At 45.0% G+C, this 134,699-nt stretch overlaps 1 protein-coding gene across 2 annotated transcripts; it reads left to right on the top strand.

The window, feature by feature from the left end:
- Nucleotides 1-15,062: 15,062 nt before the first annotated feature.
- Nucleotides 15,063-89,925, top strand: gfra2b (GDNF family receptor alpha 2b). Of its 2 annotated transcripts, XM_066650974.1 has the most exons (9): nt 15,063-15,692; nt 20,429-20,731; nt 46,354-46,431; nt 63,641-64,025; nt 83,431-83,540; nt 83,918-84,058; nt 84,438-84,637; nt 86,524-86,574; nt 87,483-89,925. In XM_066650974.1, exons 1-9 carry the CDS (start codon nt 15,653-15,655, stop codon nt 87,633-87,635), a joined length of 1,461 nt encoding a protein of 486 aa, XP_066507071.1. In that variant the 5' UTR covers nt 15,063-15,652; the 3' UTR covers nt 87,636-89,925. The 2 variants fall into 2 exon arrangements, with proteins under 2 accessions (XP_066507071.1, XP_066507072.1); XM_066650975.1 differs by lacking the exon at nt 86,524-86,574.
- Nucleotides 89,926-134,699: the final 44,774 nt, after the last annotated feature.

Genomic DNA, 134,699 nt, shown 5'->3' with positions numbered 1-134,699 from the left:
GGGTTGGGTTCAGCTCGGCTGTTATTTATATTCATGTATTCATCTAGTCTTTAATCACTGTCACTGAGCGCTCCATAGTTCTGACTTTCTTCTTTTCTGTCTATTTCCTTTCCTCAGTGTGGACTTCTCCTTCTCTTCAGCTCCACATCCTTTCAGACCCGCACTGCTGAGCTATTCTTCTCACAGGGGAAGGAAAGATGGACGGTGGATGTGTTCGGATCTGAGGAGAGGTTGGAGCTGGATGTTTTCCTCTCCCAAGATGAAAGCTTTAAAAAAAAATAGAGTTCACATTTTTCAGATGGGAGTCTTTCTAAAACTGTATAGGACCCCCTAGAGACACGGATGTTTCATGTAACGACAACCTCGCTCTTATTGTTAATGAAAAGGCATTTGTGGAGGCTAAAGCATCCTACTGTTTTAACTGCTTCATGCACTTGACTCCTACAAATGTGTCTCTGATTGTGCTGCTATGTGCTAACTCGCTAACTCATCAAAACAAAATCAGCTTCCGATGTTTCCACTGATTTAATTTACCTTTTTTGTTTTTTTACAAAACCAGGAGCAGTTTGTCCTGTGTCTAGCACCAAAAACGATGATCCACAAAGGTGAGAACTTCTGGAATCACATCTGGAATACACAGACCACCACAGAGAATATTAGGTTTATGTCTTTTTGTGTTTGTTTGTTATATTTTTTTAAGAAAATGACTGTTCAGTGAATGTATCTAAAGGTGTACAGTTTCAGTTTGTGTGAGGTGCCTATAAATCACACTTTACCAGTGAAGACCATTTAAAGGGAACGTCTACGATTGTGAAGATCTGCAGTTCTCTCAGGTTTGTTTACATTCAGTAGCTCCACCTCCTTTAGTGTGGAACAGTGTGTTTGAGGAAACAGTGTTGTTTGTACGTGGCTGAAGTTTAACTTTCATAAAGTTCTTATTCACTGTTTGAACTCAGCTGTGACTTGAGTTGTTTAGTTTTGTCATTTTTTTCCGTAATGCTGTTAGCCGCCTCCTGATTTCTGAGACGTTTCCACCTTTATTTACACATTAGAACAGTTTTGAACACAGAAAGAGACCTGAGAGCTAGCAAATGGTGAGGGAACATCAGAATTACAATCATGAACGCCTCCTTTAACTCCTTTGTGTTCCTTTGCTGGCTCCTCCAAAGTTGGTAAGAATCTGTAATGAGAAAAAAACAAAAGTGGCAGATACATGCACGAGGAGATTTATTCAAAGGAAATGTGCATAAACAGAGCATGAAACACACACACACACACACACACACACACATGCTTAAGAACACTTGATAATGACAGACACACAAAGAACACAGTAAAGAAAACAAACACAGAAAACACATGTAAGGGCCCCCTCTGTCCACTGCTGCTTTTTCAACCCCAGAGCCTCTTTAGGAAAGGAATAAAGATGCTGTCAATGAAGGGAACTTTAAAAGTTGCATAAGAAGTAAAGATTCTCTGAGCGGTGAAATGAGGAGAGGCAGGTTTTGATCAGTTCACATCTGTTATTTATAAACTACAAACGCTGTGAGTTTTTTTTTTTAAATAAACCTGGATTTTCGTCCTTAGCTGATTAAAGACAAATAATAAGATCCTAAACAGCCCCTGCAGCGGCACAGTGGAGCAGCAGGTAGTGTCTCTGTCACAGCTCCAGGGGCCTGGAGGTTGTGGGTTCGAGTCAAGCTCCGGGTGACTGTCTGTGAGGAGTGTGGTGTGTTCTCCCTGTGTCTGTGTGGGTTTCCTCCGGGTGACTGTCTGTGAGGAGTGTGATGTGTTCTCTCTGTGTCTGTGTGGGTTTCCTCCGGGTGACTGTCTGTGAGGAGTGTGGTTGTTCTCTCTCTGTGTGGGCGTGGGTTTCCTCCAGGTGACTATCTGTGAGGAGTGTGGTGTGTTCTCTCTGTGTCTGCGTGGGTTTCCTCCGGGTGACTGTCTGTGAGGAGTGTGGTGTGTTCTCCCTGTGTCTGCGTGGGTTTCCTCTGGGTGACTGTCTGTGAGGAGTGTGGTGTGTTCTCCCTGTGTCTGCGTGGGTTTCCTCTGGGTGACTGTCTGTGAGGAGTGTGATGTGTTCTCTCTGTGTCTGTGTGGGTTTCCTCCGGGTGACTGTCTGTGAGGAGTGTGGTGTGTTCTCTCTGTGTCTGTGTGGGTTTCTTCCGGGTGACTGTCTGTGAGGAGTGTGGTGTGTTCTCTCTGTGTGGGCGTGGGTTTCCTCTGGGTGACTGTCTGTGAGGAGTGTGATGTGTTCTCCCTGTGTCTGTGTGGGTTTCCTGCCAGCTGCAGTGGAGATCATGTTTGTTTTTATCCGACTCACGACGGCAGCTCGTAAAATGACGCCGTGGTCTTTTGAAGAGGTTCAAACGCTCCTTGGATCGGTGGCCAACGAGAGAATCCAGCGAGAGATGGACACTGCAACAAGGAAGGAACAAACTCTACTGATCTGTCTGAACTGATGACGGAGCTGTGTTCAGTCCCAAACAACAACAACACGCCGATACACCATGAGTAAACACCGCTTAACGTTACCGCCGCCGTTGTTGTGGTTTCCAAAGCCCACTGTTCCCCTTAGAGACGGGGTTAGAGACGACACTGATACATTTCAGGGGGGAGCTGTGGGAGTGTACCAAGCACTGGAAATACACGATTAGTGCTAGGGTTACGATCATGTGTTAATTTGAATTTGGGTTTTGTTGAAGGTTGTGATTAGTGTTAGGCGCCTTGTGGTAATGCACGTTTATAAAGTGTCCTGATTAAACACAGCTATGATTGGCACATACTCCCTATATAATCAACAGCACTGCTCTACAAAGCTCCGCCCCTTGAGGTCAATGCAGCCAAATGGAGCAACACTATTGGTCAAAGAGGCAAATTGATGTGTCAGAATTAACTAAACTAACAAGGGTCTGTGGCAAGGGTCTGTGGCTAAATGTATTTTCTTGGAAAGCTGCCTCAGGATCTTGTTCATTATGGAGAAGTCCATTAATATAAATGTGATTTCACTGATGAAGCTTCAGAGTGACCTCAGCTTTAGACTAGGGCTAGGGTTAGGGGCAGGGGCAGGGGTAGGGGCAGGGGCAGGGGCACAGCTGATTTTACACGGGGTAGGTGTCCGAAAAAATGTTATTGCACACTGCAGGAATCAGGGAATGGTAGAAACTCCCGGGTTCATGTTGAGTCCAGGCTGCTGCGATGATTGACAGTGAAGGGTTTAATGTGTCAACAGCTAGTTTTAATTCTACACAGCGTTTTCTCACAGAGAATACATTAACACTGTATTAAATGTGCAGACAAAGTTAGTAATAAATGAAGGGCTCGTTCTGTTTCAGCTTGTGAATGAAGCCGCAGTAATATCCAGGTTTATTCCGGGCTTATCTCGGTCAGTGCTTCTTAAGGGAGTCGTTTTTAAAAATGTAGCGGGTCGTGCCACAGCGCTAAATTACAATTCCGTATTAACATGGAGATGAGCTAATGAAAGAAATTACTCTGGTTTCATTACCTCCGGACATTTATGAGCGACCGGAATCCGGGGAGAGGGTCAACCAGCAATTAACGGTGAACTGGACACTGCAGCGTTTCAGGCGAAACACACAAGACCTCGAGAAGCCTGCAGGAGACCCTCAGACCCTCAGTGTGAATGTGTAATTGCTGCAGAGAGTTGGACAGGTCGGGGCCTTGGGCCGACAGAGAAGGTATGATTTATTTATTGATTTTACAGACTCCACCACATTCGCTTCAGGAACTAATCCTGCTATTGTAGTGGCCTACACCCATCAACAATTAAAATCAGTGCAACACGAGTAAAATAATGAGTAGATCTTGAGTCAGAGGACGAAGATGACAGCTCCATCAACTCCTTCTACACACCAGAGGAAAGAAACATCCAAAAAGAGATCTCCTTTAATGTCTCTGTAGTTTCTCAGAGACGACAATGAGATTCCCTGGAAAAACGAGATTTTAGCATCTGTTTCTCCCTCCCTCCTTTATCTCCTTTATCTCTCTCTCGTGTCTCTTGTCTCATTCTTTCTCTCTTAAGGAATTTTAGGAGAATCAGCATTATGTCTCATGAGCTATTACAGGGCAACGTATGAGCAATAAAATGGTCCTCCGGTGATGACTGGGCCTTCTACGTGTTAATCGCCTCTTTTGTTTTGTTTTCAAACATCGCAGCGCAGGCTGAACCTGTGGATATTCCTCATAACCTTGTTCAAAGGTCTAGGCAGACACACACACACACACACACACACACACACACACACACATTCAGTATCAGCACAATAGCTCTGCAGTACGTCGTCCTAAAAGCCCGTGTGTGATTATTGCTGCGCTGAGCGAGGCAGGGTGGGCCGAGGTAATGGTTCTGTGGAAAGATTGGTCATTGATTCCTAATTGCAGGGCAGAGCCGGATTTTAATTGCGCCTCGTTTCTGAGGCAGATCAGGTACGAGGCTTTTATCACAAATGTCGGAATTAAAGCCTCCGCTTTTCCGAGGCCTGGCTCCGACGCCCCGCTGTCTGGAGGCGATTTAGAGGGCGAATGAGGAGCTGAACGCTGAGGGAACTTCTCTACTGTTTACTGGAGGTATGATCCTGCCTTTTCAATGTGGGCATTGAGTTCATGGCTCAGCTGGGACCTGTCTCCTGCTGTGGGGGCTTTGTTTTGATGGCCAGGGGATTACAGCAACATCACAAACACAAACAAGAACCATCACAATGTTTAACTATTTTTGGTCATTGTCTGGTCTAGGGCTGTCCCCTTTCACTTTGAAGGCTTTGGAGATTCAGCCACAATATTTAATGAATATTGAGATATTCCACTTGGTGTTTACGTGAAGAAACTCCTCGTCCGAAGCCCGTTTTTAAATCCCTATCCATAGGGCTGTGCTGTGGCACACAGCCGCTAAGAGCACAGAGTATTCGTGGGTTACCCACAGCTTTGTGGAGGTGATCAAAGATTTTCCGCCCTCCGTTGTCGAAAATATCCCCATCTAGAGTAAAACGAAAATGGCTGCAGTATCAGGCCAGTCCAGCAGGGGGCCAAAGTATCTCAAAGTCAAAGAGAGTTTATTGTCATTTGCACAGTAAGAGAGAAAGAGAAGCATCAAAACACCACAAAGCATGAGAGAAACACAGAGCGGTGTGTGTACAGTGTAGTTTGTGCCTGATGTAGTTCACTATAGAGGGAGCGAGGAGCTGTGTGTGTACAGTGTAGTTTGTGACTGATGTAGTTCACTGTAGAGGGAGTGAGGAGTTCTGTGTGTACAATGTATTTTGTGACTGATGTAGTTCACTGTAGAGGGGGTGAGGAGCTGTGTGTGTACAGTGTAGTTTGTGACTGATGTAGTTCACTGTAGAGGGAGTGAGGAGTTGTGTGTGTACAGTGTAGTTTATGACTGATGTAGTTCACTGTAGAGGGAGTGAGGAGCTGTGTGTGTACAGTGTAGTTTATGACTGATGTAGTTCACTGTAGAGGGGGTGAGGAGCTGTGTGTGTACAGTGTAGTTTATGACTGATGTAGTTCACTGTAGAGGGAGTGAGGAGCTGTGTGTGTACAGTGTAGTTTATGACTGATGTAGTTCACTGTAGAGGGAGTGAGGAGCTGTGTGTGTACAGTGTAGTTTGTGACTGATGTAGTTCACTGTAGAGGGAGTGAGGAGCTGTGTGTGTACAGTGTAGTTTGTGACTGATGTAGTTCACTGTAGAGGGAGTGAGGAGTTGTATGTGTACAGTGTAGTTTATGACTGATGTAGTTCACTGTAGAGGGAGTGAGGAGCTGTGTGTGTACAGTGTAGTTTGTGACTGATGTAGTTCACTGTAGAGGGAGTGAGGAGCTGTGTGTGTACAGTGTAGTTTATGACTGATGTAGTTCACTGTAGAGGGAGAGAGGAGCTGTGTGTGTACAGTGTAGTTTGTGACTGATGTAGTTCACTGTAGAGGGAGCGAGGAGCTGTGTGTGTACAGTGTAGTTTGTGACTGATGTAGTTCACTGTAGAGGCGGTGAGGAGCTGTATGTGTACAGTGTAGTTTATGACTGATGTAGTTCACTGTAGAGGGAGTGAGGAGCTGTGTGTGTACAGTGTAGTTTATGACTGATGTAGTTTACTGTAGAGGGAGCGAGGAGCTGTATGTGTACAGTGTAATTTATGACTGATGTAGTTCACTGTAGAGGGGGTGAGGAGTTGTGTGTGTACAGTGTAATTTATGACTGATGTAGTTCACTGTAGAGGGAGTGAGGAGCTGTGTGTGTACAGTGTAGTTTATGACTGATGTAGTTTACTGTAGAGGGAGCTAGGAGCTGTATGTGTACAGTGTAATTTATGACTGATGTAGTTCACTGTAGAGGGGGTGAGGAGTTGTGTGTGTACAGTGTAATTTATGACTGATGTAGTTCACTGTAGAGGGGGTGAGGAGTTGTGTGTGTACAGTGTAGTTTATGACTGATGTAGTTCACTGTAGAGGGAGTGAGGAGCTGTATGTGTACAGTGTAGTTTATGACTGATGTAGTTCACTGTAGAGGGAGTGAGGAGCTGTGTGTGTACAGTGTAGTTTATGACTGATGTAGTTCACTGTAGAGGGAGTGAGGAGTTGTGTGTGTACAGTGTAGTTTGTGACTGATGTAGTTCACTGTAGAGGGAGTGAGGAGCTGTGTGTGTACAGTGTAGTTTGTGACTGATGTAGTTCACTGTAGAGGGAGTGAGGAGTTGTGTGTGTACAGTGTAGTTTGTGACTGATGTAGTTCACTGTAGAGGGAGCGAGGAGCTGTGTGTGTACAGTGTAGTTTATGACTGATGTAGTTCACTGTAGAGGGAGTGAGGAGCTGTGTGTGTACAGTGTAGTTTATGACTGATGTAGTTCACTGTAGAGGGAGTGAGGAGCTGTGTGTGTACAGTGTAGTTTATGACTGATGTAGTTCACTGTAGAGGGAGTGAGGAGCTGTGTGTGTACAGTGCTCCCTGGGCACTGTGTCTAGAGGCTGCCCACCGCTCCGGGCACTGCTCACTGCCCCCTAGTGTTCACTAGTGTGTGTAAATGTGTGTTTCACTGCACGGATTGGGTTACATGCTGAGAACTAATTCCTCGGTGTGCAGCACCGTGGCCAATAAAGTGAGTCTAATTCTAATTGGGACATTTGTCTCAGACGTCTGAGCTTAGCTAGTCACCTAACATTGAACTACTTGCTGTTCTTAGCCCCGGACACATTTGCTGTTTATGTATCTACAGACTTCTAAGATCAGTTAGACATCTTTAAATTTCTTGGCTTACGTAGCCTCTGACTTCTTGCTGTAGCCGGTACATTTGGACATCTTCACTCCACACAGTTAAAAGCTCAGAGAGGAGATAAACACACTCTAGCGCTCCTCCCTCTTTAGCGTACGATGTGTGTGTTGTTTCACACTTTCATTTCCCGCCTGTTCTGGCGCTAAATGATCATCGTATTTTCCCTCCGCTTTAATAATCTCAGTAACAGACGGAGATGTTGTGGATAGACTGTGACAGTTTTGTGACAGTTAGGAGATGTCTCACTCTCTCTCTCACTGTGTGTGTGTGTGTGTGTGTGTGTCCTGACAGCGAGGAGGACTATAGCCCAACAGCATTAGCATTTATAAACACGCCTGCTCCATCCATCTCGCCGCAGGAGCTGTTTAGGAGCTGATTACTTCTCTTTAATATCGGCCCAGGAGGAAAATCGAGGCTTATCAAAGAAACTGTCAGCGTTTGTAGTTTATAAATAACAGCCGTGTGTCCTGATCAAAACCTGACACTAATGTGTTCAACACTTCCTTATTTCACCGCTCAGAGAACAGTCACTGCATTTCACTATGGAGCACAACTGTGGAGGGAGACTCTTTATATAAAACACTGCACCTCTCTGTTTCCACACCTTTTAAAGTTTTTTATTATAATCTCCACAGAAAAGCAATAAACAAATTTATTATAAAATTATATAAAATTAGTAAAGTACCTAGATGTTAAACTTCTCGAGGAGTAAACAACATCAACCCGTCAACAGCTGGGGATCCCCCTGGAGGAGCTCGTAGAAGGTGCAGGGGACAGAGGGGTTTCAGTCACCCTAGAACCCAATGCTCACATTAATGTGTGACTCTGGAGTCCACCAACCCACGCACTGTGAAACAAGACCAAGTCAGTTTACTGTGTGCTGCGTGACAAAACGTGATAAAATGAGTCGTTCTGATCCTGCTCCTCTTCTGATGTCAAGACGTCAAGTGCAGAGACTTTAGAATGGCCCCGCCCCCTCGTCTGAGTCTGTCCAATCACAGCGCTGGACCCGTGTTTATGTGAGAGCACAAAGACGAGGTTAAACTCAGCGAAACAGACACAACGAGCGCGGAGAAATAAGAGCACTGAGTAAAAACGGAGAAGAAAGAGAACAGAGTGAAAACGGCTAAAAACCAGAGCTTCTGCTCCTCGCTCCTCACTGCTGTGCGCTCGGGGTCGGGGTGAACAGCGAGCGGCTCATTATCATTTAAAGGAACAGGTGCTGAAAGCGGGCGTTCTGAACAGGGGCTGTTTACACAGGGGGAGAACACTGCTGTGGGGCTCGTGGGGTTTGGACCAAAGCAGGTCACAGACGTTTCATTAAGAAACAGAACTGTGTTCCTCTGTGGAGGAGAGGGAACTTTAAGGTGAGTACTGTGTTAATTGGATTTTAGTCCGAACATCGCTGAAAGGGGAACTGAAAGGAAGCTGAGGGTAATTGTGTTTAATTGATTTACCAAAGACAGACGTGACTCTTCTGTGGCTCTGATTTGGACCCAGTAGATTCATAATGGACTGAGAAACCCTCACAATGCGCTTTCCGTCACAAAATACGGCTTAGATAACGTACATAAAACTCCTGCATGAAAAAGTCGAGTGATATATAGTTCTATGTGTGCGCGTGGAGGGAAAGAAACTAATTAATGTTATCGTCGTTTCCCTCCGGTGGGACGAGCGGAATGAAATTAAATCTCAGTCTCAGAGGCAGGGTCCTGAAAAGACCGTTAATTACAACTTTTCTATCTCCATGTGTATCTTCCAACCTACCTTTCTAAAACCATCCCTCCTTCCAGCCCTCAGACACTCACACACACACACACACACACACACACTCAAATACACACACACACACATACACATACACACACACACACATACATACACACACATACACACACACACACACACACACTCACACATACACACACACACATTCAAATACACACACACACATACACACACACACACATACACACACACACACATACACACACACACACACACACACACATACACACACACATACACACACACACACACACACACACACACACTCAAATACACACACATAAACACATTCAAATACACACACACACACACACACATACACACACACGCACACACACACACACATACACACACACACACACATACACACACATACACACACACACACACATACACACACGCACACACACGCATACATACACACACACACACTCAGTGATGACTACAGCAGGAACATGATTTTTAGAAAGAAATGTTTGAAGATGTCATTCCAGAGAGAGAGAAAGTGTGTGTGTGTGGGTTGGGGGGGGGGGGGGGCGTAGAGAAGAGAGAAAGAGACAGAGAAAGAGAGAAAAAGTGGATGGAGAGAGACATGGGAGAAACAAAGATAGAGTAAGAAATGAGAGAGAGAGAGAGAGAGAGAGAGAGAGAAAGAAAGAGAGAGAGAGAGAGAGAGAGAGAGAGAGAGAGAGAGAGAGAGAGAGAGAGAGAGAATTCTCTGCTGAAGAAATTGCTGTCATTAAGGTCCACATAATGTAGGCCTTAAGTTAGAAACACAGCCTGAGGTGGGATGGAGCAATTTAACCACAGACGGTGTGTGTGTGTGTGTGTGTGTGTGTGTGAAGGACAGAAGGATGGAGAGACTTTAGATTATTGGTTTTAAGAGCCCGGAGTTAAATGAGAAGAAGACACTTTCCCTCTTTACCTTCAGCTCCTGCCATGAGGAAATCACGTGTTGATTTTTACAGCTTTCTGGGGGCTCTGTGTCCCCGGAAGTGATGAAAAAGCATTCTGCTTTGATTCTCGTTAGTTCAGCTCCCTCAGCTGTGGCGTGGTCGCTGTGGTGTGTGGAATCTGCTGAAGATCCAGAGAATCATTACTCAAACCTTTCTATGAGGATAACTCTCTCTCTCTCTCTCTCTCTCTCTCTCTGGGGGGCGATTGTTTACTGGAACTAGCACTGACACGATCCAAAACCCTCCTGCTATTTACAACTAATTGTCTTTTATTCTAAGGACTCGAGTATGACGTATCTGTCAAGTAATGACACTGTAAATGAGAGAGAGAGAGAGAGAGAGAGAGAGAGAGAGAGAGAGAGAGGTAGAGAGAGAGAGAGAGAGGTAGAGAGAGAGAGAGAGAAAAATAGAGAGAGAGAGAGAGAGAGTAATTACCGATGCTGCACTCTGAGTGACTGTGTCCCTGACAGTTTGGATGCGTTTGAATAATCCAGTGAAGCGTGGGAACAGAAGCGTTCTTCCTCTGCCACAGTACCAGGTTTTACTCTTTCACAAAATTGCTGTGAGGTTTTGATGGACTTTCCTGAGGCCAGGTTACATCACCATCGGGGGGCGCTGTGGGGGTTAGGGTTAGGGCTGTGTCTGAATTCAGCTCCAGAGCCAGAGACAAGGGACAGAGTCAGCACAGAGTCATGGTTAATCCACTGTTTACAGCGCGGTCAGATCACAGTGAGATATGAGACACATGAGGAAATGATGCAGAGCTCTGAGTCGTCTGCTGAGATCCAGAACAGAGAGAGAACAGGGAGAGCAGAGAGAACAGTGAGACCAGGGAGAACAGAGAGGGAGAACAGAGAGAACAGAGAGAACAAAGAGAACAGTGAGAACAGGGAGAGAACAGAGAGAACAGTGAGAACAGAGAGAACAGGGAGAACAGAGAGAACAGTGAGAACAGAGAGAGAACAGGGAGAACAGAGAGAACAGTGAGAACAGAGAGAGAACAGGGAGAACAGAGAGAACAGTGAGAACAGAGAGAGAACAGGGAGAACAGAGAATGGAGAGAACGGTGAAAACATTGAGAACAGAGAGAATAGATAAAGAACTGAGAGAACAATGAGAGAACTGAGAGAACAGTGAGAATAGAGAGAGAATAGAAAGAACAGTGAGAATAGAGAGAGAACTGAGAGAACAAAGAGAACTGTGAGAACAGGGAGAGAACAGGGAGAACAGAGAGAACAGTGAGAACAGGGAGAGAACAGGGAGAACAGAGAGAACAGTGAGAACATGAAGAGAACAGGGAGAACAGAGAGAACAGTGAGAACAGAGAGAACAGGGAGAACAGAGAGAACAGTGAGAACAGAGAGAGAACAGGGAGAACAGAGAGAATGGAGAGAACGGTGAAAACATTGAGAACAGAGAGAATAGATAAAGAACTGAGAGAACAGTGAGAATAGAGAGAGAACAGAGAGAAATGATAAAGAACTGAGAGAACAGTGAGAATAGAGAGAGAACTGAGAGAACAGTAAGAATACAGAGAGAATAGAGGGAGATCAGAGAGAGAATAAACAGAGAACAGTGAGAACGCTTCTGGATTGGCACAGAAACACCTTTCAGTTTCTTTCCAAATCATACGTCCGATAACGGGTAATTTCCCATTCTCCCTTTCCCAGTTTCAGAGGGAGAACCTCCACAGACATGTCTGCTTCTCTGGTCTTTACCCAGAACCCCATAGAGGATGACATAACACACTTTAAATGATCCCATCCAGCTCCAATGCCATAACGTTTTCTTTCAGGCTCTGAGCTCTTTCTGGAGCTTCTTTATCTCCACTCACCCACGGCTGCTATCACAGTTCCTGCTGTTACTGAGAAAGGGCTAGGGGTAAGGGAAGGTTGGAGCATGACTCCAGAGGTTTGCAGCCCCCTGGGGGACACCTGGCACTGGGCACGACCTCATGTACAGCTCCAAAGTGTCCCATCTGTACACCTGTCTGTGGTAGTGGACAATCATGTGTCCCTGTCTCGCTGGGTGTCCCGCTAGACCTGTGAGCGAGAACCCCAGACTGACAGAGTTACACTGAGAAAACGATAAACAGAGAGACAGCATGTTTAGGCAATGTGTCAGCATCCTTCTGTCTCTCTTTCTCTCTCTCTCTCACACACACACACACACAGCCCTGAGCTCTGACCTTGTCACAAAGGTGGCTCAAAAAGTGAGATAGAAAAGTGTACCAGCACCCGCTTAGTCTTCAACACTCATTCACCAGGGAGAATGAGAAATGACAGATCCTCTCTCTCCCTCTCTCTCTCTCTCTCTCTCTCTGTCTAACACACACACACACACACACACACAGACACACACACACACACAGACACACACACACACACACACACACACACACACATACAAAGGCTACCCTCGCTGTTCCAGCATCAGGAATCTTTTGACAGGGGAAGTTCCCGCTGTTGACAAACATGACGGAGTGTGTGTGTTTCCGACAGAGTGCCGTCAGTCAAATCATCTGTGGACGTCTGAAGTCCTGTCCTCATTCTGTGCTCGGTGTCATTCCCATATAAGGACTTCCAGCGTCCAACAACCACACAGGAGCACTTTCTACTCTTACAATTACAGACTGTAGTCCATCTGTTGCTCTGCATACTTTATCACCCCCCTCTCCCCCTGTTCCTCAGCGCTCAGGACCCCCACAGAGCAGGTGTGATGTGGTGGTGGATCATTCTCAGCGCTGCAGTGACACTGACGTGGTGGTGGTGTGTTAGTGTGTGTTGTGCTGGTGTAGAGTGGATCAGACACAGCAGTGCTGCTGGAGTGGTGCTGGGAAGTATGCAGAGCAACAGGTGGACAACTGTCTGTAATGGTAGGACAACAAAGTGAAGTACTGTTGGTGTTATTTGTGATTCACACGAATTCACAAAGGTTCTCAAAGATGTATACCATCAGATCCTCACAGCAATGTTCCAATGTCTAGTGTAAAGCCTTCACAGTAGAGAGTGTTTCTGCAGAGAACAGAGGAACACACTCCGTATTAATACTCTGAGTTTGGGAATTTTAATATTTTACAGAAAATAGGAATGTGTAAATTAAGTGCCATCTGCACTCCAGACACACACACACACACACACACAGCCAAAGCTGTCAAACCTGTCTGCCAGGATGTTGAGAGTACAACATTGTGAACGTGGAAACATATGTACAGGCTATTTCAGCACTGACTTTATCAGGGATACACACACACACACACACACACATACACAAATAAACAAACCAACAACCACGCATATGCACACACACCCTGAGTGAGTGACGTTTTGAGTCACAGGAGTGTGTGACTCAGTGTGTGTCGTGTGGAGATGAAGGTGGGCCACGAGGGTGGGCATGAAATGGAGAAACTGTTTTTGGACGCCACACACACAAGTTACTAAATGTGTGAGTTAAACGCGAGAGTTGTGTTTATCTCCTGAAACCATGAGGGTCTCTGTGGGCCAATGACTGGGAGGGGGGAGGGAGAGGGGGAGGAGGTAGGGAGGGAGAAGTGGGGGCATCTCCACTGTTCCAGCTCAGTGACTGCAGTGACAGACAGGTCCAGTAGGCGGCGCCTTTGTGTTAATAACATACGGTGATTATGAGGAAGGAACTGAAGTCAGATATTTCCAAGCACTCGCTGAGGGTGGGTTTCTGCAGTGGTGTGTGTGTGTGTACATTTATTGGACTCTAGTATTCAGGTCTTGGGAGGGATCCCCAGGGCACTGTCTGTGAGGAGTGTGGTGTGTTCTCCCTGTGTCTGTGTGGGTTTCCTCCGGGTGACTGTCTGTGAGGAGTGTAGTGTGTTCTCTCTGTGTCTGCATGGGTTTCCTCCGGGTGACTGTCTGTGAGGAGTGTGGTGTGTTCTCCCTGTGTCTGCGTGGGTTTCCTCCGGGTGACTGTCTGTGAGGAGTGTGGTGTGTTCTCCCTGTGTCTGCATGGGTTTCCTCCGGGTGACTGTCTGTGAGGAGTGTGGTGTGTTCTCCCTGTGTCTGCGTGGGTTTCCTCCGGGTGACTGTCTGTGAGGAGTGTGGTGTGTTCTCTCTGTGTCTTCGTGGGTTTCCTCCGGGTGACTGTCTGTGAGGAGTGTGGTGTGTTCTCCCTGTGTCTGCATGGGTTTCCTCCGGGTGACTGTCTGTGAGGAGTGTGGTGTGTTCTCCCTGTGTCTGCGTGGGTTTCCTCCGGGTGACTGTCTGTGAGGAGTGTGGTGTGTTCTCCCTGTGTCTGCGTGGGTTTCCTCCGGGTGACTGTCTGTGAGGAGTGTGGTGTGTTCTCCCTGTGTCTGCATGGGTTTCCTCCGGGTGACTGTCTGTGAGGAGTGTGGTGTGTTCTCCCTGTGTCTGCGTGGGTTTCCTCCGGGTGACTGTCTGTGAGGAGTGTGGTGTGTTCTCCCTGTGTCTGCATGGGTTTCCTCCGGGTGACTGTCTGTGAGGAGTGTGGTGTGTTCTCTCTGTGTCTGTGTGGGTTTCCTCCGGGTGACTGTCTGTGAGGAGTGTAGTGTGTTCTCTCTGTGTCTTCGTGGGTTTCCTCCGGGTGACTGTCTGTGAGGAGTGTGGTGTGTTCTCCCTGTGTCTGTGTGGGTTTCCTCCAGGGGCCCCTCTTTCTTCCCACAGTCCAAACACACACTGGTAGTTGGAGCGACTGTGTGAAACTGTCCATGAGTGTGTGAGTGATCTGGTGAAAGTGTGAAGCAGAAGCAGAGAGAAGAGAAGAGAAGAGAAGAGGGGAGGAGAGAAGAGAAGAGAAGAGAAGAAGAGGAGAGGAGAGAAGAAAAGGGAAAGGAGTAGAGGAAGAAAGAGGAGGAGAAGAGGAAAAGAAAACAGAGGAGGATAAAAGAAGTAGGAAAGAGGAGGAGGAGAGAAAAAGAGAAAAAAAGGAGAAAAGGAAAAGGAGGAGGGAAGCGGAGAGCTTCTATTTTTTTTTTTCCCTGGGAATTATTGCAGCCGCTCGCTTCCTCGGCAGCTCAGCGCAGAGCGGACAGAGAGATGAAGGAGAACGTATGAGGAGAGAGAGAGAGAGAGAGAGAGAGAGAGAGAGAGAGAGAGAGAGGCTGAGAGTGAGTGAGTGAGAGAGAGCCTCATAGTGGAAGAGGAGATGAAGAGGCTCCAGAGCAGGGGAGAGCAGCGCTGATCCGGTTGTTTCTCTGCTGCTGTCCTTCCCCCGACGCTCCTGTGTTCCTGCGCTGGAGAGGCTGAGGAGGATGGAGAGGGTGAGGATGGAGAAGTGAAGCCATAGAGAGAGTGAGGATGGAGGAGTGAAGGGTGGAGGAGTGCGCTCTCTGCGTCAGAAGTCCACTGCCCGCTGGAAATGGGGGGACGGTGTCTCTGAGGCTGCTTTAAGACGAGAAGTTGAGTCCTGGTCTGGAGTTGGGGATTGCACATGGACGGAGGAGTGGAGAGCAGGAGGACAGCGCTCTCTTCTTTCTGAGATATACACCCTGGTGATTTAAGGTGGAGGTTTAAGGTGGATTGTTTTGTGCGTGAACGTGGAAATGGATGATCTGGAGATCTGAAACTGAGCCTGAGAACCAAGGTGGAGATTTACTCACAGCGCCTTCACAACTGTTCACGCAGGGATTCTACCATGTTTTTACTCCATCTTCTGGTGGCGCTCCTCTTACTGGGTGAGTACTTGCTGTGAAACTGAATTAGAACCGAATCAGACCATGTCAAACCAAATCAGACAGAATCAAACTGAATCAGACTGAGTCAAACAGTATGACACCACATCAGACCAAGCTAAACCAAATCAGATCAATTCAAAATCAAATTAGACATAGTCAAACCGATGCAGACTGGATTGGACAGAGTCAGACAGAATCAGATTGAGTCAAACTGAATCAGAATGAGTCAAACCTAATTAGATCAATTCAAAATGAAATCAGACAGCTGATTCAAACCGGATTTGACAGATTTGACAGAGTCAAACATAATCAGACGGACTTAGATTGAGTCAAACTGAATCAGACCAAGTCAAATCAAATCAGACAAAAAAAAAATCAGATTCAGATCAAATCAAATTGAGTCAAACCAAATCAGACTGAATTAACCCAAACTGAATCACACAGAGTCAAACTGAGTCAAACCAAAGCAGACCATGTCAAAGCAAGTCAAACTGAATCAGATCAAATCAGATCGAGTCAAACAGAGTCAGACTGGCTCAGAAATACGGTTTAAACCCCGGATATTGTCTTCTGCATTCAGCACACGCAGAGAGAGGCACCTGTGCCATACTCAGGTCTTCACACTGAGACCGCCCCAGTCTTACTCTCCTCGTGCCCAACCTTGCGTGTGATGCTCGAACACAACACCGCTCCCATTTACAAACATCACCCCCCATGTGAACACGAACGTTAATAAAGCGAGAGCTGGGCTCCACTTTCTGCCCTCAAGCTCCTTCCACTTCACGCGTGAGCCGAGCGCGAGCCACATCAATCAGCACCGCCCCCTCCACCCCTACACTTGCGCTCAGGGTCTCCAGAAGGAAAAACAAAAACCCACCGACACCTGCCACTCCTGCTGGTCTGGGACAGAGTTGTGCCGGAGCAGCTGCATTTCCCTGCCTCACTGATAGAGGACGCTGTTGTCAAGACAGTGACAATCCGAGTCATAGTGTTCCACTCATGTCTCAAACTATCTGAACCTTTCCAGTGGTGGCGAATTGAACCTGACGTCTACATCTCTCCAACACACACCAGGCGTCTGCTTTGAGGCTCTGTAGTGAAGCATTAACCAATGGTAAGGGACCTTCTGGAGTAGCTGCCCAGGAGCCTAAAGTCACCATGTCCAATGCCCCATGCTAATTGTGGGCTAGAGGGGTGTAAGGCCAGCACTGTGGACCTGTGGTCTGTCTAGTATCTTTGGGATGAGTTTGAGTGGGATTAGTGAAACAGAAATAAGCCATCAAATCCTCACAGCAAGGGATTTCAAGAGCTGCAGTGATCTTAATGTTGACCTTGTCATCAGGAGGTCACTGGTTTGATCCCCAATGATGCCTCAGCCTTCTGAGGCTTCGAGGCCAGTACCCTCAAGGGTTCATATACTGTACCTTTAATTAGAAACAGAACAGTACCTTACTCTATATTAACTGTGGATGTTAAAGTCGTGTTGATGTCATTCGCCCCGTTTCATCTCCAGGACTTTTATTGTGCTCTTTTATTCTCCACAGTTGTATAATGAAAGATTACAGAGACCCCCCTCTCCTTCTGGAGAAGAGAACGTAATGAACCTTTAGGGAACACAACTGGACTCTAACACCACTGCTGTACCTTTAAAGACACACTACACTGTCTGTAGCTTTAAGGACAACAATGCACCTGTACTGTACCTTTGTTCTGAGAGTGTAGAAAGCACAGCTGGCCTCGCTCTCTCGGGGTGGAATGGCCCTCCCTCTCCCTTCATCTCTCCACTCATAGCCCTAGCGGGAGTGTCTGTTGGCTGATGTGCCAGATCTAGAGGGTGTGCCTTCTCCTACGATGTGTTGTGGTTGTTGACGTGTTTAAAGGAGTTGCATTAGCAACAGTTCAAAAAGAATTGGTGGATTGGTCTTGTTTCTCTGAAGAAGAAAATGAATAGAATAAGTTTATATTTCTATGTTTATTTAAAATTGAACAAAACTGGGAAATTATCATTTTAAAAATAGTGTTTTTGCCAAAAACAGTGACTTAACAGGAGAAGGAAAAACCCGGGAGTCAGTGTAAAAAGGATAAATTCAGAGTAATTTTGGAGCGTTTCTATTGGTCATTCATCATGAGATTTACACACAGTGTGAAGGACAGCTGCTGTGTTTAAATGATGTAGTAATTAAACATCCACACACGGAGATACATGGATTTTCATTGGACAATGATGAGATGTAGCAGAAATGTTCTACAGCAGAACCATTTAAGCCCATACACATGTATACTCTAAAGACAGAGGTTTTGTCTGTGTGTGGTCCTCCCGTCCACACAGAATCCTTTAAGGTCTCTGAAAACGCTCTCCACGGCGTAGATTCTTGAGAACTCTGTTTTCATGGTGTTGTGTTTATGGCTGAGAGGCCACTGTGAGCTGCGCAGGGTGTGTTCAGAATGAGCCTGAAATACAGTTAGTTCTGCTCTCTCAGTGATTAGTGGCTTGATCACATTTGCAGCTGAATGTAGCTTTAATCGTGCACTGTGCATCGGCACTGGACCCTACTGCGGTCAGTGATTTTGAAGCATTCTGTCTGAAGTTAAACGTGAACAGCGATGTTGGAGCAGGTCCGGTCGGACTAGCAGCTGCTGGAACAGTTCTGAGAAAGTCGTTGTTCTGAATCACTTCTCTTTTGAGTTGTTTTGTGTTTATTTGTGGATGTGGAAATTTTCACAAACGCTGTTGGTGTGGATAAAGATTTAAAACAATGTAGACAAATACATCTGTGAACGTTTGGACGGGGCTTTGGTTCCAGGAAAACATCCAGTCAGGACCATTTCTTGGAGCAGTCCATTTCCACCTCATTATTTGTCATCATCATCATTTCTAACACTGGCGTGTTTTCAAAACTGAACAGAAAAGGCCCAAAATTCACACAAACACCCAATTTTGACCAAAGAGTTTCACATTGTGACGAGGTGAAAATGTTTGACTATCACTAAAGTGCAAATGTGCCAAAGAACGATGGGAATGTGTTTTTCTGAATAAACGATGAGGTTTCAGCTGATTCAGACCTACTGCACACACAGCACAGCGCCCCCCAGAGCCCCGGACTGACTCCTCCCAGTTTCTCATCTCTCCACTCCACGCTTTAGAGCCCCTCTGTTCTCACACCAGCGCCCCCTCAGGGTCTGATTTTAGAGTGTGTGCTGATTACTGTACACACACAGCACTGAGCAAAAGTCAAAGACAACACAGAGTTAATTTACTGTCCTCTAAAGACGTTAAGAACAAGCTCCACACGCAGACACCACCCAGACGCCCCACACATTAACATTAAACCAAGCATTTTTGATATAAAGTGGGTTTTTGATATAAACAGCTGTAAGATGTGTTGTTATCAAAGCAAAACCCCACTCAGATCTCTGCCTCGCTCCTGATCATGAAGCCCACACCATCTGGAGTTTATTTGCGAAAATGCAGTGGATGGAAAAACGACTCGTTTCGCATTTCTTTTCCACCGATATTTCTTTATTGTGCAGAATATTTTGGATGGAAAGCTACAGTCGTTTGGTCCAGTTTGAATCAGGTGCTGGTGTTGATGATAGGTGCCGGATCAAAAACACCACTCCAACTCATGGAAGCCAGTAAAAACAGCCCAAGGGATGAGATAAAAGCTTGTCTGGAACATTTTTGGGACGACAGTGTGGTGTGAGTTACAACCAGAAACTTTAAAAATAAGGGAAATTCTCATAACATTAAAAATGGATTCTGTTTACGGATAAAGTCCTGCCCTCCAGCAATAAGAGCCAATTAGACTGCGGTTAATGAATAAAGTCCCGCCCTCTAACAATAAGAACCAATCAGATCGCAGGTTGTGGAAAAGCAGTAAAGTCAACTGCAACTACAAAAGACATTAGAGACTTTGTATTTGTTATTTATGATTATTAATAATTCTTGTTGAAATATATTGAAAGTGTAATTTGATTTGACATTCAGTCGTTAACGACATAAAATGATGCTATAACGATGAGGCTATTCTAATGTACAGGACATGGCACTGATCCTATGAAAGTTATACATTACCTTCCGGACCTTGGCTTAAGAAAATCTTCTCTAACTTTACCTTAATGAATTTTAATTAATTACCCCTGCTTTAATGTTTATAACCCTCCACCTCAGTGGTCTTCAAATCCAGGCCTTGGCTGTAAGTTCCAGGTCGGGATTTTGAAACTGGTATTCCAGCTGGTATTCCACTATAGCTGCCCCTGACTGACCAGGTGTAGTGTCTCACCAGCTGGACGGCCGGGAATCTGGATTCATGGTCTGGATTTGAAGACCTCTGCTGTAGCTGATGCTTGGCATTGGTCATATTGAACTTACGCTCATGTGCAGCTTCTCCAGAGTGTTTCATTTCAGGTCCTGATTTTCTGCAGAGGTTAAACACACTGTGTCCACACTGAGTGGCCCTTAAAGCAGCCGAGTTTACTCAGTGTGAAAGGTGTCTAGTGAGGTTTGGAGATGCAGTGTAGGCCTCTCCAAATTCAAAGAGACAGGAGCCTGGTCTTTTACGAGTGGACGTAACAGCCCAGGGTTGTCATAGGAACTTGCCCGGGGTCATCCCAGAGATATGAACTTTGATTTATGATTTCTCTTTAAATAATTTAAATGACCTTTTATTTTGAGCTGCTCTCCTGTTTTAGTCCCAAACCCCCCTCCTCTAACTCTGTCTTCATGTCTCCTGCAGATGATGTGGAGTGCTCGGTGGTCAGCTCTGGGCTGGATGCCGGCGGCTGGCGAGCACCGATGGACTGTCTCAGGGCGAGCGAGATGTGCAGCCAGAGCCCTCAGTGCAGCTCTCGCTTCAGGATCATTCGGCAGTGTCTAGTGGGCCGCGACAGGACCACCATGCTGGCCAACCGAGAGTGTCAGAGCGCGCTGGAGGTCCTTCAGGACAGTCCTCTGTATGACTGCCGCTGTAAACGAGGCATGAAGAAGGAGCTGCAGTGTCTGCAGAGCTACTGGAGCATTCACATGGGTTTGAACGAAGGTAGGACACGCCTTTGTGTGGAAGCTTTGGGAGGGATGCCATTTCTTGCCCAAGAAGACCCTCTTTCTCATGCTTTAGGTGGTCTCAGCATGAGGTGGTTCTGGAAGGTTTTAGACATAATAAACTGTTTAGAGTATGATTACCAGTCTGGGTCTGGGGACTTTAACCCTCTGGGTCAGGGGCCTTAACCCCTCTGGGTCAGGGGCCTTACTCCACTGAGCGCTTTTCCACCAAATGAAATGTAACCAGGCTATGGCTACACGCATGGTGTAGCTCCAAACACAGCCCCAGAAACACACACAAACAGAGCATGTTCCTGTTTCATTTCCTATTATTTATTGATATGAAATGGTGTAAATGACCCTGTCCAGCTCCACTGGGGGATAACGCTGTGTGTGAGGCTCTGAGCTCTTTCTTGAGTTACTGACCCTCCAAACGCCCATGGACCAGGTCATGGTTCACGCTGAAAAGCCAACTCTTCTTTGGTTCCAGCTGGGAACACACTTTTCTCAACTGGAACTGTTCCGGTTCCTTGTTGGTGGAAAAGCACTATCTGTGTCTGAAGGCTGGACCCCTGTAAGGTCTGAAGACTCTACACAGCCGACTCACCAGTGTTAAATCAACACAAGTGTTAGATTTTTACACTCATTTTTACTTTCAAAAACAAATAGTGTTGATTTAACCCTGGTGAATGTGGTCAGATGGTTCTAATCCTCTGTTTATACCACTCTGTTTACCCAGAGGGTTAAACCCCTCAGACCCATAGGGGTAAGGTCCTCAGACTCCACATCTGAGTGATTGTTCTGGATGCTGCAGATCTTCTTAAACCCTACTGCAATGGCACCTGATCTCCACAAGAGCGCTGTGGACAGAGATCATTTGCCCTAAAGCTGAAAGGCTGACATCCACTTTTACAAACTCTTCATCTCTCTATGAAAACACAGAGTGTGTCTCGTTTGTCTCAGCCCCTCTTCACAGCCGCATGACTCGGGATGTGAGTGGCGTATGGTCTGATGATGAGTAGGAGAGGACATGGTAGGCCATTTGTATTTCAGAAATAGCTGAACCATGTTTCTGTGCTGTGTTATCACAAAAATATTCATAACTACATCCATAAACATATATTTTGATGCATTCATTGAACCCAAAAAGTTAATGCCACCTTGATCATAGAAATAAACAAATATTTTCCATTATATATCAGCTGCTCTTTGTTAAAATCCCTACACAATGGGACCCATGAGTAGCTCCATTTTTAAAAGCTGCATCAGAGAAGAAATAAAGACAGTGGGCTCTAACTTTCCTCAAGCAGGTGGTCTTTAAGTGCTCCACAGAGCCTCACATAAATCAATGCTCTTTACAATTAAAAAGAAAAAATGGTTATTAGCATCTTTTATGGGCATTTGGTTCTTAAAGAGATGTTGTAAGTGTTTTACTGTGGGGATCTGCAGAACTGTGATGATGCAGGTCATTGTTATAGGGACAGTATGAAGCAGATTGGTCATTCAGACTCAGAGCGCAGTTCAAGGTCAAAAAGACAGATGCTAAAATCCCTGGAGTCTCCCTGTACATGGGGCTGAGGTCAGAGTCACTGCTGTGTTGAGGGTATTTTACAAATGTTTCTGATCAGTGATTAGTAATCACAGACTGTACCTACCTGCTTTATGCAAATCTCTGTCAGTCTTGAGTTTCTCGCTGAATTCTTTCATCGGCCACCGATCCAAGGAGCGTTTGAACCTCTTCAAAAGACCACGGTGTAACTTTACGAGCTGCCGTCGTGAGTCGGATAAAAACAAACGTGATCTCTGCTGCAGCTGGAGATTTTACAGATGGAGAGTTGGTGCTGGTCGTCTGCGTCGCGTGGCGTAGAGTGATGACTCTCTCTGGACAATCAGCGCTCTGCAAGGTTTACACGCCACGGTTTAGTCCCTACTCGACTCGCTCTGAACCACGAGAGAACAGCCACTAAACAAGAACCCGCTTCCAGAACCAGGACCTGATTCACCTGCTGGAGGAGTGGAAAAGACGAGTAGAGTAGGGACCTAAGGGAAAAAGCGTATGAGGTGTGAATCTGAGCCTAGAGTCTCTGGAGTGGAAATATGGTGTTTTTGAGAGTCAGGGTCAGTCTGGTGTCTCTGAGGTGTGAGCCTGACTCTTGTGTCTATGAGATGGCTGGCATTAACACATCATTCCTTACAGAAAAGCACTGCACTGAAGCACTACATGTGGCAGAGGCTGTGTTTAAAGAAAAATGAGACAAAAACACTCAAACCTCTGGTAGTTTGTAGTTTCTGCAGCCAAAGCTAAAGCTGGAGTCCATGAGTCAGTCGACATGAGGCCTGACTTGAGTCCCCATCTCTGTTTCTCAAAAAGTGCCAGTGAGTGTAGGTAGAGTGTAGGTGGACATGAACTGACAACTCAGTGTATTTTATGGTCTTGAAGCCCTGGCTAGTCAACAGCACACAGTGGGAGTTACTTTGTGCTGAGTCGGGAGCATTTGAAGTGCGCTAGGCTGAGATTTGGCTCGTCTGTTCACTGTGAAGTGACGGCTGCTCACTTAGACAGTTATTGCAAGCAGGTCTGGTGCGTTTAGAGAGAAACTGGATTATTTTTTATCAGCGTGAAGACTTCATGTTGGAGAGTGTGAAAATAAACCCTGTCCTACCTGCCTCCACGCCGCCATGTTTCTGCGACAGAGCGCTCAGACTCATGGGACAGTGTTTTGGCGTGTTTTGTTTTTTCGTTAGCGTGTTGGGGAATCATTAGAGGATTTAGGCGTTTTAAAGCAGGGCTGAATTATAACCCATCTGCTTTGGCAGTTGCTGCAGGAGCCGCAACAAATAGTTCTTTTGATGGGAGTAATCAGTGAGAGCTTTTAAAGCCTCTGCTGCTCTCAGACCCGGGATTTCAATGAAACATTGTGGACTGCCAGCCAGGCTAACTGCCTGCGAAGGTAAAACATACACACACACACACACACTGACAAACAAACACACACACAGCTCCCTTTCATCATAGCTGGTGTATAAAGAGATTAGATTAGTCTGCAGAAAGTTAATTCCCTGCTAAATGTAGCACAGGCTAACCCCATCACATTAGCGAGATCCACAGGGGCCAGGACTAGTGCAGATTCAGGAGAAGAGTTTTATTGTTTGTGGGAGGCTCAGGATCATTAGGAGCTGCCCAGGCTAGTGGCCCCTGGCTGGATTTTTCTCTCTAAGCAGGTGTTCTGCTGTACAGGCTAATAGCTGCTTGTTTATGCTGTCAGTTCATTGTGCTGCAGATTTATTTAGTTCAGCACGAAATGGCTTCCTGCAGGTCCCGCGTCCCTAATTCCTTCCTGGCTTGACATGTGCAACTTTTGGAAATAGGAACAGTGATTTTTCAAATTATTTCGCAGCCACTGGTGTGAGGTAGTGACACGTTTACAAAATGCTGGGATACAGCCCGGTCAACCCAGTGGCGGGATGTGACTTTAGGGAAAGTTGGGGCGGTAATGATTTGTCTGCCATTGATTGAGCTGAAAACACAGCGACCCTCATTTTGCAAAGTTGCACAGAATCAGCTGCTGGTATTTGCTTCCTGAATGACAAACTGTTACACACCGCACAATGACAACACCAGCAGGAGTTTGCCTTACTCCTTAAAAACCAAAGCTTATGATTTCAAATTCTGATGGGCGTGTACCCACCTGGCACCTAGTGATTCTGGGTAGGCTCCAGACCCACCGCCGCCCTGAACTTCATAAGTGTAACAGACAATTAATTATTGAATGTATATGTGTAATTTATGCAGTTTTGTTGAAAACCCTGTTTCTGGAAAAAGCTGTGAATTTATAAACTTCAGTAAATGCAGGATATATTCTCCTTTAATTCTCCTGAAGCTTTTTTTTTATTTAAACAACAAAACATTAATGTTCCTATGTTTCACCCCGCCCCCTCGTCTGAGTCCGTCCAATCACAGCGCTGGACCCGCGTTTATGTGAGAGCGCAAAGACGAGGTTAAACTCAGCAAAACAGACACAACGAGCGCGGAGAAATAAGAGCACTGAGTAAAAACGGAGAAGAAAGAGAACAGAGTGAAAACGGCTAAAAACCAGAGCTTCTGCTCCTCGCTCCTCACTGCTGTGCGCTCGGGGTCGGGGTGAACAGCGAGCGGCTCATTATCATTTAAAGGAACAGGTGCTGAAAGCAGGTCACAGATGTTTCATTGTTCCACTGTGGAGGAGAGGAGAGTTACATCACTTTTAAAGACACAAATGCTGAAGAGCTCCTGTGGCTGATGTAAAACCTCCAAATCATATAAAATGTGTGTGTAAGGGATGTCTATAAACGCTTGGACATACAGTGTCTTTCTGTCTCGGGATTCTGTTCTTTTTGGCCTATTTGGGCTCTAGCGGCTCAAGCTCCTCATTAAGATGTTTTCGCTTCAGCCTCTTCTTTCAGAAAACCCACTCCAGCCGGTTTTGTCCAGCGGAGACGAGAGACACAGGAAAGAAAGCTCAGGTTTGTGTGGAGTGGAGAAGCACTGAGTGCAGCGGTGATTGCAGTCGGACAGAACTCAATCAAATCCAGAGAAAAGCTCAGGAACACACAATCGTCCACAGCTCAGAGCTTACACAACAAATCCAGCCGAGCAGCAGCTCCCTCATCAGTCGTTTATCTTTCCCTCGCTTCTGTCTGACAAGCAGCTCTGGGATTTTCTCCCTCTGAATAAACACAACAAAATACAACAAAAACCCACATTCGCCAAGCCCTGAAAAAGCCCCCGCAGTGGTCACTGACAGAGGGACAGAACATGAATGAAATGTGTTTACGCCTGGTCATGTGTTTGTGTCAGAAAGAGGGAGAGATATAGAGGGATAGAGACAGAGTCCTGGAGAAGAAAAACACACTGTCGCTGTCAAAAGAAAAGCTTTGTAAGAAAAGCCTTTTCACACAGAATGAAAACTCCAGCAGCTCCTTCCCCTCAGCGAACATCTCGCCATAAATCCACCACACACGACTTCGACAAGCAGACCTTCCTGAAGGGACCCAACAGATCTGAAATTACAGATACATCCAGATGACATCAGTGAGTGAAGAGATGCTCATCATCTAAAGAGGAAAGTCTGAGCTGGTCTTTGAGTTTGCTGTAAATGTTTATAGGTTTTTGGGGTTTGAAGAATTAGAGGATTTGAGGGCATTGAGGTTTTGAGGTTTGAGGGATTTGAGGTTTTAGGGGTTTGAAGAATTTGAGGTTTTGAGGGAGTTGAGGTTTGGGGATTTGAGGTTTTGGGGGTTTGAAGAATTTGAGGTTTTGAGGGCGTTGAGGTTTTGAGGTTTGGGGGATTTTAGGTTTTGGGGATTTGAGGAATTTGAGGTTTGAGGGATTTGAGGTTGTGAGGTTTGGGGGATTTTAGGTTTTGGGGGTTTGAGGAATTTGAGGTTTGAGGGATTTGAGGTTTTGAGGTTTGGGGGATTTTAGGTTTTGGGGGTTTGAGGAATTTGAGGTTTGAGGGATTTGACTGTTTGAGGTTTGAAGGGTTTGATATTCATGGATTTGGGGCTTTGTACAAATGTGAGAGGTTTGAGGTTTTGAATTTAGAGGTTTTGAAAGGTTTGAGGTTTGTTTTTTTGTAGTTTAAGAGTGTGTTGTTTTGGGGGTTTAAAAAGGTTTTGTGAAAGTTTGAAAGAAAGGGCAATTTCATATACTCAGTCACTCACAGGGGTTTGATGGGGTTGTGGGGTATGATAGGGTTGAGAGGTATGATGGGGTTGAGGGGTTTGATGGAGTTGAGGGGTTTGATGGAGTCGAGGGGTTTGATGGAGGAGTTGATTGGTACGATGGAGTCGAGGGGTATGATGGGGTTGAGGGGTATGATGGAGTTGAGGGGTTTGATGGAGTTGAGGGGTTTGATGGAGTTGAGGGGTATGATGGAGTTGAAGGGTTTGATGGAGGAGTTGATTGGTACGATGGAGTCGAGGGGTATGATGGGGTTGAGGGGTATGATGGAGTTGAGGGGTACGATGGGGTTGAGGGGTTTGATGGAGTTGATGAGAGATTTGAGGGGTATGCTGTCCTGAGTGTTGGGGGTGTTGTGAGTGGTGGGGAGACAGCATTGTGGCGGGGTCCAGTCTGGATCTGAAAAGCCACACAGCTCTGCTGAAGCGAAGCCTTTTCTCTCGCTCTCTTCCCTCTCTCCACGCTTCAAAGCGCTGTCAGAGCAGGCCATATCCAATCCCATCCATGACACAGACAAGAATGCGGCTGCACGGCGCTGAGAGGGGAAAAAAACACTCTCCGACAGAGACTCTGCCAAAACGAACACGTCTGAGGCCAGATTTAGAAACGCGAGGCTTTTTGCTATTCACACCCAACTGGGCGAAGCTTTCTGTCTCTGTCCTCTGGCAGAAAGACTGCTCAGGTGTGCAGCAGCAACAACATTCACCAGCCGAGACCTGTCAAAAACACCTCAAACCAGAGCAAAGCGCAGACTTACAGCAGCCTACTGCCAATCAGAGCAGTAGAAAAGGCTAATGACAACTCACATCCACATCAACATCATCTCCATCTGCCACATCTGTATGGAACAGCTGTTTACCACGGACAACAGAAAAGACACATCAAAGACGTCGCCATAAAACTTCTAAAGATTCTGATCTCTGTGCCTCACACATTCACACATTCACTCAGACCTGGGGACAATTTCACACACTCACGCAGTCACTCACACACTCCACCTACAAAATGTGTGTTTGGACTGTAGGAGGAAGCCCACACAGACACAGAGAGAACACATTGCATTCCTCACAGACAGTGACCTGAGGAGAGGATCCCACCCAGGACCCTGAGACCCTGCAGCTGTGTGACAGAGACCTCATCTGCAGCGTCACCTTGCTGCCATTCATGGTGTCCCATTGTTTATTAAAGGCTCGTCAGAGAAGAGGGAGTGTTGTCAAATCTGTCTGTGTGACTCTGTGGCTGAAGACTGAGACTCTGCAGCAGAAGAGTGGGACAATGGGGCTGAAGAATGAGACAATGGGGCTAAAAAAGTGAGACACTGTTGCAGAGGAGTGAGACACTGTGGCTGAAGAGTGAGACACTGTGGCTGAAGAGTGAGACACTGGGACTGAAGAGTGAGACATCATGGCTGAAGAGTGAGACATCATGGCTGAAGAGTGAGACACTGCTTCTGAAGAGTGAGACATCATGACTGAAGAGTGAGACACTGCTGCTGAAGAGTGAGACATTGTTGCTGAAGAGTAAAACACCACAGCTGAAGGGTGAGACGCTGTGGCTGAAGAGTGAGATATTGCAGCTGAAGAGTGATGCACTGTGACTAAAGAGTGAGACACTCTGGCTGAAGAGTGAGGCACCACGGCTGAAAGGTGAGACAATGTGGCTGAAGAGTGAGATATCACAGTTGAAATGTGAGACACTGTGGCTGAAGAGTGAGACACCACAGTTGAAGGGTGAGACACTGTGGCTGAAGAGTGAGACACCACAGTTGAAGGGTGAGACACTGTGTCTGGGGAGTGAGAAACCACAGTTGATGAGTAAGACACCACAGGTGAAGAGTGAGACACCATAGTTGATGAGTAAGACACCACAGTTGAAGAGTGAGACACCAATACTAATGGAAATAATAACAGTAATAACTGTGATGGGTTGAAAGACTAATGACTGGTCTGAGCTAATGGTGGCTAATGGATGCTACTATTTTCAAACTCATTTTTGACTCATTAATCAAATCAGATCATTTTCTTACAATTAAAAACAGGAGTGGCGTCATTTTCCTGTTTGTTCACATGCTAATGAGAACCGTCACAACGAGCGCCACTTCCTCACAACAAACACAAACACTGCATGGGCCATTAGCCGCCATTTTACACCTCTGATAGAAATCAGACGCACATGGTTTCTCTGCTTTAACTCTGCTTTTATTACTCTAAACATTGATGGTATTACTCTAACACTGCTGATATTACTCTAACACTGCTGGCATTACTCTAACTCTGCTGGTATTACTTTAACACTGCTGATATTACTAACTCTACTGGCATTACACTAACAGTGCTGCTATTACTCTAACTCCGCTGGTGTTACTCTAACATTGCTGGCATTACTCTAAGTCTGCTGGTGTTACTCTAACTCTGCTGATATTACTCTAACTCTGCTGGTATTACTTTAATACTGCTGATATTACTAACTCTACTGGCATTACACTAACAGTGCTGCTATTACTCTAATTCTGCTGGTGTTACTCTAACATTGATGGCATTACTCTAAGTCTGCTGGTGTTACTCTAACTCTGCTGGTATTACTCTAACTCTGCTGGTATTACTTTAACAGTGCTGCTATTACTCTAATTCTGCTGGTGTTACTCTAACATTGATGGCATTACTCTAAATCTGCTGGTGTTACTCTAACTCTGCTGATATTACTCTAAATCTGCTGGTATTACTTTAACACTGCTGATATTACTAAATCTACTGGCATTACACTAACAGTGCTGATATTACTCTAACACTGCTGATATTACTCCAAAACTGCTGGTATTACTCTAACTCTCTGAATTACTCTAACACCACTGGCATTACTCTAACTCTGCTAGTATTAGTCTAATTCTGCTGATATTACTCTAACTCTGCTGGTGTTATTCTAACTCCGCTGATATTACTCGAACACTGTTGCTATTACTCTAATACTGCTGTTATTACTCTGACTCTGCTGATATTACTCTAACACTGCTGATATTACTCTAACTCTGCTGGTGTTACTCTAACTCTGCTGATGTTACTCGAACACAGCTGATATTACTCTAACACTGTTGGCATTACTCTAACTCTGCTGGTATTACTTTAACACTGCTGATATTACTAACTCTACTGGCATTACACAAACAGTGCTGATATTGCTCTAACTCTGCTGATATTACTCTAACACTGCTGGTATTACTCTAACTCTCTGAATTACTCTAACTCTGCTAGCATTACATTAACACTGCTGATATCATTTTAACTCTGCTGATAATACTCTAACACTGCAGATATTACTCTAACACTGCTGGCATTACTCTAACTCTGCTAGTGTTACTCTAACCCTGCTGATATTACTCTAGCTCTGCTGATATTACTGTAACTCTGCTGGTGTTACTCTAACTCTGCTGGAATTACTCTAACTCTGCTGGTATTATTCTAGCACTGTTAGCATTATTCTAACAACGTGGCATTACTCTAACTCTGCTGGTGTTACTCTAACCCTGCTGATATTACTCTAGCTCTGCTGGTATTACTCTAGCTCTGCTGATATTACTATAACTCTGCTGGTGTTACTCTAACTCTGCTGGGGTTACTCTAACCCTGCTGATATTACTCTAACTCTGCTGTTACTACTCTAACTCTGCTGGTATTACTCTAACTCTGCTGGCATTACTCTAACTCTGCTGGTATTACTCTTACTCTGCTGGTATTACTCTAACTCTGCTGGTATTACTCTAACTCTGCTGATGTTACTATAACTCTGCTGGTGTTACTCTAACTCTGCTGGTGTTACTCTAACCCTGCTGATATTACTCTAACTCTGCTGGTATTACTCTAACTCTGCTGGCATTACTCTAACTCTGCTAGTATTACTCTAACACTGTTGGTATTACTGTTAAACTGCTGATGTTACTTTAACTCAGCTGGTGTTTTAATGATATATTTAAACACTGTTTTTAGCATAGCACTGATGATTTAGCTGTGTGCTCATTATACTCTCACCTTTGACACCAATTATGCATCATGCTAACAAGCTGCGCATCAGGCTCTAGCCTCAGAGCGCTGGGCCAGTGTTAGCATGTGGTATTTTTGGTCAAGAGCTCTCAATATTACTGCTGCCTTTTTTGTTTTTATTTTTTTAGACTAGAATCATTGAGCTGATTAAAGTCAGTCTGGAACTTGTATGTGAAGAGAAAACTGTTTTGACTAGGGTTTTTAACAAATGTTAGTTAACTAAAGTTAACAATAGAAGTTAAGGGCAAGTTACAATGGCCCTGGGCTTGTTAAAGTTCATTAAGTTGTTGAGATTTATTATTTTCCAGTGTGATTTACTGTTTAAATGGTATTATAGGTGGAATTATATACAAGCACTATCTCACTCATACATCACTAACCACTCAGTCATTTACTCATTCACTCACTTACTGACTCACACTCATATAGTTTCAGTCACTCTCTGATATTCTGTGATATTCTTTGGTGTAAATACTTTGTAATTGACTACAGTACATTTACATTCACGCTCTCCTGGGGTTTCATTCGATGTGTGTTACTGAGAGGATCACCGTGTACAGTATTCATTCAGAAGAGAATAAGATTCAGGGCAGAAGTTTAATACATGATTAGCCTGGACGCTAAACCCCACAGAGATCCTGCTGTAGGGCCACACTGAGAGAATTATCCTCCTCTCCCGCTCTGAGCAAGCAGCGCCGCTGAAAACATGAGCTCTTAGCAAAACAGATCATCTTAAACCTGGTCACTGTATGTAATAGTTCCATTCTGAGGGGAGTTCAGGGCTATTTCACCTATTTCTCCGTGTGTTTACTTGTGTGAAGAGATTTTATTTGGAGAAAAAGTGTCTTTTTTCACTGGAAGTTCATTTACATTCAATTTCTAGCAAATAAATATAATGAAATTATGCTAAAACTGAGGAAAATTTTACTGCTCATAGGTTGCTCTGTAATGGCTCAGGAGACATAATGGTTATTGTCCTAAATCTCAAATGAGATGAGACACAAGAAAGAGATAAAGGAGGGAGTAGGGTTAAGTTAATCTCAACTAAGCTGAAATTTGAGCAGGAATTGTGATTTTACTGAGATCTCCACCAGACACCAGAGGAGACACGTGTGAGACCCTTGAGGTCTTTGTCTCAGGAGACAGATTTGAACAGTGGGAGACGTACACTAAAATCTCAGTCTCTTTCCATCTGATGTCATTGCCTAGTAGAAACTACAGAGATATAAAAGAAGAGCTTTTTGATTTTCTTTCTTTAAATAATCGCATAATATATTTACAATAACCTAATTTTCTCATATTTAAAGTGTCTTCTTGTTAACGCGTGAGCTCCTATATCTGCGTTAGCTCCTGTATCTGCGTGAGCACCTATATTTTAACTGCTCTATCTGCCCAAGCTCCTGTATCTGCGTGAGTTACTGTATTTGCATGTGATCCTATATCTGCATGAGCTCCTATATCTGAGTGAGAGCGCCCCCTGAGGGTTATTAGGTAATGATCTCTCCTCTGTGGGGCTGGGAACCCAGCTTGTGTGTGTGTGTGTGTGTGTGTAAATCTTTAGTTTCAGCTGTCCGTGTTAATTAGAGGATTATGTGGCGACTGGCGGGTGAGAAGGAACGTCTCGGAGGAGGAGAAGCCCTGTGTGTTACTTTAAAGACGGATGTTTAGAGTTAGTGAAGGAGAGATGTCAGATATTCCCCGCATCAGGACCAGCTTCATTACAGCAGTGATAAATCCATGTGGAAGCTGCAAACTAATCATAACATAGAGGTGTCTTTCTCATGTAAGGAATTGCAATTCTGAGATAAATTCCTCTGGTAGAAAAATGAGTGGGATTTAAAAAAAATAAGAGCTTTTATTCAAAACAAAACGGCAAAATAAAGTATTAACGTTAAATCCGCTTGTCTTTTGAAGTGGAACCAAAAGCGTGGAACTCTTCATTTTATCTCTCTGACATTTTCTACATCGTCACATTTCCCCTCAGATCAAACTTTAAAGGAGATGTACCCCCACACCCACCCCACTCTCTCCACAGTGGAACAAAGTTCTGTGTTCTTGATAAAATGTCAGTTACTTGACTTGGTTAAAACCCCCCCACAAGGATCAAACGACACAGCAGTGTTCTCCCCCTGTGTAAACAGCCCCTGTTCAGAACGCCCACTTTCAGCACCTGTTCCTTTAAATGATAATGAGCCGCTCGCTGTTCACCCCGACCCCGAGCGCACAGCAGTGAGGAGCGAGGAGCAGAAGCTCTGGTTTTTAGCCGTTTTCACTCTGTTCTCTTTCTTCTCCGTTTTTACTCAGTGCTCTTATTTCTCCGCGCTCGTTGTGTCTGTTTTGTTGAGTTTAACCTCGTCTTTGCGCTCTCACATAAACACGGGTCCAGCGCTGTGATTGGACAGACTCAGACGAGGGGGCGGGGCCATTCTAAAGTCTCTGCACTTGACGTCAGAGCGGCTCGTTTTATCCCGTATTTTCAGATTCAGGCAGCACATAAAAAACTGACTGGGGGTGTCTTGTTTCACAGTGTGAGGGTTGGTGGGCTTCAGATCCTCACATTAATGTGAACATAAACTGAAGGACCTGGTTAAGGAACAGACCCAGGCTGTTTTCACCTGGAGTCTTTAAATACCTGTAGGTCCAGTCTGCAGCGATGACGCAGGTGGAGTTTGGAAGCCCCCTGTGATGAATATATATCTGTAAAATCACACAAAATCCTCCCACACTTTCACAAACACCTGAAGCCTGGTCTGTGGATAACGAGAGAGTTCAGCGAGTACAGTTTCTTTAGTGAAGAATAAAGCGTAGGTTTGTAGAAGTTTTATATAAATGGTTTTATAGGAAATTTAATGAGTTGAAATCAATGTAAGTGTCTTATTAACTCTCAGGGAATACTGAACATGATGGTAACCATGGTAACGCTAAAAGCCACAGTGTAATCACTAGTTTTAAATTTAGAGAAATTTACCTTCACAAAACCTGGGATACCTTTGTTCTCCTGAGTCTGGGGCTGTATTTCAATTTCACTTCCTGCTGATGACAGAAATTAATACAAGATTTAAGACCTTCAGCCCAGCTCCTGAAGTCCTGGGTACTCACTCATACACTCACCCAGTCACTCAATCACATACTCACCCACTCACTCACACACTCACCCAGACACTTAATCACATACTCACCCACTCACTCACATACTCACCCAGACACTCAATCACATACTCACCCACTCACTCACATACTCACCCAGACACTTAATCACATACTCAGCCAGTCACTCAATCACATACTCACCCACTCACTCACCCAGACACTTAATCACATACTCACCCACTCACTCACACACTCACCCAGTCACTTAATCACATACTCACCCAGTCACTCACACACTCAACCAGTCACTCAATCACATACTCACCCAGTCACTCACACACTCACCCAGTCACTTAATCACATACTCAACCAGTCACTCACACACTCACCCAGTCACTTAATCACATACTCACCCAGTCACTCACACACTCACCCAGTCACTTAATCACATACTCACCCAGACACTTAATCACATACTCAGCCAGTCACTCACACACTCACCCAGTCACTCAATCACATACTCACCCACTCACTCACACACTCACCCAGACACTTAATCACATACTCACCCACTCACTCACACACTCACCCAGTCACTTAATCACATACTCACCCAGTCACTCACACACTCAACCAGTCACTCAATCACATACTCACCCACTCACTCACACACTCACCCAGTCACTTAATCACATACTCACCCAGTCACTCACACACTCACCCAGTCACTTAATCACATACTCACCCAGTCACTAACACACTCACTCAGTCACTCAATCACATACTCACCCAGTCACTAACACACTCACTCAGTCACTCAATCACATACTCACCCAGTCACTCACACACTCACCCAGTCACTTAATCACATACTCACCCACTCACTCACACACTCACCAAGTCACTCAATCACATACTCACCCAGTCACTCACACACTCACCCAGTCACTCACACACTCACCAAGTCACTCAATCACATACTCACCCAGTCACTCACACACTCACCCAGTCACTTAATCACATACTCACCCAGTCACTCACACACTCACCCAGTCACTCAATCACATACTCACCCAGTCACTCACACACACTCACCCAGACACTCAATCACATACTCACCCAGTCACTCACACACTCACCCAGTCACTCAATCACATACTCACCCAGTCACTCAATCACATGCTCACCCAGTCACTCACACATTCACCCAGTCACTCAATCACCCACACACACACACACAGTCATTCATACACTCACCAACTCAATCAATCACATACTCGCACAGTCACACACACCCATTTACTCTCACACACACACACACTTGTGAACACTTTCACACAGTAGTGTGTTTGGACTGTGGGAGGAAACCCACACAGACACAGGAAGAACACACCACACTCCTCACTGTCAGAGCCCTGAGAAGAGAAGCCCACCCAGGACGCCGTGACCCTGCAGCTGAGGCAGAGACTGCACCGTGCCGCTGTAAATCCATTCATTATTTATTGGATAGCGTTTAAAAACAATTGCCTGTGTATGGAATCTGAGGTTGCCAGATATGCGCTGAAATCACTGGCAAACGTCTGTGAACGACACGTTAGAGAAACAGTTTCACAGCGCGGCCGGTGAAACTCAGGCGGTGAGATTTCTGGACGGTGCTTTTGTGAATCTGCTGATATTCTGACAGACAAAAGTCATCCTGGACCAAATTAATTTCCTGCGTGGAGCAGATGGCACAAGACTTAGAAGATTTTGCAGCTTTTTTGAGGAGGATGTTTAATCAAATTTGATTATACAGCCCCTCGAACACACCTCCACCCCCCACCCCCCGTCCAAAGTTTTAATTAGACGAGCTGTAGGTCTGCAGATGGGAAAAGGCCAGAATTCATTAGCTATTGTTGCACCTGACAAATTACGAAACAAAAGCACCCCTGTGCTGCCAGGGGTCCGGGTGTTTGTGGCTTAATGAATGGCGCTGGTTCAGATTAACGGAGCTCCGCACGAGCGGCGTGTTTACTAATTGCTTGCTTTGATTCTCGGGAGCAGCAGCTTGTGGAGGATTTAAGCTCCAGCCCACATCTCCAACACATCCCCAGCACATTTCATTATAAATCACACTGTGGTTAACTCACTCCCTCACTGCGCTCTGCTCCGTCTGCAGACGCCTCCATTTCTCCACTTCTCCATTTCTCCACTGAAACTCATCATCATGCTCTTCACACTGTGTGGACATCTCAGGCTGGATGGACCAATAAAAATACCCCCAAAATAATATTATTATTAATAATATTAATACTGAAAATAAAGGGCGGCACAGTGGTGCAGCAGGTAGTGTCTCTGTCACAGCTCCAGGGTCCTGGAAGTTAAGGGTTCGAGTCCTGCTCCGGGTGACTGTCTGTGAGGAGTGTGGTGTGTTCTCTCTGTGTCTGCGTGGGTTTCCTCCGAGTGACTGTCTGTGAGGAGTGTGGTGTGTTCTCCCTGTGTCTGTGTGGGTTTCCTCCGGGTGACTGTCTGTGAGGAGTGTGGTGTGTTCTCCCTGTGTCTGTGTGGGTTTCCTCCGGGTGACTGTCTGTGAGGAGTGTGGTGTGTTCTCCCTGTGTCTGCATGGGTTTCCTCCGGGTGACTTTCTGTGAGGAGTGTGGTGTGTTCTCTCTGTGTCTGCGTGGGTTTCCTTCTGGTGCTCCGGTTTCCTCCCACACTCCAAAGGTGGATTGGAGACTCAAAAGTGTCCGTAGATGTGAGTGTGTGAGTGAATTTGTGAGTGTGTGTCGCCCTGTGAAGGACTGGCACCCCATCCAGGGTTTGTTCCCGCCTTGCGCCCAGTGATTCCGGGTAGGACCCACCATGACCGGGAACTGGATAAGGATTACAGACAATGTACAGGCTCAGAACTGCAGAAACTGCACTATATAACTTTTGGAGGAGGGTAGGAAGCCACACCCACACCCGCAGTGTGTATCTGGAGGCATCTGGTGGAGAGATTGTGGACAAAGTACCCCTCCCTCATCCCTCCTTATTTTCCCAAGCTATCGCTTCAGTGTAAACATGTGAAAGGCCCCTGTCTAGTGCCAGTAGGAAGTTTGTCCTTTCTGGGCTACTGTAGATCCGTGTCCCCTGCCCAATTTGGACCTCACCGTCTACAAACACATCACAGCTAAAGAGACACAGTTCACTCTGAGTTAGAAAAAACTTTTTTCCTCCTGAGATTATATGCAGACCCACACACACACACACACACACACACACACACACAAACACACGTGACTGCTGCGGTGCTGTATAATTGATTTCCTCGGAGGAAAGCAATTTCAGGAGGAAAACCAAAAGTGTTCATCGCACACTGCTCCTCTGTCTCTGAGATTACTGCTCGACCCAAGGAGACAGCATGAGAAAAAACTGAGAAATAAGCAGAAAACAAATGAGAAAAACAGAGAAACAAAAAGAAAATAAAGGAGAAAAACTGAGAAAAGAGAAAACAAGAGAAAAACAAGCGAGCAGATGACTAAAATTAAATAGAAACAACAGGAGAAAATCTGAGACACGAGGAAACAGAGAGAAAAACAGAAATGAGCAGAAAATACCGTGTAAAAATAGAGAAATGTAGGAAAAACATGAATTAAACAGCGTCTGTGAAAGAAAAGGTGATAGAGCTCAGTGGGAAGTCACCTCTGAAGCATGTTTCAGGCGTCAGATTCTAAACGTGTTGCTCAGGGACAGCACTGGGAAACTTTTATTTGTTTATCTTTTATGTTTTCATTAAATATAGCTTCAGGAGAATTAATACGACACAGATTCCTGCTTTTACTGCAGTTTATAAAATGGAGGTCTATTCCAGGCACAGGCTTCGTGGGTTTAGAGAAGAATTCCACACTAGGACTAAGATTAAAGCAGCAGTAAGTCGTATTTGTACCTTACAATTCCAGCTTCCAAATCATTGTGGCGCTCCACTGAGCTGTAACTGAGAATAGAGCCTCTGTCATTGTTATTCTGGGCTCAGCACAGCAGAAACTGCACTATGTAACTCTGGGAGGAGGTTAGGAAAACCTCAGGGCAGTGCTGTTCAATGAATGACACTCTGCAACTGTAGGCGGAGCCCATCATCAAAAATACCAACTCTTACCTTGTGTTACTTTAAGTGCAGGTTGTTTCAGTCGAGTCGGTTTTTTTCTTGATTTCTGTTCATTGATCACTTTTCCTTTTTCCTGCACAAATTCCCAATATCCCCTCTGATCTTCCTCCTAATGTACGCCACATCCACAGCACTCAGCTTTTAACTCTCAGATCATCGCTAATGTAAACTCCAATCTCTCCTCTTCGCCGTGAAACCAAACCCCGCACACATCCACCACAGCCACCCACTGAGGCCTGGACATGTTTTATTCAGTCAGAGCCCGGCCTCATTCCAGTAATGGCTTTCTGTAATGGATCCCCCTTATTTTAGGAAGAAAAAATAACACGCCGCAGCAAAATAGAACACTGTGCCAACAACGAGTGCTTTCATTCCCCAGCTTTAACCTCTTCACACCCTGCATTAGCATAGCGCTCTATATCCGGAGTGTCGGAGTGTGTCTGGATAAACTCTGTCCGGATCCTTTCCGTCTACACTCTTCACTAAAACACTTCCCCAGTGACCTGAAGAAATCCGATCTCATTTTCCAGTGTAAACACACGTCACGCCCACCGTGTTTGCACTTCTCTCTCCTGATCCCTACTGTAAACATGAGAAAACAAGGAGAAAAACTGAGACATAAGGACAAATCAAGAAAAACATGAGTTGAAAATACTGGAGAAAAATAGAGAAACAATAAGAAAAAGATATGAGAAGAAAAGAATAGGGGAACAGGAAAAAACTGAGAAAGGAGGAGAGAATCTGAGAAACAAGAAGAAAACCAGAGACAGAGATTAAAATCCTGTACAAACACAAACTAAGGTGAGAGTGGAACTGTGTAAGAGTCAAGAACTGCAGGCTGAGCTCAGTCAGCGTAGGACAAGGCCGGACACCACTGCTGAATGAGTCTGACCTTCCAGCCCTCAGACGCTCAGCTCTGCATTAGAAACCGCCATGTCTCCTCAAAGGAAAGGAAAGGTGATGGCACACAGCTGTGTGAACCAGGCTCCTGGACGAGGGCAGTGTGTTACTGACTGTCCGATACACTACTCTCTCTCTGCTGCTATTGGACACGAGAGAGAGGTCATGATGTCAGGCCTGAGGCCCGATGATCAGCGCATTCCCGCTTTTGTAACTGTGAGCAGAGCACGGATAAACATTTTGTTCCACAAAAAATAACTAAAATGAAGTAGTGTGAAAACGGTGAGTGGGTGCAGCATTCGTTAAGAGCTCCATCAGAATATCATTTCATTCATTCATTCAGTGTCTGTAACCCTTATCCAGTTCAGGGTCGCAGTGGGTCCAGAGCCTACCTGGAATCATTGGGCGCAAGGCAGGAACACACCCTGTAGGGGGCGCCAGTCCTTCACAGGGCGACACACACATTTTTAATACAGTGCAACAGTTACCATAACATTACAAAAGGGTGGAAGACACAAAAGAACGCTTTAAAACGTATCCAAACACCTGACAATGTCAATTTGAGTAATGTACTATAAACTAAGGCCCGGGCGGCTGATCCACGAAGCAGAATTCATGAGTCATCAAAGCTGACTTAAACCCAGGGCTGAGGACTGTCTTGTTTTCTATCTGACTCTTTGGCCCAAGACCCCTGAGGCTGGATGCGTGGAGCTCAGCAAAGCCACACTTAGACATTTGTCCCAGGAGACGCCCTGGTTGAGACGGGTCGGCGGACACTTGACTTTTCTCAATCTCTTCAGCCCTGAGTAGCCATTAGTGCTCTCAATAATAAACACCTGCCAAAGGAGCGCTGACGGGTAAAAACAGACAGGAAGTGTGTTTATCTTCTGAGTTAAAGATGTTGTGAATGGTAATAAATGGCCATAACTCTGTTGAAGTAACTAACCAGAGGCTCAACCTCCATAGAAATGACATGGGATGCTCTGGAGCAGCTGCACATGAGCCATATGTGTCACCATACGTCATGCCGAGTGTGGGCTTTAGGCATAAAGGCATAAACGTTAGGTTGTAGAGTAAGGGTGCTATGTTTTCTGAAAAGACTGACCTCCAAACAGTACCTTTGGAATGATTTGGGATTTGGGATCCGTCAGATCCTCACAACAATGTTCCTCCATCTGGTGTAACGCCTTTACAGAAGAGCAGAAGTTGTGACTGCAGGAAAGAGGAACGCACCCTGGCCACACTTTAAACAGTGCTGCTTCCAATGAGAGCTGACAAATGAAGGTGGTCCAGAACGACCTGGAAGACCACCACACTTTCTTAACTTTGACCAGTTTTCCATTGCATGGTACCGCTTCCAGAACCAGGACCTGAGTAGGGATCAAGATGGAAAAAGCGTGGTTTTATTAGCCGTTAGAAAGGTCTCTATGTTGTTGGAGATACGAGGTTGTGACCTAGTCTTTCATCTGCACTGAGCATAGACACTGATTCCCACAGAAATGAATGGGATCCACTGAGGATCAGATTTAATCCCAACACAGGATCCTCTCAGCGCTCGCTCAGGGAGCAGCAACAAAGACTCACAGTCAGAGAGACACGTCTCATCCGCAAGAGTCTCCCACAGAAAACACGCACACACACACACACACACACACACAGGAGGTTAATTACTCATTGTACCAACTTTACTGTCAGCCATAATTACCACAGAGCACAAAGACAGCGTCCAACAATCACATTTAATCAGAGAGACGGAGAGAGAGAGAGAGAGAGAGAGAGAGAGAGAGAGAGAGAGAGAGAGAGAAGGGGGCAGAGAGGGGGAGAGAGAGAGGAGAGGGAGAGGGAGAAAGAGAGGGGAGCAGAGAGGGAGAGAGCAAGAGAGGGGCAGAGAGAGAGAGGGTGTGAAAGAAAGAGTCAGAGGGAGAGGGGGCAGACAGAAGAAGAGAGTGTCAGAGAGAGAGAGAGAGAGATAGAACTAAAGAGTGAGAAGAGATAAAGAGTATGAAAAGAGGAAAGAGCAAAAAAGAGATAGATATAGAGAGAGAAAATGGAAAAGAGGGAGGGAGGACAAGACAAGAGAAAGGGCACAAAGCAATTAAGAGAAATAAATAAATAAAATAAATGGAAAAGCAAAAATGGAGGGAAAGTGTCAGAGCAAGAGAGCAGTCGCAGTACGAAAGGGGAGGAGGGCAGAAAGGGAAAAGAGGATTAAAGCAAGAAAGAAAAATAATGATAAGATAGAAATAGAACAGATAGAAGAGAGAGAACAGAGAGAGAGGACTAAATAAATAACAGAGAGAATAACAGAAGGAAGGAAATAGAGCAGAAGGAAAGAGAGAATAATAGAAAGAAGGAAAGAGTAGAAGGAGAGTGTAAAGAGTAAAGAGAAGGAAAGAGAGCAGAAGGGGAAAGAGAGAGAAGAATGGAGAGATGGAAAGAGAGAATGACAAGACAGAGGGAGGGAGAAAGAGCGAAACTGTCCAGAGCTGTCTAGACAGCAGCTGGTTTTAATGTTATGGCTGATATACACATATCTCTAAGCTAATGCACATGAAACATCTCTGTGACGTTTGATGGATCGCGGGTGTTAAGTCAATTTAGCGTCAATAAGGAGTTGGCGAGGGACTCCGGGGCCATTAGCTGAGTTAATGTCTCAGGGAGAGTGCGGCAAGGTCACTGGACGCCGGAACGCCGTTCCGTTCTGGACGTTTAAAGGCTGGTCTCCTGCTGCCGGAGCTAATTTTGGCTTCAGCAGAGGTCTCTCCATCTGCTGAACTTTTTTATGTCCACAGAGAGCGAGCTGCTCTTAATAGAATCACAGACAAAGTCGCCGCCAAGGACGATGTCAGAGCGCTTTACACACTCCTCTTCGGAGACGTGACGTTCTCACACCTGCCTCAGCGAGAAACCGATAGAAAAACAAGGTTTCTCTGAGACAGGAATGAGATCCGATGGAAGGACAAAAGCTAACTTTATTATAAGTCTCCTGCTGCTCAAGTGTGTCTCCTGCTGACTGCTCATAGGTTGCTCTCTAATGGCTCAGGAGATATAATGGTGGCTCTTCTCCTCTTTCCTGAAGAGAAACAGAATGAGACAAAAAAGAAAGTAAAGGAGAGAAGTGTTTAGTTTATCCGGCAAATCTCAGACTTTATCGACATCTTCACTGAAACTCAAGAGAAGACACGTGAGATGATTGAGGTCTTTATCTCATGAGACAAATTTGAGCAGCAGGAGACTTATGCTAAAATCTCATTTGTTTTTATATCTGAACTAGTTTTAAGAGAAACTACAGAGATTTCAGGCGAGCTTCTTTTAGTTTCCTCTATCTCCATCTCATGTGTTGCCTCGAGAGACTTAGTTGAGATCTCAGTAAAGTCACAAATTGTGCCCAGATTTGCCAGATGAACTAAACCCTACTCCTTTATCCATTTCATGTCTCCTTTTTGTCTCATTACTATTCTCCTAGGGAATTTTATGAGTCACCATTATGTCTCCTGAGCCACTAAAGAGCAACCTATGAGCAATACAATTTTCCTCTGGGTTTATTTACACAGTCGTATACACAGAAATGGTGCTAATTAGCATAAATACCCTTTAAAATGCCATGCTGGTGATGTATGTTGCTTGTGTAAAGCAGTGTGTTAAATATATTCCCTCTCTCACTCGTCCCCAGTGTGTAACGGGGACACATGTCTCTGTCTCTCAGTTTATCTGCTGTGTTTTATTATTCCTCCTCTCTCGTTCTTCATGCTAGCTCTAGCCCTGAGGGACTGGTGCTCCATTTTCTGGGAACAGACTCAGGGAGCAGGGGTTACGCTGCTTCTCCATCCGAGGAGGAACTTTTTCATCCATTGTGTGAGTTCACAGAGTTTGTGATGCAGTTTTTTAGTAAACAGATCACGGGAGATGGGAAATCCCTGTAGTTTATTCACAGTGCATCTGGCATCCATTGCTTTGGCCTTAATCGGTTTGTGGTTTGTGTTGTTTACAGTCGCTCAGATTCAGTTCAGCTGATAAACCACGAGGAGTTAGCATCAGGAACCAAACCTTTTTTTTCACGATGGAGAAATAGGTAAACACTTTACTGAAAATGGCAACAAAAATGGCTTCTTGTTGGAATTTTGTTGGTAGCACTTTACAAAAAAGGTCCATTAATAAGCATTATTGAATAAATTAATAATGTCACAATTAATCACAGAGTAATCATAATAAACAATAACTAGCATTAAAGTGACATTCACAATTTTAACCAATAAACCCTGTGTATAAATCTCTGAGTGTTTGTCCTCTCCATGTGCTGCTCTGCAGTCGGTTTGCTCTGGAAACCGCTCTAATGTGTTTACGAAGCCCCAGTGTCTGTAAATGGGTAAAAAAACAAAGTGTCTGGGTCCGGTGCTAGGCTTTCTCTCTCTCTGCTCACAGCAGAGAAACGCCATCTGGAGGTTTTTAGACAATGGAGAGACTCCAAACGCTGAAAAGCACCAACCGAGATGAGGATGTTGCTCTATTCCTGCTCCATAGGGGGGTAACACTGACGTATTTCTGAAGTTTCTGATCACTTAAGGTGTAAAAACTGCATTAGCGAAAGTGCTACAAAACTAAAAAGCTCGAGTTATACATGAGTTTCTGTGGGAATTCAAACAGTGAATAAACACTTACGGACAATTTACACGCAGCACCTCTGAATGTAAACAAACCAGAGAAACCAAACATAAACCAAACCGGCGTTTCCCCACCCAGTCCCCTTTATTTAGCTTTATTTAAGGATTTTGTAAAATCCCAAAATAATTATAGTTCTTACTGAAAATTCTGGAGAGTTACCGTCTCAGAGCAAAACAAAAACATTTGTGTACATTCAGAAGCTCTGTGAATTTTAAGATGGAGCGGTGTGTGTCAGTAAGAAACGACTGTATCTTTTAAGGTGGAGCGGTGTGTGTGAGTAAGAAGCGACTGTATCTTTTAAGGTGGAGCGGTGTGTGTGAGTAAGAAGTGACTGTATCTTTTAAGGTGGAGCGGTATGTGTGAGTAAGAAGTGACTGTATCTTTTAAGGTGGAGCGGTGTGTGTGAGTAAGAAACGACTGTATCTTGTTTGTATTGTATCTTGTCTAAAGTGTAAATGGTCTGTAAGTGTTTATTCACTGTTTGAATTCCCACAGAAAATTATTTTTAACTCAAGTTGTTTAGTTTTGTAGCAATTTGGCTCTGTGTTTCAGACACAGGGACTTCGTAAACACTTTCCAATGCAACACTCACGCCTCAGCTGCATCAGAGCCTCGAATAAAGCATTATGGCGAAGTGGAGCTGGACTTCTCATTTACAGAGTGTTATAGAAATAAATAAAGGAAATAAAATGGAAACGTGCTCCGTCTGTGTGTGTTTTTCTAAAACTAGTGGAAACACAGAGAGAAGGTTCAGTTGAGAGAACAAAGCTTCTATGAATCAGGAAATGAACAGGTTCAAGAACCAGAGTTCAGTTAAACACCACTCCAGCTTATTCCAGACGTACTGGACGGAGGTTCAGCACTGCGGAGAACATAGCTCCACAGCTTTTTCATGTGTGTGTGTGTGTGTGCTATTGGGGGTGGGGGTGGGGGTGTATGTGTTTAGTGGATTAACTCTTTGTGCAGAAGCTGCAGATGAAGCTGATCCTGGATGATCCGGTAAAAGCTCAGCAGTCAGGAGCCCATTTTCAGAAAAAACACACACCTCCAGCAGAGACCAAAGGGTCCAGAGCCCCGGGGGTCTTGGGGATGGTGGAGGAAGGTGCTGGAAGAGGTGAATTCTGGGAATGTGATCTCAGCGCGAAGGGCAGGGTGCAGGTGGTGTCTCAGTGTGGCTCCACGCCTGAGAAGTTAATCTCTGAGCTCAGAGAGACAGGCCGAGGAACTGAGGCTAAGCTCCACTCTGCTGTGGAGACTTTCTGTTCTCTTTATTTGAAGTTCTGATCTTAACATTTAATTAATATTTAGCAGTCTCATTAATATCTCTGTAGTTTCTCCTTAACATTTTTGTCATTCCAACTTAATATCTCAATTATTCCACGTTGACATCTCTGAAGTGTCTCATTAACTTCTCTCTGGTGTCTCATTAATATCTCTCTAGTTTCTCCTTAACATATCTTAGTGTCTCATTAATATATTTGTAGTTTCTCCTTAACATCTTTGTAGTGTCTCATTAATATCGCTGTAGTTTCTCCTTAACATCTCTGTAGTGTCTCATTAATATATCTGTAGTTTCTGCTTAATAACTCTGTAGTGTCTCAATAATGTCTCTGTAGTGTCTCCGCAATGTCTTTGTAGTTCCTCCTTAAGATCTTAATGATCCTTAATTTCTCTTAGTGTCTCTTTACATCTCTGTAGTTTCTCCTTAATATCTCTGTAGTGTCTCCTGGATGCCACTGAGGTCTTATGGAGAGACGATGGAGCCTAGCTTGTGTCTCCAGCTGCTCAGATGTTTCTCTTGAGAAAAATGAGATTCTTGAGAGTCCAGGAATGTCCCCTTTGTCTCCTATTGGGTTTGTGATCTATGAGATCTCAGTGATTTCTCATGCTGGGCTTAGTGTTGAGGTAATAACACACCTTTAAATCTACAGCTGAACTGAAGAAAAAGTTCCATGTTTCAGATTTGATGCTGGACACAAGCGTCTCACATGTCTCCTTTTGGTCTCGTCCTGAGGAGGTTTAGGAGAGTTTCCTTTAAGACTCCTCAGTCATTAATGAGCAAGTTTTGAGAAGCAGATTTTCCGGTGTGTGGAGGCGGCTGAGCAGAGTTGCTGTGTAGTACAGCCTGGGATTAGTGCTGGATTATGAACGCTAGAATAAAAGTCCTCCTCAGGATCCACCGCTGAGGGACTCATTTGTGATTTCGTGCTACTGTGGCTTGGGCCGGGCTCCCAGAATGCCACACCAATCAGCCTTAACCTTAAAACCCCCTCCTTGTCCATTTTCTCAGCCCCACTGACCACACAGTTCTCTGCAGTGTAGTTCACCTGTTGTTCTGCATACTTAGTTACCCCCTTTCCCCGTTTTTCAGCGCTCAGGACCCCCACAGAGCAGGTGTGATGTGGTGGTGGATCATTCTCAGCGCTGCAGTGACACTGACGTGGTGGTGGTGTGTTAGTGTGTGTTGTACTGGTGTAGAGTGGATCAGACACAGCAGTGCTGCTGGGGCTAGTAAAGTATGCAGAGGAACAGATGGACTACAGTCTGTAATCACAGAATTACCTAGGGTTCCTGTAAGCTCAGTGGTGCTATAGTAACAAGTAGTGGCCTGGATGTGTCAGAGATGGCCACCTCCATGGAACATAAAGTAGTTCACTCAGGGTTGATGAAGCAGTTTGATTCTTTTTATATTTCATTACTTTCATAAATATTGTTCATACTCTCTGGTGGTTAAAGTAACACTAGGTAATATTTTCACCTTAAAATTACAACTTCAAAATATTTGTGATGCTCCACTGAGCTGTAACAGGGATAATAGATTCTCTAGCACTGCTACTCTGGGCTCAGTACTGCAGAAACTGCACTATGTAACATCTGGAGAAGGGTAGGATACCACTACCACTTCCTCCATCTACACTTTGATGTCAAGACAGTGCTGTAAATGTGAATTACACTCTTCTGTACTAACTATAGGAGGATGCCAGGAGCAAAGATAACACATTTTACCCAGTGTTGCTTTAAAGATGATTTACTGCACCTTTAATAAAAGTGTATCCATTCTGAAATGCCCCTCGTCTGTGTTTCAGGTGAGGAGCTTTACGAGACGTCCCCCTATGAGCCCATGCATCTGTCTGATGAGTTTCGGCTGGCCTCCATTATTTCAGGTAAGAGACACGGCTGTTGTTTGTTAATTGGGACACTGAAGGATGCTGTTATGAAATGCTTTGCGTATCCGAGACCTCCGAGGTCAGCGGACGCTGGGGGACAACATCAAATTATCGGGTTTTCATGGTTTAGTCCAAAGGCAGAGGGCAGGGGAACGCAGGCCTGGAGTTAAGGGGGACATCCAATCAGGACAAATACAAATTTGCATCTTTTCAGTGTCACATTTATTCACAAGAATCCTCCAGCTATTTTGTTTTCTCTGTGATTCAGCAGCCGACTTTCCTCCTTCTACACAGCCAGGCTTCACTCAGAGCCAGATTTTAAAGATTTAAGGTGGCTCTCTGCTCTCTTTCTCTAGGGCTTTTGTTCCAGAAGTAGGTCAACACTTTTATATTCGGACGCAACTTTGTAATTATCGTTTTGGTAAGAGTTGCTAATTTAGGAGTTAATCCAGCACTGAGGCTGATTCATTATCACTAACTATATCCATTTTACAGGATCATACTCCTTACTATTGTACACAATTTAGAATATTGCCTTTTTGTTTGTTCATACTAATGTGTTCATCTGGAGCCCACCAACCCACACACTGTGAAACAAGACCTCAGTCAGTTTCCTATGCGCTGCCAGAGTCCGAAAAACACGGGATAAAATGAGCCACTCTGATTCTGCTCCGCTTCTGACGTCAAGGGCAGAGACTTTAGAATGGCCCCGCCCCCTCGTCTGAGTCTGTCCAATCACAGCGCTGGACCCGTGTTTATGTGAGAGCGCAAAGACGAGGTTAAACTCAGCAAAACAGACACAACAAGCGCGGAGAAATAAGAGCACTGAGTAAAAACGGAGAAAAGGAGAACGGAGAAGAAAGAGAACCGAGCAAAAACAGCTAAAATCCAGAGCTCTGCCTCCACCTTAGTAACCACCGGGGATACCATAGCAACCTCCAAGAAACACCTGACTAACTTAGAAACTACCAAGGTTTACATCATAGCACTCACTTACCAAGACCTAATCAACCACATGAAACATTGCCATAGCAACCACTTTGGAACACTTTCGCAACACCTTAGCAACCACAGGGGACACGTTAGCATTTCTATAGCATTCTCCCTAGCAAAAAAACAAGAACGTTTTTAATCAAAAAAGAAAGACATTTCTAACAAATATTGAATTAATTCAGAAATAAATATGAGACCGAACACAACAGCTTTACTCTCCGCTCCTCAGACAGCGTTTCTTCTCTCCACTAATCCTCACACACAGATCTGAACACAGCTTCGTAAAGAGGAGCCCGGAGTCAAATACCAGAGCAAATATAACATCTCTTAAATCAACTTCACCTGCGATATCTCCCCCACAGCGTGTGATATTCAGGACTTTATCATCGTTTAGATCCAACTGGATGTACATTAGCTCAGCTCTGTGTTTACTCAGGCTCTCTTTCATTAAAACCTGAGTCACAGAGATTATTAAAACCCACACAATGTGGAGGAAAGCTCCGGAGACTAGTGCTAACTCCAGCGAACCTTTACTTCACATCGAACCAGGTGTTACTGAGTAACAAGGTGAATTTCTTGGTTTCCTCACATTTCTCTGTGTTTTACTCACTGGTCTCTAAATCTAAATCTGCTTCACAGATGTGGCCATGAAGGTATAGGTACGTCTGTAGGAACCCCTTATAAAGAGTGAACTCAGATGCTTTAAGAGATAATAAACTCAGCTCTGAAGCAGCTGTACATGAGCGTCCCATTCCCATGCTCAAAGGGGTATAAAGCCTCCCAGTGTTGGTTTGTGGAACAGTGTCCTCTGGAGACAAGGAGCTCCATCCAGTTCCTCTGGGATGAGTTGGAGTGGTGTTTTGATCCAGAACTAATCCCCAACACCAGACCTTGACCCTCACTGATATCATCATCAAATCCTTACAGAAACAGAGTTGGTGAGATTTGGATGAGCAGGTGTCCACACACTTTGGGCCAGACAATGTTTTAATGGTGTAGAGGTTGGGTGATGATGTCAGAGGAAGAAGATGATGATAATGATGAATAAGATGAAGGAGAAGAAGAAGGTGATGATGATGATGATGATGAAGATGGAGAAGAAGGTGATGAAGAAGATGAAGGAGAAGAAGAAGGTAATGATGATGATGATGATGATGAAGATGGAGAAGAAGGTGATGATGATGATGATGATGATGAAGATGAAGGAGAAGAAGATGATGATAATGATGAAGAAGATGAAGGTGAAGAAGAAGTTGATGATGATGATGATGATGAAGATGGAGAAGAAGGTGATGATGAAGATGAAGGAGAAGATGATGATGATGATGGTGATGATGATGAAGATGAAGGAGAAGAAGATGATGATGATGAAGATGATGATGAAGATGAAGGAGAAAATGATGATGATGATGATGATGATGATGATGAAGATGAAGAAGACAACGATTATGAAGATGAAGGAGAAGTTGATAATAATGAAGATGAAGGAGAAGAAGATGATGATGGTGATGAAGATGAAGAAGACGACGATTATGTAGATGAAGAAGAAGATGATGATGATGATGATGGAGAAGAAAGTAATGATGAAGGTGAAGGAGAAGAAGATGATGATGATGATGATGAAGATGATGATGAAGATGAAGGAGAAGAAGTTGATGATGATTAAGATGAAGGAAAAGAAGAAGAAGAAGATGATGATGATGATGATGAAGATGAAGGAGAAAAAGAAGGTGATGATGATGAAGATGAAGGAGAAAAAGAAGATGATGATGATGACAATGAAGATGAAGGAGAAAAAGAAGATGATGATGATGACAATGAAGATGAAGGAGAAAAAGAAGATGATGATGATGATGAAAGAGAAGGTGATGATGATGATGAAGATGAAGGAGAAGAAGTTGATGATGATGAAGATGAAGGAGAAGATGATGATGATGATGATGATGATGATGAAGATGAAGGAGAAGAAGAAGATGATGATGATGATGAAGGAGAAGGTGATGATGATGATGATGATGATGATGAAGGAGAAGAAGGAGAAGAAGAAGAAGATGATGATGATGATGATGAAGATGATGATGAAGATGAAGGAGAAAATGATGATGATGATGATGAAGATAAAGAAGACAACGATTATGAAGATGAAGGAGAAGATGATGATGATGATGAAGATGAAGGAGAAGAAGACGGCGATGATGATGATGATAATGATGATGATGATGATGGAGGAGAAGAAGATGATGATGAAGATGAAGGAGAAGAAGTTGATGATGATGAAGATGAAGGAAAAGAAGAAGAAGAAGATGATGATGATGATGATGATGAAGATGAAGGAGAAAAAGAAGGTGATGATGATGATGAAGAAGAAGTTGATGATGATGAAGATGAAGGAAAAGAAGAAGATGATGATGATGATGATGATGAAGATGAAGGAGAAAAAGAAGATGATGATGATGATGAAGGAGAAGGTGATGATGATGATGAAGATGAAGGAGAAGAAGTTGATGATGATGAAGATGAAGGAGAAGATGATGATGATGATGAAGATGAAGGAGAAGATGATGATGATGATGATGATGATGAAGATGAAGGAGAAGAAGAAGATGATGATGATGATGAAGGAGAAGCTGATGATGATGATGATGATGATGATGAAGGAGAAGAAGGAGAAGAAGAAGAAGATGATGATGATGATGAAGGAGAAGAAGAAGGTGATGAAGGAGAAGAAGATGATGATGGTGATGATGTCAATGAAGAAGACGTAAATGTTGAGGAGGATGAAGATACAGATGAAGAACCCCAGGAAGGAGCTGCATCCCTCCAGAGAAGACAGTAGAGCCATGAGGTCGGGGGCTCCATACTCCTCCGGCTGACTCTTGGCATTGGGCCTTGAGCTGGTCGTCCCTCAGGCTCGTGTTCAGAGTCTCGTCGGACCTCTCTGTGTGGATTACACCAGCCGTGTGAACGCAGCGGGATCCCCTCGTTACTGGAGTGGCTCTAATAATGTGGGCAGTTGATGGAAATGCAGGGTTCTGAGCGTCCGGCGCCAAACAAAGGCCCTGTTTGAATGAAGGCGAGCCCCTGACTGATCCGTTAAGGAGCGTGTGTGGTGCTTTTACTAGAACACAGTGTTGGTTGGGTTTGACGGCGCTGTATTAGTCACGCTCAGAAGCTCGGCTCACCTGGACCACCACCGAGAGAGGAATTATCCGCCGTGAATCATAATTACAGCTCTGGGGAAATAACGCAGATCTGGAGCATGAATAAGGCGTGATTCAGGGCCCTGACCGAGCAGCGTCTCTCCCCCTCGCCTCCTCTCCGTCCTCTCCTCCGTCACCTCCTAAACTTGATTGTATTTTCTTTGGCAAATGAAGTGCGAGGGCTCGGAGTGGATGGAGAGCTGGAGACCTCACCTGGGGTTGATGGCGCTTTTTTCCGCAGCGAGTCGGAGAATACAAATATAGAAAATATGGGGGGGGGAGAGAGAAGGAACGCAGCGCTGATGGAAAGGAACAAAAGCCATCGTCCGTTCTGTCATGAAAAGCTATTTTCTTTTCAATTCCTTATGCGCCAGATCACATTTCTCATTATTTACCCCCACGCCGAGGTAATCTGGGCCCCGAGACGCCACGGATAGGATCGCCGTCGGAAAACAGCACCCAGGAGCTCGGCGCTGGGAAACGTGGATGTTATTTGGCCCCTTCATCAGGGAACCTCTAATCGGAAAAGCAGGGAGGTGCTCCGGTGTCTGGATGTTAGGAGCTGGGACCGTGGGTCATTTTTATCAGAAAACATAAGGCTTTCAGAACAACATCAGCTCACGGCTATTAATCTGTCACACGTTACTCCCTCATCGTCTCACAGCGCCCACAACTCACGACTTCCGCTGGTTTCTCTCACTCCAGTCTCCTTCATTACGCAGGAATTTCTCCAGACGTTCTCTGGAATATAAACACAGCGAATACCACGGAAAAACATAGACCTCTACACACACAGTGCCTTCAGCTCAGAAGAGAGGAGAGGAGGAAGAGAGGAGGAGACAACAGAGGAGTGGAGGTGTGGAGAATGAGTGGAGGGAGGAGAGGAGGAAGAGAGGGGGATGGAGGAGGAGTGAAGGGAGGAGATAAGGAGAGGAGGAGTGAAGGGAGGAGAGGAGGAGTGAAAGGAGGAGAGGAGGAGTGAAGGGAGGAGAGGAGGTGAGGAGGAGTGAAGGGAGGAGAGGAGGTGAGGAGGAGTGAAGGGAGGAGAGGAGGAGTGAAAGGAGGAGAGAATGAGTGAAGGGAGGAGGGGAGGAGTGAAGGGAGGAGAGGAGGAGTGAAGGGAGGAGTGGAGGAGTAAAGGGAGGAGAAGATGAGTGAAAGGAGGAGAGGAGGAGTGAAGGGAGGATAGGAGGTGAGGAGGAGTGAAGGGAGAAGAGGAGGAGAGGAGGAATGGAGGAGTGAAGGGAGGAGAGGAGGTGAGGAGGAGTGAAGGAGTAAAGGGAGGAGAGAATGAGTGAAGGGAGTAGAGGAGGTGAGGATGAGTGAAGGGAGGAGAGGAGGAGTGAAGGGAGGAGAGGAGGTGAGGAGGAGTGAAGGAGTAAAGGGAGGAGAGGATGAGTGAAGGGAGTAGAGGAGGTGAGGATGAGTGAAGGGAGGAGAGGATGTGAGGAGGAGTGAAGGGAGGAGAGGAGGTGAGGAGGAGTGAAGGAGTAAAGGGAGGAGAGGATGAGTGAAGGGAGGAGAGGAGGTGAGGAGGAGTGAAGGAGTAAAGGAAGGAGAGGAGGAGTGAAGGGAGGAGAGGAGGTGAGGAGGAGTGAAGGACTAAAATGAGGAGAGGATGAGTGAAGGGAGGAGAGGAGGTGAGGAGGAGTGAAGGACTAAAATGAGGAGAGGATGAGTGAAGGGAGGAGAGGAGGTGAGGAGGTGAGGAGGAGTGAAGGAGTAAAGGAAGGAGAGGAGGAGTGAAGGGAGGAGAGGAGGTGAGGATGAGTGAAGGGAGGTGAGGATGAGTGAAGGGAGGGGAGGAGGAGAGGAGGAATGGAGGAGTGAAGGGAGGAGAGGAAGTGGAGGAGGAAATGGAGGAGTGAACTGACCTCGCTCTTCATTAACAGTAGGAGCAGGAGCAGAGGGTGTGTACCTCACGTATTTTAAGAAACACACTCTTGCTGATGTATTTTTATAATGAATCACCACACACTCCAGTGTCTCCAGCTCCCGACCCATAACCCGGTCATGGACTTGAACGGGGGACGCTGCGGGGCCAGAAAAAGAGCAGATGAGAAGAGAAGGAAGGGCTTTAAAAGAAAGGACAGGAGGAATAGAGAGAGCGAGGGAGATAAGAGGATAACAGAACGTGACGTTTAAAGGATGGACAGAAAGAGAAGCGGAACATTAAAGGATGCGGGAGACAAGAGCAGCGTCTCTAATCGATCAGAGCGAGGCCCGCTGCCGAGACGCAGGAGGTGACTTCGAAGGGAACGACTCGCCGTGGACACGCAGTCTTTTATTTCTTTGTCCCAGCAGGTGGCGGAGACATCGGGAGCTTCCCGTTAGAGGGGTTCACGTTTGGGATGAGGACGGAGAGAAAAGGAGAGAAAAGGAGAGAAAGAAACTGAACTCTCAAAGAGACTCGTCTCTGAGAAACCCCTCTGTTTTTAGGGGATGGATTCAGAGGACGAGTCATTAGTTCAGCTGCTGAGAGCAGAGAGCTGTAAACAAGATCCACCGCCGCGTCACGCCTCACGCAGATATTATACAGAACTATACGTCAAACGCGTCAATTCTGCGCCTCTCACGCGGCTGATACACGTCTCTCTTTCTCTACATCAGCATCCTTTCATTGTTTACACGCTCCAGTGTTTATAGACATCCGAGCTGCCATGGAAACACAGCACCATCCAGCATCAGCACCACACCTCACTAATGCTCTCAGAGCTGCCATCAGACCCTCACAGCAATGTTCAAACCTCTACTGTAAAGAGTGGAGATGTCCTGCCCTCCACACCAGAGGAGACGCTGGACGAGGCGGTGTCCAGACACTGCTGTTACAGAGGGACACTCTGGGTCCTAAGGTGTGCCCTATTCACTACATAGTGCACTATTTTAGGGTTCCACCATTTAATGAACAATTTTCAGTGACAGACAAACAATTCCACAGTGCACTGCAGTAAGACGTTTACAAACATGTACATAGTTGGAGTTCTGGGGGTTGGGGGTCTGACCTTCCTCATTAGGAATCAGACCCCGGGGGGTGTCTACACGTCTGTGTACACTGTGTACTTATTACAGTATATTTCCCATGAGCAGCACTTTAGTCATCTGTGTTTGTTTTTAAATGTATTTTAAAAGTACAGTCACAGTGACGTATTCACACCTGGGAGAGTTTAGAACTATGATTTCAGACCCTGAAGTGGACTGTACAGTTCCTCGTCTCGTCCCCAGCCTCACTCCAGTCACTGGTCATGTCTTCAATAGGGAACAAGTCGTTCACTACCCTCCTGCGTTCAGTTCCCTACAGGGACCTGCGTAGTGAGAAATGTAGAGAATAGTGAGTAGGGAGCGATTTGGGGTTTAGTGGGGCATTGTGTTCGCTAATTCACACACACATGCACGCACACACACACACACACACACAGACACACACACACACACACAATTATTTTTATTTTCATAGTTACTGTTATATCCATGTTTAAATTTTAGTGCTTATTATTAGTTGCAGTTTGATAAAAAGTAGAGGGACAGAAGAGTATGGAGAGTGAAAGAGAGAGTGAGACAGAGAGAGGAAGAGACAGACAGGGAGAGAGAGAGAGAGAGAGAGAGAGAGAGAGAGAGAGAGAGAGAGAGATTGCAGATTGCTCCTGATGTAGTTCTCTAACAAATTCAAAGTTGACCTCTTCCCTTGCCTTGAGTCAAAGCAGAAAATACCCCCCCCTCGCTCTGTTTTTCCCTCTCTCTCTCTCCCTCTGTCTCTCTCTCTCTCTCTCTCTCTCTCTCTCTCTCTCTCTCTCTCTCTCTCTCTCCCTCTCTCTCTCTCTCTCTCTCTCTCTCTCTCTCTCCCACACTCTCTCTCTTGCTCTCTCTTTGTATCTCTCTTTCTCCCTCACTCTCTCTCTCTCTCTCTCTCTCTCTCCCTGTCTGTCTCTTCCTCTCTCTGTCTCACTCTCTCTTTCACTCTCCATACTCTTCTGTCCCTCTACTTTTCTCTCATCCTCTCTCTCTCTCTCACTCTCTCTTTGTCTCTCTCTCCCTGTCTCTCTCTCTCTCTCTCTCTCTCTCTCTCTGCCTCACTCTCTCTTTGTCTCTCTCTCCCTGTCTGTCTCTCTCTCTCTGCTGATTGTAATTGTCAGTGTAAGATGCTGCTGTTGTGAGAGTTGTTAATTTATTTGTTTTAGAAGTATGTCACTCAGTTGTTCTATAGAAATTAATTGAGCTGTGGAACAGTGGAACTGTGTTCTCTGGAGAAATCCAGTTCCTCTGGGATGAGCTGGAGTGGTGTCTCTGCTTCAGAACTAATCCCCAACATCAGACCCTGACCCTCACTGATGACTATGTTCCGATATCTGTATTGTACATAAGACCTTCCCAAAGACCTCTACATGAAGTTGGGAAGTTACGCGTTCTACAATAAAGTCCCTTGTTCGGTGCATGTCAGGGTCGGGGCGAACAGCGAGCGGCTCATTATCATTTAAAGGAACAGGTGCTGAAAGCGGGCGTTCTGAACAGGGGCTGTTTACACAGGGGGAGAACACTGCTGTGGGGCTCGTGGGGTTTGGACCAAAGCAGGTCACAGACGCTTCAATAAGAAACAGAACTGTGTTCCTCTGTGGAGACGAGGAGGTGTGGTATATTTAAGACATTTAGTGAATCTAGGCTATGACTGAGGAAACCCAGCTGTTTCTTTTGGGCGAGGTGTGTTTTTCCTGTCAGATTTATTCAAATTATAACCTAATTTCTGGAGTGTTTCCACATGGGCCTGATCAGCTGATCACTCTGGGAGCGAGGAACCGTTCTGGTGTGTGGGCTTCATAACAGCGATTTGCTGGTTGGTTCCTCACAAAACTCTGTCATCTTCACGGGTTTTAGGCAGTTTCTAACCAGCACAAGACCCAGAACCGAGCTCACAAATCCGGGCCAAGGTCGAATGTTGCAAATCGAATATGGGAATAAAAAGGAGATGCCCCTCAGACCGTTCAGAACGAAAAGAGAATCACAGACGAGCAATCGAGGGGAATCCAGCTGCAGGTCAGGACCGCTGCTGTTTTAACAGGCAAGGCGTGATGTTCCGAAGGATTTAGGCCTGTTTTCCACAGGAACAAACAGAATCCCACCTCAGACGTGTTCAGAGAGAAGAAGAACATCTGGATGAAAATATGTGGCAGATTATAAGCGAGTGAGGAATCACGTCTGTTTCCTGAAGAGCCGCTTCAGACGCAGAGGCAGCAGAACGGCTGAGACCCAGCAGTCACCGGCGCATGCTTTTCAAGGACTCACACCTGTTCGTCTGGAGGAATTTAAAGAAAATCCAACTCAGAACGGTTTGAAAAGGACACCTGATCAAATTTAAGCCGCTGAAACATGCTGCAGCACACAGGCAATCGTTTTACCAGTCGTACCCTGCTGCTTTCCAGGAATCCCAGCTGTTATAATGGGCAAGGCCTTTCATTTTTGCTTTTTGAAGAATTCCAGCTGTTTTAAATGTTTTAAACAACAAACAGATTCAGCTTTTAGTAAAAACCTGTGGCTTTTGAAGAATGACGCCTGTTTTTTTCAGATAAATTAATGGGAAACCCACCTCCAGTGTTGGGAAAGTAGATCAATGTTTGGTGTCACCTTCTGAAAATGATGCAGGGTCATTATCAAGAGCCAATCAAAGCCTGTTGTTTTTGAGAAGCAGGGATGTTGAAGCCATGTAGCATTTGAGGAAAATATGTCTGCGGTTCCTGAGGAAGGTCCTCAGACAGAAGCACGGCCGACAGTCAGACACAACTGGGAATCAGGGCTGCTTTACTGGGCGAGACATGCCCTCTGTGTTTGCCTTGAGGAAAACTATAACAGGTGCCACCTCCTCTGATGCGTTTATGACAAAGGACTCAACATCACACCTGTTCATTCCCAGGAACCGAAGGGAATCCAGCTCAAATACCGTCTGAAAGACGAAAAGCAGCTAAGAAAATGTGTCATACAGCTTCTCCCCAGACAAAGACGTGTCGCCCGCTTCTTCATCCTCAGGAATGTAAAGGAAATTCATCTCTGACATGTTCAGAGAGAGCAGCCGGAGAATGGGGTGCCCATTAGGAACCGTTAACTTTCACAACAAACATTTATCTCCAGAACATGCAGCGGAACCACAGCCCGTCAAAATAAAACAGAGGCCGCCCTCTTCAGAGGAAAGTGGCTGCCTTTATGGGAAAGGTGTGAGGTTTTTGAGGAATCACAGCTGTTTTCCTTCAGATGAAAATAGAAATCACTTCTCAGACACATTCAGAAAAAAAGAAAAAGAGCATGATAAAACATTCACTAATTTATTCACTCATTTATTACAGCCTCAACCAGACCCTAAGTGCTCTGTGCTATCTGACAATGCTACAGAAAACAGTGCTCCCATTCATTGTGACTAATGATGGCACTGAGCTTTTAGGGTCTAGTCAAGTAATGAGTCTGTAACAAAGCTATAATGAGCCTGTAACAAGCCTTTAATAAACATTTAATGAGCCAGTAACAAGTCTGTAACAAACCTGTAGCAAAGATGTAATGAGCCTGTAACAAAGCTGTAATGAGCCTGTAACAAACCTGTATCAAAGCTGTAAGGAGCCTGTATCAAAGCTGTAACGAGCATGTAACAAAGCTGTAACGAGTCTGTAACAAACCTGTATCAAAGCTGTAAGGAGCCTGTAACAAAGCTGTAACGAGCCTGTAAAGAGCCTGTAAGCTGTAACTAGCCTGTAACAAACCTGTAACAAAGCTGTAACTAGCCTGTAACAAAGCTGTAACTAGCCTGTAACGAGTCTGTAACAAAGCTGTAACGAGCCTGTAACAAAGCTGTAACGAGTCTGTAACAAACCTGTAACAAAGCTGTAACGAGCCTGTAACAAAGCTGTAACGAGCTTGTAACGAGCCTGTAGCAAAGCTGAAATGAGCCTGTAACAACATTTTGAACATTGTGTTGATAACGTTTGAGCCACAAAAGGTTTTGTGAATCTGATTACAAAAATCGATTTCTGAGATCATTCTGGTCTCCTATGATCTGCTACATGACCCCTTCCCATCGGAAAAAATATCACCCATGATCCAATATTGTGGCTTTCAAGATGGCGGCCGTGTTCCGGACACAGTCTAAAAGATAGACCCCTCCGCCATTACTCACTGCGGTATTCAGAAGTAAGTTTCTCTTTCCTTTCTGAAATAAAGTGTATCCTGCGTCTTTTGACGTAGAGGACAACAACAGCCTGATAATACATCACTCACCTGACTTCTGTTGTGTGTGTGGAACCATGTCTGTTGGTCCAGAGGACGTTATCCTCAAACGGGTCCAGGACAAAGACAAGCACTGATTATCTTCAAATGCCTAATCACAATCACAATCAAGAACAATGGCGCTGCCTCGAGGACGCGTCCCCATCCCGACCAATCAGCGCTGATTTATTTAAAAACCAAAAAACAGACCCCATCTCAACTAACGTCCTCAGAAAGAAACGCTCAGCATTCCCAACATGACGTGTCCTGCTTCCTGGGAATCGCTCCTGTTTTCTGATGGCACAGGAAGGGGATCCATCTCAGACATTTTCAGGAAACAGTTCCTAGTCCCAGTCCAGGAATCTCGGCTGTTGGTTTAATGGTCAGGGCATGTTTTTTTGTTGAAGGGATTGGGGTTGTTTTCCTCCAGCAACAGAAAGTAATTCCACCTCAGGCGTGTCCAGAAAGAAGACACATTTTCCCAGGATAAAGTGTTATATGCTCTAGGAATCCCTTCTGTTTTTCATCTGGAATAAATAAAGTGGACCTGAAGGATTCAGTTTGGCTTTGTATTTGATCCCCCCCCCACACTTTTTTTGAAGGGGCTTTAAATAAAAAAAAACAAGATCAGCACTGAGCTTGACCTCCGCACCTTTGGATCCTGTAAACTTTGATTTCAAAGGGGCCTTGCAGGCATTCTTGTCCTGGCTTTCCTTTTCAGAGATGAAATGAGACGATGTTGTGTGTGTATGTGTGTGTGTTTGGAAGCCAGGGGGGGGGGGGGGGGGGGGCAAGCTGAAAAAAAGCTGAGAAGTGCATGTGGGGGGCTTTAGCTCTGACCTGAACACAAGGCTGCTCTCCGCAGTAAAGGCAATCAGCGGACAGGTAGACTCTCCACTACCATGACCTTGCGAAAGCCTGTGTGAGATGCGTTTTGAAGCCTGGCCTGATTCCCTGGGCTTTAATAAAACATGCAGCAGAGCCGCGGGGAAGGCTTCTGAGCCCCGGAAACGGAGGGGGGGAGAAAAATATGTGGAAAAGCCATGTCTGTCAGGGAGATAACAAGCTAGCCCCGGCGTAGCGCTAATTGGCCATTGCATAGGAATATGAGCGGAATATTTATCACTCCCGCCAACTCCAGGCAAGACCCACAGCATCGTAGCTTTCTCCCCTCCAACAGTTTCCTCACAGAGAGCCGCTATGGGATAATGAGAGAAGGAAGAGTGAGTGTGTGTGTGTGTGTGTGTGTGTGTGTGTGTGTGTGTGTGTGTTTGTTTGGGGTGAAGGGCTAGGGGGTAAAACACAGGGCCAGGGCCTGTAGGCTTCAGACTTCTTAACAAAAACATGTCTTCGATTACATCAGGAACTTGACTCACTCTCATTTCCATTACCCCTCTCCAGGACCCCCCATCCCCCCGTACCCACACTTCTGCCAATGTGCTGGAGAGGATGCAAACATTGGGTCAAATGCTTTTAAACCCCTCAGTGTCTGGACTGAGAACAGTCCACCGACCAAAAACATCCAGCCGACAGCGTCCTGTGTCACTGATGAAGGACTAGAGGACGAGCGACACACACTGTGCAGCGACAGATGAGCTACTGTCTCTGACTCTACATCTACAAGGTGGACCAACGAGGGAGGAGTGTCTCACAGAGTGGACAGAGAGTGGACACAGGGTTTAAAGAGTCTGTCTGATCCACTCTACACCAGCAGAACAAGGCAAGGGAAGAGTAGAACAACAGATGGACTACAGTGTGGTCAGTGGAGCTGAGAGAGTGGACAGTGAGTGTAGAAAGAAATAGGTGGCTTCCAGTGTTAGATGCGTTTGCTTATCTCCACTCAGAATAATCAACAGCACCATGTGTCTGAACGAGTGTAAATCTGATCCTCGGTGTTAAGGCCTGGTCCTGACTGGGCTGTGAGCTTCCCTCGCTCCACAGTGAGGAAGAAAAGAGGAAGAGACGAAGAAAGAAAGGAGAGCACGAGAGCGGAACAGAGCCTCTCAGATCAGATCAGCTTCCATGGCTCTGAACCCGAGGCAGAAATGTAGGAAAACAACACAAACAGAAAGAGAATCAAGCCCAGCTCAGACCCCTCCACACACACAGCCCAGAGAGTGTGGGGGGAGGGGGGGCTGAAATGACATCACCACATTAATATGAAACAGCCCCACTTTTCCTGTGGCTGCTTTGGAAATGAGAGCATTTCTGACTTAAAAAAAAAAACAAGTATACAAAAAAAAAACATTCTGAATAAACAGCAACCTTGAGCCTATGAAAGAAACGCAGTCAGCAGCTCATGAGCCAATGGTTGTCAGGGGTGAACTTTCAGTCACATGCACTAACACAAAAAACTCTGTCTCTTTGTAAATTACCAGAGAAAAATAGCAAAACCTTCAGATTATTACAAATAAATACCACTTCAAATGAGACTACACTTTTATAAATGGTTTAAAGTGTATTTATTAATACTTATTTATTATGTTGTCAATACATTAACAGTCATTAATAATCAGTCATAACACTAAGATTAAAATGTCAGCAGTGATGTTATCTGCCAAATAGTGAACCCACATTCATCTACAGATCCTGCCAAATACTGACCTCACCGTGTCTCCTCCATCGGTCGACGTTAACCCCGTCAGCTCCAGCACTTATTTGTTAATAAGCTTAACCCTTTAATGAATTAGCCACCAACAGAGAGTCTTTTTATTCATTAATGATAATGTGGTGTGGACTTTAACGTGTGAAACGACTAAATTCACATCCTCCTCTGAGCTCATTCACACTTTCAGTGTCAGACAAAAGAGGGGTCACTGTCGCACTTCCTGTCTCTGTTACAAATGATTATCAATGACTTTTAAAATGTTTACAACCTAATTACAAAAGAAAAATAAATGTAATAAACAGGCTCTTAAACCATGTATATATCGATGTAAGTGTAGTCAGAGTGGTTACTTCCAGACAGGAGAGTGACACAGGAGATTCATTCAGCACATAATCTCTGATTTCATTTTGAAGCTACTGATGGTGTTCAGTTTTCAGTTAAAAAATGAAAGGGATTAAAACTTTATCACATTAACGTGTTAATTTTGACGTCCCCTAAATCTCCAACACACACACACACACTGATTACTAGAACTAGAACATCTTCAGCATTGGAAAGTCAAGGTGCAGGGGCATAAGCAGAAGTGGCACCACCACATTAATATGAAACAGCTCCAATTTTCCTGTGGCTGCTTTGGAAATTTCGGAGTCAAAAAAACATCCTGAATAAACATGGGTGTCTCGGCAGAAGCTCACCTCGCTCATAAACGGGTCACATCAGCACTTCCCAGCAATCTGAGCTTTAAAACAGCTTATCCAACATTTCTCTGTGGGTAAAAAAACCCAATTAAAGCAGCTGCCGAGAACAAAGACGAACAGCTACGGAGCTTTTAGTCAAAAACGCAATTAGAGCCGTTATCAGAGCAGTGGAAAAGGTCAGAACACGTCACGGTTTTAACGCTGAGACGACAGACACGCCAGATCCTCCCCCAGGGCGGAGAGGACACGCTTCTTCAGTTCTGTTCCTCAAAGTCCTGCTTTATTCACTTCTTTCAAGGTTCAAAGTTAAAACTCGTCAAGCGTTCACTCTCTCCTCATTATCTCACCTGGAACAACACGTCTGTCCTTATTATATCCACATTTTAAACCTTCGTTTAAAGTTACACAAGCCTTCATTCCTCAAAGCTGAGCAGAAACAAGTGAGGGACAAAGAACTCTGCGCCCAGGAACTCGTCTGACAACAAAACAGGCCGAGGACTGAAAGCAAATTGATTGGCTGCGGTACACGGAAACAAGGGCTGTACCTTATTTACACGGGACACGCCCTGATTTACTTTCAAGCCCTGATCACTTCCAAGAAGCCCAGAGTAATGTTGACAGTGAGATGATTCAGCAGCTCATGAGCCAATGGTTGTCAGGAATGATCTAAAATGTCAGAAATGTATAGAATTGTGTTCTTAAAGTCACACTTTAGTGAGGTGCTGGTGACATTTAAATCACATCATTTTAAATACAATGCTTCCTCAAATGCATCTGATGTGTAATGATGTCAGCAGGAACCTGTGGGTGTTTTCTACTAACAAATGAAGCTCCGCCAACCTGCTCCTCATTTACATACTATTTACATACGTTTGCGAGCCAATGGCTGTACTTGTAGGAAGACTCTCACGCGTCGTCGTGAGTATAGAGTTAAACTGACGGCGGAGCTGAGAGTGGAGGAATTAAACACTGGAGTAAACCGAGCGTGCTGATTGGTTGGAGATGGAAGAATGATGTGATGGAGGTGTGTGATGGTGGAAACAGCGTGTCACTGCAGTGGATTAGAGGCTGTTGCTCCACCCCCTGTGTTTAAGGTGGAGTTTGTGGGCGGAGTCAGTCATAAAAAATAAAAATACTGTGTAATGTGTCTTTAAACAGAAGGTGGAGGAGGAGGAGGAGCGTGTGTTTATATCAGTGCTCATGGAAAAATAACTCCACCCTCTTTAGGACTGCAACAAAGTGCAGATTATTAATGTTGAGTGTCTCAGTGGCTTTAATCCTGTCTGAACGGACCATTTCAGTAATTTTTCCTGAGTGTGTGCTCCTGTTTCAGGAAAGACTCCTGAGACTGCCCGCCCTACACTGGAGTTCTCACGGACTCCTAATCTATTATCACCAGTAGATTGACCAGAGGAGGATAGATCCCCTGTGTGAGCCCTGGTTCCTCCCAAGGTCTTTTCCTCAGCTGAGGGAGACTTTCCCTGCCACTGTTGCCCTTGGCCTGGCGATTTGATTTGATTTGAGACTTTTACCTCAGTAAAACGAGCAGTAAACATATCCCCTGATAATTAATCCCCTCTGAATTGACATGTGGGAGAATATTCCGTTATATCCCGGGTAAAGGATTTTTTTTGTGAGTTTTCTTATGAATGGAGGAGCTGAAGCATTTTTTGTAGTAGTAGTTTTTGAAGTAGTTTTGTGCTCGATAAAAATATGCAATTATTTGTCATTGTACAACGGAATGCATCTTCTGCATTTAACTCATCTGTGGCATTGAACACACAAACACACACTAGTGCACCAGGGGCTGTGAACACACACCCAGAGCAGTGAGCAGCCATCCCCGGTGCAAGTGGAGCATTTGGGGTTCAGTGCTTTACTCAAGGGCACTTCAGCTGTGGATGTTCCTGCTGGTCCTGGGGATCGAACTGGCAACCCTCTGGTACCAAGACCCATCTATAAACATTAGGCCAAGGTTGCCCCAGTGTATAGCAGGCTCCATACGTATTATAAATGTTTGTCCTACTATTTAAGTTACCGTTAAATGGTTTACAATATCAGTTATAATTAGTATGTGAAGGGTTAATAAAATGTTTGCCATTTTTTTCACTCATTATCTGTTTTGAAGGACTTGAAGAGGGCTGGGCTCAGGGCTGGATCATTTTGGTGGGAGAACTTTTCTCAGAACAGTGGTGACATTGTAAATACTCTAGTAGCACTGCTGTGTCTGATCCACCGTGTGACGGCAATGTGTGACTCTAGTAGCTGCTCCCATCTCTGCAAAATATACATCACTGACATTGACATTGATGACACTGACATTGACATTGATGACATTACTGCACCTCCCCACAGAGAACTAACCCCATCCTAATAGGGCTTTAGTGTCTGCTCCTGTTCTTATTGTTATGGCTGTTATGATGATGTTGATACACTCATCTGATACACATGATACTCTCTCTCTCTCTCAGCCATGGACTCGGCCGTGTCAAAGGGGAACTTGTGCTCGGACGGAGGGAAGCAGTGTAACCCGTGTCTGGACGCAGCAAAGGCCTGCAACCTGAACGAGACGTGCAAGCGCCAGCGCTCGGCTTACATCGCAACCTGCAACCGCGCAGCTCCGCTGGCCCACAGCCAGGAGCCCTGCAACCGCAAGCGCTGCCACAAAGCCCTGAGGCAGTTCTTTGAGAAGGTCCAGACGGAGTTCAGCTTCCCTCTGCTTTTCTGCTCCTGCCGAGACCAGGCCTGCGCTGAGCGCCGTCGTCAGACCATCGTCCCGGCCTGCTCCCTGCACGACAGAACCAAGCCCAACTGTCTAGAACTGCGCAGAACCTGCCGCTCGGACCCACTCTGCAGGTAACTACACCACGCTGCACCTCGTAACTGGTCCACGGATGAAAGAAACAAAGCCAACTCTGAATAACTGAGACCGGACCCAAACTGCTGGTAAAAAGAGTGTTATGTCCTGTTTTTATCATCAGTTTTGCTCTGATTCGCAATCACAGTAAGAGGCAAGTGACAGACAGAACCAGACACAAAGTATTTTATCCCGAGTACTAAGTCAAAGACTTGTTAGAACCTAGACTAATGGTGCTTTTCCGCCGCATGAGTCCAGCTCCACACGACTCGACACGACTCAGCCCTGTTTACTTAAAGCTTGTCGCTTTTCCACTGGCAGGGCTCCCCCTCGAAATGGAGCTGGTGACATCACAAAAACTCGTCTCTAACAGGAATCGCCGGCTTTGAAAACCACAACAGCGACAGCAGTAAAGTTAGGCGCTGTTTATTCATCGTGTGTCGTGTGTTGTTTTAGTTTTTGGACACGGCTCCACCCCCAGTTCTACAGTTATCTGTTAATCGTCGCACCTTCACCTTTCGCTGGAAATTTTCATCTGCCATCGGCTCAAGAAGCGTTTAAACCTCTTCTAAACGCCTCGATGTAAAGTTACGAGCTGCTGCTGTGAGTCCGATAAAAGTAAACGTGAAAGCTGTTGTAACTTTAGAGCTTTTACGAGCGGCGGTTTGTGCTGGATTTGAATGAGCTCTGCGTTTCACCGTGAGATACGTCTCTCTGGCCAATCAGAGCTCTGCAGGGTTTACACCTCACCATTTAGTACTTACTCGACTCGGTAAGATCCAGGAGTGAAAACCTACCCGGTTCTAGGGACCGGGACCAGATTTGGCCAGTGGAAATGTAAAAGAGCCGTGCTGAGTCGAGTCGAGCCGTGCAGGCTCCATGCAGTGGAAAAGTGTCTAGAACTCAACCCCAGCTACAGTAAACAAAAGCGGATCACACTAAGCTACTGTTACTGATTTTAGCCCTGATTTTAGTCGGTGTTGAGTCTTTGCTGGTTGTCTTCAGTCTGCTGATTTTAAAAATGTGCTACAACAAAAACACACCCTCTAGAAACAAATGGATAAAAGGTGGTCGGCTTAAGGTGCAATCCTCATTCGCTTGTTTCTAGTGGGTGTGTTTTTGTCGTAGCACCATTCTGAATATTTGCTTGCCCCTGAAGAGAAAATTAAATCAACAGTCTACTGCTTCTTAATTTCCTAAGTAAGCATTTATTTGCCTTGTTAAGTCCCACAATGCACACACGTTTATATTTTGTAATGCCTGTGGCACCTCACTGAGGATCTGAAAGTGGTTTGAATGGTGGAGGGAAGCTGTAGGGATGTATTTATGTAAGAGTTTTATTTTGCTTCTGACGTCTAGTGTGTTTTACCTGCATCAGCCCTGAGGTTTTGAACCCAAACATGTCTTACAGGGAAAACAGTGTACATTTTATTTGGCAGGTACTTTGTCATTTATAAAGAGCAGAAGGAAGTCCTAGTGTCGTAGATGACCCATGTGCACTCTGAGGCTCTGTAACGATCAGAGTATACCTTCATTTCCCATAGAGCTGCCTCAGGGTTCAGTTTCTCAAGGTAAGGAGTGCAGAGTCTGTGCTACGTCTTCTGGGTGTGAAGGGCGTAATCAGGGCAGTGCCTGGCTCCATCATCATGAGAATCTTAAAGAACAAAGAGCGAGACAAGGAGAGAAAGGAGCAATAACACATGGTCTCAGGAGATCTCCAGTTCTCTGAAGCCTGGGGCACACTTCTGTTGGGCAGCTTTAGTTCTGAGAGTTTCTGGAGCCCGAGGCTGGAGCAGACTGAACGGATCATGAGTGGCTGGACTTGTGTAAGCCGTCCCTCCTTCCTCTCTCATTACTGAGTGACTGCTGGCCTTGGTTCTGCTCCGGAACTTCTGCAGATCTCTAAAGACCCGGTGTGGGCAGGTAGCAGCTTTAATGGTGCACATTTCCTGATGTTGCAATCCCCCACAGCGCTGCGGAGTGAAGAAGTACAACAAGGTACAAAAGTCAAAAGAACAGCCTTCACTCCAGCCGTTAACTACTGGCTATTCATTTCCACAGGAGATATTCATGAGGAGATACGAGTCCATGAGCATCAAGCTGGGTTACTAGACTTTATTCAGAAAGAAATCCCATTCATTTAATGGACATCTCAGCGATGAGTGATTCCCTCTTACAGCTTTTTAGAGTGAATACATTAAATGTAAACACATAAAAACATGCATTAAAGCGCAGTGTATGCATTATGGACATTATTCTCAGAGCCAATTATAAAATAGTGCATAAGTAAGAGGTGATCTGGAGCACAAGACGAGGTCAAAAGCAGCAAAACAGACACAACGAGCGCGGAGAAATAAGAGTGCTGAGTAAAAACGGAGAAGAAAGAGAACAGAGTGAAAACGGCTAAAAACCAGAGCTTCTGCTCCTCGCTCCTCACTGCTGTGCGCTCGGGGTCGGGGTGAACAGCGAGCGGCTCATTATCATTTAAAGGAACAGGTGCTGAAAGCGGGCGTTCTGAACAGGGCTGTTTACACAGGGGGAGAACACTGCTGTGGGGCTCGTGGGGTTTGGACCAAAGCGGGTCACAGACGTTTCATTAAGAACCAGAACTGTGTTCCTCTGTGGAGACGAGTGTGGGTAGGTCTAAATTTTATTAAAAGCATGTGTGTAATTGACTCTAAGCCTAGGTGAGCATCTACACACATCTAGAGTGGTCTTCATCAAAATAAAATCCTACTTAATGATCTGGAAAAGCCACAGGAAATGTGAGAGCTTGTAATAAATAAAAAGAAGCCGTTTCCGATGCACGCTCTTAGAATTAAACCATTTAATCCTTTAAGCAACAGAACACAACCCTCTCCACAGTGTTTCCACACCGTTCCCGAGTTCCTGGCAGCGGAAGTCGATGATTGATATCAGACGGAGTGCCGTAATCCTCGCAGTCGATTAGGAACAGTACGAATCTCTGCTAAATTGAGTGGAGAATGTTAATTAGCCGAGTCCGGAGAGCTGCTGGGAATCAATCGGCTCCGTGTCGGACGAACAGTTTCCCTCAGAGTGGCGTATCATTCATCATCCGCCGCTCAAACCCCTCTCCTTTAGAAAAGCTTTTTAAAAACACTCTGAATGTCACTGTCGTAATGCGTCGCTGCAGAAATGTCAGCTCTGCGTCCGCGATGACTCAGCCCCTGCTTCCATCAAATTACATACACAATCGCTCTGCTTTTTCTGTTGTTCTGGATCTGGATGACAGACCTGATGTGGAGGGGTGTGTGTGGAGGGGGAGGGGGTGGGGGGACAGTGCCCACCATCAAGGACTGGAGAAAAACAAAGATATCCCTGTGACTTTATTGTTTTTAAAAATTACAGCCGTACGCCAACCCCCACTCATCCTTAGGGGTCTTGCCCAAGGACCCTCGTGACTGTTGAAGCATGGTGTTCCTGTCTGAGCTGGGAACTGAGCCCCAGTCTGTGAGGCAACAGAGCACTCACTAACCTGTGCTGAGAAGTACAGACCCTCTTCAGTAGGGTGCCTGAAGCTAAAGTTGGTTTGTGGGTTTGAAGTGTAAAGTGGGTTTGAGACAGATCCCCACAACCTGCAGGAAAACTGGGGGTGGGGCAAATCAAAAACAGATGAATCAGATGGGACAGATGAATCGATATTTATCAATAGATACTGAGAATGATGCATGGAGAGATGGATAAATCTAGTTCAACAGATTAGATGTATGAATGAATGGATGGACAGATCTTGATAGATAGATAGATAGATAGATAGATAGATAGATAGATAGATAGATAGATAGATAGATAGATACATAAAAACCATGGGCAGGTGAAGTGTTCAAGGTGGACATCCACGCGGAGAGAGAGGACAGTCTCTTGGACTGTTTACAGATGGCTGTGGCATCACTGAGGACAGACGCAGAGACGTTAGGGACATTGAGGTTCTGCAGTGTTGAGGTATTTTTCCACCGAGACTGAAACATAAGAGCTTCCACAGAGCTTCAAACATAACCAACACGCTGAGGACTGAAATGTGGAGGTTAAAATAAATATAAACCCTTTCACTGAGAGGAGCAACCTGACGAAGCAGAGCCTCACACTCCCCCAGTGAGCTTCAGAAACACTGCTGAACTCCTGCGGTGTTCTGGAGACTGGGGCAGGTTCAGTGTGGTGTTTAGTTGCAGTGTTTAAAGTAAAATGACAATTTCATCATTGCTCTGACTCCATGGATTCTTCCTCTTCCTGCATCTTCTCCCGATTTCAGAGCTGAGACAAAAACGTGTTGGGCTTGGTGTGAAATTTCCACTACGTGAAAAATCGAATCCGTTTTTAAGGTGTGAAATGGTCTTAACTCAAAACACAAACCAGCCTCAGTCTTATACACAGTGCTGTGTACAGGAGTGTGTCCTCAGTGGGACACAGTGGTCTTACCTTGGGCCGAGGGTCTGTGCTCCAGCCTCTGTGTCCTTTAGAGGACGGTGTTCTTGTAGCGAGTGTAATTTATAATCGAGGGGCAGTTGGCTCTCTGACCTCCGTCTCCGGCGGAAATCACCTTCAGTGGGACATGAGAGGACATCCAACACATTACTGTCCTCATGGAGCCTGCAGGAATGAATACACACACACACACACACAGAGAGTGAACTACAGTGAACTACAGAACCACACCACCAACCAATCCACATCCACAGCTCTGTGCCCACCCTTCCACTATGAGAAGACCAGCTCAGCACTGTGGGTCTGAAACGATGTGGAGTTTGAGGGAGGAAACCCACACTGAGAAAGAAGAAGACACAAAAGAAGAACACTGCACAAAGAAGCTGATTTATCTTAGAGACGCAGACTGAACGCTCCAGAGCCACTGAATTTGACCTTCACACTGAACCCAATCACAATAGTAAACACACACATTATAACAGTGGATGTTGAGGGATGAGAATAAGCTGTTTCTCACCCCACCCCACCCCCCTTCCCTCCAGTGGGCTTTGAAAGCCACAACAACGGCGGCGGTAACGTTAAGCGGTGTTTACTCATGGTGTATCGGCGTGTTGTTGTTGTTTGGGACTGAACACAGCTCCGTCATCAGTTCAGACAGATCAGTAGAGTTTGTTCCTTCCTAGTTGCAGCGTCCAGCTCTCGCTGGATTCTTTCGTCGGCCACCGATCCAAGGAGCGTTTGAACCTCTTCAAAAGACCAAGGCGTCATTTTACGAGCTGCCGTCGTGAGTCGGATAAAAACAAACGTGATCTCTGCTGCAGCTGGAGATTTTACAGATGGAGAGTTGGTGCTGGTCATCTGCGTTGCGTGGCGTAGAGTGACGACTCTCTCTGGACAATAACTAAAGAGCAGGAGAATGTTTGAATATGGAAGTTACGACTGTACATGAAATTGAAAATGTGTAAAATTATTCAAACACTTAATACACTTGGAATACACAAATAATTCTAAATAAAGATGTAATGACTCCCGTCCCATCATGAACCCCAGTCACTAGGGGTCAGTATACCGGCTGTTTCATGACGTGAAGGAGCATTGTACAGTATTCTCACAGTGCAGCGCCCAGTAGCTGGATGTAGCCTGACATCTCGTACTGAGACAGTGCTGGACTCCTCCGTAAAAGGCCAGAGATGGCAACGTGGCCTCGTCCCTGCAGTAAAACCTTGTATCATCTCAGGCAGAGCACTGTCGTATCTCATTCTCATCACATCCGTGGGATTACTCCCGCGCCGAGCGGAGGGAGACACGGCGGAAGGCCAGAATTATTAGAACATGTAGATTTCTGGGGTTTAATCTCAGTGCTCATGCAGGGAATCTGAACTGAGAGATTCATCACACTGTGCAATATCTTTACATATCATTAGCAGCTCTTTGTGTCTGTGTAGAGATCCTTCAGTTAAACTTTATTTACATAAGTTTATATAACTTTATTATGCACCAAAACATTACAACCACTCAGAGACATGGTAGTTTTCTCGTAAAAAAAAAGGAACGCGTCAAAGTCTGGGATAAGTCAGCAATGTAAACGCTTGTAAGACCAAGCTGCCCTTTTTATTTTGGCCCAGCAGAGGGTCTCACCTCCCCCACTTTCCCCACTCCTCATTGCTCACTAGCAGCTCCACACAGACTCACAGCCATCAACACAAAGATCTGGCAGAGTGTGCAATTAATCTGATGACAACTGATAAAAATATATGAGTTGAATTCTATTCTGTAACCGGAATAACCACTATGTGCCCTTCAGATAGTGTCTCTGTCACAGCTCTGTGTCTGTGTGGGTTTCCTCCGGGTGACTGTCTGTGAGGAGTGTGGTGTGTTCTCCCTGTGTCTGCGTGGGTTTCCTCCAGGTGACTGTCTATGAGGAGTGTGGTGTGTTCTCCCTGTGTCTGCGTGGGTTTCCTCCAGGTGACTGTCTGTGAGGAGTGTGGTGTGTTCTCCCTGTGTCTGCGTGGGTTTCCTCCAGGTGACTGTCTGTGAGGAGTGTGGTGTGTTCTCCCTGTGTCTGTGTGGGTTTCCTCCTGGTGAATTTCTGTGAGGAGCGTGGTGTGTTCTCCCTGTGTCTGCGTGGGTTTCCTCTGAGTGGTCCGGTTTCCTCCCACGCTCCAAAAACACACGTTAGTAGGTGGATTGTAGACTGTAAAGTGTCTGTAGGTGTGAGTGTATGAGTGAATGTGTGAGTGTGTGTCGCCCTGTGAAGGACTGCTGCCCCATCCAGGGTGTGTTCCTGCCTTGTGCCCAGTGATTCCAGGTAGGACCCACCGCCGCCCTGAAGGGTTATAGACAATGAATGAATGAATGAATGTTTGCAAATTTTGTCACCAACTTGTTCCACATTTTTTAAATATAATCCTGGTTCTGGTGCTGAGTTACAGCTGCACTGGGAACCAATTAAATAACGCAACTGCTCTGCATTTACTTCAGGAAACTCATCCTTTTCTTCTCAGTTATTATGAAATCATCTACAGCTCCATTCATCTTCCACAATGGCTTCGTCTTCTTTGTCCTGCTTCAGACTCTTTGATCCCTTTAGATCAGTATCACTTTAGAGTCATTTAGCAGATGTATACTTCACAAAAAACTAGAGCGCAGTGATCTGAGCCTCGAGGATGTGTGAACAAACACAAGAGAAGAATTCCAAAACACTGCTTTCCAGCCTCAAAAGTTGCCCACAATCATGTCGCCCTCAAGAATGTCACAGGGTTTGTCAACTCCTCAGAATAGCGAGTACGGGAAAAGAAACGCAGTGCAATTTTTGTAAAGCAAAATGTGTTCTTGGACAGATAACACGTTCTGACGGCCTTTTTAACCAAACGCTAGCTGCGCTTCTGTTTCAAACAGCGTCAGACTCACAGCGAACCACGGGACGACGTTAATTTCCAAGTCGTTTAATAAGAGCAGCTTCAATCATCAAAAAGAAACATAATAAAACTTTGCTCAGGAGCTCTGGAGAGTGTGTGTGTCTGAATGTATGAGTGTGTGAGAGTGTGTGAGGCTGGAGGACAACGGCGGCGAGTTGAAGAGTTGCTCTGAATGAAAAGCAGCAGAACGAGCGGAGGGGTTCGGACATGTTATCTGTTCTAATTGCCAGGGGAACCTCACCCTCCACGGCTCAAATGAGGCGTGAAACAGAAAGAGACTACCTTAAAAAAGGTCTCGCTTAAAATATGTGGCCTTCATTCTCTTTTTTCTTTGCCCTCTCCATTGTTTGAGGATGTCCCCTCTGGGCCAGGACGGGAAAGGGGACAGAGGACGGCGCCATCTGTTCCTAAAGACATGCTGATAATTTCCCCCATTAGGATGAAAGTGGGCCGATATTTTGCTGAAGGGACAGAGATATTTTTGTGGCTTTGAAGCAGGTTCAGCTGCAGACTGACCGAGAGATCTGATTGGACCAGAGACAATTTTTTATTATTTTATTAAATATACACCATATATTTGGACTGGCGCCCCCTCCAGGGTGTGTTCCCACCTTGCACCCAGTGATTCCTGGTCAGCTGTGGACCCACCACCGCCCTGAACTAGATAAGGGCTACAGACAATGAATGAATGAATGAATAATAGATTTGAATATTGGAGTACAATATAATAATAATAATAATGATAATAAAATAATAAACAAAATAGTGCAGGGAGAGTACAAATACACCCAAGGGGTGTTTAATAGACACTTTCATATTTAAGTCTAACATCTGAGTTTAGATAAAGAAGAAAAATAGGAGAAAAAGAAAAGAGATTAGTACAGGGTTTTACCAAAGAGACGCAGATGTAGAGGACAGAGAACACACAGGTGAGACAAGAAATGGACTCTAACTGGTCTTTTGAAGGAGTCCAGATTGTAAAACGTTCTCAAGTTGTGTGGCAGACAGCTCCAGATACAAGGACGTCGGTGTGAAATTGTCTTAATGTGGTTCTGCAGGAGGCAGGTTGTCAGAAGCTCTGGTGAAGTATCGACGGATTTCAGAGTTGTACGGAAATGTTTTGCTTGAAGAAGAATATAAACCGACAGATTTGAAAAAGGTGTGAGAAGAAGTGTAATATGAGGAGTAAGTGATCGTTCTGACAATGGCTTTTGAAGAATACGTAGCCTGTGAGACCACGTTTGAAAGTGCTAGGCCACATAATGTTACAGTAAGAGAAACGTGGACAGATCATTGTATAATAACGATTGAGAAGTCAATCCTGAGGAAATATATGTTTAATTCGTCTGATGACACCAATATTTTTAGCTATTTTTTTTACAATGTTACTGCAGTGTGATCTTTCCAGCTGAGATTATCATCAATAAGCACAGCAAGAAACTCCCTGAACGCTGATATAACGTACAACAACACTGCGGCTTTGTCCCAATCGTGTACTACACGCTAATACTGTACAGTGTATACTGTGTACTAATCGTATTAGTATGAGACTGGCAGGTTACTACACACATTATTAACATACTACTATTAACATACACATTATTAACCTACAGAATGTCCGTCCTCTGTGTCCAGATCCAGGGGAAATCAGAGACACGGACACCAGAGTAACGAACCTAGAGTTCCACGTTGTTAAAGTTAGCATAGTGTATTATAAGTGTCCTATAGCTACTGTTTAATTTAAAGTGTAAGTGGAAAGAGAGAAGCATGTAAGTAAAGATTGTTATACTCTCAGCATGACCAGAGAGAGCAGAGCAAAAGAGAGAGAGAGAGAGAGAGAGAGAGAGAGAGAGAGAGCTGCACAAGAAGAGGAAACTGACAACCTTGAGCAAGCAGATTTTGTTTAAACAGTTACATCATGGCTAATTAGCAGAGGCATTGTGTTGGAGGCCATTGTTTCTTACTAACAGGACATCATGAACTGTTGCCATGACAACGCACATTACACAAAGCTGCAGCTGCAAAGCTCTCCGCTGTTTTTTTTTTTATTTTTTTATTTGCCAGACGCTCATATATGTCCCTCCACACTACGTAGTGCACAGTGTATGTCACAAAATAACTTAAAAAGTGCACTGTGTTTTGGACAATAAAACTATTTATATTCAATAATACCTTCACATCCCTCTAACATTTAGTGCACGGTCTGAGTGTAGTAGTGCTAGGTTTGTAATCTGTGAAGTGCAATATGTAGGGAGTAGGGCATTATTTGGGACAGAGCCAAACTCTTCCAACTGTGAGAAGCTCCTCCCTTTCCTTTTCCCGTTGGATTGTGGGACAGTGTCCGTCTTCACTGTACTCAAAAATCCACTAGTTCTAAGTGTGCACTGTGGGCTTTATTCAACTTTCACACTACATTACACTAGTTTACACTCTATTTAACTGTAAAACATACTCCATATTTAAACACTAGTTACAACACTAGTTCACAGCTTAGGACTTTTAACACTACGCGTATCCCTCTGATTTTGACATGGACTTTCTGAAGAAAAAAAACATTAGAAAAATGTCCACACGCGTAGAGACATGTTGAAAACATCTTACTGCTTCCTCAGAGTGAGGAATATTCCAAACACTGACTAGATTTAAGATATTTTCACTGAATAAGACATGGTTATTTCTAGTGAGCATAGAATTTTAACTCTGTAATTAAGAAATCCCACTGCTCTGAGGAGGCTGGATGGCCTTAATTGAGCTGAAGGAGGTGTTTCTGAGCTCGTGACCCACAAAAAACCAGGTCAATCTGTTAAACCAGCTCTAATGCCACCTCTAGCCCCTACAATGCAAATAGACTAATGCTTACGGTCAGCCGAGAATCCCTGAGAGTGGGAATGAGAGGGGCACTGCGGGTTAATCAGGGTTAATCAGGGGCTTTTATCAATAGAGAAAAAGGGGCTTAAAGGAAATTATTATGGAACATAGGTATGCTTTCATTTTCTGCTGCAAAAATGGTCTTTTATTCAGAAACCACCTTAAATCTTATGAATACCTTGATGACTGTGATGGCTCTAGACCCCCACCGTGCTACGACATGTGGAGACGAGACAGAGTGACAGAGCGGCTTACTGAAGATGGGGACGGTCAGGAGGACAGAGAAAGGGACCACAGGGGCAGACTGAGGGAGGATGGAGCAGATTAAGGACTTCGGGGTCACAATCAAGCTGCCCCCGGGTTTATTTACTTACTTCAGAGAGGACCTCGGCCTACGCCGTGTCTGAAGGACAGCACTGTTTATTCTGTGCCCCCCTCACTGCACCCAGACATTGAGATCCACAGACCACAGGGACAGCGCCCACTGCTGGACCCATTTACACCACCTCCAGCAGACACCCATGCTTTCCTAGGAGGAGGAGGTCTTCCATCTGAATACTGACCAGGTGCAGATCTGCTGAGCTTCAGAGGATCTGCAGGGTCTGGTGTTCAGCTGCTTTGGCTGCTGGTGAAAATCAGCAAATAAGTGAAATAATAAATGAATAATAATAGAATATTCATACAACAATCTCAGGATGAGGAGTATTTGACACGTCGAATAGATTTAATTTAATTTAATTTGCTGACATTTTGTTTGTGAAAAGTGAAAGCATCCAGACCCTTTAGGAAGAGAATATTGGAACCTTCCACTATGTGGTACCCACTCTACTGGGCTTTACTCTCTGATTGGTCCCTGGTTGGTTTTTCACTCCCACAGCTCCCCCCTGAAATGTATCAGGTGTCGTCTAACCCTGTCTCTAACGGGAACAGTGGGCTTTGGTAACGTTAAGCGGTGTTTACTCATGGTGTATCGGCGTGTTGTTGTTGTTTGGGACTGAACACAGCTTCGTCATCAGTTCAGACAGATCAGTAGAGTTTGTTCCTTCCTTGTTGCAGCATCCAGCTCTCGCTGGATTCTTTCGTCGGCCACCGATCCAAGGAGCGTTTGAACCTCTTCAAAAGACCACGGCGTCATTTTACGAGCTGCCGTCGTGAGTCGGATAAAAACAAACGTGATCTCTGCTGCGGCTGGAGATTTTACAGATGGAGAGTTGGTGCTGGTCGTCTGCGTTGCGTGGCGTAGAGTGACGACTCTCTCTGGACGATCAGCGCTCTGCAAGGTTTACACGCCACGGTTTAGTCCCTACTCGACTCGCTCTGAACCACGAGAGAACAGCCACTAAACAAGAACCCGCTTCCAGAACCAGGACCTGATTCACCTGGTGGAGGAAGAGAAAAGCTGAGTAGAGTAGGCCCCCTGCAGTGAAAAAGCAGCATTAATGACCCACAGGGGTCAGTCCAGGTTAATCAGGGTCTTCTGTCAATAGACATTAAGGAGCTTATGGTAAATTAATAGTGGAAAATTTATGCCTGTGCTTTTATTTTCTGAAGAACAACTTCTTAAATAATTCATGCTTGTCACTGAGAGCTGTAAAACGCATTGATCTTGGAGCGATGTATTGATCTGAACTGCATCAAGTCGACCGGCATCAACCTCACTTCATTTCCCCAAGCGTCTTACACATACAAGTCTGCTGAATGCAATCAGATCCTCACAACAGTATTCCTACATGTGGAGCTGTGGAACTGTGAGAACGATGGAGCTCCAGTGCTGAGTGCAGAGTTGGAGTTGTGTTTGTGAAGCAGGAACAATCATCGAACATCTGACTTCAGTGAACAATATGGGGCTGAGTACTATAAATCCTCACAGCAATGTTCCAGCCTGTGTTGTTAAACCTTTCCAAGATAGCGGAGACCTTTATTTAGATGATTTAATGTTTTAAAATGGAGAAGAACTGAGAAAGGCCTGTGTTTATACAGCGGGGGGAGGGACACACACTGGAGGTCAGTCGGGGTTAATCAGGGTCTGCGGTCAGCGGAGGGAAACTGGACTGTAGTAAATTAATTATGGAGGAACTCGCTTGTTTCCGCCTTAAAGGCAGAGTCTGTTCAGGCAGCTTTCCGTCAGAGTGATTTAGTCCTGGTGCTTATCCTGTAGAGAACGCGTCGGGTCCGGAAATACCTGCACGGGGTCAGCGGGGGGAGATAAGGAGCGGCTTTAATAGCCCCCTGCTCCGGGCCTTATCCTCCTCCGTGATGGCACGCACTTCACCGCCGCTCAATTAACGAAGAAACACGAAGTTGTTTTTCTCTTCTTTTTTCGTTCTCCTTGTTTTATCCCTCCTCTCTAAGCTTATACTCACAGGACCAGATCAGACCGGACCGAACCAGCTCAGTGGCCGCTCAGTTTGCTTATTTATTTATTTATTGATTTATTTAATTGTCTGTCTGACTGTTTGTTTGTTTGTTTGAAAACTTCAAATCAGTCAAACATATCTCACGGTCTTTCTTTAAACCTTGCAATGTGAGTCTGCACATCTACAGTTTATTCCCTCCACACTTTACACTTCTAGAGAGGAGGCGCCTCAAGGTTCATAACTCACTCACTCACTCACTCACTTATGTACTCGCTCATTCATTCATACTTGACATACATACTTGCTCCTTCACTCACTCACTTATTCACTCACTCATGGTTAGGAGTTGCACCACAAGGGGCAACATTTCTTATAACATACTCAATCACATTTAGAAACTTCTCCAAACGGGGGCGCTATTGTGCTTCTCATTACTGGCACTGTGTCCTTGTTTCAATAAAGTGGGGAACCGTGATTAAAATAGGGTTAAGTACAGAGTCTCTGATTCCTCCAGGCCACTAGGTGTCAGTGTAAGGGCATTTTTTTATGGACAAAAGTTTTGGACGCCTGATAATACAGAGTTTCTTCAGAAATGAAGGGTATACTCCAAGGGAAGGGACGGTATGGACATGTCTCATCCACAACCCAGCAACTACTCAATTATCTCTTTGAATAATTTTGGGCAAAAATTATAATACACTGGTGCATTAGTGTCTAGTGAATGTATTTGGTTCACAAAGGGTACGATTCACACCTCTAACAGGATGGGATTTGTTTCTCAGTAACGTGTGAGAGACTGTGGCTGTGAGGAGAAGAAAAGCTGTAAACACGAGGCTGAGTGAGAGACACTGTCCACATCGCGTCTCGTACTGACTCGGGGACAGTGAGTTATATTTTTAAATGAGGAACGATTTCTAAGACTCTTTGGGAGTTGGCGGCAACTCTGAATGTGTGTGTGCTCAGTCCGGATGGCATCCAAAAACATAATGGATATTCTGGTAAGAAAACTGTCTTGCTCTGAGCCCAAATCTCCCACAGACTCACACACACTGTTCAAGCCCAAGCCTGAAGCTGCCTGGTCTTAAAGTGACAGTACACACAACGATCACAACATTTAATCAAATTGCAGAGACAGGTATAAAACTTTCATTAATCATAAAATTAAGTCGAAACAGAGGGTGTAGAGCTATTTTATGTGCCTCTAAGACCGTGGAGATCAAATCTACACCCTCTGTATTAACTCGTCCTCCTTCGCTCTACTCTACTCTAGCCGTCTCGGCCGGGTGAAACAATAGCCTCAGGCCAAAATAACAAAACAGCAGAGCCCTCGCTCTCAGTGCAGCTCTTCAAACCCAGACGTGGATATTGGCCACTTGAATATTCTCAGAGTCTCTCCGGTGAAATTGCCACCGTGTTCCTGAGATCTGTCCGACGTGCTTCAGCTCCGGGAAAAGGGAAATTCATCTGTCGGAAGCTAATAATCCATAAGCCCTGGCAGTCTCGCCTCCGTGAGCAGCGTCTGATCACACACTGCTCTTTAATTGATGATTTTGTCGCAGCCCCGTGTCCTCCGTGTCCGGTGTGAATCAGCGCTGTATTTATCTGGACACCAGCAACACTCATTTCCATCTGAATAGAGAACGATGACCTTTTCCAGCGGCACAGGGAAAGAGCGCCATCAACAACACGGCTCTTTGTTCAGGGCCACGGACGCCCAGCTGGGAGGAATTAGGCTAGAACTGGCAACCACAGACCACCGAGTGTGGACAGCACACACACACACCCTGAGAAGTCCTGCTAAAGGCCATGACTGTAGTGACCTGCTCTATGTCAAATCACATAAATGTAATGAAGGATAAATTATTAGTGTCACACATTCACCCAGTCACTCACACACACACACACACACACACACACACACATCTGTGAACAGTTTCACACACTCACCCAGTCACTCACACACTCATGCAGTCACTCACACACACACACACTTGTGGACAGTTTTACTCACTCACCCAGTCACTCACACACTTACAGAGTCATTCACACACTCACCCAGTCACACTCACTCACACACACACACACACACACACACACCTGTGAACAGTTTCACACACTTAACCAGTCACTCACACACTCACGGAGTCATTCACACACTCACCCAGTCACTCATACACTCACCCAATCACTCACACACACACACACACACACACATACACACACCTGTGAACAGTTTCACACACTTACCCAGTCACTCACACACTCACGCAGTCAGACACTCACATACCCAGTCATTCACACACTCACCCAGTCACTCACACACTCACCCAGTCACTCACACATTCACGTAGTCAGACACTCACACACCCAGTCATTCACACACTCACCCAGTCACTCGCACACTCAACCAGTCACTCACTCACACATACACCCAGTCACTCACACACTCACCCAGTCACTCACACACTCACCCAGTCACTCACACACTCACCCAGTCACTCACACATTCACGCAGTCAGACACACACACCCAGTCACTCGCACACTCACACAGTCACACACTCACACATACACCCAGTCACTCACACACTCACCCAGTCACTCACACACTCACCCAGTCACTCACACACTCACCCAGTCACTCACACACTCACGCAGTCAGACACTCACACACCCAGTCACTCACATACTCACACAGTCACTCACTCACACACTCACCCAGTCACTCACACACTTACAGAGTCATTCACACACTCACCCAGTCACACTCACTCACACACACACACACACACACACACACCTGTGAACAGTTTCACACACTTAACCAGTCACTCACACACTCACGGAGTCATTCACACACTCACCCAGTCACTCATACACTCACCCAGTGACTCACACACTCACAGAGTCATTCACACACTCACCCAGTCACTCACGGAGTCATTCACACACTCACCCAGTCACTCATACACTCACCCAATCACTCACACACACACACACACACACACACATACACACACCTGTGAACAGTTTCACACACTTACCCAGTCACTCACACACTCACCCAGTCACTCACACATTCACGCAGTCAGACACACACACCCAGTCACTCGCACACTCACACAGTCACTCACTCACACATACACCCAGTCACTCACACACTCACCCAGTCACTCACACACTCACCCAGTCACTCACACACTCACCCAGTCACTCACACACTCACGCAGTCAGACACTCACACACCCAGTCACTCACATACTCACACAGTCACTCACTCACACATACACCCAGTCACTCACACATTCACGCAGTCAGACACACACTCACCCAGTCACTCGCACACTCACCCAGTCACTCGCACACTCACCCAGTCACTCACTCACACATACACCCAGTCACTCACACACTCACCCAGTCACTCACACACACACCCAGTCACTCACTCACCTGTGGATGGTTTCACACAGTTTCTTGGAGAAAACCCATAGCTGTTGCTGATTGTCTGGAGGTTTACTGCAGTGATACTGAGCTGTAAATACGAGCACGAGCACAGAATGATTCGTGAGAACAGGAGGAACCTGAGCACAAGCAGCAGGGGTCTGACTGGGACAAGTTTAACTGGGAGAACAGTAATGAAAATCTGTAAGTGCTAAATGAGCAGCGCTTGCACTCACTCTGCTATAATAACTTTACTGCTATTGTGGTATTTAATGTCTATTTTATTTGAAAAGAGAGCTTTTGTCCTTCACCCCCTCGGACCCTGAGCTGAACACTGAAGTGAACACAGCTGTGTGTGTGTGTGTGTGTGTGTGTGTGTGTTTACTCCTGAGGAGGCCCTCTGAGGTTAGAGAGAGAGAGAGAGAGAGAGAGAGAGAGAGAGAGAGAGAGAGAGAGAGAGAGAGAGAGAGAGAGAGAGAGAGGTGGGGTTGAGGGATGTCTGAGCGCTCAGAAGGAAGTGGCCTCGGAGCACTTAGTGGGTCAGAAAACATCTCTAACAGCAAAAACACCCTCGGGTCGGTCTCCAGCTCTGACCAGGATGACAACAACAAATACAGCAGGTACGGTATTACAGCAAAGGCATCTCAGTAGATGAGGAAAACACAGTGCTTTAAAACAGAAACACACAGCCCTGCACTTCCTAAACACCCAGCCCCGGGGTGAGGGTGGGGTGGGGGGGGGGGTTCAACACGGGGGAGAGACGTCTGTGAAAAGCACACCACCATATTGTGTAAATATTCAGAGTGCTCTTCTGTTGTTACCGATTCTAGGTGAGACAAGCTTTACAGAGCACTGGAGAAAACAGAGTGATGATAAAGGAGAGAGAGAGAGAAAGAGAGAAAGAGAGCGAGACAGAGAGAGAGAGAGAGAGAGAGAGAGAGAGAGAGAGAGAGAGAGAAGAGAGGGAGAGATAGAAGATAGAGAGAGAGAGACAGAAGAGAGGGTGAGATAGAAGAGAGAGAAAGAGAGAGAAACAAGAGAGATAGAGAGAAGAAAGAGAGAGGAAAATAAAGAAGGAAAATAGACATAAACTAGAGGTCTACATTTCCAGGAGGAAACGCGAGATGTTGCGCCGCTGAAACCCCCATCCCCCGTTCCGCGTCTTTCCCGCTTCAAGCGAGGCTGTCGATACGGTAAATGCGTGGGTACCTAGGCGACGCTATGGTGAAGGAGTTGATCGCTAAGCTGTTGGTAGTGGGATGTTAAGAGAGCACTCTCCCACAGGCAGTTTACATTAGACTCTAAGGAGCTCCGTAGGCCATGAATGGAAAACGATACATTTTGATTTCCACCTTATAAAAAAATTTCCACCTTAAGAAACCCACAAGTGTATTGAGATGTGTAATGTAAAAATGACCACTGTAGATAAAGGATAAAATGTAGAAAAGACAGCTAATAAATTTTGAAGGCGGTATTCTAAAAAAATCCACCTTAAGAAACTCTGGATAATTAAGACGTCCACCTTAAAAATGACTTTTAAAGCATTAGAAACTGCCTATGTATTTCTGTGTCCCTCACAGCTCTCCCCCTCAGTCTCTGCCTCTGCCCCCTCCACCCCCCCCCCCTCTCTCTCTCACTCACATGCATGCTCACAGAACACAACTGACAGACTTACGATTCAATGAATTTCGATACCTTGAAAAATTTCCCGGGTTCAAAATTGAACAAAACATACCATAGCGACAAGGACAATCAGGCGATCGAATTGGTGTAAAAAAGGTTTAAGTTTGAGCGAGAATTGATGGTGTAATGATGAGATGAAAACAGGAGAAATGTGTAAATTTCTGCTTTCTGAAAATACATTGAACTCTATGGGAGCCCAAACCCTCCTAGTGCCGAACAAATCTTCATAACTCAAGAACCGTCCCCCGTCATTCATCGCAGGCCAAAACAGTCTTAAAAGCATAAAAAGATGACCAATACATTTTAAATACCACCTTAAGAAAAAAATCCACCTTTGAAACCCACAATTGTATTGAGACGTCCACATTTAAAAATGACCACTTGAAATAAAGGTTAAAATGTTCAAAAGACTAATATATTGTGAATGAGGTATTGTAAAAAAAGTCCACATTAAGAAACCCTGGATAATTTAGACGTCCCCCTTAAAAAAGACCTTTAAAGTGTTAGAGACTGCCTATTTATTTCTGTCCTTCACACCTCTCCCCCTCCCCCCCTCTCTCTGTCACACACATATGCTCACAGAACACAACCGACAGACTCACGATTCAATGAATTTCGAGGGGCGGGGGGGACTCCCCAAAATCCACCCGTAGCTTGAAAACTTTTCCAGGGCCCAAAATGAATGAAACATACCGTAGTGACAAGGAAATTCTGGTGATTGAGATGGTGTAAAAATGTTTGCACTTTGAGTGAGAATTGATGGTGTTTTTTCACCAATGGTGATTTTTCCCAAATCACTTAAATGTATATACCGTTGCAACAAGGAGAGTCTGGGGATCGATCTGGTATAAAAAATCTGCAGATTGAGCATGTTATGACGAGTTAAAAGCAGGTGAAAAATTTAGAAACCGCACTCTGAGCCGGCCTTAAACTACATTGAACTCTCCGAAAGCCTCCCTTGTGCCGAACAAAAATTCATAACCTAAAAACCGTATTTTCAAAAATGTTTAAATTTACAGGTGCTAGAAAGGAAATGTTTCCCCTAAATGAAGTTTCTTGGTGAAACTATAAGGAAGTTATGGTGATTTTTTTGGCTAAAAAGTGAAAAAATGGTTTTCGGGCAGAGAAGCTAGAGTGCGGTGACATCACGCACTCTAGCTGTCACCCATTCAAATGAATGGAGGGATTTTGAAGGAGGGATAGAAAGGGCAAGAGATCAGAAAATGGACATGACGGGTCCCAGTGCACTCAGGTCCGACTGTCTGAAATCACGTGTTCATAGCTTGAAAATTGACCGAGTTAGAGCACTTTGAAAATTAATTCCATAGAAATGACTAAGGAAAAATGGAGTGAAAAACGAGTGTAGCGGGTGAATGAGTGTGGGTATCGGAAAGCTGTATACAAGCCTACATCATTGTTATAACACGCATGATTTCCAGGTGGAGCGGAGTCGTTAGCTCAAAAACTGCAGGACAAATTAAGCGGACAAGGAAACGCAGAATAATAAGAATACTGAAAAATAGAAGAACAATATATTGCGCCGCTGCTTAAAGGTGGTGCTGATGAAGGTGATGATGATGAAGGTTGTGCTGATGATGAAGATGAAGGTGATGGTAGTGGTGACCATGTTGATAGTGCATAATGAGGACGGAAGTGAGTGGGTTAATTGTTTGTTTGTTTGTTTGTTTATTTCAGGTCCAGACTTGCGGATTTCCACATGAACTGTCAGACGAGTCCTCACACGTTAACGAGCTGTCCAAACGATAATTACCATGGCTGCCTAGTGTCCTATGTGGGACTGATCGGTGATTACACACACACACACACCCACACACACACACACACCCACACACACACACACACACGGGAAGGGGGTCACATACAGATAAAATCACAGATGCAGAGAGAGAAACAGAGAGAAAGAGTAAGCAGAGATAGAAAGAGAAAGAGACAGATAGATAGACAGGCACACACACACGCACACAGAATATTACACTCCTTGTGAAGCTGTGGATTCTCTGACCTGCCCCGTGGTCACAGCTCAGGTTTTAAGAAGAAGGTCAACACATTTTTGCTGAAGGACATTTTCTCGTCTTTAGAGCGAACATCAAATCAGTCTCGCTAAATCAAAACGACACGTCCAATCATTAGCCTCTATGTGTGTGTGTGTGTGTCCTTTCAGGTTCCGAGGTGACCCCAAACTATGTGGACGCAAACCACACCAACATCACCATCTCGCCGTGGTGCAGTTGCCGTGGCAGCGGTAACCAGGAGGCGGAGTGTGAGGCGTTCCTGCGAGATTTTCGAGAGAACACCTGCCTGAGTGAGTCCGGCCTTGTCCCAGTTACTCACTCTGAGCCCTAGGGCCTTCACTGAAGTGCACACTTCTGTCACAGTGCTGAAGGTCAAACAGCAGGGCAGTGCCTGTCTGAGAGAACTGGGATACAACCTGCATTTAACCCTCTCTAATCCATCAACCTGTCTGTCTGTCTGTCCATCAACCTGTCCGTCTTTCTGTCTGTCTGTCCATCAACATGTTGGTCTGTCTTTCTGTCTGTCCATCTGTCTGTCCATCAGCCTGTCTGTCTCTCTGTCTGTCCATCAGCCTGTCTGTCTCTCTGTCAGTCTGTCTCTCCTCTCTGTCTCTCTGTCTGTCCATTCGTCTGTTTTCACCTGATGCTGAGTGTATTCTGTGTTTTTAGGGAACGCGATCCAGGCGTTTGGTTACGGAGCTGACGCTGGTTTTCTCCCGATCACAGAATCTCAGTCTGCCGTCCCCTCAGAGAAACCCCACCTCCAGCCAGCCATCATCACCAAACCCGTCATCACCAAACCTGTCAGCTCCAACCACATCACTCCAGTGGACAGCGCCTGCGTCTTCTCCACCTGTGCAAACCTACAGGTCAGAGACACAACACTGACTAATCCCACCACTAATCTCAGACGTAACGCACGTCATACTTTACCCCAAACGTATGCCTGTCCAACAGAGGGACAACACAAGAAAATTAGATCCCTAACATTATACGTAAAATGTATTAAAAGTAGAGTCTAGCAGAGATCAATAGAGTCCAGTTGGGTCCAGTAGAGAACAGTAGAGACCAGTAGAGCACAGTAGAGTCCAGGAGAGACAAATAGAGTCCGGTAGAAACCAGTAGAGTTCAGTAGGATCCAGTTGAGACTAGTTGAGAAGAACCATTTGTTTTGAGCATTCAGAAAAATCCTCAGGTGGATCCTGTACACAGCGCTGGTTATTTGTGTCTCCTGAGCCCTTCCGTACGCTAATACGTTTATTTAATTTTGAGCATCGTCCGGTGCTTTATTTGGAACAGTCCTGGATTTATGTGATCCGTCATCTTTGGAGAAAAGTGGTCTATTTTCTTTCTTTCTTCTCTGTAAAACAGCCGTGGGGAGATTTCTGAGATTAAAGGCGAGAGGGAATCAGATACGCGCTCAAACCCCACTCACCGAGCAGCTCCAGAACAGGAGAATCAGGCACAGCCCCAGAAGCTCAAATACACTTCCAACTGATTTCGTAAATGCTGCATTAGCTGCTGCGGCACAGTAACTGGACCTGGGTTTGATAAGCCAATTATATAACGTTATATACCTTTTAAACAATGTATGTTAAAATCATATATATACACAGTAATACAGATTAATAGAAGTTAAAGCCCAAAAAAATCCCCCACTGTTGTTGTTAAGAGCTGAGGGGGTGGGTCACATCATGGTGTGATATTGCCATGGAAATGTAAACAAAGCAGTGCCCCTTAGCCTGGGTTTGGACGCCCCTGCAGCAGCTAGGAGGCAGAGAGACTTTTTCTTCCCTCTCTTATTTCTCTCCTTTCACATTCTCTTCTCTTATTTCTCACTTTTCTCATTCCTTTTTCTCTCTCTCTCTCTCTTTACTCTCATTTTTCTGTTCACTCATTTTGTGTTTTTTTTTCTGTCTTTTACTTTTACTCTCTCTCTGCTCTTTATTCTCATTTCTCTTTTCACTACATTTGCTCTATTTTTTCTTTTTCTCTCTCTCTCTTTCTCTGAAACTTTTCTCTCTGTGAGGAGAGCACACCAGGTGTTGGTAATATTTAATAAATACTTGTGTCTGTGCATCGTGATCCGTTTCCTTTCGAAGAGGTGTGTATCCTCCGGGGGATGCTGCTCATGAATAGAGCACAGAAATGAAAGCGTTACACACCAGTCTTCAATCTGCCACACAAGTCAGCCATAACATTAAAACCACCTCCTTGTTTCTACACTGACTGTCACTGAGCACACAGCAGCACTCTGTAGTTCTACAATTACAGTCCACCTGTTGCTCTGCATACTTTATTACTCCCCTTCCCCCTGTTCTTCAGCGCTCAGGGCACCCACAGAACAAGTGTGATGGATCATTCTCAGCGCTGCAGTGACACTGACGTGGTGGTGGTGTGTTAGTGTGTGTTGTGCTGGTGTAGAGTGGATCAGACAGAGCAGTGCTGCTGGAGTTTATAAACCCTGTGTCCACTCTCTGTCCACTCTGTGAGACACTCCTCCCTCGTTGGTCCACCTTGTAGATGTAAAGTCAGAGACAGTAGCTCATCTGTTGCTGCACAGTGTGTGTCGCTCGTCCTCTAGTCCTTCATCAGTGACACAGGACACTGAGTGGTTTAGAAGCACTACTGTGTCTGATCCACTCAAAATAATTTCCCTTTCATTATATAAAAGTAAGGTGGGGACTGTGCAGGACACGACTTTCTCCTGAAGGTCTGGGGTCTTATTCATGTTCGTGTCTCTGTGTTCCCTCAGGACGGGGGTCAGAAGTGTTCTCCCTCCAGCAGTTTTGAATGTGCAGACCAGGTAAGTGTGAGAACGCCGTTCCTCTTAGAGCTGCTCTGAGTTAGAGCTGGTCTCTGCTGTTTTCCAGCTGCAGGAGTGTGATTACTTGCGGTGAGCTGGGAGTCCAGAGAAGCCAAAATGCTCAGGGCTCAGGGGGGATCAGCTTAAAACTCAACTGTGAAAGATGGGGAAAGCTTTTTGAAGACCAAACACACACACATACACACACACACACACGTCTGTTCATCACATGACCTTTAAAGAGTCAAAATAGCTCATAGGTGCCATCAGCTGAACTGAGGAACACTGGAACTGTGTTTTTCCACTGAAGAATCCCTACTCAACTCTCTACTGTTCCACTCCTCCACCAGGTGAATCAGGTCCTGGTTCTGGAAGTGGATTCTAGTTTAGTGGCTGTTCAGAGAACATTGTCCAGATTGTCCAGAGCGAGACGTCACTCTACGCCACGCAATGCAGACGACCAGCACCAACTCTCCATCTGTAAATTCTCCAGCTGCAGCAGAGATCACGTTTGTTTTTATCCGACTCACGACGGCAGCTCGTAAAATGACGCCGTGGGCTTTTGAAGAGGTTCAAACGCTCCTTGGATCGGTGGCCGACGAGAGAATCCAGCGAGAGCTGGACGCTGCAACAAGGAAGGAACAAACTCTACTGATCTGTCTGAACTGATGACGGAGCTGTGTTCAGTCCCAAACAACAACAACACGCCAATACACCATGAGTAAACACCGCTTAACGTTACCACCGCCGTTGTTGTGGTTTCCAAAGACCATTGTTCCCCTTAGAGACAGGGTTTGAGTCCAGTAGAGAACAGTAGAGTCGGGTAAATGCAGTAGAAAAGCAGCAAAAAATGATCACTTTTAACTCTCTCTAATGCATTTTATTTACTCTACATTCTCCTTTTCCAGAGCCTGCTGGACCCCGACATTGACGGCTCCATTGACTCACTGGGTTCTCACCAGTCGGAGAACAACAGAGCCATGCAGTCTTCTGCATCTGGGTTTGGCGTTTCCATGGCAACCGTGATGATCTCCATTATGCTGGCCAACCGGGTCCTGTAAATACGCCCTGGAGTCTTCAACGCCAAGAACAATCTCCTAAACCTACCCCTCTACCCCTCAAAAAAAAAAAAAAAAAAAAACCTGGACAAAGGACTGGAAAAGAGACAGCCGTCCTCCTCTCTGTCCTTTACGTGTGTGAATATGTCTCACCCTCCATTTCTGACGAGTTCCAACAACAAAGAACTGCAAATACATGATCAAACTCCAAGAGGAATTTCATAAAATTTCACAAGGAGATTTGAGATCGATTCGCCGGACAGTTCCTGGAGATCACAGAGGTCCAACCAAGGAACCTCGATCTTGTAATTGCTTTGTTTATTGAGGCATCGTACCAATATTTCACCGACTACGAAAGGAAATGAAGGACCTCCCTCTGAAGATCATGGCCAGTTCAGCATCACGTTGAAAATGAACCTCTCCAGTACAAATATCTCTTACTCTGTCAGAGCCTCTGAAATCTGGTCAATGTCCATAACATTTCTAATTCTGAGATTGCTGTAAGAATATTGTGAGATTCTTGCTTTGTTTTATTGATTTTAATGATGTTTATCTGGAAAGAGTGTGTTATTCCAGTGGCTTGTCTTTTAACTTGATTTCAGAAATGCTGTTTGAAACAAATCAATGGCAGAAAGAAAATGGCACTTTCACTAAAGATAAAATCACTCACAACCAATTCAAAGCCACATTGCATAGTAATTATAAAGGTGTTACAGAGTCACCGAGTTGTAACAGGGAGAATAGAGTCTCTGTTGTGGTTACTCCAGGCTCAGCACTCGAACACTACACTATGTAACTTCTGAAGAAGGGCAGGGAACTACCCCCACATCTACCCTGATTTAAAGACAGTGTTGTAAAAGTAAATTACACTCTGCAACTATAGGGGGAGCCCAAGGGTAAAATATATATATATATACTGTTTAGAAACAGGTGAATAATCTGATAATTTCCTGACAACACTTTCAGAATGAGAAGTTTTAATGGTAATGACCAGATATATGAAGATTCCTTTGCTACAGCATTGTTATTTTTGCAGGACAGTGGTGTTACTCGGCCGTTACTCACTGGTCACTCTGATGTAAAAGCTTTCGTTTATGGATACGATGTACAAAAATAAATATTGTGTCCCCCTTTATTTTTAGAATGCGAAGCACCTCATTGAAATGGTTTGTAACTCACTCAGACTCACTCACAAAAAAAAATACATGCTCACTCACTCATTCACATACATACTCACTCATTTATCATACATAATCACTCAGCCACTAACTCACATACTGTCTCACTCACGATTAGGAACTGCACCAACTGGGGCTCTATTTCTCAAACAGTGGCCCACAAGGGGGTGCTGTAGTGCTTCGCATCAATGACACTATGTCCTTGTTTTGCCATCAATCAAAATGTCGCTGTCGTATCAAAACGTGTGGAAAGTACAATCTCCTTATGTTAAAGTAAATAAAAGAGTACAATGTTTAATCTACAATATTGAACATGCCAGAGAAGGGGAAATAATTTAGGAAATGTATTTTGTAATATGTGCTAATAAATGTTATTCTTTTCCAGAGGTATTTATTATTATTATTATTATTATATTATTATTATTGTCTCATGGTTTTGTTACGGCAGCGATAAAACATGACGAAAACCCTTCTCATTTACTTCATCAGATTTAAAAAATACTAAATGAAATAAAACTTCACACGTGGCACAGAACATCACAGGACAACTTCGACTGACCCTCGTGAGAAAGAAGAGAAAAAAAAGAGAAATGAAACGTTCCTGTGTTTTTATAACAGTGTATTCTGGAGTAAAAGCAGCGGGAGGCGCTGGGATCAAACAAACAGGAGAAAAATAGCCTTCGTGGCTGTTATTATGTGACACTTTTCCCAGTTTTTTATTTCACCTCTTTCCCCTGAGACACAGGTTCCGTTCGAGGAACGGCATTCCAGGACAAGACGAACAAAGCACCGTTCTTTTTCGCCAAAAGAGTCTGTCATTGGTGTTTTCTAGTGTGCAATCTATTCGTGTGGCCTTACTTTTCTTGTCTTTGCTTTATTTTTTTTATCTCTCTCTCTTTCTCTCTCTCTCTTTCTCTCTCTCTCTCTCATGTAACGCAGGGGACTTCAGACGGAAAGTAAGAATGGCCCAAAAATAAATGAGAAAGAAGATTGAAAGATAAACATTTTCTTGATTCTTCTGTGCTGCTTTAAAGACTGGAGGCTGGGAAAAGACAGAGACTCAAGAATGTGTCAGAAATATTTGTTTAAAGTTGAAATAAAAATGAAACATCCCAGTAACACTGCTGATAAACGAGTGGTGGATTTATATTTATTTACATTCCTAGATTTTTAAAGAATAAAGTCAGAATGGCCCTGACTGCTTAGAGCTGCCCTCACAGAATGAGGTACGAAGTCTTCACCATCTCATTCATGAAACTTTCATACGACTGAGCACAGTTGATAAATCAGCTTCAGTGTGTGAAATCAAACTCCACCTACCAGTACCTTATTTACATATATTTTACACAACGTCCTAACTTCATTGGAATTGGGGTTGTACATGAATCACGCCCTGATACATTTGGATGTTTCAGGAGCCAACGGAAAAGCTGGAGTACAGAGACTCATGAGCCAATGATTGTTCTCATAGGCGGAGTTTGACTGCGTCCCCTACTGGCCAAAGTGTACAGAGTTAAACTGAGGGCGAGCCAAGGAAATAAAGAGTGGTGTAAACATTTCTGTGCACTAAATCATTGCTTGTTCTTGTAGGACTTATTGAATACGATCATCATATTATTATTTTTTTTAACTCTGACAACACTGTGGTACTACTCTCACTGCATTGTTAAGTTTCTGTTGCAAACAAAAGGCTTAAAACTGTCCAATCAGAATTGTTTCTCTGCTGCATCACAATAGATTACTGCCAAGCTCCATTGGTTCAGACTTCAGGAGCCTACACTGACACGTTAGAGCCTTATAAGTTAACTACGAATGTTGTTATGTGGTGAAAGAGGAGTTCACAAAGTTTCCAAAGCTAAATGCTATCAACTGCACACAGCAGTGTTCCCTGTGGAGCAGTGGAACTGTGTTCTCTGCACTGATAGAGACCCAGCCAATAGCTTTACGACGAGCTGGAGTGAAGCTTGTGAATCAGAACTAACCGTCCAGTATCAGCACTTGACCTCAGTTATGCTCCTATAGCTGAATGCCATCAAATCTTCACACCAATGTTAATATATTGGAAGAGGAGAAAAAAGAGAAAACTAAGATTTAACCAAAAAAGATTCTTTTAAACTTGGGGAAACTGAATTAATAAATCATCCTGCAGCAACACTGATATGAAACATGAAATATGAAAATGCTGTGCCATGTTCAGAGCAGCAGCTCAGCACTTTTCCTGCAGCTCCTTGTTCCAGTGCCCCGCTGCTGCTCTACAGGGACTTTTATTTTGATGTGGTGAAGTTGGAATCACAACATTGAGTAATGTGTTTAATATTTAATATTACATCATTAATGTTACAGAGGATGTTTAATTGCAAAAATCATAAAATCCTTAACCTTAACCTTAAACCACATTGCTGTGAGGATTTGATGGCTTTCCGCTGGATAAATGTCAGTTCAGGATAAACACTCACCACCCCAAATCATCCACAATGTATTGGATGGAGCTGCATCACTCCAGAGAACACAGTTCCAATGTTCCACAGTGCAAGTCCTTTATCTTTCTGTTGGCCTCTTGGCTTTGGGCCTGGTGAGATTAGGCTCTTTGTGCAATTTCAGCTAAAATAAAAGCATGAAATAAAATGGGACACTGCGTCTGAGCTCACTACACTCAATGCCAAATGTGCAACCAATGGTGCTTTTTCACTTTTTCACTCTACTGTACTGTTCTCCTCCACCAGGTGAATCAGGTCCAGGTCCTGGTTCTGGAAGCGGGTTCTTGTTTAGTGGTTGTTCTCTCGTGGTTCAGAGCGAGCCGAGTAGGGACTAAACCGTGGCGTGTAAATCTTGCAGAGCGCTGATCGTCCAGAGAGAGTCGTCACTCTATGCCACGCAACGCAGACGACCAGCACCAACTCTCCATCTGTAAAATCTCCAGCTGCAGCAGAGATCACGTTTTTTTTTATCCGACTCACGACGGCAGCTCGTAAAATGACGCTGTGGTCTTTTGAAGAGGTTCAAACGCTCCTTGGATCGGTGGCCGACGAAAGAATCCAGCGAGAGCTGGACGCTGCAACAAGGAAGGAACAAACTCTACTGATCTGTCTGAACTGATGACGGAGCTGTGTTCAGTCCCAAACAACAACAACACGCCAATACACCATGAGTAAACACCGCTTAACGTTACCACCGCCGTTGTTGTGGTTTCCAAAGACCACCGTTCCCCTTAGAGATGGGGGTTAGAGACGACACCAGATACATTTCATGGGGGAGCTGTGGGAAACCAACCAGGGACCAATCAGAGAGTAGAATCCAGTAGAGTAAGGACTATGCAGTGGAAAATTGCCATAATTCTAAGCATAAGTAAAATTTAGGGTAAGGTTTAAGGGTTACAGCTATCTCTAAATCTGACCTAACCTCACCCTATGCCTACCTTTAACTCTAATCCTGGCTCAGAACTTACCTTAAAACATAAAAACACATATTTTCTTTAAACTGTAATGATTTAAGTTGTAGAGACAAGCTATTTTTGTCCTTATATAATGCCCAAAATATGAGTGTGTAAACATCTTTTTTTCTTTTGTCTACAACATGCTATCTGGACCACCACACACACACACACTACAGCTGCGATATGCTGAACAAGTCAAATCTGCATTTCAGATTCACACTCTTTCATCAGCATCGCTCCATCTGCTCCACTTCTGCCTCCAGCTGCCACTGCAGCTCCACGCTACAAATACAAGGCCATTCAAAATGTGTTAGAGTCCAGTCTAATAACGCTGCCCTGAAGACGGTCAGGAAATACTGTGTGAAAGACAGGAATATTTCAATATAATCCAAATCCTATTGTATGTCCAAGATCATTGCTGACCAATAGCAGCTCAGGAGCAATTCACATGAGCCTGAGGTCAGGAGGCCCAATGCCAGGTGCTGGCAGGAGTTGTGCAATGCCCCTCAGCACTGGGCTCTGTTTGGATGGGAATGATGCATCTCCATGCGATGGTTTTGGGATGAGTTGGAGTAACAGGATTAATCATTCAACACCCAACCCCTATATATGATTCACTAATGTTTATACAGCTGCCACCAAATCCTCACAGCAATGTTAACATACAATCCAAAACCTCCCCACAGAGTGGAGACTGTTACTGCAGTTAAAAAGAGGAACAAATTGGAAATACCCTTTACACAGACTCAAAGGCCACTTTATTAGAAGAGGCCATTTCCCGGTACTTAAGCGAAAGAACGGAAAAACGCTTCAATCAGAAACGTTCCGGTAACACAGGCCTCGGGAACACGCAGCTACTTCAGCGTCCGCTCGTAGCCTGCTATTATATCTTCATCCTGAGTCCAGGCCACGTTCTGCTCTTTTATGAAGTATGAGAAAAAAATCTGAAATGATGGAGACTTTCGGGTTTCTTCCAGACGATGATGAGCTTTCTGCAACTTTCAAGATCTGAAACATGCCTCTGGTGTTGACTTCCATAAAAAAATATGATCTACAGACACCATCCACTGGTTTTTGAAAAATATATGTTAACATTTAAAATACATCATAGAATAAACATTTACCACAGTGTTATATTCAATATGCTTTTATATTTATAGTGCATAATATTTATTAATTTATTTATTGTTACATTTATATAGCGCTTTTCTAGATACCCAAGGACGCTTTACAGTCAACTGCACAGACGCCATTCCCTGTCAGTTCTTGTAATTTTCATGTAAATACATGGAGGATTGTGCCCTATAAGTTTGCATTTACCCGTATGATTATATTGGTGCGGTGAGGTTATTGTGAGTGAAGTGTGGAGTGGTTGGTGGACCACTGAGTCCTGAATGAATCCAGGGAACGCTAGAAGAACAGCTGAGCTTGCTGTAGCTAAATCGGGCCCCTATCCTGGGCACAGTGCCGGTGCCAGGTCCAGAATCTCCACCGGTTCTGTTCATTACCAGCACAAAGTCAATGGTTCTCTATCAGCAAAATCAGTGCTGTTCTGGCCCCATAATCTCTCTCCGGAGTGGAACTAATGAACCTGCGACACATGCGATGAGTGTGTGAGCGACTGTGTGCCTCCACTAGGTGTCAGTATAATGGTTGTTTGATCAGTGGAGAAAAGTACTGCACCTCTAAGGGGAAAGCGATGGGAATAGCTGTGTTTATTTTTCAGAACTCTCTGGTCTTGAAATAGCCTGTGATTCACGGCACTGACCGCTGGGCTGTTTTGAAGCCGGCTGAGGTCAGGAGCTCAGAAACATCACAAAGACGACTGAAAAACCACAGAAAGGCTCTGAAATCAACTACAGAGTTCAACCACAGGTTCTCACACACTTCAGAGGCTTAATGGTATCACTCCTCCACACACACACATTGCAAACGTCACAGAAGTTTTCATGCATTACGGGAACAATAAGTAGAACCTAACCTTATATTTACCCTAACATTAACACTAAACCAAGCTAAGAAAAACCTGGGCGCACAAGGTTAAAAATACCTTGTCTCTGTGTAAAAGAACAACGAATGTGTTTCTGATAAAGTGGCCAGTGAGTGTCACTAGAGGGGGAGGTGTTTCTGATAAAGTGGCCAGTGAGTGTCAGTACAGGGGGGGTGTTTCTGATAAAGTGGCCAGTGAGTGTCAGTAGAGGGGGGGTGTTTCTGATAAAGTGGCCAGTTAGTGTCAGTAGAAGGGGGGTGTTTCTGATAAAGTGGCCAGTGAGTGTCAGTAGAGGGGGGGTGTTTCTGATAAAGTGGCCAGTGAGTGTCAGTAGAGGGGGAGGTGTTTCTGACAAAGTGGCCAGTGAGTGTCAGTAGAAGGGGGGTGTTTCTGATAAAGTGGCCAGTGAGTGTCAGTAGAGGGGGGGGTGTTTCTGATAAAGTGGCCAGTGAGTGTCAGTAGAGGGGGAGGTGTTTCTGATAAAGTGGCCAGTGAGTGTCAGTAGAAGGGGGGTGTTTCTGATAAAGTGGCCAGTGAGTGTCAGTAGAAGGGGGGTGTTTCTGATAAAGTGGCCAGTGAGTGTCAGTAGAGGGGGGGTGTTTCTGATAAAGTGGCCAGTGAGTGTCAGTAGAGGGGGGGTGTTTCTGATAAAGTGGCCAGTGAGTGTCAGTAGAAGTGGGGGGGGGGGTGACACTCACTGGCCACTTTATCAAAAACACATTCTTTGTTCTTTTACACAGAGACAAGGTATTTTTAACCTTGTGCTCCTAGTTTTTTCCTCTGTAACTCACACAGATGCCGATGAGTGAAGCTAAAGGCAGGTGTTTCTGATAAAGTGGCCAGACTGCAGTTAAGGGCAGTCCGTCAGTGACAGAGAAATATGGAAAAAAAAATATGGAATTAAATTCAGCCACCTCTCAGGCGTTATGTAACAGCTGGAGGAGCTAAAGCGCCACAGCACTGTCACCTAGCAACCAGGAGTCTGGCACTAGAATAATCTCCTCATCCATCCACCAACATCTGGAGGAACTGAAGGTTCTAGATTATTACAGAGAACGCACACCTGGAACAACACACAGAAGTAACCTGAACCATAACATAAAATCCATTAATCACAATCCACCTTAACACCTTTGTAGTTCCACATTAACACCTCTGTAGTTCCACATTAACACTTCTGTAGTTCCACATTAACACCTCTGTAGTTCCACATTAACACCTCTATATTTCCACATTAACACCTCTGTAATTCCAACTTAACACCTCTGTAGTTCTACATGAACACCTCTGTAGTTCCACATTAACACTTCTGTAGTTCCACATTAACACCTCTGTATTTCCACCTTAACACCTCTGTAGTTCCACCTTAACACCTCTGTAGTTCCACATTAACACCTCTGTAGTTCCACATTAACACCTCTCTAGTTCCACCTTAACACCTCTGTAGTTCCACATTAACACCTCTGTATTTCCACATTAACACTTCTGTAGTTCCACATTAACACTTCTGTAGTTCCACCTTAACACCTCTGTAGTTCCACATTAACACCTCTGTATTTCCACATTAACACCTCTGTATTTCCACATTAACAGTTCTGTAGTCCCACATTAACACCTCTCTAGTTCCAACTTAACACCTCTGTAGTTCCACATTAACACCTCTATATTTCCACATTAACACCTCTATATTTCCACATTAACACCTCTGTATTTCCACATTAACACCTCTGTATTTCCACATTAACACTTCTGTAGTTCCACATTAACACTTCTGTAGTTCCACATTAACACCTCTCTAGTTCCACATTAACACCTCTGTAATTCTAACTTAACACCTCTGTAGTTCTACATGAACACCTCTGTAGTTCCACATTAACACTTCTGTAGTTCCACATTAACACCTCTGTAGTTCGACATTAACACCTCTGTATTTCCACATTAACAGTTCTGTAGTCCCACATTAACACCTCTCTAGTTCCACATTAACACCTCTGTAATTCCAACTTAACACCTCTGTAGTTCCACATTAACACCTCTGTAGTTCCACATTAACACCTCTGTAGTTCCACATTAACACCTCTGTAGTTCCAACTTAGCACCTCTGTAGTTCCACCTTAATACCTCTGTAGTTCCACATTAACACTTCTGTAGTTCCACCTTAACACCTCTGTAATTCCAACTTAACACCTCTGTAGTTCCACATTAACACCTCTGTAGTTCCACATTAACACCTCTCTAGTTCCACCTTAACACTTCTGTAGTTCCACATTAACACTTCTGTAGTTCCACCTTAACACCTATGTAGTTCCACATTAACACCTCTGTATTTCCACATTAACACCTCTGTATTTCCATATTAACACCTATGTATTTCCACATTAACACCTCTGTATTTCCACATTAACACCTCTCTAGTTCCACATTAACACCTCTCTAGTTCCACATTAACACCTCTGTAATTCCAACTTAACACCTCTGTAGTTCCACATTAACACCTCTGTAGTTCCACATTAACACCTCTGTAGTTCCACCTTAACACCTCTGTAGTTCCACATTAACACCTCTGTATTTCCACATTAACACCTCTGTAGTTCCACATTAACACCTCTGTAGTTACACATTAACACCTCCGTAGTTCCACCCTAACACCTCTGTAGTTCCACCTTAACATCTCTGTAGTTCCACCTTAGCACCTCTGTAGTTACACATTAACATCTCTGTAGTTCCACATCAACACCTCTGTAGTTCCACCTTAGCACCTCTGTAGTTACACATTAACATCTCTGTAGTTCCACATCAACACCTCTGTAGTTCCACCTTAGCACCTCTGTAGTTCCACATTAACATCTCTGTAGTTCTACATTAACACCTCTGTAGTTCCACATTAACACCTCTGTAGTTCCACCTTAACACCTCTGTAGTTCCACCTCAACACCTCTGTAGTTCTACATTAACATCTCTGTAGTTACACATTAACACCTCTGTAGTTCCACATTAACATATCTGTAGTTCCACATTAACACCTCTGTAGTTCTACATTAACATCTCTGTAGTTCTACTTTAGCACCTCTGTAGTTACACATTAACACTTCTGTAGTTCCACCTCAACACCTCCGTAGTTCCACATTAACATCTCTGTAGTTCCACATTAACACCTCTGTAGTTCTACATTAACATCTCTGTAGTTCTACACTAACATCTCTGTAGTTCTACCTTAGCACCTCTGTAGTTCCACATTTACACCTCTGTAGTTCTACCTTAGCACCTCTGTAGTTCCATATTAACATCTCTGTAGTTCCACATCAACACCACTGTAGTTCCACCTTAGCACCTCTGTAGTTACACATTAACATATCTGTAGTTCCACATCAACACCTTTGTAGTTCCACCTTAGCACCTCTGTAGTTCCACAATAACATCTCTGTAGTTCTACATTAACACCTCTGTAGTTCCACATTAACACCTCTGTAGTTCCACCTTAACACCTCTGTAGTTCCACCTCAACACCTCTGTAGTTCTACATTAACACCTCTGTAGTTCCACATTAACATCTCTGTAGTTCCACATTAACACCTCTGTAGTTCTACCTTAGCACCTCTGTAGTTCCACATTAACACCTCTGTAGTTCCACCTCAACACCTCCGTAGTTCCACATTAACATCTCTGTAGTTCCACATTAACATCTCTCTAGTTCCACCTCAACACCTCCGTAGTTCTACATTAACATCTCTGTAGTTCTACACTAACATCTCTGTAGTTCTACCTTAGCACCTCTGTAGTTCCACATTAACACCTCTGTAGTTCTACCTTAGCACCTCTGTAGTTCCACATTAACACCTCTGTAGTTCTACCTTAGCACCTCTATAGTTCCACATTAACACCTCTCTAGTTCCACATCAACACCTCTGTAGTTCCACATTAACACCTCTGTAGTTCCCCATTAACACCTCTGTAGTTCTACCTTAGCACCTCTGTAGTTCCACATCAACACCTCTGTAGTTCTACATTAACATCTCTGTAGTTACACATTAACACCTCTGTAGTTCCACATTAACATCTCTGTATTTCCACATTAACACCTCTGTAGTTCTACATTAACATCTCTGTAGTTCTACCTTAGCACCTCTGTAGTTCCACCTCAACACCTCCGTAGTTCCACATAAACATCCCTGTAGTTCCACATTAACACCTCTGTAGTTCTACATTAACATCTCTGTAGTTCTACACTAACATCTCTGTAGTTCTACCTTAGCACCTCTGTAGTTCCACATTAACACCTCTGTAGTTCTAACTTAGCACCTCTGTAGTTCCACATTAACACCTCTGTAGTTCCACATTAACACCTCTCTAGTTCCACATTAACACCTCTGTAATTCCAACTTAACACCTCTGTAGTTCCACATTAACACCTCTGTAGTTCCACATTAACACCTCTGTAGTTCCACCTTAACACCTCTGTAGTTCCACATTAACACCTCTGTATTTCCACATTAACACCTCTGTAGTTCCACATTAACACCTCTCTAGTTCCACATTAACACCTCTCTAGTTCCACATTAACACCTCTGTAATTCCAACTTAACACCTCTGTAGTTCCACATTAACACCTCTGTAGTTCCACATTAACACCTCTGTAGTTCCACCTTAACACCTCTGTAGTTCCACATTAACACCTCTGTATTTCCACATTAACACCTCTGTAGTTCCACATTAACACCTCTGTAGTTACACATTAACACCTCCGTAGTTCCACCCTAACACCTCTGTAGTTCCACCTTAACATCTCTGTAGTTCCACCTTAGCACCTCTGTAGTTACACATTAACATCTCTGTAGTTCCACATCAACACCTCTGTAGTTCCACCTTAGCACCTCTGTAGTTACACATTAACATCTCTGTAGTTCCACATCAACACCTCTGTAGTTCCACCTTAGCACCTCTGTAGTTCCACATTAACATCTCTGTAGTTCTACATTAACACCTCTGTAGTTCCACATTAACACCTCTGTAGTTCCACCTTAACACCTCTGTAGTTCCACCTCAACACCTCTGTAGTTCTACATTAACATCTCTGTAGTTACACATTAACACCTCTGTAGTTCCACATTAACATATCTGTAGTTCCACATTAACACCTCTGTAGTTCTACATTAACATCTCTGTAGTTCTACTTTAGCACCTCTGTAGTTACACATTAACACTTCTGTAGTTCCACCTCAACACCTCCGTAGTTCCACATTAACATCTCTGTAGTTCCACATTAACACCTCTGTAGTTCTACATTAACATCTCTGTAGTTCTACACTAACATCTCTGTAGTTCTACCTTAGCACCTCTGTAGTTCCACATTTACACCTCTGTAGTTCTACCTTAGCACCTCTGTAGTTCCATATTAACATCTCTGTAGTTCCACATCAACACCACTGTAGTTCCACCTTAGCACCTCTGTAGTTACACATTAACATATCTGTAGTTCCACATCAACACCTTTGTAGTTCCACCTTAGCACCTCTGTAGTTCCACAATAACATCTCTGTAGTTCTACATTAACACCTCTGTAGTTCCACATTAACACCTCTGTAGTTCCACCTTAACACCTCTGTAGTTCCACCTCAACACCTCTGTAGTTCTACATTAACACCTCTGTAGTTCCACATTAACATCTCTGTAGTTCCACATTAACACCTCTGTAGTTCTACCTTAGCACCTCTGTAGTTCCACATTAACACCTCTGTAGTTCCACCTCAACACCTCCGTAGTTCCACATTAACATCTCTGTAGTTCCACATTAACATCTCTCTAGTTCCACCTCAACACCTCCGTAGTTCTACATTAACATCTCTGTAGTTCTACACTAACATCTCTGTAGTTCTACCTTAGCACCTCTGTAGTTCCACATTAACACCTCTGTAGTTCTACCTTAGCACCTCTGTAGTTCCACATTAACACCTCTGTAGTTCTACCTTAGCACCTCTATAGTTCCACATTAACACCTCTCTAGTTCCACATCAACACCTCTGTAGTTCCACATTAACACCTCTGTAGTTCCCCATTAACACCTCTGTAGTTCTACCTTAGCACCTCTGTAGTTCCACATCAACACCTCTGTAGTTCTACATTAACATCTCTGTAGTTACACATTAACACCTCTGTAGTTCCACATTAACATCTCTGTATTTCCACATTAACACCTCTGTAGTTCTACATTAACATCTCTGTAGTTCTACCTTAGCACCTCTGTAGTTCCACCTCAACACCTCCGTAGTTCCACATAAACATCCCTGTAGTTCCACATTAACACCTCTGTAGTTCTACATTAACATCTCTGTAGTTCTACACTAACATCTCTGTAGTTCTACCTTAGCACCTCTGTAGTTCCACATTAACACCTCTGTAGTTCTAACTTAGCACCTCTGTAGTTCCACATTAACACCTCTGTAGTTCCACATCAACACCTCTGTAGTTCCCCATTAACACCTCTGTAGTTCTACCTTAGCACCTCTGTAGTTCCACATCAACACTTATGTAGTTCCACATCAACACTTCTGTAGTTCCACATTAACATCTACTACTCTACAGTAAATTAGTTTTTTTGTGTTTTGTCTCTGTTCGTCTGATTCATCTGTGTGTGTGTGTGTGTGTGTGTGTGTGTGTGTGTGTGTGTGTGTGTGTGTGTGTGTGTGTGTGTGAAACTGTCCAGAGGTGTGAATGACCCAAAGTAACTGATCAGGATGAAGTGGTTACAGAAAATGAATGAATGAATGAATACACATTCTGCACACTTTCTAAACGTAACTGTAACTGAACACTTTTGGCTCGCGGCTGCCTCAGAGCTGTTCTCGGCTGATGCTCTGTGCTCGCTCTTCAGGCCGCTGTTGTTTTAAACTCTGGGATCGTGTGGAGAGCTCATCCCGGTTGAGTTCAGGTCACGGTGAATAATTGAAGCTGAAAGAAAAGTGCTTCTCTACACAAACTGCATTAGATGAGCTTGTCTTCCACAGCGATGCTCGTTTACGCTCGGGATAAAAGCAGGAGAGCGACGTCGAGCCGCCCCCAGACGCAGAGCACGAGCTCTTTCCGCGTGTTTATACGTGAAATCTGAATTATTACAAAAACCTTTCTGATGGAAACCCATTAAAGCCATAAATCAGCCCCATTCTGCGGCGTAGAGCAGGTCTGACCTGCTGTAAACACGTCCGAATCCGCTGGGCCATAAATCCGCTCCGGAGAGATCTATAACTAATCACAGAAAGAGCTTTTATTAATATTTATACAACAGCTGATTTACTAATGCTTTAGTAGCAGAATCTGAACACATTAACCCCTTCATAGCTGACAGACTGCAGTGCAGTGAGGAAAAATAAACCACAGCTTGTTCAGATTAATATTAATACATACACCAGTCAGCCACAACATTAAAACCACCTCCACCTCCTCACTGTCCATTCTCCACTGTGTAGTCCATCCGATGCTGTGTCTACTTTTTAAAGCCGCTTCCACCCTGTTCTTCAGGGTCAGGACGCCCCCAGTGAGCTGTAGCCAGACTCTGACCTGAAGGACGACACTTTGGAGCCAATTAAGAGCTGAGCATCTGATCAAAAACGCAACACCATCCATCGCAGAGGCCCTGCTCCTCTAACTGTCATCAGTTAGCCATTATTAACGAGATCTAACACTTCATTAATTAGCTGTTATTAACGAGTTCGTTCAGCCCTGAGGTGAAAACATTTACAGCAATCAGCCGCCACCAACCAGGAGGGCTCCGAGCCGAGGGGCGAGATTAATGAGAAATGATCAATGGAAAATAAGAAGAGGACAAAGCCAGGGGAGAGCAGTGTTTACGCCCTTTAACACGACCAGACTGACCCCTAACCTTCTACACTCTCAGTTAAAGATGAACACTACTCTACACCACCTTTAAAACCTCTGTGTCATCACTGTCTTTACACACACACACACACAGAGAGAGAGAGAGAGAGAGAGAGACAGAGAGAGAGAGGGGGGAGGGAGGGAGAGGGACTGAATAGACGACTGAAAGAGGAATGGAGCGAGAGATGATGATTAGAGTTGTTAGAGAAAGAAATGTAGTTGCAGTGATTTGCATCATTTCTGCAGAATGAGTGGATTCAGGTTCAGACGCAGGGACTTTTATTTTATAAAGTATATATATGTAGATCACTGTCAATGTTCAATCACTGTCAGAATTATTCGGATAATAATTTCCTCCACAGCAGCTCGATTGAACACAGTTGCCTTCCTTTCTCCCTCTCTCTCTCTGTGTGTGTGTGTGTGGTGTATGTGTATCTGTGCGTAGATTTGTTGTGTATGCGTGTGTGTGTGTGTGTGTGTGTGTGTCACTTCAATTTCACAAACCCACTAAGCTCATCAGGGCAGAATAATTTCTGTACATTCAGATGTGTGTGTGTGTGTGTGTGTGTGTGTGTGTGTGTGTGTGTGTGTGTGTGCGTTTCTGTTGAAACAGAAGTTGAAAAAGCTAGAGAACGATGAACAGAACCGTGGTGAAAGGAAAGACAGAAGAATGAACTCAGTTCTGTTGGGTAACAGGTTTAACCACTTCCACCCACTACAACACAAGAGGCTGTATCTACCCTTCAACATGCTGTGATGTCACATTATTTGTTTAAGTGTCACAGAGGGAACAGTGCCCTGCTGATGCTATCATTGATCCAGTCCCAATACCCTGAGGATCACAATCTCGAAAGGTGGGACTCTTCTGCTGAGGGGAAACTCCAACCTGGACGAAGTACGACACCTTGCTCTTAAGAGAGACTTCACTCAGACTCAAGACTTGATTTAGACTAAAACCCCAGAGACTTGAGAACTGTTCCAGAATAAAACTCCAGAGAATCGAGAACTGATCCAGACTCAAACTCCAGAGACTCGAGAACTGACCCAGACTCAAAGCCCAGAGACTTGAGAACTGTTCCAGAATAAAACTCCAGAGAATCGAGAACTGTTCCAGACTCAAAGCCCAGAGACTCGAGAATTGATCCAGACTAATACTCCAGAGACTCGAGAATTGATCCAGACTAATACTCCAGAGAATCGAGAACTGATCCAGACTCAAACTCTGATCCAGACACAAACCCCAGAGACTCGAGAACTGACCCAGACTCAAAGCACAGAGACTCGAGAACTGATCCACACTCAAACTCTGATCCAGAGGCAAACCCCAGAGACTCGAGACATGACTCAAATCTTAACACACATCAGATTCAAAATCTAGAAAACCGAAGCTTGATTCCAACTCAACCGCAGAGACTTGAGACTCAACTCATCTCAGAGATTCCAGGTTGACAATATTTCACTGCCGCTAATGAAGTTTCAGCAGGAGGCTCGGTGATTGAACCTGTTTCTCAGAGAACGCCGCGGACATCCGTCTTTCAGCCGACTTTACAAGCGCTTCACGTGTTGGACACGATGTAAACAGCAGCAGGTCGGCGAGCCGAATGCCCGTAATGGACTCGCTCTTTAAACAAAGTGCTCCTCTTTAACAGCGAGAGACTCGGGGCTGTTTCATCCTCTGTGTGAATGTGGAGATCATTTTCACAGATAATGAGATTTGTTAACTCGGGAGATCAGTGCACAACGGGCCTGGTTCCACTTCTCACTGAATCCTTAAACTTCACAAAGCTAATTCCTCATTAGCCGCAACACTACACCACTTCCATCACTTACTTCCCAAGTACGGAGATAAGAGTCGGGGAATAACGACCGTGGAAGCAGAGGAAGACGCAGGCTGTGTTTGAAGAGCTTTAAAACAACACTGACTTCATCAGCGAAATGTCAGGCGAACAGAGAAGTTCAGATCTGCTCGGCATTGGACTACAGAGCCTCTTAAACAACAGGGAGTAGCTCTAATGTAAACATTGGTAGATATTATCAAGGCTGCACTACACACTGTGGTAATATGTGCTCTCTGATGCTCATTTAATAATATCTAATGAACACATGATAGTTAATAAATAAACAATCTTCCACTGATGATTTAGAGACACTGCCCCCTAGGGTGCGGGGTATAAATCAGACATAGAGTAGTGAATGGTCAGTTGATGTTGGAAGTAAGAGAAAAGATGGGCGCGGTGCGTCCGGAGGCAGGAACACACCCTGGAGTGGCCACCAGTCCTTTGCAGGGCGACACATACTCACATATTCACACACTCATTCTGTGTGTGTGTGTGAATTGGATTGGCGACTCAAAAGTGTACGTAGGTGTGAGTGTGTGTTGCCCTGTGAAGGACGGGCACCCCCTCTAGGGTGTGTTCCAGTGATTCCGGGAAGGCTCAGGACCCACCGCCGCCCTGAACTTGATAAGGGTTACAGACGATGAATGAATGAATAAAGTATAGCAAGATAAATGTCACAAAACACACACACACATTATACATACTAGTCTTGCATTGCCAGATGTGTGGACTATGGTGATGGTGGGGTTATACAGTGTGTTGTTGGGGTGTCACTATCACCTCCTAAACACAGCAGACTTAGCTCACCCTTCACATCCGAGGTGTTCACTAACAGCGGTGTCCTCTTTCAGCAGGATGGTGGTCCGCGCCACACCGCAAACACAGTTTGAGGAACAGGGCGAAGAGCTCCAGGTGTCGACGTGGCCTCAGTGATGTGGAAAATGGGAGTGTGAGTGTTCGAGGCAGGTTTCCATCAAATTCTCACTTGAGGAGAACAGCTTTTCCGTGCCGTGGGCTCTTTCGAGCGGAAGCATGACAGCAGTTAAATCTCCTTAGCGTTAGCATCCCTGTGTTTAATGAGTGTTTAGCTGTACATTATTCAGCGCTGTGTAAGAAGTTGAGCTTCAGGAGGATTTCACAGCTTTATTAACAGCTCATGAGCTTTAGTCCCAGATTACAACGGCGTGGCGGAGCTTTTATTGATCTACGGATGGATGTTGGAGGACTGAGATACCACATGTTTGCCTTTGGTTTCAGATAAAGCTGAGGCCACAGACAAACCGCTCTGAAGAAATGCTCCACCACGGTTCCTTCTGAAGTGAAGGGCATGGATCAGGAGTGTGTTCCTCTTCAGTTACTCTCCCCTCTGCTTTTCTGGGAAGGATTCACACCAGATCAGTCACCAGATAGTTACATAGTTCAGTTTCTGCAGTGCTAAATCAGAACTAGAATCACTTTTTTTGGCCACTGTGCTGAACAGAGAGGACTTTGGTCACTGCATTTAACCCAATCCGTGCAGTGAAACACACATTTACACACACTATTGAACACTAGGGGGCAGTGGATACACATGCTCGGAGCGGTGGGCAGCTCTAGCATTTCAGTCATGACCTGCCGGCTCTGGGGATCGAACCAGCAACTTCCGGTTACACGCCCAGTTCTCTACTCACCAGGCCACAGTGTTTCCGTCTTCCCGTCTACAGCCCAACACTGACAGAGGCTCTGAATGTCTCTCGCCCAGACAGAGTCTTCCAGAAGATCTGCTTTCAGTGACCACTCACAGTTTGGACAAAAGCTTAAAAAATGACAAGGCCTCAGAATGATGTGAAGTGACTGGAGGGAGTCTCGAATCTGCTGGACTTACTTTCTGGCCTTGGTGGGATGTCTAAAGTTATTTTGTGATAAAAGACGTCTTCAATGTCACCGAGGCCGCCGCCCTCTGAGCTCAGTGTGCTCCTCTGAAGAGGTTCGTTCTCGCCCCGTTGGCTCGAACTGATTGGCTGGTTGCAATCAAACGAGGAGACACTGCTCTTTCAGGAGAACAATTAGAAACTTAATCAAATCTTAATCAAATGCAATTGAGATCGGAAGGAAGATGAGAAAAGCCTCTCAAACAATCAGGAGCACAAAGGCAGGGTCGTCCTGAAGTGGACGCGCTCCGAGGAATCACACAGCACACTCCGACCTGAGCTTCGTTTCAGCGTCTGGAGACGGATACTTTATCGTTTTATACGGGATTTTATTAAGGTTTAGTTTTCTCAGATCAAAGGACATCTTCTCATCTATGTATCTACACACACACACACACACACACACACACACACAGGTTTGGTAAACTTTAGCTGAGGAGTGTGTGATATGACCTGCTAGCAGATGGTCCTGAGTCATCACACACACACACACACACACACACACATACACACACACACACACATATTTCAGCAATGTGAAGGAGACCAGCAGGGTCACAGACACTCAGCTAACAAAAAAAAACACACTCACTTGTATTTGCACAGTGTCAGAACATGGGGCTACACAAGTACACTCTCGGAAATAAAGGTATGGTACAGGTACATTACTGTCACTAAAGCTACAGTGTAGTGTATATTTAAAGGTACAGCAGTGGTGTTAGAGTCCAGTTGTGTTCTCTGTAATCTTTCATTATACAACTGTGGAGAATAAAAGAACACAATAAAAGCCCTGGAGATGAAACGAGGCGAATGACATCAACACAACTTTATTCATTCATTCGTTCATTTTTTTTTTTTTTCAATTAATTCATTATCTGTAACCGCTTATCCAGTTCAGGGTCATGGTGGGTCCAGACATTCACTCACACACTCACACACTTTTGAGTCTCCAATCCACCTACCAACGTGTGTTTTTGGACTGTGGGAGGAAACCGGAGCACCCGGAGGAAACCCACGCAGACACAGGGATAACACACCAACTCCTCACAGACAGTCACCCGGAGGAAACCCACGCAGACACAGGGAGAACACACCAACTCCTCACAGACAGTCACCCGGAGGAAACCCACGCAGACACAGGGAGAACACACCATACTCCTCACAGACAGTCACCCGGAGGAAACCCACGCAGACACAGAGAGAACACACCACACACCTCACAGACAGTCTCCCGGAGCGGGAATCGAACCCACAACCTCCAGGACCCTGGAGCTGTGACAGAGACACTACCTGCTGCGCCACCGTGCCGCCAACACAAGTTTTAAATCTTTAAAATCAATGAATATAGAATAAGATATTTTTCCCCTAATTAAAGGTACAGTATATGAACCCATGAGGGTTTTTTCTGACAGTATTTTTTGTCTGATTTCAAAACAGAAGAGTGACTTTTAAAGATGCGTCTTCAGTTTGGCAGATTAAAGGTTCATATGATATAATACCTCCACGAGGGAGTGTGTGTGTGTGTGTGGGGGGGGGGGGGGGGTGGCGTCGAAGAACAGGGGAGTATGCGGAGTATGCGGAGCAACCGGTGGACAACAGTCTGTGCATGTAGAGTGTAGATACAAAGAGGTGGCTTTAATGTTTTGGTGATTGGTTTTAGTTAATGATCCTAAATGTTTATAAAATACTGAACATCTTTTAGAAACTCTTTAGTTTGACACATTGTGTGGCTTCAGATCTTCTGTGGTTTTACATCAGTCAGGACACACAGGAAACACACACACACACACACACACACATCTATGGCTCCTCCACAGCCACATTACAGCACTAAAGTTTGGTTCTCTCCCTCAGTTCTCTTTTGTTCCTCTGTGCGATTTTGAGTTTCTGTGCTGCTGTTTTGTGTGTGTGTGTGTGTGTGTGTGTGTGTGTGTGTGTGTGTGTGTGTTTGTATAGTTAATTTCCCCCGGTGCTGCTCACAGATGGTCAGCATTACGCGCCACAATATTCTCATCTGGTTTGAAAAGAGAGGAAAGAAAAAAATAAAAACAATAAACACAAACAGACGCTTTGCCTCCAGAAAAACTTCAAACAAAGACAGAAAGAAACGTCTGGAAAGAGCAGGAGTAGGTAAAAGTGTCTGTTTATCCCTCAGAGAGGACGGAAAAAAAGAATGCAGGTGTCAGACTCGTGTCGCTGGTCACTGACCTGCTGTTCAAACCTTCAGATAGTAGACACAGACATAGAAACAGTAAGTGCTCTGGAAAAACTTAAACTTGACCTTATCAAATGGAACATATTATGATGTGAATCTGGAGGCTACCGACTCACACACTGTGAAAGAAGACCCCAGTCAGTTTACTGTGCGCTGCGATTGAGTCTGAAAACACGGGACAAAACGAGTCATTCTGATTCTGCTCCGCTTCTGACGTCAAGTGCAGAGACTTTAGAATGGCCCCGCCCCCTCGTCTGAGTCTGTCCAATCACAGCGCTGGACCCGTGTTTATGTGAGAGCGCAAAGACGAGGTTAAACTCAGCAAAACAGACACAACGAGCGCGGAGAAATAAGAGCACTGAGTAAAAACGGAGAAGAAAGAGAACAGAGTGAAAACGGCTAAAAACCAGAGCTTCTGCTCCTCGCTCCTCACTGCTGTGCGCTCGGGGTCGGGGTGAACAGCGAGCGGCTCATTATCATTTAAAGGAACAGGTGCTGAAAGCGGGCGTTCTGAACAGGGGCTGTTTACACAGGGGGAGAACACTGCTGTGGGGCTCGTGGGGTTTGGACCAAAGCGGGTCACAGACGTTTCATTAAAAAACAGAACTGTGTTCCACTGTGGAGACGAGGGAGAAAATACCTCCTTTAATGTTTAATAAACAGAAATGAGAAGGTGATACATTTATACATCAACTGTTGTGTGAGAATTTTTCAAATGAAATAAGACAATATTTCAGAATATAATCATTGAAAATAAGTGGAATTATCCTAGAAAGTCTCTTAACATTAACACAACAGCCTCAGAATGATAAACATCAGAGACATTGACTAGAATTCAGATCATTTCTCCTGGTTCTGGACTCCGGGGTGATTTCTGAGGATGCTGATGCAGCAGGATGCCCAGGCTTGTTACCACAGCAACAGCACGGAGCCACTCCCTCCCACAGCGAGCGGTGAGGTCATCCTGGAGGTCAGTCTTCACACTTGTTTCCTCCCGGGTTTCACACGCGGCGTGTGATGGTGGTCAGAGAGCTGTGAGATTCAGGAGCGAACATTCTCACGCTCCACAGTTTCCACTAGAGAAGATACCGAAGGACGCTGAAGTGGTGCTGATGCCACAACTTCGTAACCAACGGCAACCGGAGTTGACCACATGACCTTGGGTGAGGACCCAGCATGGGCCCTGTGTTTGTGTTTCAGGATGAGAACTGTTCGGTAACCCTTCATAATAGAAGTCCCCCTTCATCTGCAGGATGTACCGTCCAAATAAGGAAAATAACACAGAACCCACCACACACTTAAACATAATGGTTCTTCAAGGGTTCTTTAGTAAATGAATTAGTTCTCTGTACCCATCTTCTCTTCTGTACCCATCTTTCACTGCAGGGAAGGCATCAGACTAGACGTTGGAACATGGCTGTGAGCACTGGGTGGCATTCGGCTGCAGAAACATCAGTGAGGCCTGGTTCTGATGTTGAATAATGAGTTCTAGATCACACACACCACTCTGACTCATCCCTGAGGTAATGCACATCACTCCAGAGGGCACAGTTCCACAGCTCACTGACTTTTATTGTGTATTTTTACTGGCTACAAAATAAAAGTAGCAGCTGATGATGAGAGTTTCCCCTCTTTTCCGCTCCTAATGAACAGCTCTGGGGGGCTTTCTCTCCTCATCCAGGGGTCAGACAGCCCCTAAACTCCATGCTGCTACTTTTCTCCCATGATGTTAATGCTGACTCTAGATTATAAAAATAAAACAGCGTTTGTTTTTCTGCTGTTATATTATTGTTTTTAAAGGAGGTTATTCTAGGTCCTATATGTATTTCTACCTTGATATATGTATGATCACATCTCTGAGCAAACATCAGTAATACAATGTATACAGACATATATGAAGATTGAAAGTGCTCGTTCCTGTAAATGATAATGAGCTGCTTGCAGTTCGCTCTGACCTTGAGTGTTTTTAATGAATGTAATTGTGGATCAAACATTTATTTCAGCCAAAATCTTACACGCTCATGTTTTGATCAAATTAAAGAGGCAATAAAGTAAAGTCACGTCTCATCTAACTGTTGAACATTATCTAATCTGCCCTTTGTTGTTGGGTCTGTGCTCCAGGACAATGCTAGCGTTTCAGAGCCAATGGTTGAGCTCTTGGTTTTCTCGCGGAGTTGAACCCTGCGCTCCCAACAACCTCTGACTCTGTATCATAGAGGAGTCGTTACAGACAAATGTGCTCTGCCTCTGACGAGAGGCGACAGCTTAATGGCGCCTCCGTAACCTCGCCGAGCCGCATACAAAACACACCAATTACCATTCAGCAGAGGCTTGGGGTCGGCAAGGGTTAAGTGCACTTTCCATTTGAATACTGTTCTTTGAAGCCCGTTTCGGCTCAATAGCATCGCACTCGGCTCACGTTTGGATGAGGAGAAATCAGAAGAAGCCAAAGCAATCACTCAAACAAATGGGATTTAAACAGATCAATCTTTGGATGCAGAACTGTCCTTTTCTGACCACTTCTAAACACATTAACCTCTGAGTGTGTGTGCGCTTCACACTTAGAAATCACAGTCTCAAAACATGAATTACCTCCGCGCAGTGAGCCGCTCGCTGTTCACCCCGACCCCGAGCGCACAGCAGTGAGGAGCGAGGAGCAGAAGCTCGGTTCTCGTTCTTCTCGGTTTTAACCCAGTGCTCTTATTTCTGGTCGTGTCTGTTTTGCTCTCACATAAACCTGGGTCCAGCGCTGTGATTGGACAGACTCAGATGAGGAGGTGGAGCGATTCTAAAGTCTGCACTTGATTTAGAGCAGCTTGTTTTATCCTGTGTTTTCTGACTTTGGCAGCCCACAGAAAACTGAATGGGGTCTTTTTTCACAGTGTGTGGGTTGGTTAGGGTTAGGTGGCTCCAGATAATCCAAAATGTTCAAGTCTCATCTTTTTAACACCAATGTTACCACTTCCTTTCATGGACAAAAATACATCTGACAAACCACAAACTTTTGTTTGCATGAGAAATGGAAAGTAATTAACTGTGCTGCAACAAAAACACAGCCAGAGGAAACAGAAACACGTGGAGGAAACCCACACAGACACAGGGAGAACACACCACCCTCCTCACAGACAGTCACCCGGAGGAAACCCACGCAGACATAGGGAGAACACACCACCCTCCTCACAGACAGTCACCCGGAGGAAACCCACGCAGACATAGGGAGAACACACCACCCTCCTCACAGACAGTCACACGGAGGAAACCCACGCAGACACAGGGAGAACACACCACCCTCCTCACAGACAGTCACACGGAAGAAACCCACGCAGACACAGAGAGAACACACCACACTCCTCACAGACAGTCACCTAAGGAGAGGATCACCTTGGATGTTTGAGGGTGGAGCCTCTGAAGCTGAGAGAAACGATAGAGTTGTACCTTTTTATCGTTTTCCTTTGAGGAAGACGAATAAAGCGGAAAAGCCTTGAGGATAATAATCAAGTTACAATCAATCCCGAACCTTCTCCTCACAAAGAAACACCATGAAAACGACAGCAGACAGACGCTCACTTGATTTCACTCCATTCTCTCCATCCTTTCGTCAGCAGAGAGAGAGAGAGAGAGGGAGAGAGGGATAAAGGAAAGACCTTCAAAAGAATCTGAACCCTATTCATCTCTGACGGATGCTGAAGAGGGAAATCTGACGCAGAGATTTAAGCCTCCATCAACATGAAAAGACTCTTTAATGGAACAATTACAGCGAGGTCAGATCCACGCGGTGGAAACGTCTCCAAAACCTGGAAAAATGAAGATAATGAAGAAACTTCCGCATCCACATGGAGCTCTTTCAAAGAAACATTCACTATTTTAATAACAATAATAATAAATGGCAATACACCAAAGCCATCAAACGTCAGTCTCAAGGCGACAGAGAGAACGAGGGAAGTTTAATTGCTTTTTAATTATTGTAAACTCTTTGATTCTCGGGATAAAACTGGGACACTAAAAGTAGCTCAGAAACGTTCAGACGACAAAAATATTCTGCTCTGTTCTTCTGCTTTTGATCATTTTCTTCTAAAATAAAAAGATTAATGTGGATTGTGTGAATTATCCTTGTGTGTGAGTAACTGTGTGAGTGTGTGAAACTGTCCACAGGTGTGAGTGTGTGAGTGACTGTGTGAGTGTGTGAGTGACGGGGTGAGTGTGTGAAACTGTCCACAGGTGTGAGTGTGTGAGTGACTGGGTGAGGGTGTGAAACTGTCTAATGGTGTGAGTGTGTGAGTGACTGGGTGAGCGTGTGAGTGACTGGGTGAGTGTGTGAAACTGTCCACAGGTGTGAGTGTGTGAGTAACTGTGTGAGTGTGTGAAACTGTCCACAGGTGTGAGTGTGTGAGTGACTGTGTGAGTGTGTGAAACTGTCCACAGGTGTGAGTGTGTGAGTGACTGTGCGAGTGTGTGAGTGACGGGGTGAGTGTGTGAAACTGTCCACAGGTGTGAGTGTGTGAGTGACTGGGTGAGTGTGTGAAACTGTCCACAGGTGTGAGTGTGTGAGTGACTGGGTGAGTGTGTGAAACTGTCCACAGATGTGAGTGTGTGAGTGACTGGGTGAGTGTGTGAGTGACTGGGTGAGTGTGTGAAACTGTCTAATGGTGTGAGTGTGTGAGTGACTGGGTGAGCGTGTGAGTGACTGGGTGAGTGTGTGAAACTGTCCACAGGTGTGAGTGTGTGAGTAACTGTGTGAGTGTGTGAAACTGTCCACAGGTGTGAGTGTGTGAGTGACTGTGTGAGTGTGTGAAACTGTCCACAGGTGTGAGTGTGTGAGTGACTGTGCGAGTGTGTGAGTGACGGGGTGAGTGTGTGAAACTGTCCACAGGTGTGAGTGTGTGAGTGACTGGGTGAGTGTGTGAAACTGTCCACAGGTGTGAGTGTGTGAGTGACTGGGTGAGTGTGTGAAACTGTCCACAGATGTGAGTGTGTGAGTGACTGGGTGAGTGTGTGAAACTGTCTACAGGTGTGAGTGTGTAAGTGACTGTTAGCCCTATTCCAACAATGTGGACCTGGTTCAGTTCCTGTCCATGAACTTAATTTGGAACGTTTCTGTGTGTTTCAACAAACATAAACAGGATCTGGAGGTGGAAAAGTCCATTCCCAGCTGGAATCAAAGAACAGTGGGTTCTTCAGTGTGAACTGTGACAGCGTTCGTGGGGGAAGCTCTAGAAAGAGCTCAGAGCATCATATAAAGCATTATGGAGCAGTGGAGCAGGATGTGGTCATTTACAGAGTGTTATATCGTCCTCAATGGGGTTCTGGGTAAAGATCAGAGAACTAGACAGGCCTTTGGAGGTTCTTCTGAAACAGAACCAAAAAGAAATAAAAACAAGAAAATGCTCTGTCTGTTTGTGTTTCTCTGTGTGTCTCATATCTCACTGTGATCTGACGGCGCTGTAAACAGTGGATTAACCATGAGTCTGTGCTGACTCTCTCCATTTATCTCTTGCTCTAGAGCTGAATTCAGACACAGCCCCCACAGCTCCCCCTGCTGGGGACATATCCTTGATTCCTATGAAACTGGTAGACTGGTTCAATGGACAGCACCAAGGTTCTAACAATCCTGAAAGGAACTGGATAAAGAACCAGAGCTGGGTGGGCTCCGTCCGCACTGAGACCCTCATCAGGACGAATGATGAATGGATGAATGAATAAACTGTGTGTTCATGTTTCTGGCAGCAGTTGTAGTGAACACAAATGAAAAGTCTGAACTGAAGTGAACACTAATCCCCGCTGAATCCCGCGATATAAGCTTGTTTTTCTTTCTGAACTCAAAGCCCACCGTTTGCTTCTAAAATAAAATAAAAAGCTCCTTCTTCCCTGAACACAATCCGTCTCCTCTTCCCGGGATGTGATTTATATTTCCGAGCTCCTGCCTCAAGGATACAGTGCGTCTCCGCCGTGTCTCGCACTGAGGATGTGTTTAACCACGTTAGAGTCTTTTATTTGTTTCTGAAAGTGTTTAAAGTCTCTCTCTTATCTGAGCTCATGGGGTTTGAGCTGGAACTTTGCTGTGTCGGCAAATATCTCCTCAGCACAGGAACACTACATCAATACAACACCGGGCTTACAGAGGGATAAAATATAACACACACACACACATATATATATACACACACACACAAAAGGCACACACATACACACCCACACACTCACACACACACACACCCACACCCACACACAAAAGGCACACACATACACACCCACACACTCACACACACAGACACCCACACCCACACACAAACAAATGTTTATGATAAAGTGGCCAGTGAGTATCAGTAGAGGGGGTGTTTCTGATAAAGTGGCCAGTGAGTGTCAGTAGAGGGGGGGTGTTTCTGATAAAGTGGCCAGTGAGTATCAGTAGAGGGGGTGTTTCTGATAAAGTGGCCAGTGAGTATCAGTAGAGGGGGGTGTTTCTGATAAAGTGGCCAGTGAGTATCAGTAGAGGGGGTGTTTCTGATAAAGTGGCCAGTGAGTGTCAGTAGAGGGGGGTGTTTCTGATAAAGTGGCCAGTGAGTATCAGTAGAGGGGGTGTTTCTGATAAAGTGGCCAGTGAGTGTCAGTAGAGGGGGGTGTTTCTGATAAAGTGGCCAGTGAGTATCAGTAGAGGGGGTGTTTCTGATAAAGTGGCCAGTGAGTGTCAGTAGACGGGGGTGTTTCTGATAAAGTGGCCAGTGAATGTCAGTAGAGGGGGGGTGTTTCTGATAAAGTGGCCAGTGAGTGTCAGTAGAGGGGGTGTTTCTGATAAAGTGGCCGGTGAGTGTCAGTATAAGGGGGGTGTTTCTGATAAAGTGGCCAGTGAGTGTCAGTAGAAGGGGGGTGTTTCTGATAAAGTGGCCAGTGAGTGTCAGTAGAATGGGGGTGTTTCTGATAAAGTGGCCAGTGAGTGTCAGTAGAAGGGGGGTGTTTCTGATAAAGTGGCCAGTGAGGGTAGGTTGTGTGTGTGTGTGTGTGTGTGTGTGTGTGTTGGGTGGGGGGGGGTTGATGCTGTTCAGAGCTGGATTCTGACACACAGATAAATACAGAGCTGTCTGTGGTCTGTGTGTGAAGGGCAATTTGCATTTGAAGTTGACAGCTTAGTAAAACTGTGCCCCCTCACACACACACACAAAACAATTCCATCATCACCAGCAAACCCCTGAACACTCTCCCAATCTGCCATCCCTCTGTTCTGTCCCACTCTGATAATTCAAACTCAGCGTCTATTTGGTCGTCCTCTGTGTCTCCGCAGAACGTCCCTGAGACAGAATTAACTGAAGACACCTCTGTAGTCCCTTATTCTTCAGTGGTACATGCATCTAGAGAATGTTTGCATTTTATTTCAGTCAACTCTCACTGCTTTTTCTCCTCCTCCACCAGGTGAATCAGGTCCTGGTTCTGGAAGCGGGTTCTTGTTTAGTGGCTGTTCTCTCGTGGTTCAGAGCGAGTCGAGTAGGGACTAAACCGTGGAGTGTAAACCTTGCAGAGCGCTGATCGTCCAGAGAGAGTCGTCACTCTACGCCACGCAACGCAGACGACCAGCACCAACTCTCCATTTGTAAAATCTCCAGCGTTTGTTTTTATCCGACTCACGACGGCAGCTCGTAAAATGACGCCGTGGTCTTTTGAAGAGGTTCAAACGCTCCTTGGATCGGTGGCCGACGAAAGAATCCAGCGAGAGCTGGACGCTGCAACAAGGAAGGAACAAACTCTACTGATCTGTCTGAACTGATGACGGAGCTGTGTTCAGTCCCAAACAACAACAACACGCCGATACACCATGAGTAAACACCGCTTAACGTTACCACCGCCGTTGTCGTGGTTTCTAAAGACCACTGTTCCCCATAGAGACGGGGTTAGAGACGACACACGATACATTTCAGGTGGGAGCTGTGGGAAACCAACCAGGGACCAATCAGAGAGTAGAGTCCAGTAGAATCCAGTAGAAACCAGTAGAGACCACTAGAGACCAGTAGAGTCCAGTAGAGACCAGTAGAGACCAGTAGGGTCGAGTAGAGACCAGCAGAGTCCAGTAGGATTTCAGCCCTTTTACAAATGTCTGAAACACTGAACCCAACAATTATGAGCAACTTCTACAAACACAACAGAGTATGTTATGGTTTATTACAGAGTGATGGGATTATTTTCACAGAGAGAGCAGTTTTTTTCTTATAGATAATGCAATAAAAGTTTATAAAGAGTGAGCTTAATTTCGCTGGTTGGGTCCAGTTCGGTGTCACTGCGGTGCTTCAGAGCGCCCCCATCATCTTTTATATTTAAAAACAGCAGGTGTTTCTGAATCACAATCTGAACTGCGGCAAACACAGCATCCATCGCATTTAATCACCAGCACGAGAGCCATCCACGACTCTCCACTAATGAGTCACTGGACCTTCAGTGTGAGACGACTGGACGCTCAAAAACACAGGTGTTCTGCAGTGTGTTTGTGTTATTAAAGGACAGCTCCAACAATGTCCTTTCTGTCTAATTCAGAGACATACCACACCCACAATAAAGCTGTCCTTTCCTTTAGAGGTCCTCATTAATGCATTTGTAGCTCCACCTTTGTATCTCTGTCACGTCTCTGTATCATGTATTTAGTGTCTCATTTATGTCTCTGTAGTGCCTCTTTAATGTCTCTGTAGTTTCACCTTAATATTTAGAGTGAAGAGTAACTGTGGGAGGACTGAAGAGAGAGAGAGAGAGAGAGAGAGAGAGAGAGAGAGAGAGAGAGAGAGAGATATGTGTTGCATATGTGTGATGACTCTGGCTCTGACTCTGGAAGAAAGGCATTAGTCTCAACACTGTCCTGCGTCCAGGAGAGGGTTATTTCTACAGCATCACAGAATTGGACATTTCTTACATACTCAGACACTCACCCAGTCACACACTCACACACACACACCTGTGGACAGTTTCACACGTTCACCCATTCACTCACACACTCATTTACTCAAACACTCACCCAGTCACTCACACATTCACTCACTCACTCACCCAGTCACCCACACACTCACCCGGTCATTACTCACTCACCAAGTCACTCACACACTCCCCCAGTCACCCACACACTCACCCAGTTGCTCACACACTCACCCAGTCACCCACACACTCACCCAGTCACTCACAAATTCACCAAGTCACTCATACATTCACCCAGTCGCTCACACACTCACCCAGTCGCTCACACACTCACCCAGTCACTCACACACTCACCCAGTCACTCACACACTCACCCAGTCACTCATACATTCACCCAGTCACTCACACACTGACCCAGTCACTTGGTGGTGGAGGTGACAGAATGGTTAGACCCCTGGGAGAGATGATGGACCTGGCAGCTCTAGTTAGTAGAGTCCAAAAAAGGCTGTACATTTCCAAGCGTACAGCACTGGACGAGTTCAGACAGTAATTTACAGCTTCTCTGCCAGCTACACCCACCGGGCCAGAGCAGGAACACCGTTCCAGCATGGAGCCTTTGTCTGGAGGCAGTGTTTCATGGCTGTTTAATTACAATAGAACTGACAAACACATGGGATGATAAAAATGACCTTCAGGAATTTAAAATACAGCAGAAGTGTATGTATTTAAGATTTGGTGTCGGTCCATTTGAAACACAAATCAGCGTTATGTGCTAATTTCAGCTTCAACGCTGTGGAACTGAAGGAATTTGTGTTTTCACTTCTAATGAAGGACGCATTAATCCAGTCTGACCTTCCTAACGACCAGCACAGACCCCACTGCAGCTCACAGCTTATTGGAGCAGGTTTATTTTAAGCTCTAATGATCACCACCATTAACTCTGACCTGCCTTAAAGGAAACGTCTACGATTCTGGGGAACTGCTGTTCTCTGTTTTGTTTTGTTTTTTTTACATACAGGACATCTGTATCTTTTAATGTGGAACGGTGTGTGTGAGTAAGAAGCGCCTGTATCCTTTAAGGTGAAGCGGTGTGTGTGAGTAAGAAGCGACTGTATCTTTTAAGGTGGAGCGGTGTGTGTGAGTAAGAAGCGACTGTATCTTTTAAGGTGGAGCGGTGTGTGTGAGTAAGAAGCGACTGTATCTTTTAAGGTGGAGCGGTGTGTGTGAGTAAGAAGCGACTGTATCCTTTAAGGTGAAGCGGTGTGTGTGAGTAAGAAGTGACTGTATCTTTTAAGGTGGAGCGGTGTGTGTGAGTAAGAAGCGACTGTATCTTTTAAGGTGGAGCGCTGTGTGTGAGTAAGAAGCGCCTGTATTTTTTAAAGTGGAGCGGTGTGTGAGAGAAAGAAACGACTGTATTTTTTAATGTGGAGCGGTGTGTGTGAGTAAGAAACGACTGTATCTTTTAATGTGGAGCGGTGTGTGTGAATAAGAAGCTCCACATCTTTTAAGGTGGAGTGGTGTGTGTGAATAAGAAGCGACTGTATCTTTTAAAGTGGAGCAGTGTGTGTGAATAAGAAGAAACTGTATCCTTTAAAGTGGAGCGGTGTGTGTGAGTAAGAAGCAACTGTATCTTTTAAGGTGGAGCGGTGTGTGTGAGTAAGAAGCGACTGTATCCTTTAAGGTGGAGCGGTGTGTGTGAGTAAGAAGCGACTGTATCCTTTAAGGTGGAGTGGTGTGTGTGAGTAAGAAGCGACTGTATCCTTTAAGGTGGAGTAGTGTGTGTGAGTAAGAAGCGACTGTATCCTTTAAGGTGGAGCGGTGTGTGTGAGTAAGAAGCGACTGTATCCTTTTAGGTGGAGCGGTGTGTGTGAGTAAGAAGCAACTGTATCCTTTAAGGTGGAGCAGTGTGTGTGAGTAAGAAGTGATGGTATCTTTTAATGTAGAGTGGTGTGTGTTGTCTAAAAACCTCCAGATGGCGTTTCTCTGCCGTGAGCAGAGAGAGAGAAAGCCTAGCACCGGACCAAGACACTTTGTTTTTTTACCCATTTACAGACACTGGGGCTTCGTAAACACATTAGAGCGGTTTCCAGAGCAGCACATGGAGAGGACACACACTTTTTTTTTTTTTTTTTTTAATGAACGTTGCCTTTAAAGCACCCGTACCCGTAATGGCTTCTCCTGTTTTATTTTAAAATAAAAAAAAGCTTTCTACAAATAAAGCCCATATCGTCCACATCATCGTTGTTCAGAGAAAAGCGTGTTTCTCGTTCTTTCTCTCCTCAGTGACAGTGAAGAGCGCTCATCGAGAGACAACTCTGATAATGTGATGATTCGAGTTAAATACGAGGTGCCCCTAAGCTTCTCAGCGTAAGTCCAGTTCACTGTGGATTCTGGTACATTTTGAAACACAGACACCACTCCAGCTTGTCCCAGAGCTACTGGATGGAGCTCCATTATTCCAGGGAACACAGTTCCACTGCTCCTGGGAGACTCCTGTTATTTTGCTGCCTTTGTTCTGTTTTTGCAGAGTGTAATTCCCACATACTTATTACAAGGCACTGTACACATCCTGCTCCTGATATAGCTGTAATTTTAATGTTAAAATTCTACCTAGTGTTGTTTTAAAGGCAAGGCCACCGTCTTCCTCCAGAATTGAGTACCCCCTCCTCAAACAAGTCCCGGGGTCCGGGTGCTGGATCTGTGAAAGCCCCGTAGAACCCCTGACACCAATTACAAAAAGAATAATGATGGTTTCTGGTGCGTAAACTCTTACAAATGTCACACAGGGAGCTAAGAAGCTGAGAAAACAAAGGAAATGTACACTGTATGGACCTTTAGACTCAAACGACAGTCGTGTCATGGCTCCTTTTGACTGGAGCAACTGTAAATGTCAGAGAATGTGGGAAAGTAAAACAGAGCACAGACTAAATACCATGTCTTTTCCTTCTCCACCTGCCTTTTGTATTGACTCTGCACAGTGTGGCGAAGGGACACGTGGAGAAAATGGGGCTGGATTACTGTCTCCACAGGCAGAGGATTTCACAGCGGCTGGAAATGGCTCTTTTGTCTGAACAATCGACAGCAAATATGCCTTGTAAAAGTGTGGGGGAATTATCTAAATGGCCGCAGTAAGTACTCTGTCATTTCTCGGCGCCGAATGACAGCCTGCCTTTGCTCATACTTCAGCACATGATTTCTATAGTCCTCCTTCCTTTCTGTTTTTTTGATTTGTCCGGCTGTCTGAACTGTCTTCCAGCGAGAATTAAATGGCTTCTCAATAATAGCCAGCGCTGACGATGACTGCACAGATCAATCTGGAGATAAAAGTTTCAGCAGACGGGTTTCGAGGTCACTGTGTGAAACATTATTATTCAGAGGATAATGACCGAAAGTAGCCATCCCTCAAAACCATGAGGCCGCTTCGGCGCGTGTGAGAATTAGAGTTATTTTTCTTATTTTTATACATGTGCAGCTCTGTGCCAAAGCATTCTTTAATAAAACATCACTGCAGAAAGAATAAAACACTGGCATTTATTCATCAGATCTGCATCCAGTCGAATGTGACTGTAAAACGACTACACACTTTATTTCCTCTGGAACGGTTCTGACCACCATCAGCTCTGTCTTTTGTGAATCTCAGAATCCCAAACCCCTGTCTGGTTCGAGAGCATTTAAATCGGATCGCAACAGTTTATCTAGATCATCTTTAACAGCCGTAACAATAAGAACAGAAGCAGACACTAACGTTAATAATCGGCACCCGGCTCCCGTCCCAAAGTGGGTGTTTCTCCTCGTGTACTGATGTAAACACACACGGCTCTTCCTCCATGTTCTGTTAAAGGACACATTACACTGCACTTTTATTTCATACAACTGACCCCACCCAACATCTCCACCCACAAACTCCACCCTAAACACAGCAGATGGAGCAACAAATTACTGCATTAACACACTGTTAAAACAGTGTGTTAATTAAAACATCTGTTACTTTACACCATCACAAGCCTCGATCACATCATTCTACTGTCTCCAGCCAATCAGCACGACCCATTTACCCCACGGTTTGAGAAATAAGAGCACTGAGAAAAAACAGAGAAGAAAGAGAACTGAGCGAAAATGGCTAAAAACCATGAACAGCGAGCGGCTCATTATCATTTAAAGGAACAGGTGCTGAAAGCGGGCGTTCTGAACAGGGGCTGTTTACACAGGGGGAGAACACTGCTGTGGGGCTCGTGGGGTTTGGACCAAAGCAGGTCACAGACGCTTCATTAAGAAACAGAACTGTGTTCCACTGTGGAGAAGAGGGAGAATATGTCAGAGTTAATAAAAGTGAGATATATCAAGGATAATTTTATAATCGTAACGATGCGTCCTGGACTGAAATCACACTGTGAAGTGTCTAGAAAGACCCTACCTTAACATAACACTAACAAACCGATGATGTGTTTCACCGCTGCTGCTGAGCTCAGCAGTCATGCTAATTCTGTACAAGACTCTATTAATTAGCATCAGTGACTTAACAGCAGTTAATTAACATCAGGGAAAACATCACATGTGGAAACACAGAGGATTCAGCTCACAGCTTATAGATGTGTATATTATTCTTCCTCTAAAAGCAATTTCATTGATTTTAACCCCACAGTAAACATCCACACAGATTAATCAGGTTTAGAGGCAGAGGAACAACTGCAAAATGGTTGTGAAGAAATGCATGATGGTGATGTTTGGACATAAAGGCACAAATAAACAAATAAAACACATGAAAATGGGGGATATGGGCTCTTTAATGGGTAAAAATGAGAAAGCCTACTCTGCTGAAAAATACAGGCAAAATATAATGAGACAAATAATAATCCAGCCTTAGGAGAAGAGTCTCATTTTGTCCGACCAACATCGAATAGAACCACTGACAGGAGGGTGGAGACGGAGACGTGTCTGTCACTGTTCATGGAGGGAACCCAGAGGGTAACCAACCAAAACGATAAACAGGCCTTTCAAAACAAACCTGCAGAGGCACCTTCATTAAGATGCTGAAGTGGGAGGGAGACCAAAGGACAACCCCAAGGACCAAGAGGAGTGGAGGTTCCTTTTCAGTTCAGCTCCAGAGTCTATGATTTCCCCTAAGTTTAGTCTGCTTTCACACAGTGATAAATCAAAGCGCAAATGCATCACAACAAACCATGTGAGAACGTTCTCTTCGCTTATTGGTCAGACCTGTATGAGGCGTGCATGTTTCTGTGCAATTTAACACAGAGCAATGGCAGCAATTTCACTTGTTTATGGCACTGACAATTATCCGGGCAATACACCAGGTTAAAGTACACCTGCAGAATGCTGAATTTGTACATTGTTGCTAGTCCAAGTGAGACCTCGGGTCATTTTCCTTCCCTGGTTAGCTGCTAAAGTTAAGTCTTTGTTTACATGTTCTGCTGTATCCCATAATGCAAAGCACACCTGGCTCTGGGAACCGTTTAGCCGTTTACCAGATATTTGAATCGTATTGAGGATGGATCACATTCTCACCACAAACAAACTGCTCCAGAATTGGTTTGGACCGGACCGAGACCACCTCCTCTCAAGGGTCCCAGTGCAGTTGTTTTGGTCCGCATCCGAGTGCGATTACTGCGTTCACACCTGCACAAACAAACCACACCAAGGGTGAAAACGTACCAGAGTCTGATTGAACCGGACCAAAAAGTGCTGGTGTGAAAACGCCCTTAAACAGATCGACTACAGTGTGTAACGGTAATTACATTTGGTTGTAGTCTTCATTATTAAGGCTCTGCCACCCCCTCTGGCAAAGGAGGGTGTTTTCTTACTCTCGTCCAAAAGTTACATAGTGTGGTTGCTGCAGTGTTGAGCCCAGAGTAGCTCTGACAGATGCTCTGTTCTCCCTATTACAGCTCAGTGGAGCATCACAATGCCTTTTTAAGGTAAAATGCTAACTGATTAAATGCTTGCCTTAAATTGATCAGTATTTATTTATATCATTTAATGAAAGTATTTTAAAATAACCCAGCCCCGTTTGTCATGATTTCACCAGAGTATTAATCACTGAAGGATTATCATCCAGTTCCAGCCATGAACTGACCTGACCTAAGCTGCTTCTGCCGTCCTGATCGGTAAAGTTCACCAGTCCAGACTTTTCTTTGTTACGGATAACAGCAGCACTGAGCCTCTCTGACAGGAGGACTCCAGGGCCCAGGACGTCTCTCTGTAACCTGCAAAGCCAGGACATTTTCCATCAAAACAGAAGACAACAGGGAAAAACACAGAAGACAGAAACACTCAAACATTCCAGCATCTCAAATGGATGATTGGAGATGATTGCAGCGCTAAAAATTTTACAACAGCTGCGTGGAGAGAACATACAGAGACACAGACATCATTGTTTCATTAGATAACAAACCAGTTTGTACACCACAAAATTATGTGATTATATAAACTCCCCTGTTTGGTGCATGTTCACATGAATGTGGTGATCTGGAGTCCACCAACCCACACACTGAGAAACAAGAACCCCCAGTCAGTTTACTGTGTGCTGCCTGAGTCAGAAAACATGAAATAAAACAAGCCATTCTGATTCTGCTCCGCTTCTGACGTCAAGTGCAGAGACTTTAGAATAGCCCCGCCCCCTCGTCTGAGTCTGTCCAATCACAGCGCTGGACCCGCGTTTATGTGAGAGCACAAAGGCGAGGTTAAACACAGCAAAACAGACACAACGAGCGCGGAGAAATAAGAGCACTGAGTAAAAACAGAGAAGAAAGAGAACAGAGCAAAAACGGCTAAAATCTGAGCTTTTGCTCCTCGCTGCTGAACAGTGAACAGTGAGCTGCTCCTTATCAGTTACTGTGCAATGACATATTGATGGACACCAGCTACAGTCCTTTACTCCTACATACAGTTACACTGCAGACACATTTGTAGGAACAGTGAGGTAGTGTGTGTTCAGAGGTGGTGAATCAGCTGGTAATTCAGAGGAGGGTTAGATTGTAGTTTTAAAGCATTAAGTCCATAAACATATAAATTAATTTTGGAAAATCCAGCTCAGACCTCAGCAGAGCTGTGATGTTTACGTGACACATATCTTTTATCTTCGTGTTAGGTGTGAAAAAACAAAATATCGACTTATAGTGAACTAAAATCTACATATATCTTATTTGAATAATCCCTGTATTTGTGTTTTGATGTGTTGGAACAAAATAAGAAAAAAATAAAATCTACCCTGTATAAAAAATGAAATCTAAGCAAGTACAGTTTACTTAAATCTAGTCTAAATATCTAGTATTACCCATTTGGAATTTGTCGTAAGAATATAATGAGATTATTCAGCTTATTTCTAACTCATTTTTTGAAGTGCATTCTCTGGTGCGGTTGATAACATACAAAAATGGGAATGGGTGTATCACGCCCTCGTCCTGTCATGTCTGTTTTCCCTGCCATGTGCTCTCTTAGCACATGGCTCTGTTTGTTGTTGTCCATGTCTCCGCCCTAGTCCCGCCTCCTCGTCTGTGTCTCATTTGTTACCTCATTATCTGTTCCAGGTGTATCTTGTCTGTGTCTGGTATATAAGTTCCCTTGTGTCTCTCCTGTTTGTCGGTCATTTGTACTGTTTTGGTCCACGTTGTTACTTCTGTCATGTTATCAAGTCTGTCTGTCTCTGCTGTTTCTCCATCATTGTTTTCCACGTTGTCGTTTCGTTTCCAAGTCTAGTCTGTCTCTGCTGTTCCTTGTTTCATTTCCTCTGTCGTGATTTGTTTTCCAGTCATCGTGTTTTCCTTTCTTTTGAAGTCTGTTTTGTATGGTTCTGTTTTGTTTAAATAAAATTAGCTGTGTTTTAGCGAGTGCGTCCGCCTCCGTCAGTCCGCCCTCCATGAGTCCCTGACAGGGTGGTTCTCCATTGTTGCAGGAATAGAAATGGAAAACCAGTTAACGAAAGGAACACGGACCGAGGAGAAGGGTTTGGAGAAAAGAATTTTGGCGCTGGTGGAAGCTTATTAACCTTGACATGAGTCAACTCATTATTTCAGAATTATGAAGCTGCGCTGACAAATCACATCAACTGTGAAACTCTCTAATCTCACCCTCAACCGGAAAATCGTATAAAATATAAAAACGGAGGAACTGGTGTCCTGTGAAACATCCTGCCGCTCATCCTGCGCTGTCTCAAAACAGTCATTAATTACAGACGCCCATTCATCTGCGTGTCACACACTCTCCCAGTCACTCACACTCTCACCCAGTCACTCACACACTCACATAGTCACTCATACACTCACATAGTCACTCACACACTCACCCAGTCACTCACTCACACACTCACCCAGTCACTCACTCACACACTCACCCAGTCACTCACTCACACACTCACATAGTCACTCACACACTCACATAGTCACTCACACACTCACCCAGTCACTCACACACTCACATAGTCACTCACACACTCACCCAGTCTCTCACACACTCACATAGTCACTCACACACTCACCCCTGTGGACAGTTTCACACACTTACCAAGTCACTCACACACTCACCCAGTCTCTCACACACTCACCTCTGTGGACAGTTTCACACACTCACTCAGTCAGTCACACACTCACCCAGTCAGTCACACACTCACCCATTCACTCACACACTCGCCCAGTCTCTCACACACTCGCCCAGTCTCTCACACACTCGCCCAGTCTCTCACACACTCGCCCAGTCTCTCACACACTCGCCCAGTCTCTCACACACTCGCCCAGTCTCTCACACACTCGCCCAGTCTCTCACACACTCGCCCAGTCTCTCACACACTCGCCCAGTCTCTCACACACTCGCCCAGTCTCTCACACACTCGCCCAGTCTCTCACACACTCGCCCAGTCTCTCACACTCACCCAGTCTCTTACACACTCGCCCAGTCTTTCTCACACTCGCCCAGTCTCTCACACACTCGCCCAGTCACTCACACAGTTTCACAGTGGACAGTTTCACACACTCACTCCACCTACCAGTATATGTCTGGACTGTTGAGGGAACCCACACAGACACAGGAAGAAAAAAACTCAGTTCTCAGACAGTGAGCCCAGGACCCCGATCCCCTGCAGCTGTGAGGCAGTAACATGTTTAATTTGATGACTTTATGAGAGAGAGGAAGAACACACCACACTCCTCACAGACAGTCACCAGGAGGAAACCCACACAGACACAGAGAGAACACACCACACTCCTCACAGACAGTCACCCAGAGGAAACCCACGCAGACACAGGGAGAACACACCCCACTCCTCACAGACAGTCACCCAGAGGAAACCCACGCAGACACAGGGAGAACACACCACACTCCTCACAGACAGTCACCCAGAGGAAACCCACACAGACACAGAGAGAACACACCACACTCCTCACAGACAGTCACCCGGAGGACACCCACGCAGACACAGAGAGAACACACCACACTCTTCACAGACAGTCACCCGGAGGAAACCCACACAGACACAGGGAGAACACACCACACTCCTCACAGACAGTCACCCGGAGGAAACCCACACAGACACAGAGAGAACACACCACACTCCTCACAGACAGTCACCCGGAGGACACCCACGCAGACACAGAGAGAACACACCACACTCTTCACAGACAGTCACCCGGAGGAAACCCACACAGACACAGGGAGAACACACCACACTCCTCACAGACAGTCACCCGGAGGAAACCCACGCAGACACAGGGAGAACACACCACACTCCTCACAGACAGTCACCCGGAGCAGGACTCAAACCCACAACCTCCAGGTCCCTGGAGCTGTGTGACAAATTTCCATTCTCTTTTCACAGGCCATAATGTGTTAAACGTAGGATGTAGTCTGTGTCTTTGTGTACATTTCACACAGAAACATCAGGTAAACCTCAGCAATTCCTCAACTAGTGGTGCCCAAACTTTCACACAACCCGCTATACGTGAGCCAGGCTGAAATGAAAGACACGGGGACTTCGTGCCAAAACACAAGCTTCATCTGAAATACTGCAGCAGATTCATCTCCAGAACTGAAGAGGCCTGAAGAGCTGACTCCTCTCCAGTGTGTGTTTGAGTTAAATCAGGTGTGTGTGAGGAGTGTAAACAATGCCATGGGGTATTTCAGATCCAGCAGATGGTCAAGAGAGTGTGTTGAGTGTGTGTGGAGTGTGTTTGGTGGGATTGTGTTAAATGGTAATGTCAGAATCTCTCACACAGAGTTTCTTTATCAAACAATGCTCCATATATATATATATATATATATATATATATATATATATATATATATATATATATATATATATAATTTGTGTGTTGTGCTGGTGCAAGTGAATCAGACACAGCAGTGCTGCTGGAGTTTTTAAACCCCTCAGTGTCTGGACCGAGAACAGTCCACCGACCAAAAACATCCAGCCGACAGCGTCCTGTGTCACTGATGAAGGACTAGAGGACGAGCGACACACACTGTGCAGCGACAGATGAGCTACTGTCTCTGACTCTACATCTACAAGGTGGACCAACGAGGGAGGAGTGTCTCACAGAGTGGACAGAGAGCGGACACAGGGTTTAAAAACTCCAGCAGCACTGCTGTGTCTGATCCACTCTACACCAGCACAACACACACTAACACACCACCACCACGTCAGTGTCACTGCAGCGCTGAGAATGACCCACCACCACATCACACCTGCTCTGTGGGGGTCCTGAGCGCTGAGGAACAGGGGGAGAGGGGGTAACAAAGTATTCAGAGCAACAGATGGACTGCAGTCTCTCATTGTATAACAGCAGTAGCCTGTGGACATTTGGAAATGTGTTCTTTGGAGTGATAGAGATTCACCACGTATCTTTAGAATGGGTAACTGAATCAGTAACTGTCAAATCCTGACAGCAATGTTCCAACATCTACCGTAAAGCCTGTTAATGCAGTGCATTGGAATACACTCCTAATGAATGCCCTTCATTTCAGAGAGATGTTGAACATTCTCCACAAACTTCTGGCCATGATTTGACTGATTGCAGCTCTCCTCTCTGGGGGTCCAGGCTCTAATTGGGGGTCCGTTTGTGTGTTGTGATGATCTGAATCTTAAGCAGTGTTTAGAGCAGCTGTGCACCTTTCCTCCGGCTCGGTCTCCGTCCTCATCCTGCTCTCTGTCCAAGCAATTACGCCTTCTCTTAATTAGAGGAGCCTTAACGACAATCAATCTCTGCCCCCGCGCATATATCAGCTGCTTTATTGGGGCTCGCTGGTAATTAACGGCTCGGATAGAGGGATTACTGACTACACTATAACTAAATAAAGAAACACCTTCTCCGGGCAGTTACTGAGCAATTACAAGACAATTACACCACAATTACCGTACAGGATGCTGACGGATCTCAGGACTAGAGTGTCTCTCTCACACACACACACACACAATGGGCTTTTGAGCTTGGGCCAAGAACTAGAACCAGAGCAGAACAAGGGTTCTACCAGGCACACAGAGTTGACGTGACGTGTATATTGTAGTTGTATTCTGGATTCTATGTCACACAACACAATGAAACACAGTTCTGTTTCTTAATGAAACGTCTGTGACCTGCTTTGGTCCAAACCCCACGAGCCCCACAGCAGTGTTCTCCCCCTGTGTAAACAGCCCTTGTTCAGAACGCCTGCTTTCAGCACCTGTTCCTTTAAATGATAATGAGCCGCTCGCTGTTCACCCCGACCCCGAGCGCACAGCAGTGAGGAGCGAGGAGCAGAAGCTCTGGTTTTTAGCCGTTTTCACTCTGTTCTCTGTCTTCTCTGTTTTTTCTCAGTGCTCTTATTTCTCCAGCGCTCTCTTTTGCTGCATATAACCTCGTCTTTGTCTCTCACATAAACACAGCTCCGTCATCAGTTCAGACAGATCAGTAGAGTTTGTTCCTTCCTTGTTGCAGCGTCCAGCTCTCGCTGGATTCTTTCGTCGGCCACCGATCCAAGGAGCGTTTGAACCTCTTCAAAAGACCACGGCGTCATTTTACGAGCTGCCGTCGTGAGTCGGATAAAAACAAACGTGATCTCTGCTGCAGCTGGAGATTTTACAGACGGAGAGTTGGTGCTGGTCGCCTGCGTTGCGTGGCGTAGAGTGACGACTCTCTCTGGACGATCAGCGCTCTGCAAGGTTTACACGCCACGGTTTAGTCCCTACTCGACTCGCTCTGAACCACGAGAGAACAGCCACTAAACAAGAACCCGCTTCCAGAACCAGGATCCGATTCACCTGGTGGAGGAGGAGAAAGCTAAGCCGACCTGAATAGTTACCAGATGGAGAAGCACTGTAAGTGATATGAAGTCAAGTGCAAACTTTATCAGAAAACGTGTTTTGTTGATTTTGATAACGGATTATTTACTGAGCTGAGGAATTTAGAAAAAAATAGGTAAACAATAAACAGTTTGTTTAGTGATATTTATGGAAATACAACAGCAAAACAGAACTGCAAACACTACAGGAACATAAGAACTGAGCACAGTGACGCAGTGTTGGACAGGATGTCAGTCAAACACCGCCAGAGACAACAACACGACCGACTGGAGAACAGTTAGAGCTGTAGACACAGGGCTGTAGGGTTCACTCACGAACGCTGTGTGAGTTATTGCTGATGGCTGCTCTTCTCTAATGGACGCAGTAATGATGTTTTAATCGCTCTGGAGGAGGGTGTTCTCTTCTAATTCAAACAAATGCTTCCCACCAACGCGCTGCATAATGATCTGAACATTGTTCCAGTGTCCAACACAGCGTAATTACAGCCTCCAGACGGAAGAACACGAGCAGATCTACAGCATGTTCGACCAGAGTCTGTAACACAGATAATACACAGCACAGTGAGGAGCATGAAGCTGGAAACAACTCAAGTGCACAGTGAGGGAACGCTCAAACTAGGAATTGAAGGGAACAAGGGAATAATAAAAAAAATGTTAAAAAAAAGAGTGAATGCAGAAACATGAAAACAGTAAATAACAAAACCCCAACGTCCTGGAACCTGAAACATGGAGAACACGGGACGGCTGAACCTCCCAGACGCCGACATGGTGAAACACGACCCATTTTAATACACAATGACTATGTTCTCGCTGACTCTTTAATGGCGCTGTAATTCAGGGCCGTGAACACTGGGTAAAACCTGCTCTGGTGTGGACCGCAGCCTGGGTCAGTAACCCCTTTCACTTCTGTCACAGAGAAATACAGAACTCCTTATATGGACATGACACCGAGGATGGAAAATTGCGTGACTTCAGTGGTCCCTCATTTTGTGCTTTCTATCATCAGCTTCGAATCACAGCTCAGGGGTCAGTGAGCCTCAGCAGCGGTCAGAATGAGCCAGAAGCTCAGTTTCAGAGTTCAGCTAATGACCACAGCGTTCACTGTTCTCTGCTCAGAACCAACAGCCCAGAGGAACGGGTCATTTCCAGATCATTCATCAGCGCTAAACACAGGCTGTGGATGGAGCTTTACTGTGGAGAGTCCTGGTACCTCACCAAGCTCCAGAACTGTGCTCTGTGTCATGTTAAATCTTTGGTTTATGTAAATAAAATACATCTATTTTTAAGATTTATTTCGCTGTCACAGTACCAGTAAACTCCCAGGATCATATACAGCTCCGCTGGTGGAAGGATATTTTCTAACCTATCATTCCTGAGGATAGTAGAAATGTCAGACATATTCTTTTTCTACATTTCTTTTCCTACTTCTACTTCTAGTCACAGGGAGTGGGGCTCGAACCCACAACCCCCAGACCCTGGAGCTGTGTGACTGCAAAACCACCACCGTGCCGCCATGTTGATGAATTTATTAATCATTATTAGAATGAATATATTTGACAGGTTTTATGTTAAATTTCTCAGTCTCTTCGCTGCTATCAAGTGCTCATCCTGTTGGTAAAAGAGGGAGTAGGAGTAGAATCAACATGAGCCCAGCAATGATCATCGTGCCCAATGCTGGCTAGAGGGGTATAACCCGTGACTACCCCCCACAGCGGGCTGTGGAGCAGTGGAACTGTGTTCCCTGGAATGATGGAGCACTAGTGATGTTGGGATCCAGAACTGATCATCTGACCTCACTGAGGATTATGTGGTTAAATGCCATCAAACCCTCAGCGCAGTGTTCTGGGATCTAGTGTGAAGTGTTCCCAGAGGAGAGGAGGAGCCTGTTACTGCAGTGAAGAAGAACACCCTTCATTAATTAATGCCCTTCGTTTCAGAAGAGATGCTGAATGGACAGGTGTTACACTTTTGTCTGTACAGTGTATAATCTCATGTTAAAGGAGCATTGATTAATATAAACTCACACTTGCTGAGGAGCTCTGTGCTTTAGTTCAGGGTAGAGTTGGATAAAAGCGATTATAAAAGAGCCTCCTACCTCAGTCTGTTATCTTCATGGTGATTAAAATAGATTTCCTGTGAATTTCCTCTGACTGTAATTTAGAGCGCGATTCTAAATAAAACCCCTTTAACCTGAGTCTGAAAAACTCACCCTGCAATTAAACCTCAGCCACAAATACCTGTTATTCTCTCCTCTTTAGGAGAGTTTCACTTTCACTCAACTCCAGCCCAACAACTGCATTTATCTGAGGGAAAAAAATCACCACAGAATGTGATTCTGATTGTGAGTGATTTTTTATTTTTTTATTTTTTAAATATAGCTACGTTTGTGTTTCCCGATGGAAATAAACAATGTTGAAACGAGCTGAAAGCAGGGTTTGAATTACAGGGGGGACTTGGATGGTTCTGACGCGACAAATTAAGATTTGGACGCCCCAAAAAAAGAGATACAAATATATATGTGAGGGCCAAAACCTACATACGTACACACACATATGTATTTCCCATCTTCAAGGAAATTCATAATATGATTTCAGACACCCCTAAAATGGACTGTACCATTTCTCACATTATCTCATCTCCCTGCTTCACTCCTATCACTGCTCATCTCTTCATTAATGTTGTCACTGTGTTGTGTGGATGTTTTTTTGGTCGGTGGACTATTCTCAGACCAGCAGTGACACTGAGGGGTTTAAAAACTCCAGCAGCACTGCTGTGTCTGATCCACTCTACACCAGCACAACAGCACTAAGCGTACATATTCATACCTGTGACATCATAACCATGAGAGAGTCAATATGTGCTGCTTTTGCAGCTTTGTTTCTGTTTATGATCAAGTATATGAAGTAGCAATGGACCGAGGAGTGAATGAAATATATAAAATATAAGTTCTCCATGATATGAACTCTTAAAACATGACGTGGAAGATGCCCATCCATCAGCCGTCGTCAAATCTGGAATCCACAGAAGCACATGTTTCTGGAGGAAAAAACCCTTTCCTCTATTTCCAATCACATCTCTCTGGACGTTTGACAGCTCTCCTGCAGTGAACCTAAAGATCTGACACAGCATCGGACACACGTCGTCTTTCTCCGACTGGATACTGTTCCCCCAAATATGGCTTTCTCTTAGTTTTTGGGACCAACTTCAGGGAAGTTTGGAGCAATTCAAAACTATATTACTGCTACAATATACATCCACCGGCTCACACAGGATTCCTCTGAAATGAGGGGAGGTCTGGACTTGGAGTGTGTTCCTCTGCCTTCAGGTCACAGTCTACTCTTCTGGGAGGGCTTTTCACTAAATTTAGGAACATTTCTGTGTGGATTTGATTGCATTCAGCCAGTCAGGTACAGTTTATCATTACTTCTTAAATCAATTATTTGAAAAACCTTTGCCAACCCACACACTGTGAAATAAGACCCCAGTCAGTTCTCTGTGCGCTGCCTGAGTCAGAAACACAGAATAAAACGAGCCGTTCTGATTCTGCTCCGCTTCTGACGTCAAGTGCAGCGACTTTAGAATGTCCCCGCCCCCTCGTCTGAGTCTGTCCAATCACAGCGCTGGACCTGAGTTTATGTGAGAGCGCAAAGACGAGGTTAAACTCAGCAAAACACACACAACGAGTGCAGAGTGAAAACAGCTAAAACCCAGAGCTTCTGCTCCTCGCTCCTCACTGCTGTGCGCTCGGGGTCGGGGTGAACAGCGAGCGGCTCATTATCATTTAAAGGAACAGGTGCTGAAAGCGGGCGTTCTGAACAGGGGCTGTTTACACAGGGGGAGAACACTGCTGTGGGGTTTGGACCGAAGCAGGTGTTCCACTGCAGAGAAAAGGATGAATATGTTCCCTTTAACAAAATATTATTGACCTACTTAAGTGACACTTAAAGAGAGGCCATTTTAAAACGTTAGTGGAAAATGTTAGTGGAGTGGCAGCAGAGTGGTCTGATACACTTCACACTGTATGGCTCTGGGAATATTCTACACTCTTGAACTGATTAGTCACGGTAAAGAAAATAGCAGGGAAGAAAATATAAATGCTGCCAGTGTGGAAAAAGCTGATCACTGTGGACAAAGACAGACTGAAGCCTGGAGCAACTGCTCAACTGCTTTATACTTCACTAGAACACACCCAGCATGGGTCCGCTACAGAGCATACTGTGACTGGATAGGTTTGTGCATGTAGTGCATTACAGATGATAGAGATTAGAAACTGCCAACGCTGAAATAACATTCAGAAATCAGTACAGTACTTAAAGCGACACTAGGTAATATTTTTAGCTTAAAAGTATAGCTTAAAACCATTGTGATGCTCCACTGAGCTGTAAAAGGGAGTATAGAGCCTCTGTCATTGCTACTTCGGGTTCAGCACTGCAGAAACTGTACTATGTAACTTTTATAAGAGGGTAGGAAACAGACTGCCTCCCTCCCTCTCTCTCTCTCCACCGATTTCAATACAGTGCTGTAAAATGAATTAAACTAGGAGGAGCCCCTAAAACTCACAACATTTGCTCTATCACACAATACTCATTCATCCATTCATATTCTGTAACCACCGTGTCCTCATTAGGGTCGAAGTGGTCCGGAGCCGATCAGGAATCACTGGGCGCAAGGTCTTGTCTGAGTCTGTCCAATCACAGCGCTGGGCTCGTGTTTATCTGAGAGCGCAAAGACGAGGTTAAACGCAGCAAAACAGACACAACGAGCGCGGAGAAATAAGAGCACTGAGTAAAAACGGAGAAGAAAGAAAACAGAGTGAAAACGGCTAAAAACCAGAGCTTCTGCTCCTCGCTCCTCACTGCTGTGCGCTCGGGGTCGGGGTGAACAGCGAGCGGCTCATTATCATTTAAAGGAACAGGTGCTGAAAGCGGACGTTCTGAACAGGGGCTGTTTACACAGGGGGAGAACACTGCTGTGGGGCTCGTGGGGTTTGGACCAAAGCAGGTCACTGTGGATAATTTAGGGATAAATAAAGGTAATTTAAAAGGTAAAATAGTGGTGTAAACCTTTAAATAAAATGCAATTATGATCTAAATAAGGAAACTTACAGAAAGTTTAACGCTTATAAAATGTTTTTTTTTACCAGGGTGGGGTCAGTGCTGGCTAGCGTGGGCTACGTCATTTCTGTCCTAGCAGAAGTCACCCTGACCTTCCTGCTGTCTCCCGGGTGTTATAGTTGTGTCTGAAATCTCAGCTGAAAGTGTGGAGAAAGCTGATCACTGTGGAGAAAAAGACCCAAGGCCTGGAGCGACTGCCCTCCGTTCCATTTTAGTGCAGACAGAATGGCAGCCCAAGCCTCAGAGCTGCTCCTATTGAAAGGATAATAACCTCGAGCCAGGCCCAGATGGGACGAGAGGAGGCATTTTCACGCCCGCCATTCCATTAATCAATATTTGGAGATGATTTTGG

The sequence above is a fragment of the Hoplias malabaricus genome, chromosome 18, assembly GCF_029633855.1.
Source record: "Hoplias malabaricus isolate fHopMal1 chromosome 18, fHopMal1.hap1, whole genome shotgun sequence".
Classification (NCBI taxonomy): domain Eukaryota; kingdom Metazoa; phylum Chordata; class Actinopteri; order Characiformes; family Erythrinidae; genus Hoplias; species Hoplias malabaricus.
This window is presented reverse-complemented; position numbering and strand designations above follow the sequence as displayed.

Excerpts from the sequence above, each read along its gene's own strand:
- gfra2b (XM_066650974.1), top strand. The coding sequence starts at position 15,653 with ATGTTTTTACTCCATCTTCTGGTGGCGCTCCTCTTACTGG. Across the intron at positions 83,541-83,917 it reads GTCCTATGTGGGACTGATCG|GTTCCGAGGTGACCCCAAAC; the intron begins GTGATTACACAC and ends GTGTCCTTTCAG. Across the intron at positions 86,575-87,482 it reads GTTTTGAATGTGCAGACCAG|AGCCTGCTGGACCCCGACAT; the intron begins GTAAGTGTGAGA and ends CTCCTTTTCCAG.